At 44.4% G+C, this 144179-nt stretch overlaps 2 protein-coding genes across 3 annotated transcripts in view; both read left to right on the top strand.

The window, feature by feature from the left end:
• The first annotated feature begins 15411 nt into the window (after positions 1-15411).
• selenbp1 (selenium binding protein 1) lies at positions 15412-92819 on the top strand. The gene is made up of 12 exons (XM_084336513.1): positions 15412-15501; positions 22067-22120; positions 49500-49612; positions 52167-52352; positions 55618-55738; positions 68372-68554; positions 75888-76069; positions 83703-83781; positions 86417-86538; positions 89191-89283; positions 89805-89923; positions 91127-92819. Exons 1-12 carry the CDS (start codon positions 15498-15500, stop codon positions 91287-91289), a joined length of 1419 nt encoding a protein of 472 aa, XP_084192639.1. The 5' UTR covers positions 15412-15497; the 3' UTR covers positions 91290-92819.
• A 14234-nt stretch (positions 92820-107053) lies between these two features.
• Positions 107054-144179, top strand: part of pi4kb (phosphatidylinositol 4-kinase, catalytic, beta) — a gene marked incomplete at its 3' end in the record, with an annotated part of 60967 nt that continues 23841 nt past the window's right edge. Inside the window, exons 1-6 of one of the 2 annotated variants that reach the window (XM_084336511.1) lie at positions 107054-107136; positions 113159-113887; positions 117835-118197; positions 122544-122588; positions 126238-126465; positions 129428-129655. In XM_084336511.1, the coding sequence (XP_084192637.1) occupies positions 113186-113887; positions 117835-118197; positions 122544-122588; positions 126238-126465; positions 129428-129655 (1566 nt within the window). In that variant the 5' untranslated portion in view covers positions 107054-107136; positions 113159-113185. The remainder of the gene's footprint in view (positions 107137-113158; positions 113888-117834; positions 118198-122543; positions 122589-126237; positions 126466-129427; positions 129656-144179) is intronic. The other variant, XM_084336512.1, reaches the window with a different exon arrangement.

Here is a 144179-nt window from a genome sequence, read left to right on the forward strand (position 1 = left end):
ATGACGACTGTTCCTTCTGTCAAATTGTCTCTCTCTTTTACCCACTTCTGGCGGGTCTGTAGAGACGGTAGGTAGTGAAGTAGGAAGCTGCTCCAAAACTTGTCAGCTAGTACTTGGCTGTACCTCCACATTCTTCGGCCGTTCGCTTCTTCAGGCCTGTACATTGTCTGGGGTAGCGCGGGGTCCAGCCGCCCCATTAGGAGTGTGTTGGGGGTGACTGGGTCGACATCTGCTACATCACTGGAGATGTAACCGAGGGGCTTTGAGTTCAATACTCCCTCGATCTCCGTGAGGACTGTCATTAGGACTTCCTCCGCCACAGTCTGGGCTCCAAGTACGGCGTACAGGGCTGTCTTTATAGAACGTACTTCTCGTTCCCAGGTTCCACCGAAGTGGGGTGCGTTCGGGGGATTAAACTGGAAGTCAATCTGGGCTGGAGCGAGGTGGGTCTTAAGTTCTGGGCCCATAGCTTGGAAGCTCTCTCTCAGCTCTCTTTCTCCGCCTTTGAAGTTGGTCCCGTGATCAGACAACAATGTAGACGGTTTTCCTTTCCGTGATGTGAATCTCCGGAAGGCCATAAGGAATGAGTCTGTGCTCATGGTCGGAAGGAGCTCGATATGTATCGCTCTGGTGGTCATGCATTTGAATACAATACCCCACCGCTTCTCGGTGCCTCTTCCTCTCTTTATATACAACGGGCCAAAGCAGTCCATGCCTGTGGAGTGGAATGGCTTGTCGCCGATTCGGAGGCGACAGGGGGGTAAGTCAGCCATCCGTGGTATGCTGGGCTGCGCGCGCCACTTACGGCAGTCTAGACAGGTTCGCTGGAAGCGCCGTACTGCTTCTCTCCCTTGCAATATCCAATAACGACGTCTGATCTCCGCGAAGACTCTCTCTGCTCCTGCGTGGTGTACATCCTCGTCGTATTTCTTTATGATCAGCTCTGTGACCTTATGTCGGCTGTTCAAGACGATCGGGTGCTTAATGTCATCTGGTAGATCGGGGGCTCTCCGCAGGCGACCACCCACTCTGATGAGATTATGGGCGTCACTCTCTGGTGCCAGGTGAATCAGTCTGCTGTCTGATGGGACGGGGTTTCCTCCCTGTAGACAGTCTAGCTCATCGGGGAACGAGTCTCTCTGGGCTCGTTGTAGTAGAAGAAGTTCTGCTTCTTCGTAGTCAGCTGCTGACATGTCAGTGGTGGACTGAATCTCTGGGTGGTGCCGCAGGAATGTTCTTTGCTGCGCACTCTCTAGGGTAATGCAGTCATCTATGTTGGGGTCTGTGGAGGCGACAGTGCTCAGTCCACAGAACATAGGTTTCTTGTTCTCAGCCTCCTCGTTACTTGCTTCCCTCGGGGTGGGCGTAGGCCAATCTCCTTCCGGGAGCTTGAGGAATGCTGGTCCGTCACTGTAGATGTTGCGACGGGTTAGGTCATCCAGAGACATTCCCCGGGTGATGACGTCAGCTGGGTTGTGTTTGGTGTCCACATACCGCCAGCTTGCTTCTTCTGTTAACTCTTGAATCTCGGTGACTCTGACTCCCACGAAGACTTTGTATCTGCATGAATCGGACTTGATCCATGTGAGTACTGTCGTGGAATCTGACCACAAGATTGTTCTATGCACCGGGATGGTGAGTTCACGTTGGATTAACGTGGCTAGATGCGCTCCTGCGAGGGCTGCGCAGAGCTCTAGACGTGGGATAGATTGTTGCTTACGTGGGGCTATTCTTGAGCGGGCCAGGATGAAAGCAGTGTGTATCTTTCCTCCCATCTCTTGGGCACGCAAGTAGGCCACCGATCCGTAGGCTACTTCGGAGGCGTCGCTGAAGACGTGTAGCTCAATCTCGCATGTCTCTGGCCTCACTGTGGATGGGAAGTAGCTGCGGCGTATATTGACACCTGGGAGTGAGCGGAGTTCCGTCTCCCACTCTCTCCATGTTGAGGCAAGGTGTGCGGGTATTGGGTCGTCCCAGCCCTGGTCCTTGTCCCATAGTGCTCGTACAATCATCTTTGCCCTGGTGGTGTAAGGTAGAATACATCCCAACGGGTCATATTGTCTGGCGAGTGTTCTGTACACACTCCGTCTGGTGGTCGGTATCGCCGCCGACCTTCCCTGCTCTGGAGCCAAGGGTTTGTGTCTATAGTGGAGCGAGTCTGTTTTGAAGCGCCAGACTAGTCCTAGTGTCATTTCTTGGGCTTCTTCTGGGATTGTCGCCATCCAGGTCTCGCTGCTGGCAGCCTTGTCCGCGGAGGAGAGGCTGCGCAATACGTGCGGGTCACTGCTGGCCCACTGCCTGAGATCAAAGCCGCCTTTGATCAGGGAGGCGCGTAACTTGATTAGGAGAGCCTCGGCTTCTTCTTGAGTCGAGACGCTTTGTAAACAGTTGTCCACGTAGAAACTGTTCTTCACACTGTGTTGGACCTCTTCATCTGCTGCTGGGTCCTCTGTGACGTGTTTCTGTAGTGCAAATGTAGCACAGCACGGGCTGCATGTGGTTCCGAAGCGGAGTACTTCCCACTGGTAGATGGATGGGTTCTCATCTCCGATCTTCTCTCTCCATAGGAACCGTAGCAGAGGCTTGTCCTCCTCTACTAGTCTCACCTGCAAGAACATCCCTTTGATATCCCCGCTTATAGCCACCTTGTCCTGGCGGAAGCGCAGTAGCACGCCTAGTAGGGGGGGGCCGAGTGTGGGGCCGGGCAAGAGCTCTTTATTCAGATTTTGGGATCCGATCTGGTAGCTGCAGTTAAACACAATGCGATCCTTGCCGTTGTGATGGACCTTGTGATGCGGCACGTACCATGATTCGGTCGTCTGATCGGCCTCTTTAATGTCAATCTTTGTTACGTGTCCCGCTGTGATTAGCTTCTCAATCTCAGCTCGGTACGCACTCTCTTGAGCGGGGTCTTTGGCTAGGCGCCGCTCTGTGTTCAGTAGATAGCGCTCCGTGGCGTCTTTCTTTGCGTGAAAGGTGGGCATTCCCTCTCGCCTCAGGAGTGGAGTTGCGTATCTCATCACTCCGCCGACTGTGACTCTCTTTGTCCCCTGCTCGAGTAGGTTGATGGCGTAAATGTCTTCTTTAGAGCGAATATCTTTCTTTTCGTTCTTAAAGGGCATTGTCTCTAGGGTCCATAGCCTCTCGACATGCTGCAGGAGAGTGGTGTCTTCTTCTGTCGTTCTGGAGTGGAAGCAGCTAGTGGCTGCTGTTCGGTTGAGAGATTTAGCGAGGGGGCCTTGTAGGGTCCACCCTAGGCGGGTCTCGACTGCTGCAGGACAGCCTCGGGGGCCTGTATGGACCCGGTCAATCGGGACTATGAGTTCTGCATGGTCGGAGCCTATCAACAGGGTCGGGGTAGCGCCGTCTATGAGCGGGATAGGTAATTGGCGCAGGTGCACATATTTATCCATCAACTTGGTGACAGGGTAGGTGTACTGCGATAGTCCTATTTCTTGGCTGGTGAAAGCATTTGTGATCTTGTACCGTCGCTCTGGCTGCCCGTTGGCTGCGATGGTGAAGGAGACATTCTCGCCCTTTATCGTCTTTAAATCTCTTCTTATTGTCCGAATCGTCATTTCGTTCTTGCTCCCCCGCAGTCCCAGCTGGGTCGCAGCGGAGGCGAGCAGAAGGGTCTTCTCTGACCCGTCATCAAGGACGGCGTAAGTGTCCATGACTTTATCTTGGTAGCTCAATGTCACACGGACTACCTTTAAGAGCACTTGGGCTCCGCTGCTGCTGGCGGGGTCAATGTACATGACACTTGCCTTGGTGCCGCTCCGTGGTGCAGGTATAGGCCGTCTTCCGTTACTTTCGTGTAGTATATCTAGATGGGCTCCATCGCACCGGCTGCACCTTTTCTTTAGGCGGCATTCGGCTGCCATGTGGGGCCGCGCACATCGATAACAGCGCCGGTTGGACTTTATCCATTGACTCACTTCCCCTGCACTCATCCTCGTGAATAGGTCACATCGTGACAGCCAGTGTTCCCCCCCACAGTAGGGACACGCCATCCTCCACCTCTCCCTTCTCGAGGGGGCGCTGTGACTCCCACTGCTCGGCACTGACTCCGATCGGTGCACGACAGCCACCGATCCTCTCCCATCATTTACTCTCCCGGGTCCCTCCCCGGAGCCTGGCGCGCTCCGCCCGAAGGCGTCCAGTCGTAAGCTGCTGACTTCTCTCGCCAGGAAGTCGGCTAGATCAAGGAGGGATGGCTCGGGGCCGTTGGGATCCCGGTAATCCCTCTGCCGCCTAAAGCGCTCCTGTCTTGCGGGTGGCAGCTTCTCCAAAATCCTCTCGACGTTAGAGTTGGCGTATAGCTCATGCATGCCCTTCTCCCGTTGCGCTCCCAGCATCCCTACCAGGGACTGCACTTTGATTGACAGGTCGTCTAGTGAGCGATTGTCTGTGGCTGGGGGTAGGCGATCAATATGCCTTATCTCTTGGATTACGTAATCCCATATACGTCCATATCTCTGATCCAGCGCTGCAAGGGCCGCTGTGTATGGGGTCGAAGAGGTAGCATAGGCTAGCGCTATGTTGTGCGCTCGCGGTACTTTCAGGTGCTTCAGTAATATTGCATACTTGTGGCGTTCATCAGCGACATCCACCATAATTGTCTCTAAGCACATCCGGAGCTCCGTGTACTGTGCTCGACTCTCATAGGAGAAGTCTGGGAATGACGGTGTGGCATTGTATGACGCCGTGGATGGCTGATACATCGGCGAGCGTTGGGGGAGAGACCTCCTGGGCGAGTCCCCTCTTGCGCCTCGCTGTGGGCTGGTACTGGCAGGGTACCATGGCCCGCTGGTCCAGGTGCTATTCCTCGGGGCTGGTCGTGCGTCGTGCTCACCCGTGAATAGAGTCGGGGGTCTGTAGCGCAGCGCCGCGGGGGTATAGCCTGGACTGTATGGGACCTCCTGGTCCGGTGGAGTACTGTGCTGTCGTCGGGCTTGGTTCTCCTCCTCTCCCTCTTCTTCCTCTATCAGATCTTCCAGATCCTGTAATCGTTTATTTAGCTTCTCCGCAGTGTATGCCGCTCCTTCCTTGTAGCTGGGTCTCGCTTGGACCGGTCTGGGAAGGGGGTCTGCGGGGGGTCTAGACTCTGTCTGTTGGTCAAGTTCAGGGTCGCTTGCTCGTTGTGGTGACGCTGCCCTTGACTGTTGTCTCGACGAGTTCCTTGAACCCCTGGCGGAGGGAGAGGGTGTTGCCTTTCGGATCAGCTGCTCCATTAGCTGCGCTTGTAGCTTGTCGCGCTCGGCTTGTATTCTGTCGCGCTCGGCTTCGCGCTGGATGAGAGCGAGTTCGCGCTCTGCGTCTCTTTGGGCACCGGCAGCGGCACGCTGGGTGTCTGCTCGGTCTCTTGCCATATTCTCTTCCATCTGAAGGCGTCTCATCTCCAGGCGTATGCGCTCTTCTTCGCTCCGTTGTTGCGCTTGGAGTTGTTCGCGCTCGCTAAGCGTCTGTGCTTGGAGACGATCGCGTTCGGTAGAGGCTGTCAGGCTGACGAGGAACGCCTGTTGTAGTATCCTCTCCGCTTCGTTGGGGGAAGGCGGTAGTGGAGGTGAGCCGCTCCTGCGTGAGCCGCTCCTCGGGGTACTCGTTGGGGAGTCCTGGAGCTCTAGTTCCTCGGCGCTCTCCTCCTCTTCTTCCGTGCAGAGTTCTCTCTCTGTAGGGTTGTCTTCCTCCCGGGGCTGTTCGGGGACTACTTCTTGGGTAGTGGCGGGGGGTAAAGGCATGTCAATTCCCTCCTGGTCCCCACCGTGAGCTTGGTCAGTTACATTAGGACCTACTAGGGCCTCTGTGGTCGGGGAAACCTGGTCGTTAAGGTCAGACATAATTTTACTTTCTACTTCTACCGCGTTTACCGTTTGTCGAAGGCTAGGTAGTTGACTGACAGTGTAAGCCTCTAAGTACTGAGGTGTCTGTCGTCTGCGCCGCGGGCGTTCTAGGTTAGGAGGATCGTTTCGTGGAGTGTTCATCATAGGCCATTTCGATATTAATAACACTATATTAATATTACACTAGTTACCCTCCGGCTCGAAGGACCAATTGTAACTGAGGGGTACAATTCCCTGACTGTATTGTTAGATATGATATTTAATACCACTACCTCATGTACTTTAACTTCTGGCCACCCAGTACAAGATATAAGTATGATGAACACTTTCCCACCTGATGAAACGAATCCACACAAATGTACCAAATCGAAGGTTTAATACAGCAAAAGGTGTATACAACGATCACTTAATTACATTTATGATTTGAAATATGAAATATGCACTTTTATGGCAAATGAGTATTCGTAGGTAAATCAACATTGAATGTCCAATCTCTGGTTACGCAGGGAGTAAGTATACAACCTGGAATATTTAGGAAAGATAGCGATGGTACTTAGATGATTATAGCTGGATACACTAAGGGGGGGGGGTCCCGCTGGTTGTAAGACAGTAGGAGGGGGGGGTTAGAGAAGCCGCTGGCGGTATCCCATCTGGCCGACGGTGTCTTGGGAGAATCCAAAGTCTTGGACACGGTGCCCACAGAACCTCGGACCGCAGACGAATACAGCTGGACCCTCTGTGGACGGTAGCTGCCGGTCCACAACGGAGAGACGTGAGGCGACCTCACTGGTGTCGAGCGCCGTCTCACCTGGAGTCCTCTCCGGGGGGTAGTTCCAACACTCCGCAGTGTTGGCCTTTATCCATGGAATAATCAAAGCACACAAAGCATAATCCAAGCCGTGGAAGGCTCGCCGTCGTCCGGGTAGAGTAATCCAATATACAGGTCCAGTCGCTCTTGGCCCGGAGCTCCTCGGATGCAATCACCACTAGGGGTCTGACCAGCCTGGTTAAGCGTCCAGATAACGTCAGGAACGATGGGGGTACTGATAACTTTAGAACTCTAACCGAACGATGCACCATACATAAATAGACTATTATTAGCTTAATAGAATACGTCCAACTCGACGGTATAGTGCCAAACTATGACTATTCAACTATTAATCTACACGATATCTCAATGCCTATTCTGGGGCCAAGTAGGCCTTACTACACCGCACGTGCGTCGTGGGGAGGCTTTGCGTCTGTCACTCTGTTGGAGGGTAAAGAACTGGACTAAAAGAAAGTTCTACTTTACTTGCGCCATATATATATGCGCTATGAACAAATAGTACCATTCGTATTTCGCCCGACATATTCCTGCGCGGAACCGGGGCTTGCCACGACATGTTAGGCGGCACGATTGAACTTGGACCTAGGGGTATGGCAACCTGGCGCCAGGTTCTCGTCCAATGGTAGAATGAAACTATTATGGGCTGTTTAGTAGACTAAAGGGATATTCAATGCATATTGTACAAGGAATATACAGGGGATATCAAACGATATACAAATACAATTAAATATATATATATATATATATATATATATATAGACGAGGCATCCCCGCACCCAACCGAGCGTCTATCTACCAGGACATCAGGATAGTCGCTACCAGTGGCGAATCCTTATGGAAGCCAACGGAAGCCATGCCTCCCTAATATTAAAATATGAATTAATATCAAATATGAAATATAAAAAAAAAAAAAAAAAAAAAAAATATATAGTTTACATTCTTTTTCATCTGTGCATCTGTGTTATAATTTTTTTTTTTTTTTTTTAAATGTCTCCCTCTTCTCCTTCTCACTCCCTCTAACACACTGTCAGACTCACATGCTCACTGCAGCTAGTATAGGAGAGAGGCAGGGGGTAGGTCTCTTTCTCCAGGCTTCCAGCATTATAGAGTCCAAATCTGATCCTAGCCAATCAGATTCGAGCTGACTGCCACACCCTAAAAGTTTAAAACGGGGCTGTGAGGAAGACAATCAGCATATTTTCCCCTCTGCACCTTGAACATTGTATTAACCCGTAACTGTTCCCACGGGCCGAATATTGCCCCGATCCTCGCGAGATTAAATCCACAGGGACCTCTCGGCGTGCCGAAGCTTTTCCTAAATCACTTCCATCATCGAAAACGAGGGGAAAAGGTCGGCTCGCGACCCTGAAAATGTCACGTGATTTTAAAAACGCTGTATTAAGTGAGCCTATTATGGGATCCACGCGAGCTTTCTATCGAGGAAACATCTGGGCGTCCCGCAACTTTTACTCATTCACATGTAGCCCCGAAAATGCTTAGAAAAGGAAAACAGAAAGCGTGGAATAAACTCGCCGAAACGGAAAAGTGTCCCACGGGCGCGCCGTGATTCCGATCCGCGTGAAAATATTCACGGCCATAGAGGAGACCGTGGGACACCTTTTTGCAACCGAATATGTGTCTCGAATTTGCTCCCACGCGGCGCGCAATATCGTGCAAGGAAAAATCGGACCAAAAATGAACCAATGCTCCAGCAGTATTAATGACCCTGATGTAAACAAGACAAACGTCTTTCTCTGGTCTGCATCCCCTTATACAATTGTGTGTATTGAGCCGTACTGTATTGTACCCATTCTGCAATCTGTTAAATAAATAAAAATAAAGTTTGACTGGCCGCCGAGCCATACTGTAGTGTACATGGTGACTGCTTGACTTAAAAAAAATATATATTAATAAAAATATTTAATAATTTTTTTTTTAATAGTTTTTTTTTGGCTTCCCCTGTTATTTTACCCACGCGACGCCACTGGTCGCTACACCCTTTATTGGAGATCTTGGACTTGTCAGAGGTCAGGATGAGGTCAATGGTACTCTGAGTTGAATCACACAGTGTGATAGTAAAGGGTTAACCTGCTGTTGTGTGGCAGTGAAAGGGTTAACCTTCTGTGTATTGTCACAGTGAAAGGGTTACCCGTTTGGTAGTGCGGCAGTGAAAGGGTTAACATTCACTTTAGACACTTTAAACACTATACCATGTTTTATCTATTTATTACAAGAAGATTTGCACTACATCTCTACCTCAATTTTGCATTTTGTTCTATATTGTATATTTTGTATAGTGTTTGGTCTTTATTCTGTTTTACTGTATGAAGCACATTATCAGGAGGCTCATACAGAACCGAGAATTTCACTATAATGTACATATTATATGTGACAAATGAAACAACTTGAAACTTGAACTTGAGAAAATAAAGCAACCCCTCCCCGTTTCGTCTTCTGCTGCCTTTAACATGTCAAGTCACGGTTCAATATCACGGTCACCGGTGGGGCCTTCACACGACCTCAGACAAGCAGCCGCTCACAGTCTACTCTCTGGTCACAAAACAATAAAAACCCAGGAAGTTCCCAGTAAACCTGTGACACACACATGGCATGCCTCACAAGGACAGCAATTACAGTGTACGGTTGTGAAACATGGATGCTGGTCAGTCTTTGTTCTTGGGTTGAGATATCTCGGAGTTCACACAGCTTTTTCAACATCTGGCTCCTCCTTCAACTTCTAGGCAGCGCTATGTTTCACTTAAAGCCCCAATACACAATATCGTTGGCCATATAAATGTCCGGTTCTTTCACATACATTCTTGAAGAGTTTTATTTGATGGAAAATACAATAAAAAAAAATAGTTTTAGTTTCTAGTATCAAAAGCTCAAATTGAAAACTAGTTTTAGTGTCTTGTATCAAAAGCTCAAATTAAAAACTAGTTTTAGTTTCTAGTATCAAAAGCTCAGTCAAATGAAAAACATGATTTGTGGAACTCCCTCTGGTGTTGTGGTTGTGGAATTCACTGACCTTTGGGAAGTATTTTGACATGTACATGGGTACCTTGGTCGTGTAGTGTATATCTTGTAGACCAGGCCCATTGCAAGTTGCTGTACTCTGTCGTCTACTCTAAGCCATCCTAGGATGTCAAAATGTGCAGGGTGAGGTGGGTTTTAGGAGTAAGGCAGTAGTCTGACCAGTTTGTTTTGTGATGTTTGTAGTCTTGTTTTTAGTGCCTTTGAGGTGCTTTGGTACCATGAGGTGCAAGCATAGTCGAAGTACCCTTGAATGAGTGCTCCTGTTAAGAGTCTTCAGGGTATTTGCTTACCAGAGAGGAGATCCGGTACAAGAATCTTGTTCGTTGGTTGACTTTTTTGATTACATTGGTTGCCATTTTGTCACAGGAAAGATTTGCCCCTATGATGGAGCCCTAATTTCATCTTTCCTTGTGACAATATTGTCACCCACTATAACAGAGAAGCCGTTGGCCTTGCTGAGTTAGTTTGGTTCATGTACTAGTTAAAAAAAAAAAATACAAAAATACAAAAATTAAATATGGGTTCTTTAACAAACAAATTCAGTACGGCACTCGCAGCTGTACAGTGTCCCTATCACGGTAATAGGAGCATTATCAACGCATCAATTGTTATTTTTGTTATATATCAATGACCTCCCATAACGTCTCAGACAGGCTGTCGAAAATTTTATTTGCAGATGACACAAGTGTATTCTATTCACATAAAGATCCTGATACCATCATTAGGGTCATCATAAATGAAGAACTTAACAAACGTATCAATTTGGTAAATGCAACAAATTATCACTAAACATTAAAAAAACGAATTTCATTTTTTTTGTCTCAAATCTGTCATTTTTAACTCCTCATCTAAAGTAGTGATCAATGACATCCCCATAGCTAGGGTGTGTTCTACACGATTCCTTGGTGTTCTGCTTGATGAATCCCTATCATGGAAACCTCATATCACAGCCATAACTACAAAAATGGCCAAGAGTATTGGTATTTGTTTTGTTTTGTAATGCGACCCCAATTGCACGACACAGACAGGTAATCAGAGTTAGCCAAAACAAGGGCATTTAAGGGGGAAAAAACACTAAAGTCCAATAACACAAAAAAAGGCGGCACTGTGCCTTTAACGGGCGAACAGGCAGGACAAAAGTAACAGGAATCTTCTGGAACACGGGCAAACAGTACCCAGGAATCTTCTTCCTCACAGGCAAAGGTAAACAGGAATCTTCACGCTGCCCACGGGCAACGCAGCACACAGGGGGTCCGAGGGGAACGGGGTGAGAACACGGGCATCCTCCCGTGGAGTAATAGAGAGCGATGGCTCTGGGTTCTTTAACAAACAAATTCAGGACGGCACTCGCAGCTGTACAGTGTCCCTATCTATCACGGTAATAGGAGCATTATCAACGGCCTTGAACCAGTGATCTTCTGATCATGAGTCCGGAGCTCTACTCATGTAGCCAAACTGTCTTACTTAACATGGAACCAGAAGTCATTAAAAAGGTCATCAGTAACTGATTACTCATTACAACCAGTTCTGCAGAAAGTTCAGCCCAGATTACATTGATTACCTTTTAAAATATTGTCATATGATCAGATAAAACTATCTACTGTAAAATAATATCTTGCATTATTATGTTTTATTACCCTGGATCCAACTATTTTAGTGTTATGCTTATAATAATAAATATAATTAGAATGGTTGCTCATTGGCTCCAATGAGTCCATGGCATGCTATAGTTGGTAATAAATATAAATAAATATCCCCCCCAATGAATGAAGAACATAGACATATTTCACTATTTATGCTGTGTGTCCTGTGCATGTTGTGTGGCATTTTACGTGTATATATATTTTGAACTCTTGCACTGTTTGTATTTCATGTGTTTTGGATAGACTACAGAGGGAAATTAGCTGCTAAATCTGGTGCAAACATATTTTCATGTAACAATGATTAATGTAAATGCCCATTGTGTGTGTGTGTGTGTGTGACGTGTGTGTGTGTGTGTGTGTGTGTGTGTGTGTGTGTGTGTGTGTGTGTGTGTGTGTGTGTGTGTGTGTGTGTGTGTGTGTGTGTGTGTGTGTGTGTGTGTGTGTGTGTTGTGGCTGATCGTTTGTTTTTATTTAGTTTATTTCTGTACCTTGTCAGATTGGATCATCTTGGGATAGTCTTTAATAGTTTAATCGTTTTCGAAAAGGTTCATTGTTTTGTATTTCTGGTCGGGTACTCAGGGGCAGCGTTTTTCTACCTCAGGATCTTAAGCCGTTTTGAGGCTGGGCTCCAACCACTGTGTGGCCTGGTGACAATTGCCACATTGTTATGCAGCTGGAATCTCTGACATCACTGATATGCACGTTTTGAGATGACTCAGTTTGGTGAGGGTGAGGGTTGTGAGGGGAATTGGAAGAGTGCGCCAATATGAGAATTAGAGACATAAGTCTTATTGATATAGAGCCACACGGCCGGGAAACGGTACTGAATACTGGGAAAGGCCAATTGTAAGATAGTACCCCCTTAAAATTTAAAATGTTGTACTCTGTTTTTATAAATTGTTATTTATTTTATTATTATTGTTCTGTTATCTCCCTGTGAAGTTCTGTGTATTGTTATTATGGTTATTGTATTGTGTTGTCTTGTTTTCATGTTAAGTAATAATAAAAAAAAAATTATCAAAACAAAATAGTTTAATAGTTTTGAATCAGTCTTTTTGACTTGTTTGTGATTCCGTGTTTTATCATTAATTCTATTTCATAGTATCCAGTCCTTGAACTACCTTTTAGAGATAGCTCAGATACTTTTTGGGCAGGGGTGGTGCATGTAGTGTATATCTACTTAAGCGTGCCTGATTATATTTCTCCTATTATCTACTTATTAAGCATGCCTGATTATATTTCACATGTATATCTACCTAAGCATGCCTGATTATATTTCACATGTATATCTACTCAAGCGTGCCTGATTATATTTCACATGTATATCCACCTAAGTGTGCCTGATTATATTTCACATCTATATCTACTTAAGTGTGCCTCACTATATTTTGCATGTATATCTACTTCAATGTGCCTGATTATATTTCTCATGTATACTTAATGTCAAGTCAATCAGGGGGAGCTTCTTTGACTCATATCTCGCCTTAGAATCACCAGAAAAGCTTTCGAAATAGTGAAATGCCATGTTGGCCTCAATATTTTCAAAACAAATCGTATGAAAATGTTATGAAATGAACAAGAATGTGATAAAACATGTAATAAAAACAAACCTCAACGCATGCAATTGATGGTATAAATCCGTATGGTCACCCTATACCAAGATGGCGGCGGTCTCGTGACATCAGAGTGTCTTCGAGAATGCCTATATAGTACAGATTAGATGACAACATCCCCTCCAAATTCCTCAGAGACTCAGCAGCCGCCATCACCCCAGTCATCACTCACATAATAAACCTCTCCATAAAACAGGGACACGTCCCCAAGAACTTCAAAATTGCGAGAGTAACACCCCTGCACAAAAAGGGCAGTAAATTAGACCCAGGCAACTACTGCCCTGTTTCTATCCTTACCTCCATCTCGAAAGTCATGGAAAAAATTGTATACGAATAGGTCGAAAAGTACCTCGCGGAAAAAAATCGAATCTACGAATTCCAATCTGGCTTCAGAACATCCCACTCCACTGACACATGCCTTCTTTATTTAAACGACCACATCAAACAAGAGGTGGACGCGGGCAAATACTGCGGCATGGTCATGCTGGACCTACAAAAGGCCTTCGACACTGTCAATCACACCATTCTGTTTGACAAGCTAAAAGCAATTGGTTTTGATAGTCTATCAGTGAGCTGGATGCAATCCTACCTGGAGGGGAGAGAACAGATGGTGGAGGTAAACGGTACCCTATCCCCCCCCCCCCCCCCCCCCCCCTCACAGTGAGCTGTGGTGTTCCACAAGGAAGCATACTAGGACCGCTACTGTTCCTAATTTATGCAAATGACATGTCGTCAGCTTGTGACTGCAACTTGTTCCTGTTTGCGGACGACTCAGCCCTGCTGGTCTCTGACAAGAACAAGTTACAGGTTGAAAAAACCCTCAGCTCGGAACTAGGCAAAATCTGCATATGGCTCGCTAATAACAAACTATCATTACACATGGGCAAAACAGAGTCCATTCTCCTCGGTTCAAATAACAAACTCAGCAAGACCGACAGCTTCTCAGTTACAGTGGGTGACAATATTGTCACAAGGAAAGAAGAAATTACCTACCTGGGCTCCATCCTAGAGGCAAATCTTTCCTGTGACAAAATGGCATCCAATGTAATCAAAAAAGTCAACCAATGAACTCAATTCTTGTACCGGATCTCCTCACTGGTAAACAAGAATACCCTGAAGACTCTGGCAGGAGCACTCATTCAAGGGTACTACGACTATGCTTGCACCTCATGGTACCAAAGCACCTCAAAGGCGCTAAAAACAAAATTACAAACATCTCAAAACAAACTGGTCAGACTACTGCTTGACCTTACTCCTAGAACCCACCTCACCCCTGCCCACTTTGACAAACTAGGATGGCTTAGAGTAGACGACAGAGTACAGCAACTTGCAATGGGCCTGGTCTACAAGATACACTACACGACCAAGGTACCCATGTACATGTCAAAATACTTCCCAAAGGTCAGTGAATACCACGATCACAACACCAGAGGGAGCTCCACAAATCATGTTAAACCCAGATTCGGCTCAAACAAGGGACTAAACACGTTTCGCAATTATGCCACATCAATGTGGAACGCCCTACCCAAAGCTGTAAAGGAATGTGAATCACTACCCACTTTCAAAACCACTCTCAAGGAACACCTACGGGAGACTGCAATTCGAAACTGGCCCCTGTAAATGTCCTAACCCAACCCCCTCCAATGTACAGTAATTTACATAGTATGGTTTCATCAATATTCCAATGTACAGTTTTGCTTGTTTGTACAGTGTCCCCCCCCCCATCCAATGTAAATTACCTAGTATGGTTGTCAATATCCCAATGTACAGTTTTGCTTGTACAGTGTTTCCCCCCCCCCAACCCCTCCCTACCCAACCCCTCCCGACACAACCCCACCCAACCTCCTCCAATGTACAGTTTTTACGTCAAATGTATATACTCCCTTTTCTGGACTCTTTTTGTATCACAAACAGTACTGTATTTGCAAATCTGGTATGTCATAAATGTATAGATGTAGCAGTACTGTCTATCTGTATGTCATATATGTCCTTATGAATTGAAAATGGGGGACCCTGATGTAAACAAGACGAAAGTCTTTCTCTGGTCTGCATTCCCTTAACAATTGTGTGTATTGAGCCGTACCCATTCTGCAATCTGTTAATACAATTTTCATTCAATCAATCACTGCGCAGATTGATTGATTGAATGAACATTTTACACTGTATTGTACCCATTCTGCAATCTGTTAATAAAGTTTTCAATCAATCAATCAATGACCAAAACAACTCTGGAATGGGGCTTTAATGCTGTTTCAAATTTTATTATTTATTTGTTAGATTATAAACAGGTTCCAGGTCTGAATATGTGCAATTACAGTATTATTATCGTTTTTTTTGTATCTTCATAAAAGCCTACATAGTGGGGCGTTTGTAGTCCCCTTCTCAGTGATGTTGTCCAAAGCGCTCCTCCCACATTGGGTACGCGGTAAAAGCATACACGCATACGGCATAAAACCCTCCTGGTCAACTGAACACTGGATCCACCTTTCAATCGCGCTGAAGCCTTGGGAGTTGGGACCAATTCCTCTGCAAAATGGGTCAGAATGCATTTCCGACGCTTAATTTAACTGTCACTTTTTGATGGCTGCATTAGTGAAATAACAAATTGAAATGGTCCTAATCAAAAGTGAAAGTTACTTAGTTGTATTGCAGTTTGTATTGGTTCGGTTCACATTGAATTTGACAAACGAACTCCAACGAAAGCCACGCGATCACGCAGTTGAGACTTTTATTGGACACAATTTTGAATCCCATACATTATGCTGTGATAAGGGGGCTTCAAACTTGCACGAATATTTCTTTCATTTTGGTAGTTGTCCTCATTGCTTTCGTCGGAGGCTGAGTGCCTAGAGGCACTGAGGAGGTGTAGTAACGTTTCTTCTGGGTGGTCAATAATGTGCAGGAAATATTATACCTCACCCCTTGGATGGTTGATATTCCATACTTTGCATCTATTCTATAATCACTCATTATGTTAGGGGCGATTCACCCCCGCGCCATCTAATGTGTCGCGCTCTGTGAGAACTGCGTTATTTTTTTCGTAGCCGCATTTCTGGCAGACGCTCTCTGATTGGCCACTGACTGACGCTCTCTGATTGGCCACTGACATGTTTACCCAATCGCGTGACGATCTGTGTCTTTGCCCATTTCCGCGTCGAAAAGCCTGCAAACTACCTGGTGTTCTATCGCCATGCTCTAAGTCTAAGACAAACTCTAACCTTAACCAACTTCGAAAGAGTGCCTAAGCTTAACCGTCGAAAGAACTTACCGTCACGCTCTAAGACAAACTCTAACCTTAACCAACTTCGAAAGAGTGCCTAAGCTTAACCAGTGTAGAAACAGGCGTCGGCCAATCAGAGAGCGTCTTGCCAGAAATACGGCTACGGAAAAAAAATAACGCGTGAGAACTCACCCAATAATTAATTGCTGTGACTTGCGATCATCTCTTGTATACAATCGAATGTATTACTATATTTATTAAGATATCAGATTTGAGAGCTATTCTGTGAACGCGACGGGATGGCAAACACAGCAGCGCCAATCACTCCCGTTGGTGGGACAGGTGCTTTTACAACAAGCCCCTCTCCATGTCTGTGATTAATGTGTTCGTGTGATTGCTGCTGCTGTACAACAACTGCTAAGAGGATGCAGACCATAAAAAGACTTTCGTCTTGTTTACATAAGGGTCCTCCATTTTCAATTCATCAAGACATTTCTGACATACAAGACATAAAATCAGAAGAAACTGTACATTGGGGGGGGGGGGGGGGGGGGGGGGGGGGGATTTTGACATTTACCGGGGCCAGTTTCTAATTGCAGCCACCCGTAGGTGCTCTTTGAGAGCAGTTTTGAAGTAGGGTAGGGATTCACATTTCTTTACGGCTGTGGGTAGGGCGTTCCACACGATTGTGGCATAATTGCGAAACGTGTTTAGTCCGTTTGAGCCGAATCTGGGTTGAATGTTATTTGTGGAACTCCCTCTGGTGTTGTGGTCATGGACTTCACTGACCTTTGGGAAGTATTTAGACAGGTACACGTTCAGAAAGAACGTGTACAAGATTTTACACAGACATGGTGGGATAGATAGAGAAACTGCGTTGAACGGTGGCTTAACCTACCGGGCCAGAATCATACCATTAATTTGCGGAGACATACAAACATTGATTAGAGATCGATTTTGCCAATGTTCCTGGAGATGCTGCTTTTCATGCAACATGCGTTTTAGCGACAAAAAACGCCTGGATACAGCTGAGAAACGGACCACAACGTGTTCTGCAGCTCAAGATATTTGATGCTGTGCTGAGACACAGTTTAGCTGTGTTTTTGTTTACATAACTAGCCTTCTAGTTTTCTTCAGATAATGTACGCCATCTAATTTTATTGTTTACAGTGATGTTTATGTAGCTCTGCTAGTTCATAGTGATGTTTAAAGTATGTTAGCTTTCAGAACCAATGCTATCAAACTATCATTACACATGGGCAAAACAGAGTCCATTCTCTTCGGTTCAAATAACAAACTCAGCAAGACCGACGGCTTCTCAGCTACAGTGGGTGACAATATTGTCACAAGGAAAGATGAAATTACCTACCTGGGTTCCATCCTAGAGGCTAATCTTTCCTGTGACAAAATGGCATCCAATGTAATAAAAAAGGTCAACCAACAAACTCGATTTTTGTACCGGATCTCCTCTCTGGTAAACAAGAATACCCTGAAGACTCTGGCAGGAGCACTCATTCAAGGGTACTTCGACTATGCTTGCACCTCATGGTACCAAAGCACCTCAAAGGCACTAAAAACCAAATTACAAACCTCTCAAAACAAACTAGTCAGACTACTGCTTGACCTGACTCCTAGAACCCACCTCACCCCTGCCCACTTTGCCAACCTAGGATGGCTTAGAGTAGACGACAGAGTACAGCAACTTGCAATGGGCCTGGTCTACAAGATACACTACACGACCAATGTACCCATGTACATGTCAAAATACTTCCCAAAGGTCAGTGAATACCACGATCACAACACCAGAGGGAGCTCCACAAATCATGTAAAACCCAGATTCGGCTCAAACAAGGGACTAAACACGTTTCGCAATTATGCCACATGAATGTGGAACGCCCTACCCAAAGCTGTAAAGGAATGTGAATCACTACCCACTTTCAAAAACACTCTCAAAGAACACCTACAGGAGACTGCAATTCGAAACTGGCCCCTACAAATGTCCTAACCCAGTTGTACAGTAAAGACCAAGTATGGCCTTGTCAGTATTCCAATGTACAGTGCCCCCAACCCCACCCCACCTACCCAACCTCCTCCAATGTACAGTTTCTATGTCAAATGTATGTCAGTATTCCAATGTACAGTGTACAGTGTCTCCCCCCCCCCCCACCTCCAATGTACAGCCCCACCCAACCCCACCCCACCTACCCAACCTCCTCCAATGTACAGCTTCTATGTCAAATGTATATACACTCTTTCTGAATTTTTTTAGTATCACAAACAGTACTGTATTTGCAAATCTGGTATAATAAATGTATAGATGTAGCAGTACTGTCTATCTGTATGTTGTGTGTGTCATATGATGAATTGAAAATGGGGGACCCTGATGTAAACAAGACAAAAGTATTTCTCTGGTCTGCATCCCCTTAACAATTGTATGTTTTGAGCTGTACTGTAGTGTACCCATTCTGCAATCTGTTAATAAACTTTTCAATCAATCAATCAATCAATGCTTGTGTTACCCTCACCTCTTCCTCCCCCCACACACACTAGGTCCTAGTGACTAGGACAATGGAGCTAGCATGCACCCCTGGGGGAGGGGGGGGGGCTAACTAGATGGCATAGAGCAGTAGTGCCCAACCACTAACCAGTCGATCGGTAGATTTCAAGTAGACCGCGAGATTATTTTGGAAAATCATTTAATTTGATTTGATTTGGAGGGGTGGACAAAACACGTTTGAGCAGTCCTGTGGATGGGCAGGCAGTCAGGCAGCCTGAGCCAATCGATACCGTCTACATTCCGTACACATACCGTCGGTGTGCTTGGTAGGACTCCAGAAAGCACCAGCGTCAGCGCCGCAAGCAAGACCACCACCAGCAGAACCAGAGCAGCCAAAAGACCAAAAACATATAATTTCCATGAATCGTGGGAGGAGGCTTACTTTTTTGTTTATTTCAACGCAAAATCAGTTTGTCTGATTTGCAAACAAACCATGTCCTACGAAGAACAGAACTCCAGCAGATGAAGTCTTCACTAGTGGGACAACAGTCCACTTTTACGAAGCCCAAAACCAAGGCAAAAGCTGCAACAATTGCATCTTATCGTGTCAGTCACGTTCACGCTAAAAAGAAAAAATCCTTCAAAGACGGCGACTGTGTAAAAGAGGCATTGACTGTGGCTGCCGATTCACTCTTCGGTGATTCCAAGTATCACACAGAGATTATGGATGCTGTCAAAGACCTTCAGCTGTCACGTAATACTGTGACCCGGGTTGTTGTCATAATGTCGTTGTCATAGAATCTTCAGTGGCGTTGAGCTCTATAATAGCAGTTAATTGAATCCATCACAAAGTGCAAAGGAAATCACCAGAATGCAATAAATCCGCTTTCACCCCCCCCCCCCCCCCCCCCCCCCCGCCAGGCCAGAAAAAATCATTGCCCCACCAACATTTTACATACAGTATAAAAACGCCACTGGCAACAAAGGTAGTGTTTTGTAATTGGAGAGCATTGGTTTTCTATTGGAATTTTCACAGTAGAGGTTGGGTATACGAGCTAGGTGTGGACCGTAGTTAATACTCCTGGGTGGTCAGGTAGAGTGCATGCCTGTTGGAAGACATTCCACTGTCAAAAATCTCTGCCCAAACCAGTTCGTACAGTAGGATTTACGAACTAGCAGGCTTGTGACATATGTCAACCAAAATCGACCTGGACGTAAAAGTTACCTCGGGTCGTATGCTAAATTCCCTAACGGCAATACAGACACAGCAGATGAAGGTATAACATCTGCTGTAGGCTATAACAGTATCATCTTTTGCACCCACAAAAATGCATGAATCGCAGGGTGGAAAATGTTCCTTTTGGCCTAGGCTTTCAGACAGCCAAGCTGACCTCACGTCCCACTGTTGTGGAAATGATTATTATTATTATAATAATAATAATAATTATTATTTTACCAAGTCCGGTGAGCTTAAGAGAAATTGAGTCAAGGGATAGAAAAGAATTTTTTTTATTCTGTGCGCACAGATGGATCAATTCAAAGCAGAGTGGTACAATACATGTACAGACAATCTGAGAAGTGAGACCTGAGTCTAGTTTACTTTCAGCTTTGTACAGTAAGAGAAGCAAGGTTTGAACACAGGAGAAAGGTGTCTATGACGTGGGATGAATACTGATACTGATACTGAAGTCTGCATGAATGTCAGAGCATTCCGTAGTAAGCGTATTTCTCGTAAATGGAGTAAAGGAATAGTACAGTGTTTATTGACAAGAGGGTGAACATATGATTTATTTTTAATTATTATTTTTCTATAATTTTCTCCCATTTCCAATTTAGTCGTTATGCCAATTCCCTTCCTGGTTGCGCACATTGCCCTACTGTCAGTCTGGGGAGGGTATATAGACTGAACATAATACGACATAATATGTCACACAACGTTCAGTACTACACCTACTTGTCACACAACGTTCAGTACTATACCTAAATGTCACACAACACATATTTACTGTAACATATATTATAACCGCAAACAGACCCTCATCTGCACTTATTTACACTGTTTATTTTTATTTTCAGATTTAATTACATTGTTTACACTGTTTATTTTTCTCATATGTTCATATTCAGATTTAATTACCTGTACATCGTTTGCACATAACGCAATCACTTTCCTTAAAAAACTATTCCCCCTGAGGACAGTTTGTTCATTCAACTTAATTATATCACATTTACATCAATTACAGAACATTTACATTTTGTCATTTAGTTGACTCTTTTATCCAAAGTGACTTACAAGTTCTGTACAACAGGTCAGCAGGAAGGGTACAACTATCTCAGCTGAGTAACACAGTGTTGAAACTTGGGTACTGCAGTCTTGAGTGCATAGTAGTACAGACATATTAGCATAGTAGGTAGTAATGTAAAGGAATGTTTATTTAGTGGCAAAGTGCGTGATAGTAAAAGACGGTACAAAGGTTTGTTTTTTCTTTTTCTCATTGATATATCCTGCCCCCTCAGAGGAAACCTTGCCTCATTGTAACAGAACTGCTATTGTCAAACAGACAATCTGACCCAGTTACCTCTTACTGTATCTCAAAGTCACAGGCATTTTGTAATAGAGTCCTGTGGAGGAAATTAGCCGGAGCGAGGATATTCTCAGTCAAATAGACTTAGTTATCACAGATTTATTTAACTCGATCAGAGTATCGAAATACAAGTAAGTCAAGAGTTATGGTGGATGACTCCACGAAAATACAGGGCCTCGTATCCTCAATAGAGCTCCCTGATATACACATGATAGAAGGGCTGGGGTCCGGTGCTGTAGGTACATACACCGTGAGGGGGGGGGGGGGGGGGGGGGGGGGGTTGGGGTCGAGGTGGAGAGGCAATGGGGACATGTATTGAGGGGGGAAGCCAGACGGCCTTCCACTACAGTCCTTAGGAAGGAAAACGTGACCTTGATACTGTAGGTGATAAATACATGACCTTCTGAAAAGGTGATAAAGAGGTGGAGAACATGTATGTATACACGAGGAGCCGTTGCACATAACAGATGGGGCTGGGAGATAATTGAGTATTATTGTATACTGTATCGGGATTTTTGTGATGTTGCTGTGCACAATTTTGTCATCTAAATTAACGAACCACATATTAACTCAAATTTCCCTCAAAATGAGATGTTACATTTGAGTAGTTTTGGTTGACCGCACACTTTATATGATCATGTAGTATTGTGCGATAAACGGCTATTTGATCATTTATCTTGTCATTTTACACACGTGAACAGATGTGATATATATCGTGCTGTATATCACATAATGCTTAGCTACATATATGCTGTTACTGATGTAATACATTTTTTTTAAATTTAATTTCCCCCTTACAGCAAGCTGCACAGGATGTGGGCCGGGCTACAAGAGCCCACTGGACGCCATGAGGGGTAAGTGACTGAAGGGCAAAGACCACCAGCTAGCTAGCTGCTCCCTCCACTGTTAATGTTGAGATGTTTATCATGAAACATTATACAGGTGGAGGGAGATCCTTTTTCCACATTCCCTGGATTTTTTGTTGTTGTTGTTGTTGTTGTGGCATAGGCTGCTACACGGTAGGAGTGTAACGGTACACAGAAGCCACGGTTCAGTACGTACCTCAGTTTTGGGCTCACGGTTCGGTGTGAGTTCAGTACAACAGGAAAAAAGCAACAAAAATCCCAAATGCACAAGGCTAGGTTTCTTGTATTTTCTTTTGAACAGAACATAGTGCAAGTTATACTTAGTTCCACCTAGTGTCGTATAGTCCCCCCTGAGAGAGTTGGTACAGCCTGGCCCTGTAGTGTATCAAGCCGTAAACACAACAGTGAACATACACAATGGTTTTTTGGCCCTGTCTGCTCGGTATCTACAGGGTTGTAAGCAGCAGGGATAAGTAGTTGTTGTTGTCCCGTTTCTTCTGCCTGGCTCTGGTGATTAGCACATCAGGGTGGTGCTAATGATATCTAAAATTAGCTATCAAGATCCAAAAATAGCTAGGTAACATTATCAATGCCGATAGTTACATTGAATTTGTACCATGAACCAATTACAATAAATATATATAATAATAATATATAAATAAATATAAATAATATCAGAAGAAGTGAGAAAATATAAACATTTGTATGACTACTGTATTGTATTGATTACAAAGATGGCTGAGTCCCGGACCCACACAGAACTGAGATATGTCGGACCAGAACCTAGTCGGCCCCGGGAGACGGACTCAAACTGCACAGTTTTTTTTATTGCAAATAGTCAAAACAAAACCTTGTGTCTTACTTAATTGCAGTAGTCTTCTCCCCTGGTGCTGCCTGACCGTGACCGTGATATTCCGTCCAATCCTTGCCAAGAAAGTTCAAGTTTCTTTATTAGTTGTCATACAGAAGTACAGAATACTTTTATACAAAATGTTTCTTTCTGTTTCGCTCCAGAGACTGTGCTAGGCAAAAATAGATAATAAAATAAGTATAGCAAGTATAAAATAGAAGTCAAGTACGTAGACAAAAATCTTCAGTATATACATATATACATACAATGCTCTATGTAGAGTAGAAGTAACTGAGTTACCATACAATATACTATACAGTGCAAAGCAGAAGTGGGATGAGGTACAATTTAGGTACAATATAATTTACAGTAAGGTGTAATGAGGTATGGGTTGTAGTGCAAATTCTTTACCGATAAATATAAAGTGTGCTTAGGTGTACTAAAGTGGTTAACGTGGGTGCTGCAGTGAGTTGTATGTTTAAAGTGAGTGTGTGCGTGTGGATGTGTGCTGTGAGTGCATTTGATGGTTGTTACATAGTGTTATTGTTTGTTGAGCATCCTGATGGCCTGGGGATAGAAGCTTCTTCTGAGTCTTTCTGTGCTTGCCATGAGACTCCTGTATCGCTTGCCTGACCGCAGCAGTTCAAAGAGGCAGTTGTTTGGGTGGCTCGAGTCTTTGATAATTCTCTTAGCCTTGCCCATGCACCGCTTGTTGTAAATGCCCTGGAGAGTGGGAAGCCTCCCTCCAATTGTGCGTTCGGCTGAGCGGGCCACTCTCTGTAGTCTGCTACGGTCTTGTGCGGTGCTATTCCCAAACCAGGAGGTGATATTGCCAGTCAGTATGCTCTCTATTGTGCATGAGTAGAAGTTATTTTTTTTATATTTTATTTTTTTATTTTTTTAAACAAACACATAAACATAAACATAACAACATAAAATTAGATATACAAACATTAATTAACAGTGCACATCCAATGAAATGACCATTTAAATAAATGTAATATACAAGGTATACACCTAATACTTGCTATCTAATACCCTATACACATATGCTCTCGCTCGCTCCCCCCCCCGGGCCCCCCCCTTGGATAATCCATCCATTATCATTCGCTCCTAACCAGGCACTACCATTCAAATGCTCGTTTTTATTCTCTCCACCACTTCTAACCACCTTGTAATTTTGGATTCACTGAGACCCAAAATTCTTGCTGTAGATATTTCTAGATAAATCACTTCGAGATATGTAAGAATCCAGACCTTCCGGCAAATTTTTTTCGGTTGAAACCATCGTGATGCTATCAGCTTTTTAGCCGTTGTGATACCAGATAAAACCAATCTCTTTAGCTGTATAGGGACTGCAAACTCGAAAACATCATTCAACAGTAATACAGAGGGGTGTACAGGTATATTCAGAGTTAAGAGATTTGATAATTGCTGGGTCACTTCTTTCCAGAATATCTTAACTGGTGGGCAATCCCAGTACATGTGCATAAATGTACCCTCATCCCCATTTGTACATAAGGAGCATCTGGAGTCTTGTTTAAGACCCATTCTGTTCAGTCTTATAGGAGTCAGGTATGTCCTATGAATATAGTTAAGATTGATTTGTTGATGGTCCGGGTTACGTGACGCAAGTCGAACATTTGCCCAGGCTTCTTGCCAATCAAAATTTATTTCCAGGTCTGGTATATCCCTCCTCCAGACTGAGTCTAGGTGGAGGATTTCATACGAGGACGTTAGTAATTGATGATAAAAATCTGATACTGGTATTTCTTCTGGAAGGAGTATATTTTTTGCAGGGGCGTTAAGTGGAAGGAAAGCCGACTTTGGCCAATTTATCTTAAATCCTGATAGATTGCCAAAGTCATCAATCAACTTGAGAAGATGAGGCATTGCGGTGTTAGGGTTTTGCATGAACAGTATTACGTCGTCCGCATATAAACAAATTTTGTGTTGTGTGCCCTTGATTACGATTGGTTCTATGAATTGGGATTGTCTTATATATTGTGCTAAAGGCTCTAATGATAAATCGAATAGTCCGGGACTAAGAGGGCAACCCTGTCTAGAAGAGCGTGATACCGGAAAGATTTCGGAGGTGATTATACCTGTTGTAATCATGGCCGATGGGTCTTTGTATAATACTTTAATCATATCAATGAATCCTTTTCCTAACCCCATCCTTTCTAATACTGCCCATAGATACGACCATTCCAACCTATCAAAAGCTTTCATCGCATCCAGGGACAGCATCGCCTTAGGTGTGGTGTTGTCCTTGCTGGCATCTAGTATGTGTAGTAATCGTCTTATGTTATCCGTGTGATGCCACAGATTACTTGTAAAAGTAATCCGATTACTGATTACTGATTACTCCTTTAAAAAGTAATCCAAGTTACTTTACTGATTACTTGATTATCAGAGTAACTTAGTTACTTTGAAAGTAACTAGGTTACGAAGTCGTCGTCGTTCCCCCAACAGTTTTTTTTAAACGCTTTATTGAAAGTGCATAAATTGTTTTTAACTTGTTTCTCTGCACATAACGTAAATTGTTAAACTAGTGCTTCAGCTTCTGTACCATCAAGTATGGTAAAGCAACAGTCTATGATGCTCACAGCATTAGAGCAGCCAGCCAGTGGTTGTACAAAACCAGTGTATCTATTCACATCTAACAAATGCAGGCTGAACTATTCAATTATATCAACTGTAACTATTAAATTGTTTTTATAAATGTCTCTCTATAAACATACAATCAGTCTCTCTTTAACATGTAAATTAACTGTAAATCTGGCAAATAAGAGCTTTTGCTCTGCCACCATCAAATATACATTAATCAATAGGGAAAGAAACAATCTCTCTCTTTTGCTGTTTGGCTGGCCTCCGAGTCCTCCTGTACCTGAATGCAGGCCCGGACTGGCCATCGGGAGCACCGGGAGTTTTCCCGGTGGCCTGGCCTGCACAGATTAAAAAAAAAAAATTATATAAAAAAAAAAAATATTATATATTTTTTTTATTATACTATTTTTTTTTTTTTTTTTTTTTTGCCAGGCCATTGTTTCTAGTTGTGGCGGCGGCGCGGCGCGATAGTTTTTAGATAACCAGGTGGGTGGGGAACAACCAGGATTTCACTGTCTGCGACAGAGTAGGAGAACTATCTGACTCTCTCTCCCTCACGCGGACACACACACACACAATGGAGCCGTGCTGCCGCTTGTGATTGGTGGAGGCGGGACCAGGCGATACAACTGATTGACAGCGGAGGCGGCGGATGGAATGGCAGATGGCACACTCCCAAAAGGAGTTGTTAAATCTGACATTACAAAAAACAATATGTGGTGGTTATGATTGGGGCTGAAGTTGAATAAACAATTTATGAAAGAGAAAGTCAAAATAATTCCAAGATAATTCAAAGATTACACACCTTTGCCACATTGGCTACAAATATAATCACTGCAAAGTTATCAAAAAAATAAGAATCTGATCAGACACAAGGGTTAAGTTGTTGTTCCCTTTCTAATTTCCTCCAAAACATCTAGTCTAGTTAATGTGATCAATATTATTTGACAATTGATGCTTTTTGTTGGAAATTTCAGTCAGTGAGCTCATACTTTGAGCTCATTTTATAGTTAAAATGATTGAGACAACGCAATCTTCTGTCTTTGTTGTGCATGCATGCGTGTGCTCACCACACGTGATACATGTGTCACTATTCTGGCAGTGGTTACTGTTATTATAGTATTGTAATGAAAGGTCTGTTATTTAATGTTTGTGTAAAGGGATATTTTAACTGTTGATGGGTAGTGCATCAGTAAAGTGAATAAGGTATTGTGCTCTTGCCTTGTTTGAATAGGTGGAGAGAGTGGTTAACTGTATTATAATAGTAAATAAAAAAATATGTTGTGCTCTTGCTTTTTTATTTTTGAAGGTGGAGAGAGTACCATTGCTAGTGCCACAACAGTTTTATTTGAGGTTCATAACAGTACATTGTACTAAGCAATTGTTGGCTCATTAGTTTGTGATTCACATGCACTAAAATTCACCAGAATGCAGGAAATTAAGTCTTTGTAACAAAAAATTTCCGGGTGGGGGACCCCCCCCCCCCCGCTTAAAAAGTGGCCTGATTGGGGCTATATTTCGAGCTATATCTCCCGGTATGAATTATTTCCCCAGTCCGGCCCTGCCTGAATGAATGAATGAATGAATGAACTTTATTTAACAGATTGCAGAATGGGGACAATACAGTACGGCTCAATACATACAATTGTTAAGGGGATGCAGACCTGAGAAAGACGTTTGTCTTGTTTCCATCAGGGTCCCCCTAAACTTCGTTTAGACAAGCGTTTTGTGGTGGAATTCTCAGACGAACATAACAACGGAGCCCTGCTGTCACACGATTGGCGCATATGTCACATGACGTGCTGTGAAGACCCGCCCTACTCTGCCTCTGATTCGCAGACTGTGGATGGGGAATGTGATTGGGCCAAAGCAGAGTCACTCACAGACAGAGAGTCCAGTCACGCCGCGGGACACATTCTTGTGTAACCCTTTCACTGCCACACCACGTCACTCCATAATAATAATAAGAAGAAAAACAGCTCAAAATGTATTTTTGACTGTCGAAAACGAAATAAAATACTGCATTCCGCCTGCATTATGAATTTATGATGAGATAGTAACGAAATAGTAACGCACAGCCACTTGGACAAGTAACTGCAATCAGATTACTGGCTTTTAAAGATTAACGCGTTAGATTACTATTTTCGGGGAAAAGTAATCAGATTACAATAACGCGTTACTTAGTAACGCGTTACCGGCATCACTGTCCGTGATCAAGCGGCCTCTTATGAAGCCAGTCTGATCCGGATGAACCAAAGACGTCATATGCTTTTGAAGTCTGATGGCTAATACCTTAGAGTACAGTTTTATATCGGTTCCGAGGAGGCTTAAGGGTCTATAACTACCGCACTCGGTGGGGTCTTTGTCTTTTTTAAGGAGGACTGTTATGATTGCAATATTGTCGTTCTTATGGAAGTTCCCCTCCTTGATTGAGTATAAAATCATATTAAGTAATAGGGGTCCAATTACATCCCAACATGAGAGGTACATTTCTGGTGGGATACCGTCTCTTCCTGGAGCCCTACCACTTTTCATTTCAGATATGGCCTCCCTGAGTTCATCTAGTGTGATGGGTGTTTCTAACTGTTTAGCGTCATCCTCTGATAGTTTAGGGAGTTTAATTTGATTAAGATATATGTCCATTTTGTTTTGATCGAAGGTCGTTTCTGATTTATACAAGTTGGAGTAGAACTCTTTGAATGTCTTGATTTTTTTAGGGTCTGTAACAAGTCCTTGTTGTGCTTTAATTGTAGTTATGTCTGCAAATTTTGCGTTGACTCTTAATCGCATAGCTAGTAGGTGACTTCGTTTAGAACCTTGAGAATAATTCTGTTGTCTTGTGCTACGTATTTGTACTTCAGATTGTTGTTTATAAATAGCATTAATCTCTTTTTTTACCACATTAATTTGATTTTCCAGTCGAACCGAGTAGTTGTATTGTAAGGAAGAAAATAACATAGAGTAAAGCATTTCCAGCCCTGCCAGTTTTGAGCAACGATTTTTGCGTATTTTGGAGGAAAAGCATCCGGTAAAATCCTTGATCAATCCCTTTACCGACATCCATAATATTCTGGGGTCCGGCACCGATTTCGCATTCTCTAGTAGGAATACTGAAAGAGCTTTTTTGAGTTGTGTAATGAATTCCTTGTTATTCAGCAGTATCGTGTTAAATCGCCATCTTGGGGCTCGGGATGACAGTATACCAAATGATCCTTTTAGGAGTAAATAACAGTGATCTGATAATGCATTGGGTACCATTTCCACATCATAGTTATCAAATAGTCTCGGGGTTGCAAAAACATAATCTATTCTGGAAAGTGTGTTATGTCTTGCAGATCGACAAGAGTACTTCCGGGTCGTGGGGTTGAGTGATCGCCATAGATCATTTACACCTGTATTCTTCGACCAATCCTTTAACGCATTAGATGCATTTTTTTGTTTGTTGGAAAAGGTGGGATAAGATTTATCCAACCCAGGATCCCAAATGGCATTAAAATCCGCACCGATTATAAATGAGTATTCTGGAAGGTCTAACATTGTTCTGGTAAGTGTAGTGTAGAAATTAGCTTGGTATAGATTTGGGGCATATACCGCTACCAACGCTATTTTCCTATTCCTGTGTACAATCTTAGCTATGGTTATCCGACCATCTGCATCAGACCATACTCCCTTCAATTCAATATTCAACTTCCGTTTCACGACTATTCACGACGTTCCAAAGGAAGAGTGACTAATGTTATGGTATATGTTGTCCGCTAACGTAGCTTTGTCTTCCACTAAAATGTGCGTTTCGCTTAAAAGAGCCACATCAACCTGTTTGTTTTTCATCAATGTGAGCACGCTTTTGCGTTTATGTTGATTATTTATTCTCCCAGTATTCCAGATCATTATATTCAAACTAGCCATAATCTATACATATTGTTTTGTATTTGTTGGTAATACTTCTGGAGTGCGAATTCACAATGGATTTACATCCTACTATTGAGGTCCCATTGAGAGCCGAGCATAAAAACATACATATATACAAATAAACCCCTGATCCCCCCTCCCTTACAGAGCCGTACAAGGTACCTATTTGATACCTCCTTCGCGTACAACTTCTTCCTATCCTGCACCTCCGGTCAGCCCAGAATGAGCAATTTATCCTAAACGTTCCTATGTATACCATAGAATCTATACTTTTAATTCTAATTTAATAGAATGTCACCTGTGGCCAAGCCACTCTCCCGTTAATGTAATTAAACAAAATGAAAAATATACCTCAATTAGTATACTCATTTAAACCTCTTTTTTTTTTTTTTTTTTTTTTTTAAACCTTCTACTAACATGTATTGGTTAGAACATTTCAGAATAAAGAAATAAAGAATAAGAAATAATGATGTTTAGAATTAGATATCGAAACCCATAAAGTCAGGGAATAACTACTTAAAATGTCCTTTTTTTTTTTTAAATAACTTTGCATGTTTACACATCTAAATGACAAGGAGATTTTTAAATACTTGTATGCAGATCGTCCCCCGTCAAGAGTGATCTGTTATGGTGGTCGTTGTTCTTCACATCTATTTCACATCTATTTCATGACCAAGTCTCATATCGTTGTTATTTTCCGGGGCCATCATTGAAAAAGGCATTGTATTCCAGAATGCTGTCAGCCGCTCATGACTTACAGATTGTTGTTGTAATGTTCCAGTACATTCCTCGTGTCATAGAACAATAACAATCCAGTGTATTCCAGTATATTCCATTATGACTCATAGCCTTCAAGTAAAAAAAAGAAAATAGAAAATTCTAGAATGTTCCAAAATAGTCGGTATCAAATCATGACCTGCATATTACCATGAATCTATATATATATGGTGTTTAGCGTTTTATATTAAATTACTTATCCCTCAATGTTGTCAAAAGCTTGTATGATGCCGTTTTTGATGTCCATGCGATTGTAAAGTTATCCAGAAAAGGTTGAATCTTGTCACCCACTTTTTATATTCTTCATGTAATCTTCTGCCGCCTCAAGCGAATGTAGCACGAATCTCTTTCCATCTCCCTCCACAATGGAAAGAATAGCTGGGTACCGTAGGACGGGGTGTCTACCTTTCTCATATAGCTGATGTACTACATCCTTGTAGCGGGCCCGTAGAGTTATGGCTTCTTTGCACATGTCCTCATAGAACCACACTTTTTTCCCTTTGTATATCAGTTTTCCCCATTTCTTGCGTGATTCCCTGATGATCGTGTCTCTTGTTCCAGTTTCCCGTAAGCTAGCAATGATCACTCTTTCCTTGTTGTTGTTGTAGTTTATGGTGCCTATTCTGTAGCGTTTGTCCACTATCGGTTCTGTAGGTAGGATTTCAGGACTTAGAATTTCGACTAGCACTGCAGCAAACGTGGCATCTGTGCATTTGACTGATTCATCCAAACCCACTATACGGAGGTTAAATCTGCGGGCGTGATGTTCGATTTCGAGCAATCTGACCGTGTTTTCCTCTTTGTTGTCCTGGATCATCTGCCAAAGCTGTTTGTCCCCCACTTGCATCTCCTTCGATACTTCGGCGATATTCTCAAATAGTTCCTTATTCTTCTCCTCTTGTTTCAGTGAGTATTCGATCCCAGTATTTGCAACCGCCGTTATGCGATCGGATTGTACTACAGCCTGTGCATTGATGTCATCAAGTTTAGCCTCTATAGCTAACTTAAATGCGATAGCATTAGCTTCGGCTCTCTCAACAGCTCTAGCTATATTACCAGCCTTGGCATCAACTTTATCAACCTTGTCGGTTAAGATCTTTATCAGAGCTGTCAGCGTTTTGAAATTGGGTGAAGTACTCTCCATGTCTGTCTCGGATGAGGTCGTAGGAATGTTGGAATCCATGAGATTGTCGAGCTTTTTATTCTCAATAGCGTCTGCTTTGTCCTTCACAGTAGAGCGCGTCACCGCAACGTCTACCGTTGGAGTGTCTGCTTCACGGCTCTTTGTATTATCTTTCTTTGCTGGCATGTTGATTTTTCCTGTTGATATAGTTAGTTGAAGGTCTTAGTTCTATTTCATTATGGCTTACGCTCAGCATCATCTGCACTGTACTTCACTTCGTGCACGTGCACTGAATAAAAAATTCCACCATGTACCTTTACATCCCAACATTCGTCTGGCCACACCCCCATCCGCTTAACTTCATAAGCAGGTGTGTGGTCACCTACTCGCCTCCTTCTTCACTTTCACCACAAGGAAGTGCCTTCGGTAGATCCCCACTTGACGAGGTTGTTAGTAGAAGAAAGTTGGAAAACAAAAGAACGGGAAGATACGTTGACATCATATCTTTATTTTCTCTCTCACTATTTCGAGAAAATACGGCGATATTGTCTTCGTTACTGGAGTGTCTGGAAGATGATGATCATTCTGACCTTCAACGGCTTTTTCGTATTAGGAGCTCACGCCGCTGACATGCTCCCAACTACAGTCCTCCTTGCTGCGGCTGGATGGGTTGGCCCTCCGGCCATACAGCTGGACTGTGGGAAGCACCGACTGTTGTGAGAAAGCAGTCGCTTCCAGGGTGGGGTATGTACTGTTTTGCTTGCGAGCTCTGGTTGTTGTTGATGCTGTGGGGGTTAGCTGACAATTTTACGAAACGCCGACTCCAGACTGGGGTCCTCTGCTCGGCTTCTTAAACGGCGGTCGGAGGATCTTGGTCTGACGCCCATGATGGTCAATCTAGTGGGCCGTGACCAGGACCTGGTGAACCCAGGATTCTCTGGATGAGCGGATGCTTCTCTGTCCCGTGCAGGCCCCATCTTTCACATAAAAGTGAAAGTACACCCTAACGAGGAAATGTGGGCATAGGATCTTCTTTAACGGGAGTTCCATGCTCAAAGTCGGCTGCAGCCCGAAATGGGAATTGTGATCCAGCTGTATGTCTGGATCACCGTTGAAAACTGTGTTTGACATTCTTTTTCTCTTCCCTCTTAGGATGGGGAGGGACTTGGACAGCGGCCTGTTTGAAGTGTGGCTTGTTATGTCGTTGTGTACAGTTCAGGTGATAGCTGCTTAGCTGGCGTGCTAGTTGTGGCCTACTGTGTTAGCCAGTCAGCTGTTAGCTGCAGCGCTAGCTTGCTGTGTTTACCAGGCTAGTAAACGTTAGCTTGTTGCTATCAGTCGGACGGCTGTTAGCTTAATGCTACACTGTTGAAACGATACTGTGACTATAACATGCCTTAAAACACTCTGACTACGACGTCATCTTTGACAGAGGATGTTAGTTGACCCTACACCCGGTTGCCAGTGCCAGCGAGGACTTCGTCAACATGGAGAACGGCGGCTGAGTGGCGTTGCGGACATACCCTCGTCACCGGCGCAGGAGGTGCTGGGTTCAACTCTGTGTCTCGTTAACCAGTGTTGCGGTTCTTTCGGCCTGCGTTCTGGGTGAAGGTAGGAGTCCCGACCGGACTTTAAACACTTCTTCTTTTCTTCCCTTCTAAATGTTTTGTAATAACGATGTTCCAAAACATGTGTTGCTGCAATACATTGAGGATACGACGCGTGTTGTGTGTGAATTGTCTTGTCACTGGTATAGCTTCTCTCTGTAGTGAATCGGCGTTGTTTTTTCCGCGTGTAAAAATGAACTGGTTTGGTTGTGATGAGAACATGTGTGTTCATGTAACGTTGTACTTGTACCGTGGGTGAACTCACAACTAAGAGGGTTAATTAAACCTGTAAAGCTATGCTTAGTGACATGTGATTGAGGAATGAATCTTTTTCTCAGCCTGTGATGACAATGAACAGTATGTTCACACATTAACAGAGGTGCCTGTTCGCCTTGATCGTATCAAGGGTAAGATAAGAGGGGTTTCCCTGGGGCTTCCCCCCCTCCTCTCAGACATGTTTGGTTACAATATATTGTGTCACTGTGTTTGTGGGGATACGATGTGACCCTCAGCTTAATTGCTGGGGTTGTGCTTTCCGCTTGAGAAACTATTTTTTCCTAAAGAAAAGATTGTTTGGTCACTTATCATGTGTGCTTAGCAAGGCCTGTGGCCAATACATAATCGAGGATTCTGTCTTCTCTCATTATGAAAAACGGCGTTCCTCTGTAGTAGGAGTGTACTGTGCCATTTTTTTTTGTGATGGAAGGGTTGTGTGTGTCTTTGTGATCTACAACTGGGTTAGGTTTGGCCCACAGAAGCACATGTGTAAGTCTGGACCGGGGCTCTTAAAGGGGCCCTCTCTCTCGATGAATTCTCGTTCATATCTGGGGGACGTTAACGGAATAGATCAGAACATAGGTAGAGGGGTCTCACGCCCTTGGGTTGGGCCACTGAGCGCGGTACAAATGGGACCGTCTGGGTGGCGCCCTCTTTTCATGTTTTAGATCGACACGCATACCTACCCCCTCTTCTGGAGTGGGCATGTCGGCGTGGTTAGGGCACAGGACTGGTCTGGTCGCGCTGGTCCAGGTCAGTTAACCCGTTGTCCGCCGGGGATGCAGATCTGCTGTTCTGGTACCCTGAGGGACTTGTGCTTTTTTCGGGGGGGAAAATGTCGGGTCGGCCCGGGTGTCACAGGGTTAGGCGTTATGGAGACCCTTTGTTGGGTACATGTTGTACTCTGCACTATCGTAATGGCTTACGGCCATACCAACCTGTACACACCCGATCTCGGAAGCTAAGCAGGTTCGGTCCTGGTTAGTACTTGGTTGGGAGACCGCCTGGGAATACCAAGTGCAGTGAGCTTAGGGCTGGTTCTCCATTCTTTTCGCTCCTCTCTCACGCGTGGTGAAGAGGGGGCTGTTGGGGTGGTCTTTTGGACCTCCTCTGGTAACCCTGTGTGCTTCCCGAGCCGCCGGGCCCGGTCCGAAGTAATGTTTCGTCGACCCGTAGACCTGGAATAACCCTTTTTTGGAAACTGAAACACTTGTACTGCGGTATAGCCAGTGTATACCCGCAGGTGTGTTTTGGAGTTTTTTCTTGAGGGGTTATAGGAACAACCACCGTCTGTGTACCGAGAGGGTGGTTGATTCCCTGGTGTGTTGGAGCAGAGTCAACTCCCGGGTTACCCGGTTGAGTGTGCCCTTGCACGTTCATGACGTCTGCCAATCGTGTCAGCCTTCTCTGCCTCGACCCCTCTGGGTGTTTTTTTTTTAATGGAGGCTTTGTCATGGTGCTCAACAACGCCAGCATACGCCCCTTCCGCCGGGGGGGCTGTTTTCAGTTGACTCCTTTGGCGCCTCTCTCGTCCGCAGTGCTCCAGACTCAGGTCTACAGCCTGCTGCCTGGTTTCCCCGGTGCGCTGCCTGCTTCCGTTGGTTGAACTTTTTGAGTGCTTACGGCCATGCTTGACTGCCTGTTCTGCAGGGTCAGTGTGCCAGGCGGTGTACTATTGGGGGGTAAGGGCCCGCTCTTGGAGGGGCTCTATCCGAATACGCTGGCGATGTGGGGGGCGGTGTCACTAAGTGACCGCCTGGTGGGGTCTTGATGCCTGGCGTCATTGACCTCTCCGGGCCCCCTTTTTCCAGGGGATCCAGTCCCTTCAGTGGGTCTGGATCTTCCTTCGCGCTCCGCTGCTACGGCCTTGCGGTTGCTCTTGACCCTGTGATTCTGGGGGCAGTAACGAGGGTTGTTCCTTCCGTTCGTTCCCTGGTGGCATGCGGGTTGTGCGTAGTCGTGGGGTCAAGCCACGGTCTGCTCACCCTGTGCGTTGAGTTGCTTGAGTTCCTCTTCGCACGGTCGGATCCGTCTCCCTCCCGTCCTCCAATAGGGAGGGTATCCCTCCATTAGGGAGGGTTGGGGGGCTCGGTCCTCCCCGGTCTGATGGTTGTGGGGGGCCTCAGCGGGGTACATTTGTCGAGCTTTGGCTCCCGCTCAGCTCCTCTTGTGCAGATGATGCTGAGCGTAAGCCATAATGAAATAGAACGTAAGGTTATGTATATAACCAAGTTCTTTTTTTTGATCAAATTTTTTATTATTATTCACATGAAACAAGACAACACATTAACCACAATCACAATACATAGAACTTCACAAGAAAATAACAAAAACAATAATAATAATACAGACTAACAATTATACAGACAAGAGAAAAGAAAACAGAGTTCAACCTTCTAAATTTTAATTCCAAGGGGTACTATCTAATAAATGGTCTTTCCCAGTGTTCAGCCCCGATTCCCGGCCGTGTGACCCTATATTAATAAAACGTACATCTCCAATCCACCACAAGGACAATTTTGAGAACACGACCCGAAAACAGAGCAATGAACCTTCATGAAAAAACAAAAACCTGTAGAGGTGTTCCATAGACTCACAGAGACCGTGTAAAAGTGGCCAAACAGTGAAGAAAAGTTAATTAGCTGCCCCCCCATAATATCCCCAGCTAAACTCAAGATGACAAGACAAAAGACAAGACAGACAAAACATTTCCTCCTCCCCCTCCCAAGAGACCGCCGGACTCACCCGAACACGCACCTCAACCCCGCTCAGCCGCACACTGCGGTCTTTACCTTCTCAGCTGCTGCGAACCACAGGTCAATTCCAGCCTGCCCCACCCCAATCACCCGGGCTGTGGATATCTCAAGATAAATCACATCCAATAGAGTTAGGGACCAGTTAATCATTGTAAGCTTCTCAGGCTCCTTCCATCTCATTGCTATTAGCTTCTTCGCTGCTGTGACGCCCGCTAGGACAACCCTTTTCAGTTGTACGGACGCGGGTAGTGTCGTTATATCGTTCAGGAGTAGCGTAACAGCTGTGAATGGGATAGTTAAGCCACACAGATCTGAAAGTTTGTCCGTTATCGACCTCCAGAAGCGGGCCACTGGTGGGCAATCCCAATACATATTGAGAGACAATAAAGATAGTGATTGAGTCAATATTGTCAGGTAGATAGATAGATAGATAGATAGATAAATAGACAGACAGACAGACAGACAGACAGACAGACAGACAGACAGACAGACAGACAGACAGACAGACAGATAGATAGATAGATAGATAGATAGATAGATAGATAGATAGATTCTTTCTACCCTGCTCCGTCCCCCTCTCTCCCCCTCTCTCTCTCAATCTCATATAAGTGCCAGTGGCCTTTTGAGAGCACAAAGTGCACCGAGAGTCGGTTATCAGTCCCATAGCATATAGCTTCCTAGGTGTAAGATAGGTCCTATGAATATAATTAAAATTAATTTGCTGGTGATTGGGGTTGCGGGAAGATAATGCCACATTTGCCCAAACATCATCCCAGTCCAACTCGTGGGTCCAACTCCGGGATATCCACACGCCAGATTGTATCCAATGATACATTTTTATACGTGGATTGAATTAAGAGCGTATAAAAGTCGGAGACAAACCCTCTGGATGTCGTCCTGTCCACTATGAGCCTGAGGAAGGGGTGTGGGTGCAAGGCCTGAGCCCACGGTACGCCATGCGCCCTCAGTGCTGACCTTAGTTGAAGGTAAAGAAAGAAGGACTCGCCGGGAAGATCATAAAATTCTCTTAAGTCCTGAAACGCACGGAGGCCGTTCTTATCATAAATATCCTCCAGAGTATGCACTCCCCTCCTTTGCCATTGAGGAATATTAACCGGCTTGTGTCCAACAAGTAATTGCTGGTTATTAAAAATTGGAGAGTCCAGGTGCCAAGGGCATTTAACCCCACACGACCTCTGTACATTACGCCACGTTTGGATCACGTGAGTTATGATCGGTCCATACCTCAGCCGGCATTTCGAAATAGAGACAGTGGAGTACACTACATCCTGCAATCTTAGCGGAGATACCGCCGCCGCTTCTAAGGAGCGCCACGATACAGCCTCTACAGGGTCTAGCCAGCACATCAGAGGTCTCAGTGAAAAGGACCAGAAATAAAGTTTAAAATCAGGGATTGCGAGGCCCCCATCTTGTTTTCTACGTTGAGTAGTAGCCCTTTTGATTCTCGGGCGTTTGTTATTCCAGATAAACTTAGATACCATTGACTGTACCTTGCGCCAGTGGTCTATTGGAGGGGGCAGGGGGAGCATTGAGCTAATAAAATTTATCCTAGGCAGGATGTTCATTTTGATTATGGAAGCCCGGGCTTGTAAGGAGTTAGGAAGGGACGACCACCTGTCTAGATCCTGGCGTATTTTATCATAAGTACCCGTGAAGTTGTACTTAGTAGTTTGGTTCAGCGTGGGGAATATCTCTATGCCCAAGTATTTAAAATGTTCTACTATGGGGATATCAGCTGGTAGTCGTACCGCCTTGGCCAGTTCATTAAGAGGTAGGCAGGCTGATTTGTTCCAGTTAATCTTAAAACCTGACAATTTACCAAAGTCGTCGATTATCCTCAATAATTTTGTGGCCGACCGGGAGGGGTCGTCCATGAAAATCAGCAGGTCATCCGCATAGAGAGCAATTTTGTGTGGAGTATTGTTGACCATTATGGGGACGATGTCCTCCGATTGCCTAATAAATTGGGCCAAAGGTTCGAGGGAAAGCGTGAACAGTCCCGGGCTCAGAGGGCAACCCTGTCTAGAAGATCTGGAGACTGGAAAGAGTGTGGAACAGTTTTTGCCTGTCAGTATCATCGCAGACGGCGAGGCATACAGGACTTTAATCATATGAATAAAACTCTTTCCAAGACCCATGACCTCAAGTACCTTCCACAGGTATGACCACTCAAGTCTGTCAAACGCCTTCATGACATCCAAAGACAGAACTGTGGATGGAGTTGTATTGTCTTTACTGTTATCGATTACATGCAACAGCCTCCTAAGATTATCTGCAGCCAGACGCCCCGGGATAAAACCAGTTTGATCGCAGTGTACCAATACAGACATAAATCTCTGCAGGCGACGGGCCAGCACCTTGGCAAACACCTTTAAATCGGCCCCGAGAAGACTCAAGGGTCTATAGCTACCACAATCATTGGGATCTTTGTCCTTCTTGAGAAGTAAAGAAATCAACGCCATATTGACATCTCTTGAGAACTCCCCTTGTTCGATAGCGTAATTGATCATATCGAGCATCAATGGACCCAGTTGGTCCCAGAAAGCTAAATACACTTCGGGTGGAATACCATCCCAGCCTGGTGCCTTACCCCTCTGCATTTCAACAATCGTCTCCCTCAATTCTACGAGAGTAATCGGTCTCCCCAGTTCCTTGGCCTCTTCCTCAGAAATGTGGGGTATCTCAAGCCCGCCAATGAACGATTCAAATTTAGAGTCATCAAGATTACCCTCTGAGCTATATAACTGTGAGTAAAACTCTTTAAAAGTGTCATTGATCTTTTTCGAATCAGTAGTGACTGCACCCTGGCTCGTCCTAATCGAGGGGATATCCGAGAAATGATCATTTGAGCGTATTTTCATTGCCAATAGATGGCTAGGTCTGGAGCCGTGAAAATAGTAATTTTGTCTTGTCCTATGTATCAAGAACTCAGACTGTTGTTTAAGTATGGAGTTTATTTCTTTTTTGACTATCTTACGTTGTGTGTTTAGTCGTTCATTATAGTTAGTTTGCAAGGATGCGTATAGGTCCGCATATAATGATTCCAGTCCTTCTAGCTTTTTTGACCGGGATTTTCGCAAATTGGAGGCAAATAGTGTGACATGACCCCTGATGAATCCTTTCAATGCGTTCCACAGGACCCTAGGGTCTTCTACTGTGCCAACGTTGATCTGCAAAAATTCAGCTAGTTTACTCCTGAACTCAGAACAGAAGTCATCGTTCTTTAGCAAGGTCGAATTAAAACGCCATCTGGGAGCTCTTGCGGAGAGCCTGCCAAAGGTTGCCGTAAGGAAAATCCCCTTGTGGTCTGAGAGAGCCAAGGGAACCAATGAGACATCGAAACTATCAAACATATTAGGGGACGCGAATGCATAGTCAATTCGAGAGAAGCTTTTGTGTCTGGCTGACAGGTGAGAGTAATCTTTGAGGGTGGGGTTGCATAAGCGCCAAAGGTCTGTGAGCCCCGTGTCTTTGGCCCACATCCTAAGGGCCTTAGAGGCCCGTTTTTGGTCGCTCGTTTCAGAGGGCCCGGACCTATCCATCTCCGCATCCCAGCACGCATTAAAATCGCCACCCACAATGAGAGCGTATCCATTAAGTTCCAACATATTCTTCGTGATTGTATTATAGAACGCTGAATCAAATGTGTTAGGAGCATACAATGCTATTATAGCCATCTTCCTATGCAAGAATTCAACTTTTGCTATAGTAATCCTTCCCTCCGTGTCCGACCATACATCCAAGATTTTGATATCAAGGTTACGTCTTGTAACTATGACTACTCCTTTCGTCTTATCATCGGCTGAGGATGAGGAGATAACGTGATATTGCCGATTTGCCAGTCTTGACACGTCACCTACCAATAAATGCGTCTCACTAAGGAGAGCAAGGTCAATATTTCTCCTCTTCAATAGCCAAAGGACAATGGCACGCTTGTGTGGGGCGTTAAGCCCTCCTGCGTTCCAAATTAAAATATTCAATTTAGCCATGGTCGAGCTTGTATAAATGCATAGAGAACATACCAGTGCAGCCAGGCTGAGTACAGAGGTGCTGATCCCGGCGGGCCCGGACGGTCAATCCCAGGAGTTCAGAGGAGGAACAATTACACACATATAAGACAACAGTACATAAAACACATAAAAATACCACCCCAGCTACAACCCCCCCTCCTTCTACTCTAAACCCTAACCCACCCGTCCTATTATAAGGCCCCCTATACCCACTCTCCAATCCCCACCCTATGCCCCATCCAGTGAGGATGGTCATCTTCCTATCACTTCCCACTAGAGACATGGATCAATAAGACGCTCCCCACTCCAACCCCCCTCTAGATAAACCCCTGAGTAAACCCCCACTAGTCCAATAAACACAAATAATAATAAAAATAAAATTCAATAAAGATATCGGTCGAAACCCACCTGAGCCCTGGCCCCAACATGAGACAACCATAATGGTAAAAATAGCCATTATTAAATAATAACTCCACATCAACCTGCAGCCATCTATTTCCGAATCTGCGCTTCAACGTCGCATTGTTATAGCCCAAAAGGGTATAGGAAAATTCAAAACAAAATTAAATTAAAGCATCCCAGCCGATAGTCTAAGGCAGGATCGGGTCACAGGTTAATTGTGCAAAATTGTGTGAACAATGTCAATTAAACAATGACAAAAAAAGGAAGGGAAAAAAAAGGGTTATGGTCAAAGTGCACCCCTTTAGCTGTCCCTCTGATCAGGCACAACGGCTGAAATGACATAACCTATGTAAGAATAGAATTAAACACATTCATTAATTAATCCGGGGATGGTAATAGGCAACACCTGACACCACCTGTTATCATACATTGTTTCAATAAAGATATCGGTCGGAGCAGTTAGTCCAAGGTAGGATCGAATCACAGTTAAATTGCTCATTCAAATGCCATTAAAACAGCGACAATAATTATTATATAATTACTCAGCATCAACCCTGTAACCATCTACCTTGGAGTCTGCATATTAATGTCGCAACGTTATAGTATAAATGGATCACGGAAAATTCAAAACAAAATTAAGGCAAATCAGCAGTTAGTCCAAGGTAGAATCGGATCACATTTAAATCGTGCATACAGATGACATAAAAACAGCGACAATAAGAAAGAAAAAAGAGAAAGGAAAAGAGGGACATGGCTAAAGTGCAAGCCATATAACTATAGCCATGAAGTGCAAGCCATACCCGACCCAACCTATTATCATATATTGTATATGCATATTCAACCGACCTTGGCTTCTACTATGGATCCCAAAGCTCAAAACAACCTGGATATAAAAATAAAAGCATACCAGAAGTTAGTTAGGGATTCGATCACTCTTGAATTGTGCAAACCAATGTCCCTTTGAACAGCAACAGCAACCAAAATACGTAACCATTAACGGGTCTCGAATGTCTCAGCGCAGACTATAGACGAAGCCCGCTGGCTAGCCCGAGGCTAGCGCGTAAGCTAGTGATGAATCCGGATAGCACGTTAGCCTATTATGTACATTGTTCAGCTAGCTCGTTAGCTTCCAAAGAGGCGATACACAAGTACGACCATGCGGTCAGCTTTAGCAAGTAACAGAAGTCATTGGGAAGCCCCGCTAGTTGGATGGGCATTGGGCAGTTAGCATGTCTGGGCATGACAGCAAGCATTTGTGAATAGTCGGCCTAATCAATGTATATAGGCCCAAACCGCCAAGTCACTCACCCGCCATAGATATCAAGCAACAGACTCGGGTATCTCCGCGAGATATTCCTTCGCTTTAGCCAACGACCAAAACAAACGCTGACCACCGACCTTCTCCAACACAGATAATTTCGCGGGAGCGAATAACGTGGGCCTCAGGTCTAGTTTCCATAGCTTAGTCAGGACCACCTTGTATTCGCCTCTCTGTGCTTGAACCTCCGGTGTAAAGTCTTCGAAAATGGCCACTTTGTGATCGCCAAGCCTCAGATTACCCCTTCTGGTACGAGCCGACCGCATGATGAGTTCTCTCTGCTGGAGTCTGTTCAGCTTGACTATGATGGGCCTCGGCTCTTTGTTCACGCCGGGAGAAAACCTGCCCGCTCTGTAGGCCGATTCACAGATAGGAGGCGAAGGGAGGACGTCCGTCCCTAGTATTTTCTGCAGCAGTTCGGGCATGGTCTCAGAGAGACGGCCTTCACCGCTGGTCTCCGGTACTCCAACAATCCTGACGTTGTGGCGTCTATCCCGGGACTGCATCTCCTCCATTGCCGACTGTAGTTTGTTGACTTCAGCCTGCCTAGCCAGCAGGGCGGATTCGAGACCCGCCATCTTCTCGCACTGTAATGATACCTCCGTCGTTAGCATGGCTAGTTCGTTAGCATTAGCCGAGGAGACAGCGTGCATCGTCTCCATCTTGTCTGTCAGCGGTACTACCGCCAGCCGTATTTCTTCTGATATCTCACGACGGAGGCTGACACAAAAATCCGCCAACACTTTCTTCTGTGCCTCAGCGATGCGTGTCTCAGAGTCTGCGTGTAGCTTGGTCATGACCAAGAGCACAGCTTCGCTTAACTCCCCGACAACGGGCGACGGTGCGGCCAGGCCCGGCGGTGATGGTTTGCTGGTTGGGGCGCTCATGGCTCTTGTTTCCACCCCCGTCATCGTAGAAAGTCGAAAAAAGTCGATGAATGTATACTAAACACGACGACCTAGCAAACAGATAAAAAACAAATAAAAATAAAATAAAGACTAATGGGGAGAAACGTATATTCAGCACGGTAGAAGGGAGCTCATGTGAAACACGTCTACTCCATGATCGCTCAGCTCCGCCCCCCCGTATATAACCAAGTTCTATGAATTATGGTGACGCTCAGCATCAGACGCCGCTGCGGCCCTTGATCTCGCCTTGTGGTGAAAGTTTGGGAAGGAGGCGAGTAGGTGACCACACACCTGCTTATGAAGGTAAGCGGATAGGGGTGTGGCCAGACGAATGTTGGGATGTAAAGGTACATGGTGGAATTTTTTATTCAGTGCACGAAGTGAAGTACAGTGCAGATGATGCTGAGCGTCACCATAATTCATAGAACTTGGTTATATACATAACCTTACGTTAATATATACGTCGAGGTTTAAACACATTAGTGTTGTATAAAGTAGGTTTTTAAGCGAAATTAACAAAAACTGCAGCGGAGCTTGTGACCAATGCGACCGTCACATACTGTCGTCAAACCGGAAGTCCATGAGTAGAAGTTCTTAAGGATCTTCTGACTGACTTGGAACTTCCTTAGGCGCCTTCTTCACAACACTGTCAATGTGTGAGGTCCATGTCAAGTCCTCGGATATGTGGACTCCGAGGTACTTAAAACTGTTCACTCTCTCAACCGGTGCCCCATCGATGCTGAGGGGGCTGTAGTCCCTGACCCCGACCTCCTAAAGTCCACAATCATCTCCTTTGTTTTGCTGACGTTCAGGGAGAGTCTGTTCTCTTGACACCATCCCGCTAGAACCTTGACCTCCTCCAGGTAGGCCCTCTCGTCGTTTGCAGAGATCAGGCCCACCACTACTGTGTCGTCAGCAAATTTGATGATTGTGTTGTTGTTCCGCTGTGCCACACAGTCATGTGTGTACAGGGAGTAGAGGAGGGGACTCAGAACACAGCCCTGGGGGGCCCCTATGTTGAGAGTGATGGATGAGGAGGTGCAGTTGCCTGCTCTCACCACCTGGGGTCTGCCCGTCAGGAAGTTGGTCAATAAATACACATGTTCTGTTATTCTTGCTGATAGTAAAAGCATGGCTATTCCACTTCATTATTTCAGTTTAAGTCCACTTGCTGTCATGGATGACATGACACTAATGATAAAAAAAATTATGCAAATGAATACATTTTAGCTAACCTCTAGTGAATGAAATTAATGAAGTTAAATTAAACTATTCCTCATTTTGCTTGAGAAAAGTAGTAGTAGTGCTGCTACTACTACTATTACTACTATAGTAGTAGAAGAAGTAGTAGTAATAGTAGTAGTACAGTAATAGTAATTGTAGTAGTAGTAGTAGTAGTAGTAGTAGTAGTAGTAGTAGTAGTAGTAGTAGTAGTAGTAGTAATAAAAATTGTTTAACACTGCTAAAAATGATGTGTTAAAACAAACACACACAACATGGCTTAAAATTGTGTTTCTATTAACACGTGTTTTCCAACACGCCCATATGTTAAGTTATGGACACCATATCTTGTGTTATTTCTAGGGATGTCCCGATCCGATCACGTGATCGGGATCGGGGCCGATCACGTGATTTTCCGAAGATCGGGATAAAAAAAATCTGAAATTTTTATATATTTTTTTGCTTTTTCTTTTAATTCAACAAACATGACCATGTTCACGTCTTAAACTCATACTGAGGCCTTAGTTTTGGTTTTAAATTGCATATCATCATTCATTTATTTATTGTCACACAGAGTAGAAGAATTTTGCCAAAACAAACCAATAGTATCCAGCTGCAGAACGGCAGACCAGCCAAACTCTCAGACCCAATTTCTCACATTACATTCACCCTGAATGTTGACGTTATCCAGGTGAAAAGTTAACTTCATTCAAGCGAGGCATTGCAATCCTTGACATAAATCATTTGATGTATAATTAAATCAAAGGAAATGTGTTTGGGTCTGAAAGTGTGGCTGGTCTGCCGTTTTGTGTGACAATAAATAAATGAATGATGATATGCAATTTAAAACCAAAACTAAGGCCTCAGTATGAGTTTAAGACGTGAACATGGTCATGTTTGTTGAATAAAAAAAAAAAAAAAAAAAAAATTATACTTAAAAAAAAAAAAAATTGATCGGATCAGGAAAGATCGGTATCGGTAGATACTCAAAATCACATGATCAAGATCGGATCGGGAGCAAAAAAACGTGATCGGGACATCCCTAGTTATTTCAACATATCTATTTTAAGAGTGTAACTATTACTACTACTATACTGCTGCTGCTATACTGCTGCTACTACTACTACTACTACTACTACTACTAATATACTACTACTACTACTATACTGCTGCTACTACTACTTAGGGGTGGGATGATACATCGATCCAGATCGATATATCGATCTATTATCAATAATCAAATAGGATCGATGCAACGTAAAAAGATCGATTCATATTGCGATACTCTTATTTTGAAAATCCCGCGAGTCATATCCGCCCGCGCCCAGTATTGTGAAACTCTGTGTAGACATTACAGCAGAACAGCGCTACAGAGTGTGTGTGTGTGTGTTACTGAGGATGGACAGATAATGTTGATATTTAAACATGAATACATAATAAATGTATTCATGATCATCATGCAACATAAAACAATTGTAGGAACAGTTTGGGAGAGGAAGGGGTTTTAGCTTGCGTGTTTTACTTAAAGTTTAAAGCTCAATATATAAAGGTCTATTTGTATTAAAAATAATAGATTGTTTTTCATTTAAATGTTTGGACGTCAATTGATATTTCCGTAGCCTTTTTTTTTTTGATCTAAATGTGACTGATTGTGTTAAATGGGCACATAATATCGCCTCATATCGATCGCAGGCACCTGAATTGAATCGAATCGTATCGTATCGTGGCAGACGTATCGTTGTCCAAAGAATCGATATCGTATCGTATCGTGATGAAACTGGTGATTCCCACCCTACTACTACTATACTGCTGCTGCTACTACTACTACTATACTGCTGCTGCTACTACTACTACTACTACTATACTGCTGCTGCTACTACTACTACTATACTGTTGCTACTACTACTACTACTATACTGCTGCTGCTACTACTACTACTACTACTACTATACTGCTGCTGCTACTACTACTACTATACTGTTGCTACTACTACTACTATACTACTGCTTCTACTACTACTATACTGCTGATACTACTACTACTAATATACTGCTGCTACTACTACTATACTACTGCTACTACTACTACTATACTGCTGCTACTACTACTACTACTACTACTACTAATATACTGCTGCTACTACTACTATACTACTGCTACTACTACTACTATACTGCTGCTGCTACTACTACTACTAATATACTGCTGCTACTACTACTATACTGCTACTACTACTACTACTAATATACTGCTGCTACTACTACTATACTGCTGCTGCTACTACTACTAATATACTACTACTACTATACTGCTGCTACTACTACTACTATAGTGCTGCTGCTACTACTACTATACTGCTGCTACTACTACTAATATACTGCTGCTGCTACTACTACTACTATACTGCTACTTCTACTATACTGCTGCTACTACTGCTACTATAGTGCTGCTACTACTATACTACTGCTACTACTACTACTACTACTATACTGCTACTGCTACTACTATACTACTACTAATATACTACTACTACTACTATACTGTTGCTGCTACTACTACTATTACTACTACTATACTGCTGCTACTACTACTATTACTACTACTATACTGCTGCTACTACTACTATTACTACTACTATACTGCTACTACTACTATTACTACTACTATACTGCTGCTACTACTACTATTACTACTACTATACTGCTGCTACTACTACTATTACTACTACTATACTGCTGCTACTACTACTATTACTACTACTATATTGCTGCTACTACTACTATACTGCTGCTACTACTACTATTACTACTACTATACTGCTGCTACTACTACTATTACTACTACTATACTGAATGAATGAATGAATGAAAACTTTATTTAACAGATTGCAGAATGGGTACAATACAGTACGGCTCAATACACACAATTGTTAAGGGGATGCAGACCTGAGAAAGACGTTTGTCTTGTTTCAGGGTCCCCCATTTTCAATTCATATAGAATTTTTTTTTATCCACTTTTTCTCCCATTTTCTATATTTTCTCCCATCCCAATTTCGTATCATCCAATTCAACCCTCCCCTGTCACGAACGCTGTTTCTTGCCTCCCACAAGCCGGCTGCAATGTGGACTAAGTCATACATGGCACAAGTCCCCTCCGGTACTTGAGGTAACAACAGTCGCATCTTTTCACCTGCGCAGCTCGATCTCTCAGTGGCGAGGAGTAACGCGTGGGAGGCTCATGCTGCCCCCGACACTTCCTGATTCTACTGCGCAGGCGCACCAACCGACCTGTAGGAGTCGCTGTCCACAACGCCCGATCCCCACCCATCAGTTTCCCACCCCCTAATACGGCCAATGTGTATTAGTATGAACGACCAGCTAAACTGAAAGCAATGTGGAGCGCTGGTGTTACAAAGGGTCAGATTAAACCGAATATATATATTTATTGATTGATATATATTGCATAATATTTGTATATCGTTTGATATCCCTTGTGTATTCTTTGTACATATACACGGAATATCCCTTTAACCTACTACAGACCATAATATTTCGTTCTCTTATTGGATGGCGTGCCACCAGCGCCAGTGTCTTACCCCCAGAGTCGAGTTCAAAGCTACCGTCAAGGCTTGTCTCAACATGCCCGGTTCTGCCCAGGACTACGAGACAGGAATAAGGCTGGTACTAGTTTGTTCGCCCAACATATAAATATGGCGCAGGTGAATACAGAAGTAGTTCAGTCCGCAGTCCGTTCAGTTCGAGTTCGAGTTACCCAAGTGAAGCCTCACCCACTATGCAACGTGCGGTGAAGTGGGCCCGTATTGCCCCAAAATAGAGTCTTGTTTTATCCTAATACGCTTGTTCAGCGTATCGTTCGCTCCTTACTAGTAAAAGCCTTCATCACGAGTCAAAGACCAAGTGAAGTGAGCAATTGTGTGTCTAAATAGAGCACTTATAGCCGCGTGCGAATAGGATAGTGGAGTATCAGAGCTTGGTTGAGTAACGTCAAGTTCAACTTGGTTGGTGTGGAGTACCGCGCACCGGAGGATCTACACCGGGGAATGCAGACCCCCTCTCCGGCTGGATTATTATTCTTATTGCTTTTAACCATGCTGTTGGAGCGGAGAAGAATCGTCTACACCCACTGCTGTGGGACCTGCCCGTGAGGACATCACTCGAGCCCGTCTCTATTGGAGAGGCTGACCGGCTTCCACCTGTGCTGCACGCATACTGGGATTACAGTCGCTGCCTTTCGTCTGCTGAGCAGGGAGTAATATACCGCCTCCGGGAGCCTATTGAGTCCCCGCTGACCCAGACTTTGCATTAGAGCATTGCCTCCCCCTGCTGGCTTACAACCTGTGGAACCCCCTACCAGTATCCCCTAGATATAATTCCTAATATTCAAGTTGTATTATTATCTCATGCGTAACCAGAGAATGGACATTCATTATTGATTTGCCTACGCACATTCCTTTGCCTTATAAGCGCAGTCCAGTAAAGTATATTATGTATTCTTGCTGCTAATAAATACTTAAAGACAACTTTGTGTAGAACCGATTCATTGTGGGGAAGTGTTCATCATCATATACTCGTGTACGGTATGGCCAGTATAATGTACATAAGACGGTAGTGGTTTAATGATACCATACTTGATTAATACAGTCAGGGAATTGTACCCCTCAGTTACAGCTGGGCTCGAACAGGCGAGCCCAGCGTCTCCGCATTTGTGGCGAGCGCCTTGCCCACTATGCCACGTAGCCGCCCCTAATTCATATAGACATTTATGACATACACAACATACATGACATTTATGGCATAGGGACATATAGGTATTTAGTACTGATACATTTGTGACATAAACGGTATTCAAATATACAGTACTGTTACCCCTAGATCCTGACAGAGTATATACATATGATGGGGAGGGGACTGTACATTAGGAGAGGGTGGGTGGGTGGGAGAGAAATATACATACGGCGGGGAGGGAATATATACATGCGGTGGGGAGGAGACTATCTATTAGGAGGTGGTGGGGGTTTTGGGCATTTACGGTGGCCAGTTTCGAATTGCAGCCTCCCGTAGGTGCTCTTTAAGAGCGTTTTTGAATGTGGGTAGTGATTCACATTCCTTTACAGCTTTGGGTAGGGCATTCCACATTGATGTGGCATAATTGCGAAACGTGTTTAGTCCCTTGTTTGAGCCGAATCTGGGTTTAACATGATTTGTTGAGCTTCCTCTGGTGTAGTGGTTGTGGTATTCACTGACCTTTGGGAAGTATTTTGACATGTACATGGGTACCTTAGTCGTATAGTGTATCTTGTAGACCAGGCCCATTGCAAGTTGCTGTACTCTGTCGTCTACTCTAAGCCATCCTAGGTTGTCAAAGTGGGCAGGGGTGAGGTGGGTTCTGGGGTTCAGGTCAAGTAGTAGTCTGACCAGTTTATTACTGCTGCTACTACTACTATTACTACTACTATTACTGCTGCTACTACTACTATTACTACTACTATTACTGCTGCTACTACTACTACTTACCACTACTTTTGACCAATCCAACATGGACCCTTTGTTTTTGTCTAGGGCCCCGGGAGGAGATCGTATACCTGCCATGCATCTATCGCAACACAGACATCATGAAACCTGACTACCTGGCCACGGTGGACGTGGATCCTGAGTCTCCTACATACTGTCAGGTACTGTATGAAGTCTACTGTATATACTGTCAGGTACTGTATGAAGTCTACTGTATATACTGTCACGTACTGTATGAAGTCTACTATATACTGTATGAAGTCTACTATATACTGTCGGGTACTGTATGAAGTCTACTATATACTGTCAGGTACTGTATGAAGTCTACTATATACTGTCAGGTACTGTATGAAGTCTACTATATACTGTCAGGTACTGTATGAAGTCTACTATATACTGTCAGGTACTGTATGAAGTCTACTATATACTGTCAGGTACTGTATGAAGTCTACAGGTTATGTAAGGGTGAACCGCTCTGTGAAACGTTATAGACCCAGTGTGTCCATGTTAAGATGTGTTATGGAGCAAAATTCAAACAAATGGATATGTGAAAAATTACACATTGTATCTTTAAATGTGTCTAATGGAGTTTTTGAGCACTCGTTGATGAAATTAGTGATATTGTTCACAGTAGGAGAAAAGGGGTCCCTGAAAACTCAGGGTACAGATCTGGATTTAAAGGGACAGCTCTGATTTTTGGAACCCATTTATTTTTTTCTTTATTTTTTTTTAACTTAAATTTTTATTGAACACTCATAGACATACAACACAACATATACAATAACATCAATAACACAACAGTACAATGATGTAGGCCCCTTGAGCTCGACTGCGCTCATCTTCCCAGACCCCCGCCAGAGGAACCTCCCACCCTCCCCCCCTAGAAACCGGGCTCTCCCGCATCCCAGGTCCGTCCCACGCGGGGTCCAGCACTCAGCGACACGGGCATCTTGAATCTGATTGGGCCCGACCCAGTAGAGGGGCGAGGGGCAATACTCCCCCCCCCACCGAGCCAAGCCCGCTACCTCCCATGCCACCAAGCCCCCCTGGAACCCATTTCTTACTTAACCAACGATTATGTTGATCCGTAGAGTCCTTTCTCAGCACAATTCATGCTGATCCTTCATACTAGCTCTGGATAGTTAGCCACTTAACCAGTGCAAAGTCACTGGGGTCAAGCTCCTGTCTGTAGAAACTGACTGAGGCTCACTGAAATCAACTTTGTGTACACCATGGAGTCTTTTCCATCGCTTTGGTCTCCTGAGGCTCGCTGAATTTAACATTCATCAAAACGCATCAATTATTGAATCAACAACATGAATCACAGACTGTCTGAGCTTGTCCCATTCTGCCAACCACTGCACATCCACAACACAAGAAACAAGCATCTTATATCTGGCAAGAGGAGAAGGCTAAATTGTGCTAGCCTAAGCATAGCATGCAGGGGTCCACAGATCTGGAACAAGCTTGATGAAAATCTAAAAATGACTAATACCTTTAAAACCTTTAAAAAATCACTGAAAGAGGAACTGCTAAAATCATATCTCTAATTAAAATTATAACTTAGGAATAAAATTGTCTGTATTATGTATCTCTGTTATGTCAGTTAGTAGGTAGGTGTGTAAACCTACCCACGTTGTATTGTTTTGTTTTGTTTTTTTGTTTTTGTTTTTTTGTTATTGTTTTGTTGTTCATATTCTGTTTGTATCTGTGTTCAGGCTCCCTCCAAAAGCTTTAAATAGCTTTTTGGGAGACCTGGCACATGCACACAATTTGCGACATTGTTATCACATGAGGATACTCGCATGTAAAATGTATCGTGTGTGTGTGTGAATAAATTCATTCATTCATTCATTCATTCATTCATTCAATGAGCTTCAGTCAGCCTGTACAAACGGGAGCTCGACCCCATTGACTTTGCATTGGTTTGTGGCCAACTATCCAGAGCTAGTAAGACGAACAGCTTTGATTGTGCTGAGAAAGGATTCTACCAATAAGCATAATCATTGCTAAGTAAGAAATAGGGCTAGGGTAGGGCTGCTGGATTATGGCAAAAATCATAATCATGATTATTTTGATTGATATTGAAATCACGATTACTAAACACGATTACTAATTGATTTAAGAACATCGTATAACGATGTTCATATGACAGCGGAGCACACCGGTGTGAAGGGAGGGTGCGCTTCATTTACAACACAAGACTAAATGAGAGCAACACGGCATGCGGCACAATAATTGTTTTATCTCGATTATCTTGATCGCGGGAAGCCATTATCGTAAATTGAAATTCGATGAATTGCCCGGCCCCAGGCTAGGGTTCCAAAAGATCTGAACTACACCTTTAAATCCACATGCCATACCTGTACTGTCTGTAACCCTCACATTCCTTACCTGTGCTGACTGTAACCCTCACATTCCATACCTGTGCTGTCTGTAACCCTTACATTCCATACCTGTGCTGTCTGTAACCCTCACATTCCTTACCTGTGCTGACTGTAACCCTCACATTCCTTACCTGTGCTGTCTGTAACCCTTACATTCCATACCTGTGCTGTCTGTAACCCTCACATTCCATACCTGTGTCCTGTGCTGACTGTAACCCTCACATTCCTTACCTGTGCTGTCTGTAACCCTTACATTCCATACCTGTGCTGTCTGTAACCCTCACATTCCATACCTGTGTCCTGTGCTGACTGTAACCCTCCACGCCAGGTGATCCACCGGCTGCCGATGCCCAACCTGCGTGACGAGCTCCACCACTCGGGCTGGAACGCCTGCAGCAGCTGCTTCGGCGACGCCTCCAAGAGTCGCAACCGCCTCATCCTCCCCGCACTCATCTCCTCGCGCATCTACGTGGTGGACGTGGGCACGGACCCCCGCGCGCCTACCATGCATAAGGTGAGAATCTAAACGAGCGTCAGGGTTTTATCTCATGAACAAGTTTCCTGTGTTGACAAAATATCATGTGAACGGCTCTCAACGCTGGAGGAACACTTGAGGCAAGTCTGAGGAAATGTTGGTACCCGGGGTTGTAGAGTTGTGAGGTCATGTCCTCAGTACTGGCAGAACTGCCCCATAGGCTGGTACATTACTGGCAGAACTGCCCCATAAGCTGGTACATTACTGGCAGAACTGCCCCATAAGCTGGTACATTACTCGCAGAACTGCCCCCATAGGCTGGTACATTACTGGCAGAACTGCCCCATAGGCTGGTACATTACTGGCAGAACTGCCCCATAGGCTGGTACATTACTGGCAGAACTGCCTCATAGGCTGGTACATTACTGGCAGAACTGCCCCATAAGCTGGTACATTACTGGCAGAACTGCCCCATAAGCTGGTACATTACTGGCAGAACTGCCTCATAGGCTGGTACATTACTGGCAGAACTGCCTCATAAGCTGGTACATTACTGGCAGAACTGCCCCATAAGCTGGTACATTACTGGCAGAACTGCCCCATAAGCTGGTACATTACTGGCAGAACTGCCTCATAGGCTGGTACATTACTGGCAGAACTGCCTCATAAGCTGGTACATTACTGGCAGAACTGCCCCATAGGCTGGTACATTACTGGCAGAACTGCCTCATAAGCTGGTACATTACTGGCAGAACTGCCTCATAAGCTGGTACATTACTGGTAGAACTGCCTCATAAGCTGGTACATTACTGGCAGAACTGCCCCCATAGGCTGGTACATTACTGGCAGAACTGCCCCCATAGGCTGGTACATTACTGGCAGAACTGCCCCATAAGCTGGTACATTACTGGCAGAACTGCCCCATAAGCTGGTACATTACTGGCAGAACTGCCCCCATAGGCTGGTACATTACTGGCAGAACTGCCCCAGAGGCTGGTACATTACTGGCAGAACTGCCTCATAAGCTGGTACATTACTGGCAGAACTGCCCCATAGGCTGGTACATTACTGGCAGAACTGCCTCAAAAGCTGGTACATTACTGGCAGAACTGCCTCATAAGCTGGTACATTACTGGTAGAACTGCCTCATAGGCTGGTACATTACTGGCAGAACTGCCCCATAGGCTGGTACATTACTGGCAGAACTGCCCCATAGGCTGGTACATTACTGGCAGAACTGCCTCATAAGCTGGTACATTACTGGCAGAACTGCCCCATAAGCTGGTACATTACTGGCAGAACTGCCCCATAAGCTGGTACATTACTGGCAGAACTGCCCCATAGGCTGGTACATTACTGGCAGAACTGCCCCATAAGCTGGTACATTACTGGCAGAACTGCCCCATAAGCTGGTACATTACTGGCAGAACTGCCTCATAGGCTGGTACACTACTGGCAGAACTGCCCCCATAGGCTGATACATTACTAGCAGAACTGTACGATAGAAAACAATCAATATAAAGGTATAGTTCCGATTTTTTAAATCAGACTAGCTCCAGATAGTTAGCCACAAACCAATGCAAAGTAATTGGGGTCTACTGTCTGTACAAGCTGACCAAGGCTCACTGAAATCTACTCCACAGTGCAAACTAAATAGATTTCAGTGAGCCTCAGTCAGCTTGTACAGACGGTAGACCCCATTGACTTTGCATTGGTTTGTGGCTAACTATCCAGAGCTAGTGTGAGGAGCAGCATGGGTTGTGCTGAGAAATGACTCTACCGATCAACAACATCATTGGTAAGTAAGAAGTAGGACTAGGCTTCCAAAAATTAGAACTATCCCTTTAAATTGTAAAGCAGTTAGTGGCCTGAAGCTATGTCCCAACTTTGATATGTCGACTTTGACAGGTTTTCCAAGGACCACATGTACAGGGCAAAATGTCAAAAGATAATTCGGGGTCAAACCAGGTGATGGGTTACAGATGGTAGTACTGCCTTATCTATTTTTACAATGCATGGGCAACTCTTACACAACATCTAGTGAAACATTGAAAACAGCTTGTGTAAGGACCATAACAATGGTCAGTTTGGACCAGAAATGTCCACCTACTTTTCTTTTAGAAGCCTCTCCTCAACCTTGTTTACATAACTGGAAGACAAACAATATTCTCTTTCACTCAAGTCTTTTTCTCAGTAAGATCACAAACATAGACTGCAGTACAGTGATGGATAAAGAATAAACTATGAGACAAGAGTTTGATTGAGTTGAGGGAACAGTACTGTTGTGTGCCTTGTTTGATAAAGGACAGGTTAGATTGAGTTGAGGGAACAGTACTGTTGTGTGCCTTGTTTGATAAAGGACAGGTTAGATTGAGTTGAGGGAACAGTACTGTTGTGTGCCTTGTTTGATAAAGGACAGGTTAGATTGAGCTGAGGGAACGGTACTGTTGTGTGCCTTGTTTGATAAAGGACAGGTTAGATTGAGTTGAGGGAACGGTACTGTTGTGTGCCTTGTTTGATAAAGGACAGATTAGATTGAGTTGAGGGAACGGTACTGTTGTGTGCCTTGTTTGATAAAGGACAGGTTAGATTGAGTTGAGGGAACGGTACTGTTGTGTGCCTTGTTTGATAAAGGACAGGTTAGATTGAGTTGAGGGAACGGTACTGTTGTGTGCCTTGTTTGATAAAGGACAGATTAAATTGAGCTGAGGGAACGGTACTGTTGTGTGCCTTGTTTGATAAAGGACAGGTTAGATTGAGTTGAGGGAACAGGACTGTTGTGTGCCTTGTTTGATAAATTGAGTTGAGGGAACAGTACTGTTGTGTGCCTTGTTTGATAAAGGACAGGTTAGATTGAGTTGAGGGAACGGTACTGTTGTGTGCCTTGTTTGATGATAAAGGACAGATTAGATTGAGTTGAGGGAACGGTACTGTTGTGTGCCTTGTTTGATGATAAAGGACAGGTTAGATTGAGTTGAGGGAACGGTACTGTTGTGTGCCTTGTTTGATGGCAAAGGACAGGTTAGATTGAGCTGAGGGAACAGTTGTTAGTGGTCTGGTGTTGTGTGGTGAAAAAACTGGGGAAAAGGTGGGAAATATTATTCTTCCGTTGATCAGAGGCTCATGGGAGTATGTGATTTGTATGTATAAACAAAATGGCTGACAGTCGGCTCGTTCAAAGTCTGCTCGTTTCACAACAGAATCGTTTACAAGCATGTTTCTTGTCCTCCTCACAACATGGCTTCACAAAGTGTATCATCTTAAACTCCCTACACCAAATGTTTTCTTTTGGTCCGTCCTTCAGATCGTGGAGCCGACGGATTTGTTCTGGAAGTGCGGCCTGGCGAACCCCCACACCACACACTGCCTGGGCAGCGGCCAGATCATGATCAGCTGCATGGGAGACCCGTCTGGGAACGGCAAGGGTAAGAGACCCAGCCCCACGGGAGAAGTCTGAGAGATGTGGTGAAAGAAGTACACAGTTCCTTTAGATTAGAATGTATGGCATCATAACGGCACAAGTACAGCACAACGAAAATAAGTTGGCATCTAACCAGAGTGCAAATGTGACAGTAAAGTACATTAACAATATACAATGTACAAGTACAAGTTTCAAGTTTTGTCACATATAAGGTACATGTACATTATAGTGAAATGCTTGGTTCTATATGACCCTCCTGAGATTGTGCTTCATACAGTAAAATAGTAAAGACCAAACACTATACAATACAACATATACAATATACAAAACTAAATGTACAAAATGCAAGAACAAAATGCAAAAATGAGGTAGAAGTAGAAGAGGTAGTGCAAATATTTTAGGAATAAATAGATCAAATATGGTGTAATGTTTAAAAAGTGTTACGTGTTTAAAGTGTTAATGTGATTAAACTGGAATATATATGAGTACTACTGAGTAATAATGCTAATCTGATGTATGCACATTGATACAGGTATACATACTATGGTAGTAAGCCATACAGACCAGTGGTATAACTTGTAAGAGTAGGTAAGGTATATTTATAGTTATAGAACATACAGGAATATATGCAGGTATATTTAGACAGGTGTGGATAAATATATATATTTAAAAACCTAATTTCTAACCGAACGGCTGCCTTTCTGATCGCTCCGTCGAGACTGTGCTTTCTTTTGTTAATTTTTATAGTATTAAGAGTTTTATTTGCACCAACTGTTGGTGCATTATATGTGTATGACCGTCAGTCAATCATTGACATTGGATTAAGGAAAACTTACCGATTGGATTGCTCTCTGGATCGGATTGCTGAACAGCAGCAGTGGCCCGCCGAGATTCTTTGTTGTGGCCGTGGCCAAGGCCAGGAGAAGCCGCGACGACGTGGAAGAGCAGCCGGGGTCCGAAACAGACTGAGGTCCAAACGACACAGAACCACATTGCCCAGCATATTGGTGGCCAATGTGCAATCGATAGGAAATAAACTGGACGACATCAGAGCACGGATCCAATTCCAGAGGGACATTCGGGATTGTAACGTCCTCTGTTTCACAGAAACTTGGCTGAGTCCAGATGTCCCGAATCACGCAATAGAACCGGCAGACCACTTCTTCGTTCTCCGCAAGGACCGGACGGCAAAAGAGTCACAAAAGACGAAAGGAGGCGGCATTGCCTTCATGATAAACAAGGAGTGGTGCGATTTAGGCAACGCAAAGGAATTGTCTAACCACTGCTCCCCAGACCTGGAGTTTATCACGATCAAATGTCGACCCTTCTTTCTCCCGAGAGAGTTAACGTCCATCATCCTCATCGGAGTGTACATTCCACCACACGCGAACACTGGGGCCGCACTTTCAAAGTTACACGACGAAGTAAATAAACTCCAGACAGCTAATGTTGACGCTGCCATTTTGGTTCTGGGCGATTTCAACAGCGCGCGTCTTAAAAAGGTGTTGCCGAATTTCTATCAGCATGTGACCTGTCCCACCAGAGGCGAGAACATATTAGACCATGTATACTCGCAATTTAAGAATGGGTACAAGTCACAGGCTCTTAGCCCATTCGGTAAGTCCGATCACGCTGCCATTTTTCTTTTGCCAAAGTATAAACAAAGTCTCAAGCGAACGCCGGTGGTCTCGCGAGAGGTTAAGCGTTGGACCGTGACGTCAGAGGAGACACTCCAAGCTGCGCTTGAATGCACAGACTGGAGTGTATTCCGTGATAACACAGCCAATATTAACGAATACACTGAAACGGTGCTTGACTTTGTCTGTACTCTGGTAGAAGAAACAATCCCCTCTACCACAATTAGAATATACCCAAATCAAAAGCCCTGGGTAGATAAATCCGTCCGCGAGGCTCTGAAAGTGCGCACATCAGCCTACAACACCGGGCTGGTGACAGGCAACATGGAAGAACACAAGACGGCAAGATACAACGTCAGGAGAGCAGTAATAGAGGCAAAACGGCGTTACAGGGATAAAGTTGAACTTCAGTTTGAACAGGCTGACTCTAGAGGTATGTGGCAGGGCCTCAGAACAATGACAGATTACAAAGGCACCTCCCTCAAACTGAACAGTGACATCTCCTTAGCAAATGATCTCAATTCCTTCTATGCGAGGTTTGAGGCTGTGAATAACAACACCAGCCTACAAACCACGGCAATGGGGGGGGGGGGGGGTCTGCTGATGGAGACTCAGTGTTCAGGGTAACAGAACATGAGGTGAGACGGATCTTTAAAAAAGTGAATATCAGGAAGGCAGCAGGACCGGACGGCATCCCCGGCCGCGTCCTAAAAGTCTGTGCCGACCAACTGGCCCCGGTATTCACTGACATCTTTAACCTGTCCTTGGAACAGGCTGTCATCCCCACCTGTCTGAAGAAGTCCACCATCATCCCTGTACCCAAAAAATCTACGCCTGCTTGCCTCAATGACTACCGCCCTGTAGCCCTCACCTCCATAGCCATGAAGTGCTTTGAGAAGCTAGTGAAGGGCTACATCTGTTCCTCCCTCCCCATCAACCTGGACCCCCTGCAATTTGCATATCGCCCCTACAGGTCCACGGAGGACGCCATAGCCCATGTGCTGCACACAGCAGCATCACACCTGGACAAGAGGCAGGGGAACTATGTGAGAATGCTGTTCATCGACTACAGCTCAGCATTCAATACCATAGTCCCCTCCAAACTCATAGCCAAGCTCAGGGACCTGGGCTTGAACTATGACCTCTGCCAGTGGGTCTTGGACTTCCTGACGGGCAGACCCCAGGTGGTAAGAGCAGGCAACTGCACCTCCTCATCCATCACGCTCAACATAGGGGCCCCCCAGGGCTGTGTTCTGAGCCCCCTCCTCTACTCCCTGTACACACATGACTGCGTGGCACAGCGGAACAACAACACAATCATCAAATTTGCTGATGACACAGTAGTGGTGGGCCTGATCTCTGCCAACGACGAGAGGGCCTACCTGGAAGAGGTAGAGAATCTGTCACAGTGGTGTCAGGAGAACTGCCTCTCCCTGAACGTCAGCAAAACAAAAGAGATGATTGTGGACTTCAGGAGGTCGGGGGTCAAGGACTACAGCCCCCTCAGCATCGACGGGGCACCGGTTGAGAGAGTGAACAGTTTCAAGTACCTCGGAGCCCACATATCCGAGGACTTGACATGGACCACACACATTGACAGTGTTGTGAAGAAGGCACGACAACGCCTCTACTTCCTCAGGCGCCTAAGGAAGTTCCAAGTCAGTCAGAAGATCCTTAGGAACTTCTACTCATGTACAATAGAGAGCATCCTGACTGGCAACATCACCTCCTGGTTTGGGAATAGCACTGCACAAGACCGTAGCAGACTACAAAGAGTGACACGTTCAGCCGAACGCACAATTGGAGGGGGGCTTCCCACCCTCCAGAACATTTACAACAAGCGGTGCAGGGGGAAGGCGAAGAGAATCATCAAGGACTCTAGCCACCCAAACAACTGCCTCTTTGAACTGCTGCGGTCAGGCAAGCGATACCGGAGTCTTAAGGCGAGCACAGAAAGACTCAGAAGAAGCTTCTATCCCCAGGCCATCAGGCTGCTAAACGAACAATAAACACTATGCAACAACCATCAAATGCACACAGCACGCACACCCACACGCACCCACTCTCCACACTTTAGAGCACACAAACACACTTTATATTTATTGATAAAGGATTTGCACTACAACTCGTACACCTACTGTAAATTGTACCTAAATTGCACCTCATCCCATTTCTGCCTTGCACTATATAGTATTGTATATTAGTACACTGCACAGTATTGTATATTATATGGTAACTCAGTTACGTCTATTCTGCATCGAACATTGTACATATGTCTATACTGAACACTGTGACCTCATTTTTTACTTCTAATTTACATGCTATACTATGTTATTTTATTTCATACTTATCTTGTCTTGCACAGTCTCTGGAGCGTAACAGTAAGAAGCATTTTGTATAAAAGTATTCTGTACTTCTGTATGACAACTATTAAAGAAACTTGAAACTTGAACTTGATATACAGTACAGCATTATTGTACATGGCTATCATACAGAGTTTTATGGGTAGACTATAGTTTGAGGTAGGTAGTTATGATTACAGTGTAAGGCAGCTGTACAGTAAAACAGTAGATGGGTATACATTGAGTATAGGCAACAGAGTTCAGAGTTTGTACAGTATGGGTAACGGAGCATAGAGTCTAGGTACTCTTACTTAAGTAAAAGTAGAAATAACCAGATAGAATAGTACTCTGGTAGAAGTAAATGCCTGCTGTTCTAAATTCAACTTTAAGTAAAAGTACTTGATATTGAATGTACTGAAGTATCAAAAGTAAAAGTACACATTCTATATGATGTTTGTATTCCAGTGCTTGGGAGAGTTCAATTCTCAATCCACTGACCTCTAAAGGTTATGTTAAAGTGGTAGGTGGTCCAGTTATGCTGCTCTGATTAAAGGTTATGTTAAAGTGGTAGGTGGTCCAGTTATGCTGCTCTGATTAAAGGTTGTTAAAGTGGTAGATGGTCTAGTTATGATGCTCTGATTAAAGGTTATGTTACAGTGGTAGGTGGTCCAGTTATGCTGCTCTGATTAAATGTTATGTTACAGTGGTAGGTGGTCCAGTTATGCTGCTCTAATTAAAGGTTATGTTACAGTGGTAGGTGGTCCAGTTATGCTGCTCTGATTAAATGTTATGTTACAGTGGTAGGTGGTCCAGTTATGCTGCTCTGATTAAAGGTTATGTTAAAATGGTAGGTGGTCCAGTTCTATATCATACTGGCTGCCGCTCAGCGTCATCTGCACTAACCTCACTCCGTGCACATGCACTGAATAAAAATCCACAATGTACCTTTACATACCAACATCCGTCTGGCCACACCCCTATCCGCTACCTTCATAAGCAGGTGTGTGGTCACCTACTCGCCTCCTTCTTCACTTTCACCACAAGGAAGTGCCTGTTGTATACATCACTTGACGAGGTTGTTAAGCTGAAGAAAGTTGAGAGGAAAACAGAAGACGGGAAGATACGTTGACATTATATCTTTATTTTCTCTCTCACTATTTTCGAGAAAATACGGCGATATTGTCTTCGTCACTGGAGTGTCTGGAAGATGATGATCATTCTGACCTCCACCGGCTTTTTCGTATTAGGGGCTCGCGCCGCTGATATACTCCCCAACTGCAGTCCTCCTTGCTACGGCTGGATAGGTATTGAACCTCTGGTTATACAGCTGGACTGTGGGAGGCACCGGCTGTTGTGAGAAGCCGGTTTGCTTCCGTGCTGGGTGAGTACTGTTTTGCTTGCGAGCGCTAGTTGTCTGTTAACGCTATGGGGGTTAGCTGACAATTTTTACGAAGGCCGGCCCCGATTGGGGTCCTCTGCTCGGCTTCTTAAGCGGCGGACGGAGGATCTTGGTCTGACGCCCATGATCAAGCGCATGCTTCTCTGTCCCGTGCAGGCCCCATCTTTCACATGAATGTGGAAGTACACCCTAAGGCACGAGGAAAAGTGGGCATGGATCTTCGTTATCGGGAGTTCCATGCTCAAGTCGGCTGCAGCCCATACGGGAATTGTGCCGGCTCCGCTGTATGTCTGGTAAATCACTGTTGAAAACTGTGTTTGACATTTCTTTTTCTCTTCCCTCTTAGGATGGGGAGGGACTCAGGCGGCGGCCTGTCTGAAGTGTGGCTTATTATGTCGTTGTGTACAGTTCAGGTGATGGCTGCTTAGCTGGCGTGCTAGTTTGTGGCCTACTATTGTTAGCCAGTCAGCTGTTAGCTGCGGTGCTAGCTCGTTGTGTTCACTAGGCTAGTAAACGTTAGCTTGTTGCTATCAGTCGGACGGCTGTTAGCTTAATGCTACACTGTTGAACGTTACTGTGACTATAACATGCCTTAAACACTGACTACGACGTCATCTTTGACAGAGGATGTTAGTCGACCCTACACCCGGGTTCCATGCCAGCGAGGACTTCGTCAACATGGAGAACGGCGGCTGGGTGGCGTAGCGGACATACCCTCATCACCAACGCAGGAGATGCTGGGTTCGACTCAGTGTCCCGTTGACCAGTGTTGCAGTCCTCTCGGCCTGCGCTCAGGGTGAAGGTAGGAGTCCTGACCGGACTTTAAACACTTCTTCTTTTCTTCCCTTCTAAATGTTTTGTAATAACGATGTTTCCAAAACATGTGTTGCTGCAATACATTGAGGATACAACGCGTGTTGTGTGTGAATTGTCTTGTCACTGGTATAGCTTCTCTCTCCATAGAAAATCGGCGTTGCTTTTTACATGTGTAAAGATGAACTGGTTAGTTGTGATGAGAACATGTGTGTTCATGTAACGTTTATAAACGTGGGTGAACTCACAACTAAGAGGGTTAGTTAACCTGTGAAGCTATGCTTAGTGACATGTGATTGAGGAATGAATCTTTTTCTCAGCTTGTGATGACAATGAACAGCATGTTCACATATTAACAGGAGTACCTCTTCAACCTGGTCGTATCAAGGGTAAGATAGGAGGGGTGACCCCCCCGGTTTCCCTGGGGCTTCCCCCCCCTCCTCTCAGACATGTTGTTTACAATATATTGTGTCACTGTGTTTGTGGGGATACGATGTAACCCTCAGCTTAAGTTGCTGGGGTTGTGCTTCCGCTTGAGAAACAATTTTTTCCTAAAGAAAAGGTTGTTTGGTCACTTATCATGTGTGCTTAGCAAGGTCTGTGGCCAATACATAATCGAGGACTTGTGTCTTCTCTCGTTATGAAAAACGGCGTTCCTCTGTAGTAAGAGTGTGCTTTTGCCATTTTTTGTTGTGATGAAGGGTTGTGTGTGTCGTTGTGATCTACAACTGGGTTAGGTTTGGCCCACAGAAGCACATGTGTAAGTCTGGACCGGGGCTCTTAAAGGGGCCCTCTCTGTTCTGTGTTTTTTCCTTAGTAAAACTCAGATAGCAGGTTAGCACATGCTATGTGAAGCTGTTAATGCTTCATGTAGCAGGCTATGACTGGGTCATGGCTCTACTTTGTCATTACATCGTATCAGGGGTGAGGGGTCGTAAAGGGGTGAACTGGTAATCCTTTCCTCCCCTTTCTGATTGGTCAGGGGTTAAAACCCCCTGTCCTTCAGGGTTCCTGTCACGTTGCTGTTCGGCACGTTACAGGGTAGGGGGGGGGGGGGGGGGGGGGGGGGAGTTTCCTGGTCCCACGCCCTGAAAAATTGGGCGTGTGCACCGCGGAAATGTCCCCGCCATAGAGTACGTCACTGAGCGCGTCTCTATTGGTAAGACTTCCGTGAGTTGTTCAAGTTCCATGTTATGGATCTGTTTCAGGGAGTTGTCAGAGCTCCTCCTCACGAAGCTCCTCCTCAGGGAGAAGTGCCTTCTGTGAGTTCGGACTCTCCTTCCCAGTGAGGGAGCCTCCTCAGAGTTTCAGAGCCTCCTCCTCAGATTGTCAAGGTGAGTAGAACTTCAAAAAGGAGTTCTGCTCTATTGTATGTGTATTCGATTCAATTCGATTATTGAGTGTGTATTGGTTCAGTGCCTCCTCCTCGGAGAGCCCTAACCTAAGTGTTACATAGCTCAATGTTGCAATATTTCTTTTCAATCTATACAGCTCACGTGGGAAGTCTCTCTGGGGATTCCCGTCTCCTCCCTGTGGCGAGGGTGGCGGGATGTAAAAATGAGAAAAAAATTTACCCTCAGCCGCGTCACGTGGGATTCATGTCAGTCTGTGTTTCTTTCTTTTTTAATAAAAAGAGGAAAGAACATGAAGCACGACGGCTCCTTGTCGTTCTCCCAGGCGACTTGGAGGAACAATGTCTGGTGTCTTGTTAGACTATCCATTGATGTGTTTGGGTCTCGACGCGTACATAGTGCTGGCTCGGGGTGTTTCTGATAAGAATCACGCATGAGGCTGGTACGCCTTGGTTGCTCATTATTAAAACTGCGTTTTTATAGGGCAACTGGGATGGAGGTTTTCTCTTCCGAGCGCCTGTTACTAGGTCTCGACGAATTCTCGTTCATATCTGGGGGATGTTAATGGAATAGATCAAAACATAGGTAGAGGGGTCTCACGCCCTTGGGGTGGGCCACTGAGCGCGGTACGAATGGGACCGTCTGGGTGGCGCCCTCTTTTCATGTTTTAGATCGACACGCGTACCTACCCCCTCTCTTGGAGTGGGGATGTTGGCGTGGTCAGGGCACGGGACTGGTTCTGGTCACGCTGGTCCAGGTCAGTTAACCCGTTGTCCGCCGGGGACGCAGATCTGCTGTTCTGGTACCCTGAGGGACTTGTGCTTTTTTCGGGGGGAACAATGCCGGGTCGGCCCGGGTGTCACAGGGTTGGGCGTTATGGAGACCCTTTGCTGGGTACATGTTGTACCCTGCGCTATCATGAAGGGGCGGGTTTTCCATTCCTTTCGCTCCTCTCTTACGCATGGCGAAGAGGGGGCTGTTGGGATGGTCTTATGGACCTCCTCTGGCATCCCTGTCTGCTTCCCGGGCCACCGGGCCCGGTCCGAAGTTGTGTTTCGTCGACCCGTAGGCCTGGTTTTTGAAAACTGAAACACTTGTACTGCGGTATAGCCAGTGTATACCCGCAGGTGTGTTTTGGAGTTTTTTCTTGAGGGGTTATAGGAACAACCACCGCATGTGGTACCAAGAGGGTGGTTGATTCCCTGGTGTGTTGGAGCGGAGTCAACTCCCGGTTTACCCGGTTAAGTGTGCCCCTGCACGTTCATGACGCCTGCCAATCGTGTCGGCCTTCTCTGCCTCTGCCCCTCTGGGTCGGGGTTTTTTGGTGGAGGCTTTGTCATGGTGCGCAACAATGCCAGCATACGCCCCTTCCGCCGGGGTGCTGTTTTCAGTTGACCCCTTTGGCGCCTGTCTCATCCGCAGTGCTCCAGGCTCGGGTCAAACGCCTGCTGCCTGGATTGAGAGACCGACCCCTTCTTGTGGTCGTCTCCCCGGTGCGCTGCCTGCTCCCGCTGTAGTATAGCCTCTTGAGTGCTGCGAGTTACAGCCATGCTGACTGCCTGAGTGTGCCAGGGTCAGTGTGCCAGGCGGCGTGCTAGTGGGGGGAAGGGCCCGCTCTTGGAGGGGCCCTGTCCGAATACGCTGGCGATGTGGGGGGCGGTGTCACTAAGTGACCGCCTGGTGAGGTCTTGATGCTGTTGACCTCTCCGGGCCCCCTTTTTCTGGGGGATCCAGTCCCTTCAGTAAGTCTGGGTCTTCCTTCGCGCTCCGCTGCTACGGCCTTGCCACGGGGTTGAGTTTGCTCTTGACCCCGTGATTTTGGGGGCAGTAACGACGTTTGTTCCTTCCGTTCGTTCCCTGGTGGCATGCGGGTTGTGCGTGTGCGTAGTCGTGGGGTCAAGCCACAGTCTGCTCACCCTGTGCGTTGAGTTGCTCGAGTTTCTCTTCGCACGGTCGGATCCGTCTCCCTCCCGTCCTCCAATAGGGAGGGTATCCTCCATTAGGGAGGGTTGGGGGGCTCGGTCCTCTCCGGTCTGATGGTTGTGGGGGGCCTCAGCGGGGTACATTTGTCGAGCTTCAGGCTCCCGCTCAGCTCCTGTAGTGCAGATGACGCTGAGCGGCAGCCAGTATGATATAGAACGTAAGGTTATGTATATAACCAAGTTCTATGAATACTGGTGACGCTCAGCGTCGGGACGCCACTGCGGCCCTTGATCTCGCCTTGTGGTGAACGATTGGGAAGGAGGCGAGTAGGTGACCACACACCTGCTTATGAAGGTAGCGGATAGGGGTGTGGCCAGACGGATGTTGGTATGTAAAGGTACATTGTGGATTTTTATTCAGTGCATGTGCACGAAGTGAGGTTAGTGCAGATGACGCTGAGCGTCACCAGTATTCATAGAACTTGGTTATACATAACCTTACGTTATGTTGCTCTGATTAAAGGTTATGTTAAAGTGGTAGGTGGTCCAGTTATGCTGCTCTGATTATGTCCTCTTGAGGTTGAGAGGCTTCAAATGTGAAAGTAGATAATCTTTATCCAATATCTTGTAGCCAGAATCATTTTCTTCATAGTAACTAGTAACTGATGGGTTCAAATAAAAGTAATGGAGTAAAAAGTACAATATTTTCTTGGAAACATAGTGGAGTGAAAATACAAAGTTCCCTAAAATGAAAATACTCAAGTAAAGTACGGTACTTGAGTAAAAATACTTGGCTTTTAAAATATTAGGGGTAAGTTACTTCTACCACTCTGCAGCACACTGTTGTTTTGAGAAAGAAACACAGTTTTACAGGTCAATAACCCTGTGCTGGATACAGCTGTGCTGGATCATTTAAAGATTTTTGGAATTATTCTATCTTGTCATCATAAATCACAATAAAAGCTTTTTTGAGTCTGTGTGAACCAAGCGTAAGCCTAGAAGATAATTCTGTCTAGAGTGTAATTTATTGTAAATCGTAGGCCCTGCATAATCAAACAGCTTCTTTGGTAGCTTTCTAACTGTAGTGGCCCAGGGACCCATAGGGATTGCAATAGTAATTGCTATTTTTGAATCTACATAATTTAATTTAGCTGTAATTAACATTACAATTAACAAGGATTCAGGTCCTCCGATGACATCACTGGAGGACATATTCAAACTAATTAACTTTCAATAACTGTCAAACTCGATGAATATGTGTAAAACAGTTTAGCATTTTGGTATATGTGAGATTATGTGCAAAATAAATTAGCATTTGTTTTTTGGTGAACTGCCCCTTAAGTGACCAGCTGGGTCTTAGTCGGTCAGGGAATTCCCTTTTAACCAAGACGTTCCAAAGAGCACCGGTTCAGCCTCATGTCCAGTCAAGTGTTCCTTTATTAATGACTAAACACTGCACGGACTCTGGTGCAGTGTGCTACTATGATACATACCATGAATACTATTATTATTATTATTGATAGAATATTCCACAATTATTATTACTATTTCTGTTATCTTTTCTGCCTTAATGTCCCCAAGGGGATTAAGAGTCAGACAGTCCTAACAGTTATCTAGTTCTCCAGTCATTAAGTTCTCCAACTATTTGCAGCAGTCCATGTCCACAGTTGTGGAGCCTGATGGCTACTGGCATGAAGGACTGGCCGGAGCGGTGTGTGGTGCGTCAGGGAGGGAGGGATCGGTCTATGGCTGAACATGCTCCGCATCTTGGCTAGCTCCTCATAGAGGGGGTGGGAGGCTGTTTTCCAGTGTAGCGTCCATCAGACTTGCACCATGATTGAATAATTGAACACCACCCAATCATCAGGGAAGTTCAATCAATTATGAGCATGAGCTCCTCTCCCCTAAAGCCAAAAACCAGATAAATGTGATTCAAACGTGTCATGTCATCAGGTATAAAGTCTGGAGCTGCTCCATAGACAATGAATGGGAGGCTGACTTAGTGGAGCCACAGAATGTTTGTTTGAGCTTTATTCTATAGTAGTGTTCTCAGTTCCGAAACAGAAAATACAAGATACAAGATACTTTTAATGCCACACAACTTGGTGGTAATTGTTTGCGGTACAGCATGTTATTTAAGCACTGGGACATCAACATGGAACATCAAACGCCCCACCTCCCAATCCCCACAATAAATACAGTCACATTATAACAAGTGTCAGTTCATGTTCACTTCAGTTCGGATGCCTGCCCGTCTGTGCAGGGGGGGGGGGGGCGGGCCAAGGTGTTTAGTGTTCGGACTGTACACATTCCCCTGGGTGCTCTGTGTCATCGATACCATCTCTGCCAATTCATTGTCTATGGAGCAGCTTCAGACTGGGGTTGTTAAATGAGATGGTCTGGTCTACGGAGGAGACTGGGGTTGTTAAATGAGATGGTCTGGTCTACGGAGGAGACTGGGGTTGTTAAATTAGACTGTGATGATTTTATCCAGATTATTTGATTATTGCCACTTCCACAAAATTCATTAATCTAGCTACTAACTGGAAATTACAGATAAGGAAAATAGCAAGGGCGATCAGTTACGATAGTTAAACCTCATGTTGAACAGGGATTCCCAGTTAAACTGGGCATGCGTCAACCCCAGTCCTGTCGCAGCTGCTCAATTTTTCAAGACGTTGGAGCAGATGTCCAAACAGGCGTTATTTGGATAAACTGACCACATATTGGGAATAAAAAGTTATTTTCTTGCCTGAAAAAATATTAAAACCTAAATAAAGCAACATAATAATGCAGTGACTCACAGCTTTCTGCCATCACTGCTGCTTGGTGTGAAATGCATTCTGGGATACCATCCGTTGGATCCTCTAAACTCAGGAAAAGAAGAAGCTGCATTTCTCAAGCCACATTTGAAGGAGCCATCTTGGAAATGGGACAGACTTGGTCGCACCACGTGACAGATGTGGCCTTCAAATGCAGCCTCTGAAGGATACAGCCCCTGAGGCAAAGATCTTGCCTAGATTTTTGTATCAAGGCAAGAATGACTTGACCCACATGTCAAAAAGACTTAAACATTTTTTTTCCTTTCATTTGAATAAATGTAAACGATACAAAAAAGTCGATGAAACATTTTTTAAATGGAAGACGGGTATTTTCTCAACATCCTTCCCAGGAGGCTTTGTGCTGCTGGATGGTGAGACGTTCGAGGTGGTCGGCAACTGGGAGCTTCCTGGCGACGCCGCGCCCTTCGGCTACGACTTCTGGTACCAGCCGCGCCACAACGTCATGATGAGCACCGAGTGGGGCGCGCCCAAAGCCCTGGCCGACGGCTTCAACCCGGCACATGTCAAAGAAGGTGAGTCTGGCCGTCCCGGCGGTGGTTCGGTGTCCTGTGACCAGCGTCCTGGGTTTGGTAAATGATGCATTTATATAGCAGCTTTTATCCAAAGCGCTTTACAACTTTTGTTCCTCACATTCACCCCACTCACTCACACATTCACACACCAACGGTGGAGGCAACCATGCAAGGTGCCAACCTGCTCATCGGGAGCAATTGGGGGTTAAGTGTCTTGCTCAAGGACCCTTCCGACACTGTGCCCGGGAGGAGCGGGAATCAAACTGGGAACCTTCCGATTACCAGACGACCACTCTACCTCCTGAGCCACTGTTGCCCCGGGTTTGAGTTTGGACCTTCGAGGTGGACTCCATTCTTCAGTTGAGTCGCATAGCGAAGGTCAGACGTTCATCACGCTGTATAAATGGTCATTGGCTGTACATGGCCTTGCAGTGATAGCGTCAAATCTGTCATCGAGTGACTGAACTACAACTGATGTGACTCTACAACGAGTGGAATTATATGAGAAATAAACACTTGTTTGTCTTCATCACTTGAGTTTGTGTTAAACCAGCACAAGGGTTCACAGACGGAAATAAACTCCTAGATCTTGAGACAATGGCTCCACTGTTTTTCTGCTAGCTAGTGTGCTAATGTGATGAATGCCTTGGCCGGCTTGCCCATGATAGCAAGCCAACATGTTTTGTGTCAGTGTATTAATGTTAGAGCTGGTATAGTGGTGTGAGCTGGTATAGTGATGTTGCCTTTTAATACTAATCTATTCCTGTCAACCAATGATACTAATAAAAGGCAGCACCACTATCCCAGCTCTTAACGTTAGTTAGCTAGATAGCTGCTAGCAGAAAAGCATAACGGTAACTCGACAGATTGACGCTAACGCCGCGAAGTCACGTACAGCCAATGATCTTCGGTACAGGACGATAAAAGTTTTCTGTTTGCTATTAAAAAATGGACCCCAGACTGATCAGGCAGGCCGAACATGTTACTTGTTGCTAGCAGCAGCCACATCACCTCCGTCTCCCTGAGAGGAGCCCCAACACCTGAGCTGGTTCTGGGAGAGTCTGTGCATGTGCTCCTAGCTGCAGTGGGACCAGCGTTAGTGAGAGGAGCCCCAACCTGAGCTGGTTCTGGGAGAGTGTGCATGTGCTCGTAGCTGCAGTGGGACCAGCGTTAGTGAGAGGAGCCCCAACCTGAGCTGGTTCTGGGAGAGTCTGTGCATGTGCTCCTAGCTGCAGTGGGACCAGCGTTAGTGAGAGGAGCCCCAACCTGAGCTGGTTCTGGGAGAGTCTGTGCATGTGCTCGTAGCTGCAGTGGGACCAGCGTTAGTGTCTTTCCACTACGTTTTCCATGTTATTCTGATTCAGCTTTTTAGAAGTAAATCCAGAGTTGGTAATGAGTAATGAACTTTGCATTCTCTTTGACATATTTTCCCGACTTGATGTGTACAGAGTCCATATTTATAACCGCATGTAACCATGACGTCAAAGCAGAAAAAAATCCACTGCTTTTCAGATTTTTTTTCTGCGGTTTCCAGACAATTTGCAACATAAAGTATTTTTCATTCTGTATTTATATTATTTGTGAATAAATGTTTTGCAATTTGAATAATGGATATTGAACATGGTAAGCTTTTAAAGAATTTTTTTGTTGACATTTTCAAGTGACAAATACTCTGCCTGTCTGTCCGACATCTCCGCCTGGATGACGACCAACCACCTCAAACTGAACCTAAGCAAAACAGAATTGCTCCACCTGCCCGCCAAATCCTCCCCCCTGACCGACCTTTCCATCACAGTCGAGAATGCAGCTGTGACCGCGTCCCCGACCGCCAAGAACCTTGGTGTTGTCCTCGACGACCAGTTGAACTTCTCTGCTCACATCGCAGCGACAACCAGAACCTGCAGATTCCTCCTGAGCATCCGCCCCTTCCTGACAAAAGAAGCCACCCAACTCCTCGTCCAATCAACAGTCATCTCCCGCCTCGACTACTGCAACGCACTGCTTGCTGGCCTCCCGGCCACTGCCACCAAGCCTCTTCAACTCATTCAGAACGCAGCGGCCCGCCTGATCTCAAACCTACCGAAGTCGGCCAATGTCACCCCACTTCTTAGGGACCTGCACTGCCTGTATACTTTCCGTAGCCGCATTTCTGGCAGACGCTCTCTGATTGGCCGACGTCAGTTTCTACACTGGTTAAGCTTAGGCAATCTTCGAAGTTGGTTAAAGTTAAAGTTCTTTCGACGGTTAAGCTTAGGCACTCTTTCGAAGTTGGTTAAGGTTAGAGTTTGTCTTAGAGCATGGTGATAAAACGCCAGGTAGTTTGCAGGCTGTTTGACGTGGAAATGGGCAAAGACACAGCTCGTCACGCTATTGGGCGCACATGTCACATGACCAGAAACGTCTGCCAGAAATGCGGCTACGGAAAGTATAGACGCACCTGCACTGGCTCCCCATTGCTGCACGAATCCGCTTCAAGGCCCTCGACCTAGCCTCCCGCCTACCTCCGGTCAATGGTCTCTAACTACACACCCTCAAGACCCCTACGCTCTGCATCTTCTGGCCGCCTCAGACCTACTCCTATCCAAGCTCCGGGAGGGTCATCAAAGAGAAGTCGCCTATTCTCAGTCCTTGCCCCACAATGGTGGAATGAACTACCCACCCCAGTTAGGACAGCCGAAACCCGTCGGCTAAAGACTCACTTCTTCAACCATTATCTGATAAAATAAAAAATCTAACCCTAACTAACATTACTGTCATGCACTTGTCCTAATAAACTAACCTACACTGAAGCATGCAACACCTTGATGAACATTGTTACTCAGCTGATAGAGTTGTATGCAATAATATTCACGGGGATTGTTACGTACCCCAGTAAGGAGACGCAACACAAGGCCACAGACAGGGTAGGTGAGGGTGCAGTGACACAAAACCAGGGAAACAATTAGCAAAATAATAGTATTTATTTATAAAACACAGCAACACAGAGATCAAGGAGGACTACCAGTGGCACCAAATGAAATATAAAAGGAAATGAAATCCCACCCCCCCCTTACAGGCGCTGACGCCCAAAAGTACAGGTGGCGGTGCTCACTCTAAGGCTGGTGTCTTTAACATCAGGTCACCTACGTGATGCAAAATGTAGACCCCAGGGTATCTTCCTGTCCTCAATTGTCCCTGTGTGCGAAACAAAAGATTAATACAAAAGAAAGACAATCACCATAGGCTGGGTGATAAACAAATATACAAAGGGTTAAGGTTAGACAGAAATGTGCAATAAACTATAATGACCTAAACACAATACAATAAACCAGAGCTTCAGGTACCAGCTCTACACCAAATACACAACACTGACAATAATTCCTATGCTAACAAATAATGAACCAGAGCTTTCACCAGCTCTCACACACAATGAGCTCACACAGAGCTTTGACCAGCTCTCACACCAAAACTAGCTAAGAGCCTCAGCTCTATACCAAAACACACAAAGAGCTCTCCCACACAGACAGAGAATAGTTACCACAACCATGAACCAGAGAGCTAACTAACACTGCACACAATGGGGTATATGAAGGGGTGTGGAGCTTGATGGCTGACGAGCCTCAGCTGCTGCTGCACTGGGGTGAGTTGCTGATTGACCAGCTGCTGCTGCAACTGGGACTGGGAGACACCTGAGAATGGGGATATGTAGACACAAGAGGAAGACAAGACGACAACAAACACAACATGCCTATATATACAACAGATAACATACATAACTCCCTCTATATACATACATAAGGACAGGGTCTGTAACAGGGATATATATTGTCATTTTGAAACAAGTTACCAATGCATTGTCCTGTGGGATTATGCCACCCCGCGGCGAAATTAATTAGTCCCACAGAACCATGCATCAGCACACATACATAGACACACATGACAACACACAGAGACACACACACACAAATTGCAGCCTCGCGTATATGAGAGCTTCTTCTCTCCATCTGTCTCTCTCTCTTGCCCTCTCTCTCTCCCTTTCTATCTCTCTCTCCCTCTCTCTATCTGTCTCTCCCTCTCTATCTCTCTCTCTCTCTCCCCCCCAAAGGTATCTGCCAGTGCAGGTGGGTGACTGTCACTCAAAGCGCAATGCGCGAGTATGGGCGGAGCCCAGCCAAAAACAGCTTGGACTTTGCAAGGGCAGAAAGTGGTGCACCAAAGTACTTGATTAAAAATACATAACAATGAATTTTATTGAACAAAAACGTACAGATGTGTTCCATAGACTCACAGGAATTGTGTAAAATTGCCCAAATAGTGAAAAAAATTGCTAAATATGAGCCCTTTAAAAGTCAAACCATCGCATTTGGTCCTACAGACGAACCCCTCTCATCTCCGGCAAGTCCAAATATCCCTCCTCCAGTAGTACCGGGGTTCCACAAGGATACATTTTGGTCCTCACTCCCGGTACAATATATATGCTAATGATACAGTTATGTATTCTTGTGCTCCTTATCTTGAAGCTGCTGTAAAAAATGTACAGTCTGATTTTGCCTCCTTGCAGCATACTCTCATTGACTCAAAACTGCTATTGAATGGTAGCAAAACAAAGGCAATGGTATTTGCACAAACTAGGTCAACTGCCTCTCCCCCTTCTATTTTCACCCTTGATGGTTCTATTGAGGTTATTGAAAGGTACAAAAACCTTGGCATCTGGCTGGACAAGAATCTAGATTTTAAACATCATATTGATGCTTTAACTCATTGAGCGCCACGCTCTTTTCCCATCTTTACTCAATGGCGCCAGCGTTATTGACCATTTTAGCGATGTTTGCAGACACATCGTGTGTTCTGTATTATAGCTATGGAGACAATAGTATGGCTCATTTGACAGGCATTGTTCATAGTCCATCACTGACTAACAAGTTAATTTCTACATACTGTAGTTTGTGCACTATTACACGCTAAACATCGCCCCTTTCCAAAATAATCCAGTATTTTTTCATAGATCGCGAGATATGACTCGTTATATGCATTATGCCCATATCGTTCTGGTTGCTCGCCTGAAACCCTAAATACTTCCAAATCAAAGGTATATACCATGTACTATGTGTCTTCACAAAATCATCAAGGGGGGGGGGGGTTGTTTTAACTCAAAACTACGATCGTTACCGAAAGCAAGTTTTAGGTTCGGTAAAATATGACACTGTGATCGTTAGAAAAACATGTTTCAGGTTCGGTAAAATAGACATAGAATATACCTTACCTTAGCCAGAAGGTACTCCAAAAAGAATAATCCCCAGTGATCCCATCGCCATTGCGATTACTCGTGTATATGTCTATACTCGTGTATACGGGAAACGGTTTCAGGCGTTAAAATCTCTGAGCGATCACTCTGTCGCTCTGTCCCCTGAGGGGGAGGAGAACTTAAAAAAAATAAAAGTGTCTCCACACCAAACTATTCCAGTTAAAAAGGTAGGCGATACTGCCACCTGGCAGGATTCGATCGTCATTGCAATTGTAACATAGGCAGATGAGATCAAAGGATCAAAACCTGAGTATACGGGCGGCTAGGTGGTGCAGTGGGCAAGGCGCTCACCACCAATGCAGGAGACGCTGGGTTCGAGCCCAGCTCTCCGCATTGCTATCAGCTTGGCTGGTCGTTCATACTAATACAATTGGCAGTATTAGGGGGTGGGAAGCTGATGGGTGGGGATCGGACGTTGTGGACAGCGACTCCTACAGGTCGGTTGGTGCGCCTGCGCAGCAGAATCAGGAAGCGACGGGGGCGGCGTGCCCTCCAAACGCAGACCCCCGACGCTGAGAGATCGCGCTGTGCAGGTGAAAAGATGCGACTGCTGCTTCCTCGAGTACCGGAGGGGACACGTGATGTAAGGCTTAGTACACATTGCAGCTGGCTTGTGGGAGGCATGGCCTAACAGCGTTCGAGACAGGGGAGGGTAGAATTGGACGATATGAAATTGGGATGGGAGAAAAATTAAAAATGGGAGAAAAAAGTAGACAAAAAAAATAAAATAATCCGAGTATACTCTGGTTTTGGCGCTCAACCGCTGGCAGCGAAACCGACTATATTCGGGTATGGCGCAGAATGAGTTAATCAAGAATTTTTTATTCAGTTGCTTTTTTCTATAGGGTTAAATCATGCTTTTCCCCCGCCTCCTGGAAACAGGTGGTTATGGCCCTTTTTTTTGTCAGAACTAGACTATGGCGACATAGTTCATAGATTTGCTTGTCTTACTGCCTTAGCCAAACTCGATCCGCTTTATCATGCCGCTCTGAGATTTATCTCCAATTCACCTTATAGGACTCATCACTGTACACTATTCACTAATTGGTTGGACTTCACTGGCTACACGCAGGTTGCAGCACTGGTATGTTTTTATATATAAGGCTGTTCTTGTAAAACTTCCATTGTACATCAGTTCCAAGCTTGAATTAATTCAAAACTCGCTCAACCTCAGATCCAGCACCTGGATGCGCTTTAAAATACCGCCCGTGCGGACTGAGGCATGTAAAAGAAGCCTATTTTATTTTGGTCCTTGGGCCTGGAATGACCTCCAGACATCTGAAATTGGCCTCTCCGATCTCCTTGTATTGTTTTAAACAAAAAATATTGGAAATCCTTTCCACCTGCTACTCCTGCTTTGATGTTGAATTAAACATTTTGGTTTGATTGCTATTGTTTTATTGTGCTTGTATTTTTTAAACGGAATTAGACTTTTCATAAAAAATATCGGTTGTATGGTAGTTTACTGTATGTGTATTGTGTCTTGTTATGTATGTTTTGTCATAATTTGTGCTTGCCTTCTTGGCCAGATCACCCTTGAAAAAGAGACCTCGGTCTCAATGGATTTTTATTTTCTGGTTTAAAAATAGGTTTGATGATTTACCGTATATCGCTTCCTTCGTCTGTGTGTTATTGGTGGTGTATGCACAAATTGTTGGGGTCTCTTTCTCATAAAATTACATACAACATCTACCTCTATTGAGCAAGCACTCAGCTCCCCCACTGTCATTGCAATCCTTTTTTGTCCACCATACCTCATGGAATACCCTGCAGGAAACTCTGAAACGAGTTCTAGTTTCTATGGGTCGGTTTAGCACCTTGATGAGAAATCAGGTCACCACAATAATGTGATTGTTTTAAAATTGTTACCTCGGGTTTTTGTTTTTGAAATGTGCTCTTAATTGTTCTTATTGTCTGATGCTTCTGTATTTATTAACACACTATGACACATATGAATGCAACATCTCAACGACACTGTAAATGAGTTGAATTACTCTGTGTATTTATGGAGTATGAAAAAAGACTGAATGAATTATCTCGTTTTCTCAGGTCTCTATGGCACTTCCCTCCATGTGTGGGACTGGACCACTCATCAGAAGATCCAGTCTCTGGACCTGGGAGAGGAGGGCGCCATACCGCTGGAGGTCCGCTTCCTCCATGACCCGGCCGCCACAGAGGGCTACGTGGGCTGTGCCCTCCAGGGAACCGTGTTCCGCTTCTACAAAACACCGGTTAGAAGGAGAACATTTTCTTTTCAGAGTACAATTATTATTAGCCCATTTACCAGAGTACTATTATTATTATTATTATTATTATTATTATTATTATTATTATTATTATTATTATTATTATTATTATTATTATTATTATTATTATTATTATTATTATTATTATTATTATTATTAGAGTACTATTATTATTATTATTATTATTATTATTATTATTATTATTATTATTATTATTATTATTATTATTATTATTATTATTATTATTATTATTATTATTATATTATTATTATTATTATTATTATAAAACAGTACTATTATTATTTATATTTTTTACCAGAGTACTAATATTAGTATTTACCAGAGTATTATTATTATTATTATTATTATTATTATTATTATTATTATTATTATTATTATTATTATTATTATTATTATTATTATTATTATTATTATTATTATTATTATTATTATTATCAGAGTATTATTATTATTATTATTATTATTATTATTATTATTATTATTATTATTATTATTATTAATATTATTATTATTATTATTATTATTATTATTTACTGTCGGGAATGAGAGGAATAAAATTGTTAATGAGATTAATATGATAGTTTTGCTATTTTCCTTTTTGATTCACCTTTTGTATGAGTTGGTTGTCATTGAGTTCATTGAGAAATATGTCAGCTGGTGTTCCCAGAAGATGACAAAGTGTGGGACACACAGTAGGGAGGATGCTGGCAACATGTAGTAGAATGAAGGAGTATGCAGTAGTGTGAAGAGTGACACACCATAGGGCAAATTGGATGTAACACAAAATGTGACATGGTGGAACATGTGGAGAAATCAAAAGCAGAAATGGCACAAGGGAGTTAGTTGTTGAACTCTTGCTGTTACCATGAGAGACAGAGCCCTACATTACATACGAAAAACAACGAAGTTCAAGGCACTCTTCATATATAAAAAAAGCTTTAATATATTGCTTAGTTCATGTTTGAAAAAAAAAACTGCCAACATGTTTCGGCCTAGCTGTCGGCCTTCTTCAGGGCATACAAACAAATTAACTCTGAGCCATATTGTAAAGGAGGCTGTGCTAATCACTCAATCAAGCTCAGGTGTGAGCAGCCTAAGGTATCAATATCCAAAGAGCACCTTCTAAACACTAGATTTACACTATAAGAACGCTGTAGCCCTCCTTGTTCAATATACATTACATTACATCCATTACATTGGTGTTGTTAAAAAAACTGTATTTACCGCGTTCCGGTTAGTTTGACCACTAGCACACTTACTTTGCTTGTCCTTATCTGAACTCAGTGGACAGAGTATTTATTTATTCATGTATGTGACCTTCAGCACATCTGTCTTGATTTTCCTTATCTGAACCCAGTTACAGCCACATACACAATGCATTTGATTATACCAATACTGCAATGCATCATGTTCCTACTCCTTAGAATGAGGCTCCTTTCTTTTATAAATTACTTTATATTTAGTTATTACATTTTTACCATGTTCCAGCATATTTGACCCATCATTGCCATTTAGTGTTCAATATAAATCATTAGTCACCATCACATTATAAATCATTACGTCACCATCACATTATAAAGCATTATACAACGGCATGCAAATTTCTCGATTCTGATTGGCTGAAACAGTCCATTTACACGTACAGTATGTATTGCGAACAGTCCACGCTTGCTGGCCCAGGACCCGCCCACAACCGAATCACATCACATCAATCCGCCGGATCACAAGATGTCGGACAATAATCTTTAACAATGATAGCGTCCTAACGACTAAATATGAAGCGATTCTGTCACAGCGAATGTCTTAGTCCTTTAAACAATGTTGGATGATGTAATTGATGGGTCATGAGTCAATACAGAACAAAAGAAAAATCGTGGATTGATTGATGGATTAATTTGCGATTTTTTTTTCAATTTCTTTTTCCTTCCCTCTGACTGTCAGCGCTGGCTCTAGTCTCCACCCACCGCCACACACACACACACACACACACATTCACACACACACACACACACACACACACACACACACACACACACACACACACTCCTGTCTGCAACGCGGGGGATAGTCAGACTGAGAGAGAGCTGGGTGCTGCGCTGTTCTAAGTGAGCATGGCCTATTGAGTTGATTGATTGATTGATTGATCGCTAATTTTATTACTGTACGCTTGGTTTCCAACTGGTTAAGTTTAGGCCCTCTACAGTAGGTTTAAAAAAATAAATAAAAAAATAGGGCGAAGAAAACTTTTTTTTCCTATAGGGCAAAGAAAACCTTTTAATTTGTTTTACCTACTTTCTATAGAAGCATCTAAGAATGAAGTTCTATAGAAAGTAGGTCTGCATCCCCTTAACAATTGTGTGTATTGAGCCGTACTGTATTGTACCCATTCTGCATCTGGTAATAAAATGTTCAATCAATCATTCCAATAATACACAGTTGGATGTGTTAGTTGGTTGGATGCACTTCCGAGCTGCTTCCACATGAGGCAACTTCTCTCAATCATTCCAATAATACACAGTTGGATGTGTTAGTTGGTTGGATGCACTTCCGAGCTGCTTCCACATGGAGGCAAATTGTCTTTTTTGTAGTTGTGGGAACTACTTTTTCTGGCGGATGGTTTTTTCAATAAATCTTCGATTAATGTGTGTTTATTGTATAGCAATAAGGTTGGATGAATGTGGCAGTTGTATAAAAGCTTTACACCACTTGCAGTCGTGATTTGTGAACAATAAACCATGCCTAGGGGGGTCTAACGACCCTCGGCTGCGCCTCGGGCCTAACAACCACCCCTAGGCATGGTTTATTGTTCACAAACCACTCCTGCGCGTGATGTAATGCTTAATTACGTCACCATCACATTATAAATCATTACGTCACCATCACATTATAAATCATTACGTCACCATCACATTGCCCTCCACTGTCTACCTTATAGTTCCATGGAGTTTTACCTAATCAATTAACCTAACCTAATTAATAACCTAATTAATTAATTAGGTTAATTAATAACCTAATTGCAAACGCCAAGAGACACCCACCATATAGATGGCCTGATAGAAAAATCCTTACAAAACAGAAATAAGGCAGATCGTTGTAAGCCCCTTTTCGACTGCAGGAACTAGGGACATTCTGAGGGACTTGGTATGTTTCCTCAAAACGTCCCTGCTTTGGGGGGAGGACTTTTCCGAAGTGCAGGAACCTTGAGGGCGGTGCTTGCAGTGCTGAACATTCTTTTTTTGATCCACTTTTTTCCCCCATTTCTCAATTTTTTTCTCCCATCCCAATTTTCGTATTATCCAATTCTTCCCTCCCCTGTCTTGACGTTGCTAGACTATGAACTACTAGAACCCACCTCACCCCTGCCCACTTCGACAACCTAGGATGGCTTAGAGTAGACGACAGAGTACAACAACTTGCAATGGGCCTAGTCTACAAGATACACTACACGACCAAGGTACCCATGTACATGTCAAAATACTTCCCAAAGGTCAGTGAATACCACGATCACAACACCAGAGGGAGCTCCACAAATCATGTTAAACCCAGATTCGGCTCAAATAAGGGACTAAACACGTTTCGCAATTATGCCACATCAATGTGGAACGCCCTACCCAAAGCTGTAAAGGAATGTGGATCACTACCCACTTTCAAAACCTCTCTCAAGGGACACCTACGGGAGACTGCAATTCAACACTGGCCCCTGTAAATATCCTAACCCAACCCCCTCCAATGTACAGTCATTTACCTAGTATGGTTTTGTCAATAGTTCAATGTACAATTGTGTTTGTTTGTACAGTGTCTCCTCCCCCCCCCCCTCAATGTACAGTGTTACTTGTTTATACAGTGTGCCCCCCGCCCCCCCCCCCCCCCAACCACCTCCAATGTAAATTACCCAGTATGGTTGTCAATATCCCAATGTACCCAACCCCCCCCACCCAACCTCCTCCAATGTACAGTTTCTACGTCAAATGTATATACTCCCTTTTCTTGACTCCTTCTGTATCACAAACAGTACTGTATTTGCAAATCTGGTATGTCATAAATGTATAGATGTAGCAGTACTGACTATCTGTATGTCATGTATGTCATATATGTCTATATGAATTGAAAATGGGGGACCCTGATGGAAACAAGACAAACGTCTTTCTCAGGTCTGCATCCCCTTAACAATTGTATGTATTGAGCCGTACTGTATTGTACCCATTCTGCAATCTGTTAAATAAAGTTTTCATTCATTCATTCATTCATTCATGCCTCCCACAGGTTGGTTGTAGTGAGGACAGAAGCCTTGCATCACGTGTCCCCTCCGGTACACGAGGAGGCAGCCTGTCGCATCTTTTCACCGCAGCAGCTCGAGCTCTCAGTGGCGAGGAGTAACACGTGGGAGGCTCACGCTGCCCCCGCTACTTCCTGCTTCCGTCGCACCGGCGTCACCAAACCGACCTGTAGGAGTCGCTGTCCACAACGTCAAATCCCCACCCTCCGGCTTTCCCACCCTCTAACACTAGCCAATTGTGTTAGTATGAACGACCGGCCAGCCGGTAGCAACGGCGAGAGCTGGGCTCGAACCCAGCGTCTCCTGCGTTAGAGGCGAGCGCCTTGCCCACTGCGCCAATCAGCCGCCCAGCGCTGAACATTCTAAATGGTTTGAGTACTCTGCATTTAATTTCAACCAGCATTTAAAAAAAACGTTTTATTTTATTTAGCTATGCATTAAAACATTTCCCCCCAGTGAATCCTTTAGTTACAACAATATCAATATTGTGCTGTCAGAACAGTCCTAGGTTTGTAGGTTAAATTGAATGTCCATTTTGCCTCAGTCATCTGCTTTCAATCAGGAAATGTGAACGTTAAATGTGTATCATAAGCTGATAAATCCAGTGATATATGCACACAAATGATTACAAGAGCAAATCTCTTGGTTACAACAAGATTGTATACTGTAAGCTAAACGGATGAAGCGTTTGCAGGTTAAGTATTTAAAGATCGCTATTGCCTATTACTAGGCAACTTGGGCACAGATGAGATTAGCCCCGTTTGGAAATACGAGTCATCTGGATTTGAGGAAATGCAAATGTGTAATGTGTATTTTAAACGGATAAATCTAGTGATCTACTGTATGCACAGAAGTCATATTTTTTCTGTACATATATCTGATTATATATGTTACTATTGCTCAGGTAGTACTAATTTATATATTTTATCCCCAGTTTAATCAGCTGCACATTGTGTATTACTATTGCACTTTACTGTTACATTTGCACTCTGGTTGGATGCCAAACCTCTTTTAGTTTTTAACCTATTTTACTTGTGCTGGATAATGACAATACATTTTAATCTAATCTAAGTTCCTGTTCAATGTGAGGACCAATATATGGCAAAAGAGTCTGCAGGGAACATTGGTCTGTTCATTTCATCATGTTCATCACGAAGGTCTGATCAGATAAAATTGTCATTGTCATTAAACAATGGGTCTACTGGGTATTTACTAGACAATGGGTCTACTGGGTATTTACTAGACAATGGGTCTACTGGGTATTTACTCCGCGGTGGAAACAGAGACAAAAATGGGCTGAAGGAACAATAGTACTGTGAAATGTAGTTCCTGGGACTAAAAGTTCAGGGTAATTCCAGTAAAAAAAAGAATTTGCAAAGTGCTAATCACAATGAGCATAGCTAACATCAGTTAGTGTTTGCTACTCTGTATTTCAGTTAGCTGTCATGATGCTATGCTGATGGTTTGAGGTTTCAGCCTCTGTCTCCAGGGAAGCGGAGACTGCAAACCCAGAGATTTCTTTCCTTCTTTTTAAAAGTGAAATATTAATACTTGTGACAAAATACACAAGTGGTACCATGGTCATACATGACTTTTACCATGGCAGTACTATACAGATTGGTATTTACTCTAGGAAGCATGACTTTAGCTATACAGATTGGGTCTCATTCACCAACGGATTTAGGACAAAAGATCTGACAAGTTTTTGTCTTAGCGGCACTTAAGTCATTTTCGGGCCGATTTTGGGATTCACCAACGGTTCCTTCTCCTGGATTCGGTCCTAACTAAGAGCAGGATTTAGGAGCGCTGAAGAGCAGTCGTAAGTTGACAGACTGGTGTGCGCCGTGTTCTTTATTTGGAAGGAATCATGGTGATTTCGTTCATGTCAACTCTACAGACCTCCTTGGAATGAATTAATCATAATTAAAAAAAATATGACACTACATCAACACTGTAAATGACTGTGGTTAAATAAATAAACTAAAGCTAATCACGTGGATATATATATGACACTACATCAACACTGTAAATGACAGTGGTTAAATAAATAAACTAAAGCTAATCACGTGGATATATCTATAGTGGAATAGACTGTATTAATATTGCATATTTATACCATCTTGTTGCGCGCTCCTGGCCACCTGTTCAGCGCGCGCACACACACACACACTCACACGCACACACGCATTTAGCCTACATGTCTAATGAATGAACAGTAGGCTTATATTATTCTAATTACTTGTTTCATTAGGATTTAGTAGATACTATATGCTCTGTATTTATACAGAGTATACAACATGTATACAGTCTATTCCACTATAGCAGGGGTTTCAAACTCGCGGCCCCCGGGCCAATTTTTTTTTCTTCTTTTTTTGTCATTACAAACACTGGCATTTAAAGGGTACAAATAAAACAATTCCTGCACCAGAATGCAGGAAATGAAGTCTTTGTAACACAAAATCTCCTGGTGGGGGACCCCCGCTTAAAAAGTGGCCTGACTGGGGCTATATTTCCTGGCCTGAATGATTTCCCCAGTCTGGCCCTGGTTAAAAGCCTACAATGCTTATTAGTGTGTGTGCGTTTGAACGTTTGCATGTTTCAACCATACATTTCCATAAAAATACAAATAAATACTTGAAACCCTTTTTGTGTGGAATATTTAATGCGGCCCAGCCTCACCCAGACTCTACCTCCAGCGGCCCCCAGGTAAATTGAGTTTGAGACCCCTGCACTATAGGTATAGTGTGCTGTGTGACGACAATACATTTTAATCTAATAAAAATGTTATCCATCGCAAAGCGCTTCCTCGCTACCTGTTGAATACGGAGGAGCAATGCCGAACCTCTATTTCCACACGGCCCTCGCATTATAATGAGCTGGACAGGCGTGTCTGTATGCAAATGAAGTAAACAGGAACGCGCTTTCAAGTTTGTCAATGAGTGACGTATCTCATTCTGGGCATCACAGCTGTGATAATTTTGGCGAGTTACAGTAAGACAGCCTCTCCACACGTTGGTGAATCTGGGTGTAATTGTCATCGACTTTCTCTTATGACCTTCCAAGGTGGATGTCGTAAGATAAATCTTATGACAATGTTGGTGAATGAGGTCCATTGTTATTAACTCTATGAGGCATGGCTTTGACTATGCAGATTATTAACTCTAAGAGACATGACTTTGACTATGCAGATTGTTATTAACTCTAGGAGGCATGACCTTTGACTATACAGATTGTTATTACTCTTGGAGATATGACTTTGACTATATAGAGAGTGTTGTTGCACCTTTTTCACATTCTAGTTATGTGGTTTTGTATCATTAGAAAGGAGACTGGGCAGCAGAGAAAGTCATCAAGGTCCCCAGTAAGAAGGTGGAAGGATGGGCCCTACCTGACATGCCAAGTAAGAGTGTGTGTGTGTGTGTGTGTGTGTGTGTGTGTGTGTGTGTGTGTGTGTGTGTGTGTGTGACCACCCTCGCCATTGATTGATTGAAAAATGTATTAACAGATTGCAGAATGGGTACAATACATTACAGCTCAATACACACAATTGTTAAGGGGATGCAGACCAGAGAAAGACTTTCGTCTTGTTTACATCAGGGTCCCCCCTTTTCAATTCATCATAACATATATGACATACATGACACCAGCTCCCTCTGGTGTTGTGGTCGTGGTATTCACTGACCTTTGGGAAGTATTTTGACATGTACATGGGTACCTTTACCTTAGTGGTGTAGTGTATCTTGTAGACCAGGCCCATTGCAAGTTGCTGTACTCTGTCGTCTACTCTAAGCCATCCTAGGTTGTCAAAGTGGGCAGGGGTGAGGTGGGTTCTAGGAGTAAGGTCAAGCAGTAGTCTGGCCAGTTTGTTTTGTGATGTTTGTAATTTAGTTTTTAGCGCCTTTGAGGTGCTTTGGTACCATGAGGTGCAAGCATAGTCGTAGTACCCTTGAATGAGTGCTCCTCATTCAAGAGTCTTCAGGGTATTCTTGTTTACCAGAGAGCAGATCCGGTACAAGAATCTAGTTAGTTGGTTGACTTTTTTGATTACATTGGATGCCATTTTGTCACAGGAAAGATTTGCCTCTAGGATGGAACCCAGGTATGTAAATTCATCTTTCCTTGTGACAATATTGTCACCCACTGTAACTGAGAAGCCGTCGGTCTTGCTGAGTTTGTTATTTGAACCGAAGAGAATGGACTCTGTTTTACCCAAGTGTAATGATAGTTTGTTATCAGCGAGCCAGGTGCAGATTCTGATCCGAGTTCCGAGCTGAGCCATCACAGGCTTCTTCCTCATTGAGATTTATTGGCAGTTGGAACACTGAACTTTACTCATTACTGCCATTAGTGGAAAGAGTGATATTGCATTTGATGTGTGTTTACAGATGTATTATCTTTGGAAAATACAAGCGGATCCGGTCTATTTGTTGTAGGTTTGAGTGTGCTGTGTATCTTTACATTGTATGGAGTGTTTGGGGAGCAGTTCCAGCAGTTGCTGGAAGAAAGATTCTAAACATTCTGTGAGAAGTTGACAGTTGGTCAAAGTACACCTCAAGTGAGAAATAGTTCCTTTACTGATGATTTGAAAATGGCAACATTAGCTCCAAAAAACAAGTACCGTTGATATATTACACAGAATAATATTACTGTATGGTTTGTTTATACTTTATACATACAGAAGTATGATATTTAGACATGATCCTTAAAATGAATGGAGGTAAATGAGGAGCCTGACACCTGGGAGGAATGGTGGTTGACAGTGGATGACAGGGATGAATAGTGGTCCCATCCAGTAGGGTGGCCTTAGATAGTGACAAGTTCTACTAAAGTGAAATATCCCTTTAATAAGTATACTCTATGATTGAGTCTCCCTGCTTGACCTTAAGGGCGCGTTCACACCTACCCTGTTTGGTCCACTTTAAGTGGACCATGGTCCCTTTAAATCAATAGTCCGTTTAGTTTGTAGTGGTGTGAACACAAACCGAACTATTTTGAGGACCAAACATCCGAACCATGGTCCTCTTGAAAAGTTGGGACTCGGTCCGTTTCAATCAAACTATAGTACCTAATCTAGGAAGCAAAGTAGCCTACAGTGCATTGCAGTGTGGCTCTGAAGTCAGACTCGCGCCGCTCGCGTAATGACAGTCTCTCCTCTCTAGACTCGCGCCACGCACGGACAGTCTCTCTCTCTACTCTCTAGTCGACTCGCGCCGCGCTCGTAATGACAGTATCGCTCTCTCTCTCTCACTCTCGCTCTCAACTCAACTACAAATTAGGTCTGCACCAAAAAGGGCAGTGTGAACGCAGACCAAAATCAAACAATGTATCATTTTCACATTTGGACTATCCACGGACTTTCAGGTGTGAACACGGCCTAAGTCACCAGTGGGGAAGTGCTGCTGCAGGGTTAGTGTGCAGTGGAGACTTGGCCAGGTTTACCATTTACCATGATGCATACAACATTATAATGGTTTCAAACATTATACCAAGACCAGGTTTGGGTTTTTATCATCGGAGAATAAATACTATTTGTTCTCTGTTGCTAAGGCAATGCTTGCTTGCTCCATTCTTAAAAGAAGGAAGGGTCATTACGTCACTGTCATCGGTGCCAAGTGTGGAAACTTGTTTATGACCGTCCCCTTGTTTATCATTTAAACAGGTTATTACCTCGGGTTGTCAGAATCATCAGCAATTTGTTGCCTTGTTAACCAGCTAACGTTTGATATATTGGTTGATGTATATTGTAACGGTAAATATGTTATCTACAGTTACTTATACGTTTATACTTTTATACTTACATGTCACTGTGACCGTAGAAGTTCATAAAGGGTTCAGCCAGCATGCGAAACAAAACGCCTGCAATCAGACACTCCCCATCTGTCTCAACCACAAACTGTCCTTTTAGAAACGGTCTCTAGCATGTTTCACAAGTTTCTACTGTCAGTCTTATCACAGACATCCTTATTGACAGACTGTTTTCTACTGCGGGTCTGATCACAGACATCCTTATTGACAGACTGTGTTTTCTACTGCAGGTCTGATCACAGACATCCTCATCTCCCTTGATGACCGCTTCCTCTACTTCAGCAACTGGCTCCACGGGGACATACGTCAGTATGACATCACAGACCGCAGGAACCCACGGCTGGCCGGCCAGGTGCGTTTCCATTAACAACAAACTTATATTCAGACCAGGGATCTTTGCAGCTACTGTATTTCGTTTAGTGTTTGTTTTAATCCTCTTGAAACTACCAGTTGGGTAGTCTTTTTATTTTTTTTATACCATGGCTAGATTATGCCACTACGGAGCCCCTGGGCAAGAAAGTGTTAAGGGCCCCCCTGTCTGTAGGGGACAGGTGTAACCAGGGGGGTCCAGTTGCTCCTCCAGCAAGATTTTTTAAACAGCCCGGGAAGATAATGGATATCTGACAAATTTGGGGCCCCTGCACTTTACATGGTATACTGGGGACCCCTTCAGTTAAAACCATCCTTACATGGTATACTGGGGACCCCTTCAGTTAAAACCATCCTTACATGGCACTGTTGAGATAATGCAATTAATGTACAGACAAATCCTGGGGCTCTTGGTGGATCAGACGGTATACACTGACGGTCAGTATAGACGGACAGTATATAGACGGTCAGTATACTCGGTCAGTATAGACGGACAGTATAGACGGTCAGTATACTCGGTCAGTATAGACGGACAGTATAGACGGTCAGTATACTCGGTCAGTATAGATGGACAGTATAGACGGTCAGTATACTCGGTCAGTATAGACGGACAGTATAGACGGTCAGTATAGATGGACAGTATAGACGGTCAGTATACTCGGTCAGTATAGACGGACAGTATAGACGGTCAGTATACTTGGTCAGTATAGACGGTCAGTATACTTGATCAGTATAGACGGACAGTATAGACGGTCAGTATAGATGGACAGTATAGATGGTCAGTGTACTCGGTCAGTATAGACGGACAGTATAGACGGTCAGTATACTCGGTCAGTATAGACGGACAGTATAGACGGTCAGTATACTCGGTCAGTATAGACGGACAGTATAGACGGTCAGTTAAAAGATCCTCAGCTTTGTGTTTGTTTTTATTTCGCGAGACCTCCATACTCGACCAAGTAGGTTGTTCTTTAACTCCAATGTTAAATCAGTCCTCCTGTATGGCTCGGAGACCTGGAAGACAACTGTAGGGCTGAAGCAGAAAGTACAGTCCTTCATAAATTCCTGCCTCCGCCGCAAGAGTGAGATGGCCAAATGTTATTACAAATTTGGACCTGTGGGAGTGCACAAAACAACTACCCCCCCAGAAGAAATAAAGAAGAGAACGTGGATGTGGATAGGCCATACCCTGAGAAAGGAAGACACAAACATCACCCGGCAAGCCCTACGATGGAACCCACCTGGAAAGAGGAAACGCGGCAGGCCTCGCAACACCTGGCGCCGTTCTTGGGAAGGGGAAATGAAAGAGGCTGGACTGGGATGGCACAACATCGTTCGGGAGGCCAAAAACTGTGCAACATGGAAAGAAATCGTCAGTGGTCTATGCTCCGCAGGGAGTGCAAAGGCTTAAGTCAAGTAAGACGGTCAGTATAGACAGTCAGTATAGACGGTCAGTATACGCGGTCAGTATTATGTGGTCAGTATACACGGCCAGTAACCAGGGTTTCACCGCAGGGACAGTTCATTGTGTCAGATGATTTGTCAGCCATGGACACGATGTTCAACACAAACTCACATTTCACTATTTATTCTCAAACATCAGAATGTTTAACAGAAAATTCAAAGTGAAATAGGTGTTTTCCGCTTCGGTCACTAAGGCCCTAATCACACAGGTATAGTACCTGGTGACCTCTAGTCGTTTGTAGTAGGTCAGAGGTCATTTGTGTGATTTATCCTGTGCAAATCTGCCATGTTCGTAATTTGTCATGTAAAAATTCCAGTGCTAATTACCTACCATATTTCGGCAAACACAGATCATCTGATAATATTAGTCTTGTGCAAATTGGCATCTCAGTAATTTGGGGACATAATTTGTTCTTGGTAGTAGCCTAGTATAATCAATACAGAAAGGTCTTAAATGCATTTTCAGTGCAGATGGAGATCAATAGACCTACAGTTTCTTCTTGAAAGATGTATTTACCAGTAGGACCACATACTGTAACTTATTGTTCTTCCCCGGCTGGATTGCTAGATTTGATTTATCATTGAAAGATTATATTTAAGACCAGCCGCATTTCATTGTATACCTGTATGCCGTGACAATTAAAACTCTTGACTTGACTTGACTTTAAGTAGGCTACTCTGCATGATTCCATTAAAATTCCAATTGAAACTATGTTCAATCATGCACCAAAACATAGACAACACTAGTGTCAAGTTCAATCTCGGGACACCTCAGTAAAAACGTATCCCGTGCGAATGCACATCTGAAAATCACAGCTTATACTAGCTTGTTCTATGATAAAGATACACATCTGAAAATCACAGGGCGTAATTTTCTATTACCATGGGTCCTCATGTAGTCCTGTGCAAAATAGACTTAATACTAGCTTGTTCTATGATAAAGCTGATATTTCTGCTTCTGAACCAGTAACTATACTGTATACAGTATTGTCCTGTGTAGCTAGCCCCGCTCATCTAAATATCGCAAGCCCCGCCCATTTGTCATCTAAATATAGCAAGCCCCGCCCATCTGCTGTCTAAATATAGCAAGCCCCGCCCATTTGTTGTCTAAATATAGCAAGCCCCACCCATTCCTCGTCTAAATGTCGACGTGTCCCTGTGGTGTATTCAGGTGTTTCTGGGAGGCAGTCTGGTGAACGACGGCCCTGTCAAAGTGCTGGAGGACCCAGAGAACCAGCCCCAGCCTCCTCCACGCGTCATCAAGGTCTGGATCTCTAACCTGCCAGTTGTTTAATATAAAATGCTTTTTGTATTTGTGTCTTATTTATGTAAAAGAAATGAACTTGAGAGAAAAAAAATTTGCTGTTTTTTTTTTGTTTGGTTTTGTTGGTTTGGAGAATCCTTAGCTGTACTTTATGCATCAGGATATTTTTTAGTAATGCTGGTGCCTGCCTGCCTGCCTGTCTGTCTGTCTGCCTGTCTGTCTGTCTGTCTGTCTGTCTGCCTGCCTGCCTGTCTGTCTGATTGTCCATCCATCCCCAGGTCTAAAAGAAGTAAAGTATACTTAAGTATATTTAGTCAAAGTATACTTTGTATTCTTTATTATACTTTTCATGTATTCAGAAAGTTTACTAAAGTTGTGTTAAATTGAACCCCCTTACGTTGCACTCTTTGTATTAAAAGTACACATGGGTAGAAATGTACTTTTAACACAGTTTATATACTAAAGAATATACTTTCAGTATGGAAACATATAAACATTTAGACTTGGGTCCATTGGTCCAGGGGAAGAGGATTCAGGGAAGTCCTCAGATGTTGCAGCTGAGTCTGGACGGCAAGCGGCTCTACGTCACAACCTCCCTCTACAGCGGCTGGGACAAGCAGTTCTACCCAGACATGATCAAGTAAGAACAGACAAACAGTTCTACCCAGACATGATCAAGTAAGAACAGACAAGCAGTTCTACCCAGACATGATCAAGTAAGAACAGACAAGCAGTTCTACCCAGACATGATCAAGTAAGAACAGACAAGCAGTTCTACCCAGACAAGGATCAAGTAAGAACAGACAAGCAGTTCTACCCAGACATGATCAACTAAGAACAGTCAAGCAGTTCTACCCAGACATGATCAAGTAAGAACAGACAAGCAGTTCTACCCAGACATGATCAACTAAGAACAGTCAAGCAGTTCTACCCAGACATGATCAAGTAAGAACAGACAGGATCAAGAACAGACAGGATCAAGGGAGAACAGACAGGATCAAGAACAGACAGGATCAAGAACAGACAGGATCAAGAGAGAACAGACAGGATCGAGAACAGACAGGATCAAGAGAGAACAGACAGGATCAAGGGAGAACAGACAGGATCAAGAACAGACAGGATCAAGAACAGATGGGATCAAGAACAGACAGGATCAAGAACAGATGGGATCAAGAACAGACAGGATCAAGTATGTTTTTTATTTATTTTTTACATGTATGGTGTCAAAACGACCGGCCTCCAACTCAAGTTGTTATTACCTTTTGGAAAGTTTCACCACACGGTTTGGGACAAACTGACTTTAAAATAGCTCACCCAGTTTAACATGAATGAATGACGGAATGTTCAAAACTAGAGTGCAGCACCTGCATTTTTGAGCTTTTGCATCATGTAAATCACGACAGTGGTTTTTTGTAATTGGACATTTCAATGTCATTTTGTGAGCATTTGTTTGACAGTCACACTCCACATACACACTAATGGACTCTAGTACTCATATTCAAATATCTAACTATGTTCAGATCATGGTAACTTTGACATGAAGAGTTGCGTAGAACATGTTCAGATCATGGTAACTTTGACATAAAGAGTTGTATGATAAAACAAGTTAGTATTATGGGGCACTTACAATATGTTTTAAACGGTTCGCCTTCTGGCATTTTCTGGTGAAGTAAGATAAGTGGAGGTGTGTTTTCATGGGTATGATAACAGGTTGTGAGGAATTGACAGGCGCAGGTGTTCACTGTCAAACTGGGTGAGCATGCTGATACAATGTCAACCTTTTAACTCTCTCTCTCTCTCTCTCTCTCTCTCTCTCTCGCTCTCTCTCTCTCACTCACTCTAGGGAGGGGTCTGATATGATGCAGTTAGATGTGGACACGGTTAATGGTGGCCTCAAGTTGAACGAGAACTTCCTGGTTGACTTTGGCAAAGAGCCCGGGGGCCCGGCCTTGGCCCATGAACTGAGATATCCTGGCGGAGACTGCACCTCCGATATCTGGCTGTGAAGTTACAAACACCAGAGGCTGGATCTTCCTGCTCACCACCTTCACGTTTACCGTTCAATGGACCAATCTGGAAACAACCCTTGGACCCCAAAATGTAGATCTGTGTTAGGTTAATGTTTTACCTATTGACTTTTTGGACAATAATAGAGTAGAGTCCAATGTCATTTTGTAGTAACACACAGTTAGCCACTCTCCCAAACCCCATTCTATTATTTCATTAGAAGTAGCAGAAGTCGCCCCAAATGAGGTCTGTGATTGAGAAAAGCCAGCTACTGAGCTAAAATGCTAGCTTTTGATAGCAGCCATGTGACTGTTGAAGCAGTAGTTTGCTTACAGAGCATCTTGTTAGTGACTGGTTCCAACTGTCGAGAGTTGGACTGGGTTGAATTACAGCGCAATATAGCAAAGTTCTTACATCACAACACTAGCGTTGTTGCCCCATGCGAGAGAGATCTGGCTGGCTTTATGTAACTATAACCAATTGATATACTCCCATCTTCCTACAATAAAAAAAGTGACAGAAAATGTTTTGTGTGCCGTTTCACGACTAAGGTTTTTATACATAGGTAGATGCAATGTGAGCATACAACACTCTGCCCCGAGAATGTAGGTCAGTGTTGGGTTTCACACAAGATCTTTTTTCTGCCTAGGTCTGATATGAAATGAAGGAACTTGAATAAACACCAATGTTTTTTTGTTTTTTTGCCCACCACTGGAGGGCAAAATTACTTATAACTGTAATGGTGCAAAGCATATGTCCGCCCGCCTTTCAACAACTTTGGAGGGAAGGTTGAATGATTTAAGGGCCCCTTGAAGTGAGGACTTATTGTTTGCCTTGTTTTTTTCTACAATTTTAACTTCTGTATCTCACCTGCCTTGATAGCTCACCCAATTTAACCCCTTCCCTGGATTTAGAAAAAAAAAATATTTTCTACTGTTCAGTTCTGAAGATTCTATCTAGACGCCTCCGACAGTTAGCGTTACTAGGATTTCATAAAGCCATTCTCCCTTTCGTTGACAACAAACTAGTCCTTGCTAGATTTCTTTTGAGATGTTCAATAATGTTGATTGATTTAATATTGGGACTAACATGACTTGTGTGCCACGGACCAGCTGCTTGTTGGAGCAAAATGATAATTTTACATAGAAAACTGGCTTTAGAAATGAACTTGCTTTTCATTACTTTTTATACAATGCTGTTAATTATTATCTGTATGGATATAGTGCAGTGTTTAATAACACAGATACTACACTACATTGAATAGAAAATGTCCTTTTCTCCAAAAGGAGGAATTTGTCTCTTGTTTGAGGCCACTGCATAGTACAAATGATCTCTTGCTAAGTTGCAGTTTGTAAGACATAAAGTACGGTATGTAAACAACAACAATATATACACACACACACAAGAAACTGACTAACCGTATCCTCATAATCTCTACACATAGTCATAGACTTAGACGCTTCGTACAATCGCAGCATTCTGATGTGTATGTGCCAGTATGTATGTACCAGTTTGTGTCTAATGCTGAACAAATGTCATTGTTAAGAATAATGTTCTTAATTTTTTTTAAAGAAAATAATATTTAATAAAGAAAAGAAGAAGAAGAAAATAATGTGATACGGTCATTTGAATCTTCAGTGAGATAACTTGTGCCACCTACTGGTCAGAATAGGCGCTTTACTGAAGGGATTCTTTCTTTCCAAGGAAGAGATGGATGAGATGTGTATACTATAGATAGATGATATGTATTTATTGTAGATAGATGCAATGTATATACAGTACTATAGATGGATGAGATGTATTTACTGTAGATAGATGTATATACTGTAGATAGATGAGATGTATTTACTGTAGATATGCAATGTATTTACTGTAGATATGAATGAATGATTTTATTTCGGTCTAGTAGTAGAACTTCCAAACAAACTAATGATTTACATTACACTATTTACAACAAATTTAAAATTAAATTAAAAATCACAAAAAAGAAACATAATTCAGTATATCATTTAGCAAAGGTTACAAACGTTTCATAGTTTTATGTACAAAACGTATACACATTTATTTATGTATTTTTTGTATACTTTTTCTTTTTTTATATGTTTTTCTTTTTCCCCTTGTCACTATTTGAACACAGCTATGTTATAGATAAAAAATATAACTAGGATAATAATGAGGTTTCATATATTATGTATACTTTATATTTGAGTAATTTCTTAAAAGTATGTAGCGAACTACACATTTTTACTTCTTTGTCAAAGCTATTCCATAATTTTGCCCCTTTAACAGATATACATAGACTTTTTATATTTGTCCTTGCCTTTGCGATATTGAATACACAAGTTCCCCTAAGTCTATATCGGCTCTCTCTAGTCTGGAACAACTCCTGAATGCAACTTGGAAGTGAGTGCTTATGTGCTTTGTACATTATTATTGCAGTGCTAAGATCGACAAGATCTTCCAATTTTAAGGCATTTGATTTCCTATCTAGAAACACTGCACAATATATTTCCAGGGGGTGCATGATAGTATCCGCTTTCCTACTCAACTAATTAGTAAATGTGATTATTTTGTATTGACTGCACAGATTTGCATGGGCAAAATTACATAGAAACATGTGATCACTCTAGGGATAGTGTTATTGTGATATTTGATACTCAAAACATGGGTCTAGACACCTCATTTGTTCAGTTATCTGCAATATTGGCTGAGATATATGAAACAGATTTTTCTGTGATATTTTGATAATCGCGCTCTGAATTTACATATCAATGATACATGGGACACTCTGACAACTTGTTAACATAGCCTATAATTTTTTTCACCTTTTTTCCATTCTAGAAAGTCTGGTTAGAAGTATATTTCCGGGGGGTGCATGATACCCCCCTCTATCTACTAGGGTAGGCAACCCTAGGCACGCGGGGGCATTTTCATAGGCACAGGGGGCAGCATTAAAAATATATATATATAATTTCTTTACTACCACATATTTACTTGAGACCCTTTATTTGTTTATTATTTCAATTTACCTGGAAATACATTGCTACATCATTCAGTAACATTTGCAGAGCCTTATAACAAAAACATTATTACGGTCACCATTGTGACCAGTGGGATTAATCAACAATTTTTATTATTTATTTTTCTATTTCATTGAACATTGCACATGTTAAAAGCCATTTTTTTTACTAAAAATGTGAGTATTACCAAGTCAACTTGTGTTCTTAAAACAATGACAATAAACATAGTTTTATTAGGTTGAAATAATGTGGTTGTGTACTTATTTTTCTGTTAACTTATTATGGATTGAAAACTGAAAACCTTAATGCACAGTAACTGAACTCAATATTTTTAAGTTCTGGTAACTTATTATTATTTTATTTTTTACAGTGTAGTCTTGCGATCAATCAAAACTTATTTACACAATATACCTCACATTCACCCTCCATTCACATCCTGGTGTTCTCCATTATGCCTGTAGGTGGAGCTATGACAGCACACGTACAGTACACACACCGATGGTGTGTGATGTGTCCAAAAATGAATGGGCAAATGTGAGTGAAATGGTTGCACTGTATGCAGCTGTTTGTCTGCATTGCATTCCCCCCCCCCCCCCCCCCCCCCCCAACTCAGATTTGGGGTTGATACAACCATCATAATAATATTGTTAATAATAACAATAACAATAATGATGTAATAATGTAGAAATTATCATTAACACTTTGGTTGCCTAAGGTTAAATTAATGATATACCATAGATTGCCAGCGCTATTTGTCTATGGAGAAAGTCCCCTTCTTTGCAGGGCTATAACTTTTTAAATTCTATTGCTACATTGCCATTATTAGGGCCCATTCAAAGTCCTATATGTATTGTTCATTGTGTAGCAACGTTAAACTTTTTCATTCACATATTCATAGTAAAGTATGGTCTAATGTATAAGTATGTTTTCATCTCTTTCTGCAGCTTTCTCCAGAACGTGATATATAGCCCCAAATGCATTATATTGATGACGAAATACAGTTTGATGGCAATCAGCGCGATATAAAAAATTCCAACTAGACGTACTTCTAGAAGTTACTACACGTCATCTGATGTTGACCGGATGGGCGAGGGGGCGTTTATAATTCCGTGGGCAGCGTTATACCAATCATCTAATGTGGGTCAAATGTTGATAATATCAGTTATTATCGAAGACGGTAACGTTACACGCTGAAACTCACCCCAGTCTCCGCGCGCCGTTGGGCGATCATCGTCGAGTAGAAATTTTATCATTATGGGATATATTATTACCCGGTCCATCTCCAGCTTGTATAATGGTATATACGTCCAAATCATGTTGTTTATCGAGTTATTGGCAATCGATCGCTATGTAGAGTGACGAGCTAGAGTCACGGGACATGTACAGAGTGGCCGGAAGCAATACGGACGTCTAGCAAAACCTCTAGTGCGCTTCCTGTTAAGCGCTTGCGCCGATCGGCCACCAGATGGCGCTCCTGAACCGCCAGAGAGCTCAGTGGGTCCTGCTGGTGGATCTCAGGCCAGCGGAGGGACATTATGAATCCGATCGCAGATTTTTGAAATATTGATATAAAGACGACGTACAGCGTCCCCCGGCAACTTTAGCATGGCCAGCAAAGACGTCTAAAGACGGCTCCCGGCACCCAAAGTGTTAAAAAGACCTGATTATGAGAAAAAAAATTACGATGCATGGAATATTGTTGAGGCACACTAGTTACAACTATATTTCAAACAGGCACTCCATGTCAAAAAGGTTGCTGACCCCTGTACTAGACTAATACCCAGGAGCCTGATCTGTTACCCCTGTTACCGCATACAAACTGCCCGGACCGTTGCCTCAACAATCGGGCCAGGTTTTTTAACCCCCCCGTTTCCACCCCCGGGAAGAGTTCCCAGGAGTCCCGACCGACCACCACTCATCACGTGTGCCCACGCGGGACGAGGCAGTGTGACGGACCGACACAAGATGGCGAGCCAACCCAAAGAACCTCAGATATAGATCTATTACCCCTGTTACCGCATACAAACTGCCCGGACCGTTGCCTCAACAATCGGGTAGGATTGTGAATTGCCTTTCTCACTCCCAGTGAGGAAGTGGATCAGGAATTAACGAACTAATTGAACTTGAATCATAAGAACTTCCAAGGACCTTCATATCCTTTTCTATGATACAAACTGATTGAACTTGAATACAAGGACTTCCAAGGGCTTTTGACCCCGGTTCACCTTTTGTATTTTGATATTGTATTTTGTATTTGATTGATGCACATTGTATATATGAATACTGATACCTCTCCTGTATAGAGGGAGAGTTAAAGGGTCAATGCACCTAATAAGATACTTGAATCTCATTGATAACACATTGATTATATGTTATGAACTAACCAGCGTTAGTTCAAAGCACCTTTTATCTTCGCCCTTATAGAGCCTGCGCCACACAGTGGAAATGTCTACCGATAAAGTTTCAGCACTCGGAGCGCCGCTGTACTTATCCAAGATGGCGGGCCTGCTCTCACCACCAACCGTCCATGTGGTAAGATGGCCGTCGGGAGATCCCGCAATAACACGCAGCGGGGCGGGGTAGATGCTGGGCAGGTGACTGCTGGGGTAACGGCTTGGAGGGGCTGGAGGAGCGTGCAGTGTAGTGACGTCTGCTGCTGGGCTGAAGAGGTGGCCGACACGCGGGCTAAACTGTGGTGCTAGCCTATAACTGAAGCTAAGCTGTGGGTCGTGGTGAACCCCCTGTCATGACGCCTATACACAGCTAACGCAAGGTGGACAATATCTACCACCTGGTCTTCGGCAGTCGCTCGTCTGCTGGTTCATTCACAATGTCTCTACCGCATTAACCAAACGCTAAGCTACCGCATACTTCTAGGATAACCCGCTTTGTAACTGAGTTTATCTCTCGTGTGCTGAATCTCCGGAGCTCCCGTTCCTTGCGTCCTCCTCCCTCTGTGGAAAACGATGAAGAGGAAGCCCCTCCCTCGGCACCGCGCTCTGAACCCATCCTTCTTCACCTGTGTCTCCCTGCCCAACGTGACCACCAGCGCCCCTGGCGGCACCTGTATCCTGTCCCACTATGAAGTGTCAATGTTAGGATAGGGAGAATCAAAGAGATCAGCCAGTTAAATGTCAATGTGAGGATAGGGATGATCAAGAGCGGTCGGCCGGTTACACAACGTCCTCGCGAACACAGGGAATGCAAAGAATTTGTTGATTAGTATTGAATAATAGTCAGTCATTTTCAGGTGTCTACATATAGTTGAATCGCTGATGGTTCTCCTGTAAAGAAAGATAGTTTAAAGGGTCATTTCACCTAATAAGGTACTTGCACTCCTATAACATTGAATATTTCTATTGGTACTTTGTTGGTATTACACCTCCAAAGGAAGAGTTTAAAGGGTCATTGCACCTAATAAGGTACTTGCATTCCCTGCACACTTAAAGGTTTAAATTAATGTTTAAATACTTACCTACCGAACTGAAATGATAAACTGATATAGAGTTTACTGAAATGATAAACTGATATAGAGTTTACTGAAATGATAAACCAATATAGAGTTTACTGATCTGCATTTGCAGAAGAAAAGATAACGAGTTAACTCACGAAAAAGGGATACATCTAATGTCCAACCTTAAACCTAGCTTTTAGCTAATGATAACCTCAGAGATGTCTGAACTGAACCAAATGTGTTGATACAATCAACCTAGAACCTGATATCGCACTAACCTTCTTGAGAGAAGGAGTGGTTCCAAACCAAATGTGTTCATTCAATCAACCTATAACATGATATCGAACTAACCCTCCTGAAAGAAGGAGTGGTTAGAGAAAGAACCTAAAAAGGGATATTTCACATTGATTGATTGATTGATTGAAAAGTTTATTAACAGATTGCAGAATGGGTACAGTACAGTACAGCTCAATACATACAATTGTTAAGGGGATGCAGACCAGAGAAAGACTTTCGACTTGTTTACATCAGGGTCCCCCATTTTCAATTCATCATAACATATATGACATACATGACATACAGATAGACAGTACTGCTACATCTATACATTTATGACATATCAGATTTGCAAATACAGTACTGTTTGTGATACAAAAGTGTCCAGAAAAGGAGTGTATATACATTTGGCATAGAAACTGTACATTGGAGGAGGTTGGTTGGGTGGGGTGGGGTTGGGTGGGTTGGGTGAGGGCTGTACATTGGAGGTGGGGGGGGGGGGGGGGGGGGGGTTGGGAAGGGGACACACACACATTTTACACTGTACCTTGGAATATTGACAAAGCCTTACTTGGTCATTTACTGTACAACTAGGTTAGGACATTTGTAGGGGCCAGTTTCGAATTGCAGTCTCACGTAGGTGTTTTTTGAGAGTGTTTTTGAAGGTGGGTAGTGATTCACATTCCTTTACAGCTTTAGGCAGGGCGTTCCACATTGATGTGGCATAATTGCGAAACGTGTTTAGTCCCTTGTTTGATCCGAATCTGGGTTTTACATGATTTGTGGAGCTCCCTCTGGTGTTGTGATCGTGGTATTCACTGACCTTTGGGAAGTATTTTGACATGTACATGGGTACCTTGGTCGCGTAGTGTATCTTGTAGACCAGGCCCATTGCAAGTTGCTGTACTCTGTCGTCTACTCTAAGCCATCCTAGGTTGTCCACTACCTCACGTTACTCATTGTATGTATTGCAATTGTCTAGCTAGCGCTGCTGTTAAGAATAAATACTGGTCACTGTTATAACTTTGTCTCTGGGCTACTATTCCTTTTACTGGGTATATCACTCCTCTCCTCATTCGAATCTAGAACTGGTCCGTGGCGAACAGCTGTTACTGTTAGTGACATAGGTGCTACACAAACACAGAGAGAACATGCAAACTCCACACAGAAAGGCCTACTGCTGGGGGTTTGAACTCTGGACCTTCTTGCTGTGAGGTAACAGTGCTGAACACTGTGCCACTGTGCCAGCCTATGGGGCAGGTTAAGATACAAATGCATTAATGCCAACTGTCTGTAGGTTATGGACACTATGGGCTAGATCCACAAAGAATGGATTGCACGGAGCAAGTTGCACCCTTACTTACATGAATTGAAGATGGGGACCCTGATGTAAACAAGACGAAAGTATTTCTCTGGTCTGCATCCCCTTAACAATTGTGTGTATTGAGCCGTACTGTATTGTACCCATTCTGCAATCTGTTAATAAAATGTTCATTCAATCAATCAATCTGCGCGGTGATTGATTGAATGAAAATCGAAGAAGATTTATGTTGTTGGTGTCATAATCACGGCGAGAGCCTTCCTCACCCCTCCTCCTTCCACACCATCACGGCGAAAGCCTTCCTCACCCCTCATCCTTCCACACCCTTATATGGGCAGCATCCGACCCCAGCATTCCCACGCTGCCAGAGGGACATCAATCAGCGTGGCTGTGAGGGATTCCCTCATCAACAAACCCCTACATCAGCCCACGGATCCTGCTCTCCCTCGTCGCAGTGTTAACCTAACAACCTAGGTACGACGACGCACACTAGCCTTGCTACTCTATCCTTGTTGCCTGCCTTGTCCTAATATTTGTTCTCCCTGTGCCCAGGACCACCGCTCCCGAGACACCACCCGCCTGGACGCTCCTGTGCTGCACGAGGAGTGCACCTGCTCGCGTCTATTTGTACATTCCTGTACTGTCAAACCTGTCCGCTTGGTGCCTACAATTAAAACCAACCTAAAACGCTCCATTCTCTCTCCTCCTGTGTTCTGCTATTGGGCTCCGCCACTGCTGCCCTAACAGAACACTGTGACCAAATGACGAGTCCAGCATCACAGGGTTCCGGAGAATGGAGAGAGTTCCAGAGAGAGTTCCAGACCATCGTCAACGGACACGCCACTCTGGTAAACCAACACACACGCTCACTAGAGGAGACCACTGCCCAACTTCGCACTCTCACGCTCAGCTCTGCGGAGCGAGACAACCGATGTAACCGCTTTGATGCATACATCTCTGCCCAGCCAACCCCACTTGTTGCGCCCCCGTACAGAGAGCCCCATGTCCCCGCATTGTTCACTAGTATTCGGACAACAGCCTTGCAAAGTGATGAATCTAAAATCGCTTACCTGTCGGGTCTGCTCAAGGGTCCTGCGTTAGAATGGGCAACAGCTCGTTCGTTCTCTGCATATATCACCAACATGCAAAGGGTCTTTGACCACCCTCCCGGGGGCTCGGATAGTTCTGCTGGCTTGCTCACTATCCGCCAGGGAAACCGCAGCGTGAGCGAATATTCAATTGAATTCCGTATCCTAGCAGCGGGTGGAATGACATTCCGTTAAGAGGGGCATTCCGTCAAGGCCTCAGCGACATTCTAAAAGACGAGTTGGCGTCTAAAGAGAAACCGACCTCCCTGGACGAGCTAATTAATTTAGCCAGAGAACTGGACACGCCATCGTGAAAAGGCTAGCGGCACCCGCCCTCCGTTGTCCAATTCATCTCGCTCTCCTCCCCCCAGGCGCGCTGCCCGCGTCGAGCACAACCCTCTGAGCCAATGGAACTTGACCGGTCTCACCTCCATCCCAACGAACGCCTCCACAGGCTCAAAACGGGGTCATGTATTTACTGCGGTCAGCTCGGCCACTTCCTCGATTCATGCCCGCTTCACCCAAACGGCGGGGCTCGACAGTAATGCTGGGCGCATGTTCGAGCCTAAATTATGCACCCATCTCCGGTCCCAATATGCAATTCAGTGCCACGCTGTGTTGGAATGGCCAGTCGCTTCCCCTGTCCGCGCTGGTTGATTCAGGCGCTGACGAGAACCTCATCGACGCTGGCGTTGTGTCCCGCTTCCGTATTGCTACCGACACTTTGCCTATCCCCCGCGATGCCCACGGTCTAAATGGGAGGCTACTCTCACGGATAACTCGCCACACCAAGCCACTCCGCCTGCTGCTCTCAGGGAATCACAACGAGGTTATTCGTTTTCACGTCACTAATTCCCCCCATAATCCTATTGTACTCGGCATGCCCTGGTTGAAGTTACACAACCCAGTGATAAACTGGCCAACTGGTTCGGTCGTGAGCTGGAGCGCTCACTGCCACGCTACCTGCCTACAGTCTGCTCGGCCGCCACTGGAGGTCGCTGGTTCTCACGTTCCCAACGAACCCATTGACCTTTCCGCTATCCCTCCAATTTATCATGATCTAGAGGCTGTTTTTAGTAAACAGCATGCTCTCTCCTTGCCACCCCATCGCCTGTACGACTGTGCCATTGACCTGCTGCCGGGAGCCCCGCTCCCCGCTAGTCGCCTGTTCAATCTCTCGCGCCCGGAGAGGGAGTCCATGGAGAAATACGTCCAAGAGTCCCTGGCCTCTGGCATTATCACCCCCTCCTCCTCTCCTGTCGGCGCTGGTTTCTTTTTCGTTTCCAAGAAGGATGGCTCCCTTCGCCCCTGTATTGACTACCGTGGCCTCAACAACATCACGATCAAGAACAAGTACCCCCTGCCGTTAATTCATTCTGCTTTTGAACCCCTGCAAGGTGCCACCATTTTTACGAAGCTGGACCTCAGGAATGCCTATCACCTCGTCCATGTCCAGGAGGGGGACGAATAGAAGACCGCCTTTAAGACCCTGCTCGGTCACTTCGAGTACAAGGTAATGCCCTTTGGGCTGACCAATGCCCCTGCTGTCTTCCAGGCCCTTGTCAATGACGTTCTCCGTGATGTCTTTAACCGCTCTGTTTTTGTTTATTTGGATGACATTCTGATTTTTTCCCGCTCTATGGAAGAGCACGTCCATCATGTCCGCCGGGTCCTCCAACGCCTGCTGGAGAACAAGTTGTTCGTCAACGCGGAGAAGTGTGAGTTCCACGTCTCCTCCATCGGGTTCCTCGGCTACATAATAGAGGGCGGCCAGATCCGGGCGGAGTCAGTGCACTGCATCCCTGCCCGAGCCCGACGGGGCCCTACCCGAGCCGACGGGTTCGGGCTGGGTAGGGCTTTGTTTTTAAATAAATAATTCGGGCTCGGCCGGGCCGGGCAGCGCCCTCTTTTATTTCTTCTTTTTTTTCATTGCGTGTGCGCCTTACGCTGCTTTCACTTTCTGTTTTGCATAACGTAAAAGAGTGAAAGCCTCGTGTCTGAGGAGTCAAGATTGATAAGCTAACAGATAAAATAGTAAAGGGAAAGGGAGAGCTTTTGAAAGTTCCCAATGCGTCTGGGAAAGCTGAATTTTTTTAAACATTTGGATGTAATTACCGCAGCCCGCAGGGAGAACTCGAGGGGAGTAGAACAGTGATGAAGCCATCAGGTGGATGATGAACAAATGAACCGGACCGAAGTGGTTCATTGGTTGTTTGAAGTTGGAATATAGCCAGTTGGCGAACGTTTTAATTTGTTCTTGGATGTATATAGCCGGTTGGCGAAGTTTTGTTAACGTTGTTCAATGCGTTGCTGACATCAACAGCGAAGTGGTGAGTCTGATTTATTATTATTTGCTGGTGTGGGGTCGCCGCTGCCCTGTTCTGTTGTGCTTTCATTATATAAATGTTGCTCTGCTCAAAATCTGATTTCTGTTTTCTGTTTGTTTGTATAGTGACTGAGTAGGCTATTGTGTCGTGTGTGTGTGTCAAAGAAGATTCCGTATAGCCTTCAATAGGTTTTACGAGGCTGCCGTGTGAGTCAGTCTAACGCGAGCGCTGGGAATAGACGGCATTCTAATAAGAAAGAGCGAAAAAGGCTATATAATGCTTCTTAGTTTTCAGCGTGATATGCGTTATTTAGGTAGACCTATTGGACATTTTCGTTTTTGTTTATTTATTAAGTTAATATATAAACAGTGTTTCGAATATTTAAAACAGGCTTCATTTCAAGGCCCTTGCAGACCACAAAATCAAGGCAGTGTCAGACTGGCCCAGACCCACCAACGTCAAGCAGCTCCAACGCTTCCTGGGATTTGCTAACTTCTATCGGCGTTTCATCAGGGACTATAGCCGGGTCGCTGCACCCCTTACCCAACTCACTTCGCCCTCTGTGCCCTTCGTCTGGTCCGCTAAGGTGGACTCCGCCTTCTCCGAGCTGCGTAGGCGCCTCACCTCCGCGCCCATCCTCGTCCAGCCGGACATGTCCCGCCAGTTCGTGGTGGAGGTGGACGCCTCGAGTACGGGGGTGGGGGCGGCCCTCTCCCAGCACTCCGCTCTCGACCAGAGACTACACCCTTGCGCCTTCTTCTCTCGCCGCCTGACCCCGGCGGAGGTCAACTATGATATTGGGAACCTGGAGCTCCTGGCAGTCAAGCTGGCCTTGGAGGAATGGAGGCACTGGCTGGAGGGCTCAGAGATCCCCTTCCTGGTCTGGACGGACCATAAGAACCTCGCCTACGTCCAGACGGCCAAGCGCCTGAACTCCCGCCAGGCCCGCTGGGTGCTGTTCTTCGGCTGGTTCAATTTCACCCTGACCTACAGGCCAGGCTCCAAGAACATTAAGCCGGACGCCCTCTCCCGGCAGTTTGTCCCCGAAGGGAGCCCCTCACACCCTGACACCATCCTCCCCTCCTCCTGCTTGGTGGCTTCCGCCACCTGGGAGATCCAGTCCGTCGTCCGAGAGGACCAGCGCGCCCAGCCTGATCCAGGTAACGGCCCACCTAACCGGCTTTTTGTCCCCGACCTTGTCCGCTCCCAGGTGTTCCAGTGGATCCACGCCTCCCGGTTCGCCTGTCATCCTGGGGTCGACCGTACCCTGTCCCTACTGAAGCGGCACTTCTGGTGGGTCTCCATGAGGGAAGACACCCACGCCTTCGTCCTTGCCTGCACCGTCTGTGCTCATGGGAAGGCTTCCCACCGACCACCTGCCGGGCTCCTCCGTCCGCTGCCTGTTCCTGGCCGGCCCTGGTCACACGTTGCCCTGGACTTCGTCACCGGTCTGCCTCCCTCATACGGTAACACAGTCATTCTCACCATTGTCGATCGGTTCTCGAAGGCCGTTCACTTTGTCGCTCTCCCCAAACTTCCCTCTGCTTCAGAGACTGCGGACCTGATGGTGCTCCACGTCTTCCGCCTCCACGGGATCCCGGTGGACATTGTCTCCGACAGAGGGCCTCAGTTCATCTCCCAGGTCTGAAAGGCCTTCTGCCGGGCCCTGGGGGCCACGGTCAGCCTCTCCTCCGGATACCACCCGCAGACCAATGGCCAGTCGGAGCGGGCCAACCAGGACCTGGGGTCCGCCCTCCGCTGCGTCACGACCCGGGACCCCTCTGGCTGGAGCGCCTTCCTGCCATGGATCGAGTACGCCCACAACTCCTTGTCCTCCACTGCCACAGGTCAGTCTCCCTTCGAGTCTTCTCTGGGCTACCAGCCTCCACTGTTCCCTACCCAGGAGATCTCAGTTCCCTCGGCGCAGGCACACCTTCACCGCTGCAGGAGGATATGGGAGGACACCAGGGCCGCGCTGCTCCGCTCCGCTGACCAGAATCGCCGCTTTGCCGACCGCCACCGGACCCCGGCCCCCGACTATCAACTAGGTCAGATGGTTTGGCTCTCGTCTCGGGACCTACCTCTAAAATCAGTTTCCCGGAAACTCACCCCCCGTTTTGTTGGCCCTTACAAAATTCTGTCTGTCATTAACCCCTCAGTCGTCAGACTCCAGCTTCCCTCCCATATGCGCATTCACCCCTCATTCCATGTCTCCCAGCTGAAGCCGGTGGTCTCCAGTCCTCTGTCTCCCCTGGCTCCGGAACCTCCCCCTCCGCTGATCATAGACGACCATCCTGCCTACACCGTCCGGCAGTTACTGGACGTGCGTCGTCGCGGTCGCGGCTTCCAGTACCTGGTGGACTGGGAGGGCTACGGCCCAGAGGAGCGCAGCTGGGTCTCCCACCAGATGGTCCTGTGTCCTGACCTCATCCGGGACTTCCATCGGCCCAACCCTGGCAAGCCTGGATGTTCGCCAGGGGGCGCCCGTAGAGGGGGGGGGTCCTGTCATAATCACGGCGAGAGCCTTCCTCACCCCTCCTCCTTCCACACCATCACGGTGAAAGCCTTCCTCACCCCTCATCCTTCCACACCCTTATATGGGCAGCATCCGACCCCAGCATTCCCACGCTGCCAGAGGGACATCAATCAGCGCGGCTGTGAGGGATTCCCTCATCAACAAACCCCTACATCAGCCCACGGATCCTGCTCTCCCTCGTCGCAGTGTTAACCTAACAACCTAGGTACGATGACGCACACTAGCCTTGTTACTCTATCCTTGTTGCCTGCCTTGTCCTAATATTTGTTCTCCCTGTGCCCAGGACCACCGCTCCCGAGACACCACCCGCCTGGACGTTCCTGTGCTGCACGAGGAGTGCACCTGCTCGCGTCTATTTGGTGCCTACAATTAAAACCAACCTAAAACGCTCCATTCTCTCTCCTCCTGTGTTCTGCTATTGGGCTCCGCCACTGCTGCCCTAACAGTTGGATATGATTTAGTTGAGAATTATGTAGTTGAAGTAACAGAGGAAGAAGTTCAATTTCTGATTAATTAGATTTAGATTAGATTCAAATTTATTGTCACCATGCAGCACAAGTACAATACAATTAAAATAAGTCAGCATCTAACCAGAGTGCAAATGTAACAGTAAAATGCTATAACAATATACAACGTACATGTGATAGTACGTGACAGTGAACTGAAATATATATAAATGAGTACTACTGAGTAATAATGCTAATCAGATGTATGTACAGTGTTACAGTATTATTATGTACAGTGACACAGGTATATAAATAAATACACTATGGTAGTAGCCATGCTGGCCAGTGGTATAACTAAGAGTAGGTAAGGGATATATCGCTGCTGTCGGGACAAAACCTCATAACTCCAAAAACCCAACTTTTCAGCAGATGAAAAAAACGAACACAGATTTGAGGGTGAATAGAGTTAGGAGGTTTAGACAGATGATCGGTTTAATGCTTTCCCATTGTTTAAACTTTGTAAAACCCACACACACATATGGAGGATGATCTACGGAGTTGATTTATATAATAAAAAAAAAATTAAAAAAATGGTTTTGTCCCGACAGCAGCGATATGTAGATTTTAGACCTACAGTTTCTTCCCCCTCAAATGTATATACTCTCTTTTTAGACTCCTTTTGTACTCATAAACAGTACCTACTGTATATTTGTAGATCTGGTATGTCATAAATGTCTATATGTAACAGTACTGTCTACCTGTCATATATGTTATGATGATGTAAACAAGACGAAAGTATTTCTCTGGTCTGCATCCCCTTAACAATTGTGTGTATTGAGCTGTACTGTATTGTACCCATTCTGCAATATGTTAATAAAATGTTCAATCAATCAATAAATGTAAACAGGAATATATGCAGGTATTGTCAGACAGGTATGGGTACGTCTATTTACTGTAAATAAACAAATGTATATATATATATAATTATATAGTATTATTGTACATGGCTATCATACAGTATTATGAAGAATAAATGAAATAATGATGTGATTTTATCATATTTAGAATGATAAAAGAGCAGAAGCAGTTTACTTTGGTAGTGTACAGATAACAAAAAAAATATTGGTTACACGAGGTGTTTAAACTCATGTACATTGTTAACAGTGCATTAAGTGCAACCTGGCAATCTGGCGTTTCTAACGCCTCTGGTACAGGCATGTATTTGGGTGAAAGGATTATTCTATACAGGCACTCGGAAAGGCAGCTATGTCCCCAGCCCGACGCTGCTCTGTATAAACTCGGAGGAGAAATCTCCTGATGGAGCAGGCAAACTGGAGATACATAAGAGTACATTTCTAAACCCACTAAATCATTTAAGGTACGGATATTGTTTAGTCATGAGTGTCAGCGAATAACAGTAAACACATATGAAACGGTGCAGCCGGTCGTGAATTCTCGAGTTGCTGAGTTGATATTTCACATTATTAGCTTAACTTGCAAAGCAGTCAGCTAAGTTAGCAACAGTTGGCCTTCTAAGCTAATGCTGAATATTCCTTAAATCTTAACGGCCACGCCACAACGCAATGTTAGTTAAACCACAACATCCCCAAATGTGAACATGGCGTAAGTCTTTGATCTACTTGAATGCCACAAAATAGCCCATAAAGGCTAAACCAAACAAAATCACGATGTTAGCCATTAGCTACCTGGTTGGCTAACAGCTAGTTTAACGGTTAACTATTATAATGTTTACCTGTTTTGCAAAGGCAGGGCTGTTACTCTTTTTTGTTATTAAGGAGCTTGCAATAACCTTAACGTTAATTGTCGTAACTTTACGTCGTTCATCTGTATGGTTTGTCTTTCTCTCAAACTAACGTTAGCTAACGGAGCTTATTGTTTTAGTTACTCAGCCAACAACCTGTCAGATTAAAGGGCAACTCAACCCAAATTCATAATTACTATGTTATTTACATGGTCTTGGAAAGTTCAATCAATATGTGAACATGGGCTCCTCTCAAAGCCAGAAACCAGAGAGGGAACACTGAAACTTGTGATGTCATCAGGTCATCCCAAGTCTGGAGCTGCTTATTCTACAGTAGTGGTCTCAGTTCTGAAACAGAACATGTACATATACTCAGAACATTCCCCTGGGTGCTCTGTGTCACCTAGCCTATAACTTATTTCCCAATTCATTGTCTATGGAGCAACTTTGGACTATATACAATGACCTCACAACATTGAGTTTTTGGATTTGTGAGAGACTTGTTTGTGTTCTGTTCACTAATGTCTCAGATCATAGGAATTCAATTGTTTTAATTGGGGCATGAGACCACCATTACCGACCCAAGAAAAATACTTGACAACTGAGAATTTATGATTTAGAACAAACACCAGTTCTAAAGTCAAGGGTGACATTGTTAGCTGGGAACAATCCATGCCACCCTTCAGTAACTTGAGCAAAGAGGAACCCACTGGATGAATGTCACAGGGAAATGGCTGCTTTCCACCATCACTCATACAGGGATTGTACAGTAGGGGCAACTGTACTCCACCCTTCATGTTCTGTACGTGAGCCATTGGCACATCAACAATTAGAGGAATGTCTGTCTGGACTGCGGTTGAACTATGCAAAAGTGCTGTTTTGGAAAAGTTTAGCCCACTCTTTCCCTGCCTGGATGTCCCCTGGTATCCTGCTCTCTTTACTCCACCAGGGTGGAAAGTTACCACTGCAGCTGAATGCTGCTGAATTGTCTGCATGGCTGATAGGTTTGACACTTTGTTTGGTAAACAACCAGACTCTTCATCTAATGTAAAGTTCAGTTTGGCTGCTTAGAACAACCACAGTGGCTGTCTGGTGAATTCATGATGCCACCGGTCACTGTAGCCGGTGAATGAAACTACTGTCTCTGTTCTCCGTCCTATTCTCCGTTTCTCTGTCCTGTTCTCTGTCTCTCTGTCCTGTTCTCCGTCTCTCTATCCTGTTCTCCGTCTCTGTCCTGTTCTCAGTCTCTCTCTGTCCTGTTCTTAGTCTCTCTGTCCTGTTCTCTGTCCTGTTGTCCGTCTCTCTGTCCTGTTCTCAGTCTATCTCTGTCCTGTTCTCTGTCTCTCTGTCCTGTTCTCAGTCTCTCTGTCCTGTTCTCCATATCTCTGTCCTGTTCTTAGTCTCTCTGTCCTGTTCTTAGTCTCTCTGTCCTGTTCTCAGTCTCTCTCTGTCCTGTTCTTAGTCTCTCTGTCCTGTTCTCTATCTCTCTGTCCTGTTTTCCGTCTCTGTCCTGTTCTCAGTCTCTCTCTGTCCTGTTCTCTCTCTCTCTGTCCTGTTCTCTGTCTCTCTGTCCTGTTTTCCATCTCTCTGTCCTGTTCTTAGTCTCTCTGTCCTGTTCTCTGTCTCTCTGTCCTGTTCTCCGTATCTCTGTCCTGTTCTCAGTCACTGTCCTATTCTCAGTCTCTCTCTGTCCTGTTCTCAGTCTCTCTCTGTCCTGTTCTCAGTCTCTCTGTAGTCTGTCCTGTTCTCAGTCTCTGTCCTGTTCTCAGTCTCTGTCCTGTTCTCCATCTCTCTGTCCTCCATCTCTCTGTCCTGTTCTCAGTCTCTCTCTGTCCTGGTCTCAGTCTCTCTGTCCTGTTCTCAGTCTCTCTCTGTCCTGTTCTCAGTCTCTCTGTCCTGTTCTCAGTCTCTCTGTCCTGTTCTCAGTATCTATGTCCTGTTCTCCATATCTCTCTGTCCTGTTCTCAGTCTCTCTGTCCTATTCTCAGTCTCTTTGTCCTGTTCTCAGTCTCTCTGTCCTGTTCTCAGTCTCTCTGTCCTGTTCTCAGTCTCTTTGTCCTGTTCTCAGTCTCTCTGTCCTGTTCTCAGTCTCTCTTTGTCCTGTTCTCAGTCTCTCTGTCCTGTTCTCAGTCTCTCTCTGTCCTGTTCTCAGTCTCTCTGTAGTCTGTCCTGTTCTCAGTCTCTGTCCTGTTCTCAGTCTCTGTCCTGTTCTCCATCTCTCTGTCCTCCATCTCTCTGTCCTGTTCTCAGTCTCTCTCTGTCCTGGTCTCAGTCTCTCTGTCCTGTTCTCAGTCTCTCTCTGTCCTGTTCTCAGTCTCTCTGTCCTGTTCTCAGTCTCTCTGTCCTGTTCTCAGTATCTATGTCCTGTTCTCCATATCTCTCTGTCCTGTTCTCAGTCTCTCTGTCCTATTCTCAGTCTCTTTGTCCTGTTCTCAGTCTCTCTGTCCTGTTCTCAGTCTCTCTGTCCTATTCTCAGTCTCTTTGTCCTGTTCTCAGTCTCTCTGTCCTGTTCTCAGTCTCTCTGTCCTGTTCTCAGTCTCTCTGTCCTCCGTCTCTCTGTCCTGTTCTCAGTCTCTTTGTCCTGTTCTCCATCTCTCTGTCCTCCGTCTCTCTGTCCTGTTCTCAGTCTCTCTCTGTCCTGTTCTCAGTCTCTCTGTCCTGTTCAGGGCTCTACGGCATGCTAACCTTTTTCCCAAGGAGCACATGTGCTCCTAAATGAAAAAATTTAGGAGCACACAAAGAAATTTAGGAGTGCAGTGAAAACATTTCAAGTAACAGAGTTTATTAACAAACTATTTATTACATGCATATTATACTGTGCGTAGGGCGGCTAAGTGGCACAGTGGCACAGTGGGCACTAACGCAGGAGATGCTGGGTTTGAGCCCAGCTCTCGGCGTTGCTTCCGGCTTGGCTGGTCATTCATACTAATGCAAAATGGCAGTATTAGGGGGTGGGAAAGCCGGTGGGTGGGGATCGGACGTTGTAGACGTTGGTGCGCCTGTACAGCAGAATCAGGAAGTATCGGGGGCAGCGTGACCGTGAGCCTCCCACGCGTTACTCCTCGCCACTGAGAGATCGCGCTGTGCAGGTGAAAAGATGCGACGGCTGCCTCCTCGTGTACCGGAGGGGACGCTTGAAGCCTTTTTACAAGAACGCATCGGCGTTTCCGGGTTCCCGTTTTGCGCTCTGATTGGCCAGGTCATGTGACATGAGCGCCAATCGTGGGACAGCAAGTTTCTACACTGGTTAAGCTTAGGCACTCTTCGAAGTTGGTTAAGGTTAGAGTTTGTCTTAGAGCGTGACGGCAACTTCTTTCGCCGGTTAAGCTTAGGCACTCTTTCGAAGTTGGTTAAGGTTAGAGTTTGTTTTAGAGCATGGCGATAGAACGGCAGGTAGTTTGCAGGCTGTTTCGACGCGGAAATGGGCAAACACGCTATTGGGCGCACATGTCACATGACCTGGCCAATCAGAGCGCCGGAAACGCGGATGCATTGTAAAAAGGCTACATGCGGAGGGGACACGTGATGCAAGGCTTCGTCCACATTGCAGCCGACCAGTGGGAGGCATGGACTAACAATGTTCGAGACAGGGGAGGGAATAATTGGATAATACGAAATTGGGATGGGAGAAAAAATAGAAAAATGGGGAGAAAAAGTAGATAAAAAAAAATATATTATACTGTGCGTGCGTGTGCATACTAAGGGCTAGATCCACAAAGAATGGATTGCACGGTGCTAGTTGCACCCTTACAATTCATTATGAATTGAAAATGGGGGACCCTGATGTAAACAAGACGAAAGTCTTTCTCTGGTCTGCATCCCCTTAACAATTGTGTGTATTGAGCCGTACCCATTCTGCAATCTGTTAATACAACTTTCATTCAATCAATCACTGCGCAGATTGATTGATTGAATGAACATTTTATTAACAGATTGCCGTCTCTCTGTCCTGTTCTCAATCTTTGTCCTGTTCTCCCTCTCTCTGTCCTGTTCTCCGTTTCTGTCCTGTTCTCAGTCTCTCTCTGTCCTTTTCTCAGTCTCTCTGTCCTGTTCTCAGTCTCTGTCCTATTCTCAGTCTCTCTGTGCTGTTCTCCTTCTCTGTCCTGTTCTCAGTCTCTCTCTGTCCTGTTCTCAGTCTCTCTGTGCTGTTCTCCTTCTCTGTCCTGTTCTCAGTCTCTCTCTGTCCTGTTCTCAGTCTCTCTGTCCTGTTCTCAGTCTCTGTCCTATTCTCAGTCTCTCTGTGCTGTTCTCCTTCTCTGTCCTGTTCTCAGTCTCTCTCTGTCCTGTTCTCAGTCTCTCTGTCCTGTTCTCAGTCTCTGTCCTGTTCTCAGTCTCTCTCTGTCCTGTTCTCAGTCTCTCTGTCCTGTTCTCAGTCTCTGTCCTGTTCTCAGTCTCTCTGTGCTGTTCTCCATCTCTGTCCTGTTCTCAGTCTCTCTGTCCTGTTCTCAGTCTGTCCTGTTCTCAGTCTCTCTGTCCTGTTCTATCTCAGTCTGTCCTTTTCTCCATCTCTCTGTCCCCCAGCTTCCGTTGTTGTTTCTCCTCCTTCTGCAGTCTCTCTCTCTCTCTCTCTCTCTCTCTCTCTCTCTCTCTCTCTCTCTCTCTCTCTCTCTCTCTCTCTCTCTCTCTCTCTCTCTCTCTCTGTGTTGCTGGTAATCTGCTCAGTGGGATTATGGAGGCTGTGACACGAGGGGCTGATAGGGCAGTGGCAGTGGGAGGAGCTATCTCACTGACCCTTGCATTAAAGGGATAGTTGTGATGTTTGGAACCCCGGCCCCGGGGTAGAGTTCTTCCTCAGCACAATCCATGCCGTTCCTCACACTAGCTCTGGCGAGTTGGCCTCAAACCAGTGCAGAGTAGATTTCAGTGAGCTTCAGTCAGCTTGTGCAGACCATTGACCATTGGTTTGTGGCTAACTATCCGGAGCTGTTAGGACCAGTATGGATTGTGCTGAGAAAGGATTCCACCGATCAACATCATCACTGGTGGTAAGTAGGGCTGGGCGATCTGGCCAAAAATGATATCGTGATAACGATATCGATAACATTAACAATATCATATCACTCGACAAAAAAAAAAATTTAGTGTAAAAAACACAGTGTAATGTCTCCATGTGTTCCCTAGGTGACAGTGAACACAGTGTAAACAAAGTATCTCTGTTTGTTTCCTAGGTGACAGTGAACACAGTGTAAAGTCTCTGTGTTTCCTAGGTGACAGTGAACACAGTGTAAAGTCTCTGTGTGTTTCCTAGGTGAGAGTGAACACAGTGTAAAGTCTCTGTGTTTCCTAGGTGACAGTGAACACAGTGTAAAGTCTCTGTTTCCTAGGTGACAGTGAACACAGTGTAAAGTCTCTGTGTGTTTCCTAGGTGACAGTGAACACAGTGTAAAGTCTCTGTGTTTCCTAGGTGACAGTGAACACAGTGTAAAGTCTCTGTTTCCTAGGTGACAGTGAACACAGTGTAAAGTCTCTGTGTGTTTCCTAGGTGACAGTGAACACAGTGTAAAGTCTCTGTTTCCTAGGTGACAGTGAACACAGTGTAAAGTCTCTGTGTGTTTCCTAGGTGACAGTGAACACAGTGTAAAGTCTCTGTGTTTCCTAGGTGACAGTGAACACAGTGTAAAGTCTCTCTGTTTCCTAGGTGACAGTGGAGGTGAGGCCCGCTACGATGGGTGACACTGAGCTGGAGCCGTCACCCTCCACCTCGGAGGAACCTCTCACCGCCTCCCCCTCCATCTCCATCACCTCCTCCCCTTCCCTCTCGCTGCCCTCCTCGCCCTCCTCTGGCCCCGACCAGCGACAGAGCCCAGAGGCCGCCCCGGCCCCCGGCCCCCCGCTGGATGTCATCACGGAGGGCGTGGGCGAGCTCAACCTGGTCATCGACCCCGAGGTGGCCAACCGGGCCTGTCAGGACGTTCTGACCCAGGTCAAGCTGCTGCAGACGGACACTGAAGCTCCAGCGGAAAGCAGCAGCAGCAGCAGTAGTAGTTGTAATGCTGGGACTACAGACCACGCTCTGGCCAATGGCACCGGCCAGGACCCGGACGCCGGCGTCGCCAAACCAGCCAAGATCCAGGAGGAGGAGGACCCAGAGGGCCTGGCGCAGGGCTCGGTGAAGAGCGCCCGGCGACGCCAGCGCCACAACCCTTCCAAGCAGTCGTGGCTACTGCGGCTGTTCGAGTCCAAGCTGTTCGACGTGTCCATGGCCATATCCTACCTGCACAGCTCCAAGGAGCCCGGCGTCCAGGCCTACATCGGCAACCGCCTCTTCAGCTTCCGCCACGAGGACGTGGACTTCTACCTGCCCCAGCTGCTCAACATGTACATCCACATGGACGAGGACGTGGGCGACGCCATCAAGCCATACGTGGTGGGTGTTTTTAAAAGGACGAGGCCGGTGGAATCGAATGTTTTTTTTCTTCTAATAGAGCCAAGTTGTGTAGTTTGATGTGTCATGTATTGTGTGCCTGGTGCCAGTGTATGGTAGCCATTGAGCCTGCGTAGCCCAAGGTTGGGTGCTACCAGTGGTGGTGAAGGAGGCAATTTCCACCCTACATTGTGGGGAGCGATTTGAGTGTAAAAGCGCTATATAAATGTAATGATCATTCATTCGTTCATAATTGTCAACGTAGCCTACTAAAAGACCAAAACCGGCGATGCATTTCTCCTACTTACACAGTATGGTCCATCCAGCCAACACCAGATTACTGCTCATATCCAGAAGTCGTAGAACTCCATTGTTGTTAAAGAAAAAGGGGTTAAAAACACATCACATAGCCATACTGTTGCTTTGGTCGGTATAATCCATTGTTGTGATTAACATGGGCATTTTACCTTTTCCTGGACTAAAGTGTAAAGCTGATCAGGGACTACACTGTTCTGTTTACTACTGTACATCAATAGATCAATAGAGCTTGTTGTTCTGTTTACTACTGTATATCAATGAATAGATCAATAGAACTTGTTGTTCTGTTTACTACTGTATATCAATAGATCCATAGAGCTTGTTGTTCTGTTTACTACTGTACACCAATAGATCCATAGAGCTTGTTCTGTTTACTACTGTACATCAATAGATCCATAGAGCTTGTTGTTCTGATTACTACTGTACATCAATAGATCCATAGAGCTTGTTGTTCTGATTACTACTGTACATCAATAGATCAATAGAGCTTGTTCTGTTTACTACTGTACATCAATAGATCCATAGAGCTTGTTGTTCTGATTACTACTGTACATCAATAGATCCATAGAGCTTGTTCTGATTACTAATGTACATCAATAGATCCATAGAGCTTGTTCTGTTTACTGTACATCAATATATATAGATCAATAGAGCTTGTTCTGTTTAATACTGTACATCGATAGATCAATAGAGCTTGTTCTGTTTAATACTGTACATCAATAGATCCATAGAGCGTGTTGTTCTGTTTAATACTGTACATCAATAGATCCATAGAGCTTGTTCTGTTTAATACTGTACTTCAATAGATCAATAGAGCTTGTTGTTCTGTTTACTACTGTACATCAATAGATCAATAGAGCTTGTTCTGTTTAATACTGTACATCGATAGATCAATAGAGCTTGTTGTTCTGTTTACTACTGTACATCAATAGATCAATAGAGCTTGTTCTGTTTAATACTGTACATCGATAGATCAATAGAGCTTGTTGTTCTGTTTACTACTGTACATCGATAGATCAATAGAGCTTGTTCTGTTTACTACTGTACATCAATAGATCAATAGAGCTTGTTCTGTTTACTACTGTTTACTGTACATCAATAGATCCATAGAGCTTGTTGCCTTTTGAGGCACATTTTGTTCTACAATGCCCCTGTTTTTCACGATAATATATTATAAGAAAATATGTGTTTGTGAGTGGTATTTATTGATTTTAACATGCAATGGGAACGTACAGCGTCCTGGTTGAGCTCCTCAGGGCAGGAGAGAGTAGGAAGAGTATTGAGAGTAGAAGGAATGCATTGTAGGTTTTGGCCTTGACAATAAGAAAAACATTTAATTACACTGGTGTTATCCTTTTGAATAAAACAATCCATAAACTAATCTATTAGGGCTGCCCTTGACTAAAGAAAATCGTGGTCAACTAATAGTCATAGGAATCGTTTAGTTGATTTAATTGACAAATCTGTAAAATTGTGTTTTCCACATGCAATAATGCAGAATAATATAGAAATTAAATATAGTGCTTACCATAGATGTGATTATCATTTTAAATCTAGTGCTGACCAGAGATGTGCTTATCATTTCAAATATAGTGCTTACTAGAGATGTCATTTTAAATATGTTGTTGTTGTGTCTCTCGGGTCCAGTCTGGGCTGTTGTGTTGTTGTGTCCCAGGTCTCTGAGCTGTTGTGTTGTTGTGTCGCAGGTAGGGCTGCAACGATTAGTCGACATAATTGACGACGTCGATCATAAAAACTCGTCGATGCCGAATTTTTGCGTCGATGCGTCGTATATACATTTTTTTACATTTTTTTTAAATTTAATTTTTGCACTACCTATCTTTGTGAAAGTGGCTTCTCAGCTCTGGTCCAGCTGAAGACAAAGCAGAGGAACAGATTGGACATTGAGCATGACCTCAGAGTTGCTTTGTCTACCATCACCCCAGACTTTGAGACTCTTGTCAGGAGCAAACAACATCCCCAGTTATCCCATTAGTTCCCTGGGATGTTAAGCTAAGAAGTCTGCTAAGAAGGATATATTATTTATTATTATTATTATTATTATTATTATTATTATTATTATTATTATTATTATTATTATTATTATTATTATTATTATTATTATTATTATTATTATATTTCATTTCATTGTGTTTTTAGCCCTAGTTGCACTTTTGTTGCAACCCCAGTTATCCCATTAGTTCCCCCAAACTTACTGTCGGTCTGTTATGTTAAGCTAAGAAGTCTGCTAAGAGCCCGGAAAAGGAGCCGCGCCCACAGGAAGCGGAGATGGAGGGTGTGACAGAAATAATCGTTAGATTAGTCGACTAATCAAAAAAATTATTGACAGATTAGTCGACTACCAAAATAATCGTTAGTTGCAGCCCTAGTTGCAGGTCTCTGAGCTGTTGTGTTGTGTCGCAGGTCTCTGAGCTGTTGTGTTGTTGTGTCCCAGGTGCAGTCTGAGCTGTTGTGTTGTTGTGTCCAGGTCTCTGAGCTGTTGTGTTTGTGTCCAGGTCTCTGAGCTGTTGTGTTTGTGTCCCAGGTGCAGTCTGAGCTGTTGTGTTGTGTCCCAGGTGCAGTCTGAGCTGTTGTGTTTGTGTCCAGGTCTCTGAGCTGTTGTGTTTGTGTTCCAGGTCTCTGAGCTGTTGTGTTTGTGTCCAGGTCTCTGAGCTGTTGTGTTTGTGTTCCAGGTCTCTGAGCTGTTGTGTTTGTGTCCAGGTCTCTGAGCTGTTGTGTTGTTGTGTCCAGGTCTCTGAGCTGTTGTGTTGTTGTGTCCCAGGTGCAGTCTGAGCTGTTGTGTTTGTGTCCAGGTCTCTGAGCTGTTGTGTTTGTGTCCAGGTCTCTGAGCTGTTGTGTTTGTGTCCAGGTCTCTGAGCTGTTGTGTTTGTGTCCAGGTGCAGTCTGAGCTTTTGTGTTGTTGTGTCCCAGGTCTCTGAGCTGTTGAGTTTGTGTCCCAGGTCTCTGAGCTGTTGAGTTTGTGTCCCAGGTCTCTGAACTGTTGTGTTTGTGTCCAGGTCTCTGAGCTGTTGAGTTTGTGTCCAGGTCTCTGAGCTGTTGAGTTTGTGTCCCAGGTCTCTGAACTGTTGTGTTTGTGTCCAGGTCTCTGAGCTGTTGAGTTTGTGTCCCAGGTCTCTGAGCTGTTGAGTTTGTGTCCAGGTCTCTGAGCTGTTGAGTTTGTGTCCCAGGTCTCTGAGCTGTTGAGTTTGTGTCCAGGTCTCTGAGCTGTTGTGTTTGTGTCCAGGTCTCTGAGCTGTTGAGTTTGTGTCCCAGGTCTCTGAACTGTTGTGTTTGTGTCCCAGTTCTCTGAACTGCTGTGTTTGTGTCCCAGTTCTCTGAACTGCTGTGTTTGTGTCCAGGTGCAGTCTGAGCTGTTGTGTTGTTGTGTTCCAGGTCTCTGAGCTGTTGTGTTTGTGTCCCAGTTCTCTGAACTGCTGTGTTTGTGTCCAGGTGCAGTCTGAGCTGTTGTGTTGTTGTGTTCCAGGTCTCTGAGCTGTTGTGTTTGTGTCCCAGTTCTCTGAACTGCTGTGTTTGTGTCCAGGTGCAGTCTGAGCTGTTGTGTTGTTGTGTCCCAGGTCTCTGAGCTGTTGAGTTTGTGTCCCAGGTCTCTGAACTGTTGTGTTTGTGTCCAGGTGCATCGCTGCCGGCAGAGCATCTCCTTCTCTCTGCAGTGCGCGTGGCTCCTGGGCGCCTACTCCTCTGACATGCACATCTCCACACAGCGCCACTCGCGTGGCACCAAGCTGCGCAAGCTCATCTTCTCTGACGAACTGAAGCCGGCGGGCTCCCGCGCCCGACCGCCCCTGTCCCTGACGCCCTTCTGCCCCGTGGCGCCCGCCTTGCACGGGCACGGGGGCCTGGGTGGCGAGCACACCCTCTCGCCCTCCAAGCGCACGCATCAGCGCTCCAAGTCGGACGCCACGGTCAGCATCAGCCTGAGTAACAACCTCAAGAGGACCTCCAGCAACCCCAAGGTGGAGAGCAGCCAGGACGAGGTGAGACACTGCTAACACCCTCCTTAACACCCAACATGTAAACATGTCATTGTAGTATACATTTAGTTTGTTTACCAGGTAAACAGGCCTTATGAATGAATTATTCATGTAGTCACAGATAACGATACAACATAGGAAGGTTAAGTCTATGTGAGTGTGAATGCCAATAATCTGCCATAGCCATTCTTGAATGGAAAAAAACCATTGTGCGAAATAGGGTGTGTGTGTGTTGGGGTATAACCACGTGACAGAGCTTTGTACCATGGAGACCCAAGACCAGTGTCAGATGACAGCCTTACAATAGCCTCCCATTACAGATCCAAGCCACTCCCTTCACATCTTTGAGTTTTACATTCTCACTACCCACGAGAGTGCCATTTGTATGCATTTAGTATTAATTCCTATATTATTAAGTTACTAAACATTGCAGAATAATAAATCCTTAGTTGTTATTCCTACCTTTAGTTTGTATTTAGTTATTCCTAATTTCATGCACAGAGTCTGCACATTTATAAGTGCAATAGTGTTGTGAAAAATGAGAGGGAAGTGAAGGTTAACTAGCTACCACGGTCCCCTGCTGTACTAATACTACTGTTAGTACCACGGTCCCCTGCCGTACTAAATACTACTGCTATTACCACGGTCCCCTGCTGTACTAAATACTACTGTTAGTACCACGGTCCCCTGCTGTACTAAATACTACTGTTAGTACCACGGTCCCCTGCTGTACTAAATACTACTGCTAGTACCACGGTCCCCTGCTGTACTAAATACTACTGTTAGTACCACGGTCCCCTGCTGTACTAAATACTACTGCTAGTACCACGGTCCCCTGCTGTACTAAATACTACTGCTAGTACCACGGTCCCCTGCTGTACGAATACTACTGTTAGTACCACAGTCTCCTGCTGTACGAATACTACTGTTAGTACCACAGTCTCCTGCTGTACGAATACTACTGTTAGTACCACAGTCCCCTGCTGTACTAATACTACTCTTAGTACCACGTTCCCTGCTGTACTAATACTACTCTTAGTACCACGTCCCCTGCTGTACTAATATTACTGTTAGTCCCCTGCTGTACTAATATGACTGTTAGTACCACGTCCCCTGCTGGACTAATACTACTGTTAGTACCACGGTCCCCTGCTGTACTAATACTACTGTTAGTACCACGTCCCCTGCTGTACTAATACTACTGTTAGTACCATGTCCCCTGCTGTCCCCTGCTGTACTAATACTACTGGTAGTACCACGGTCCCCTGCTGTACTAATACTACTGCTAGTACCACGGTCCCCTGCTGTACTAATACTACTGTTAGTACCACGTCTCCTGCTGTACTAATACTACTGTTAGTACCACGGTCCCCTGCTGTACTAATACTACTGGTAGTACCACGTCTCCTGCTGTACTAATACTACTGTTAGTACCACGGTCCCCTGCTGTACTAATACTACTGGTAGTACCACGTCTCCTGCTGTACTAATACTACTGTTAGTACCACAGCCCCCTGCTGTACTAATACTACTGCTAGTACCACGGTCCCCTGCTGTACTAATACTACTGGTAGTTAGGGATGGGTACCTTTCACATTTGAACCGATACCGGTACCGGTACCTGTGAATCGATACCGGTACCCAACGGTACCTTTTTTCGGTACTTAAAAAAAAAAAAAAAAAAAAAAAAAAAAGTATTAATTTCTTTTTTTTCCCTTTTTTTTTTTTTTTTTTACTTTTTTCTTTTCATGTCAACGTTCACACGCACAATATATGCTTACCTAGGATTTGACTTGATTCAACAACAAAGCAGTCGGAGCAATGACAAGCCGAAAACTGTCGAAATTTAATTTACCTACCTCAGTCGTAAAAAAAAATCCAAACTTCAAATAACTACAATTTCGACAGTTTTCGGCTTGTCATTGCTCCGACTGCTTTGTTGTTGAATCAAGTCAAATCCTAGGTAAGCATATATTGTGCGTGTGAACGTTGACATGAAAAGAAAAAAGTAAAAAAAAAAAAAAAAGATTAATAATTTTTTTTTTTTCTTTTTTTTCTTTTTTTTTTTGGTTTCTCACTTGATTCGATACTCGGTAGTACCGACGTGTTTCGGTTCGGTACCTCAAAAGTACCGAATTCGGTACCCATCCCTACTGGTAGTACCACATCTCCTGCTGTACTAATACTACTGTTAGTACCACGGCCTCCTGCTGTACTAATACTACTGGTAGTCTGCCGTGCCACAATCTGCCCATTTCACATTAATTATCTCTTTCTCTCAACATGACAAGACAAATCTAACGTTACCAGACGACATCTGTACAACGTAGCAACAATGCTTGAGTTGCTAGTGCATAATGTTTGCTAACTACAGAAACACGGCACGCCTGCATGATGACTGTGATTTACTCATCATTAGAAGCAACACTTACTGAAACTCATGTCCACAGTACAGACTCCAGGCAGAGACTGAGATTGTGAAAATGATGATGCAGACACTCGCTTTCAAAACAAATGGCATGTGCAGCGCACCAATAGAAAATAGTATAAACATAAAGAATGCGCTGTCTCATGTGTTCACTTTATACAATTTTTTGAATGACCAGTTAAGAATATCCAGTTAATTTAAAACGGCCAGCTAACCAGATATCCTTGCACATCCCCAAGTAAGTAAACTTTATGCTTACTCTGGGAGCTTACTCACATTACACAGCCTGCCCTTATGATCTACCTATCTGTTTAAAGTGGCAAAATGTGTGATAGAGTGAAGATTGGACCCGGGAATCCACTATATCTAAGCACAGACAAACACATGGACACGACACACATGCAGCACATTATGTTACTAACATTGTTAGAAGTCCATATAAATCATTAACGCTTGTTCCCTGTTGGTAACGTTAATGGATTATCAGGCTATCTAGCCCACTAGCAAATGCAACCCTTATAACCATCAAATCAATCGCTTACGATAGCAAATTGAGATCGTCAAGAGGCTCATCCTTGTACTTGGGTTGTAGTATTGACAGTGCAAACAAGAGATAAATACAGAAAATATATCATGAATTTACTTTAACTTTGAGAAGCCTGGAAGAAGAATCAATGAAGATTAAAAAAAATAAGCCAGCATGTCTCCGTTCTACTCTACTCCATCATATTACCTGCATCTAGGGCTGGGCGATTCTTGCTAAAATGTGAATCATGATTTTTCTCTCTAAGAATTGAGATCACGATTCTCTCACACGATTCTTATTTTTTCAATAAAATCATTTATTGCACTCTTTCTTAAACAGACAACATAACATATATCAAAGTGCTTGACTTAAACGTAACCCATTCTCCGCCATTGACGGATTAAGACGTCATTCCTCGCCATGCTTAATCTGCCAATGACGGATTACGCCGTCATCGAGATCAATATTTCAAATTTTCGTCATGGTATTCACATTTCACCCACGGAGTCATGACTGGTGCTGTAGATCTCCACTCAACTCTCCAGCGCTTCAATACCGCCACCTGGTGGCCGATCGGCGAGTTGCCAAACCGGAAGTGGGGCCGGAAGTGCTTGGTGTCACCCCTATTCCGACACACTGGATAATCGATCCGTTGCCATAACTCGATAAACAACATTATTTGGACGTATATAGTATTATACAACCTGGAAATGGAGCGCATAGATCAACATCCCATAATAGCGATCTTTTTGCTCCAGTATCATCCCCCATCGCTACGAGGAAGCTGCGGTGAGTTTCAGCGTTTTTGATTATTATTATCCATACAAACTGCTATGATCTATATATCACCCATACGACATGAATCATTTAACGTCGGTCATTGCATTATAAACTTTTTTAATTTCCATGTCGGTTAATGTGTTTGTATGAGTCTTTTGTATGTTTTGTATGATGTTACGAAAAAGAAAAAGACAAATCTTGGATGTTGCATATTATGCTGTGGAAAGATGTCTTGTGAATATTGGAAAGATTTGTGCAAAAATATCAATAAAAAAATGAGATTGCATAGGTCTATGAATCGAGATCGCCATTTTTTTTCCGATTAATTGCCCAGCCCTACCTGCATCCATACTCTCTCTCTCTCTCTCTCTCTCTCTCTCTCTCTCTCTCTCTCTCTCTCTCTCTCTCTCTCTCTCTCTCTCTCTCTCTCTCTCTCTCTCTCTCTCTCTCTCTCACTCTCACTCTCACTCTCACTCTCACTCTGCAGTCGTTTAAAGTAAAGTATTCTAGTCTTCTCTGCGTCTTATTAACCCTGTTTATTTATCTATTTAAAAAATATATATCTATTATTTTTTTTAATTTATGTATCTATTTAACCCATTGACCTCCCTCCAGGACCTGAGCTCCAGCTCTGACAGTCTTGAGTTGGAGACTGGTACAGTAAGTTTCACCCGGCTTCCTCTGCTCTTCCCGTGGTGCATTCTGGGATATATATATATATATATTTATACACATATATGCCATTGTTGTCCGTCTCTCCCCGGCAGCCCCGGGTTGTGGTCTGAGGTGTTACTGAAGGTGGTGAAGTTGTCTGCATGTGTTTTAATTTAGCAGCTACAGCAGCCTGACGTCCTGAGGGCTGTTGTTCAGAGGCTCCAGTGATGTGTTTACAGTCATGTGCTGCTAGCTGCTAAATACATGCTGACTGGCTTCCCTCCATCTAATTGTTGTCAATCTAATTCTTTATTTAAATTTTTTATGTATATATATTTTGTATCATTGAGTCTAGAACAATCTTGTGTTTCTGTGTTGGTTGATATTGTGATTGGTGAGGTTATGGGTACGTCTTCTGACTCTTTCTCTACCCTCCTGAAACCAATCGGGATAAAACTAGCCTTGCTGTCTTAACTGGAATTGATTTCCATACTGTGAGAATTTTGTCTCTCATTTCATCTCTTTTTCTACTCGGTTAAATTGTACATTTGGTTCTATGTGTCGGGTTTGTTGCTGAACATGTATATTTGCATTCCAGATGTAATGTTAGGTCTACTCTCTGGTGACTTAGATTGAATCGGTACGAATCTGACGCATATCATGGGATCAGATGGGAGGAGTCACCATGACGCATCATTGTAAAATAGGGGTGTAACAGTACACAAAAACCACGGTTCGGTACGTACCTCGATTTTGAAGTCACGGTTCGGTATGGGTTTTCGGTACAGTGGGGGAAAGTTTGGCTTTCCATGTTCCACTCAGGGGTGATGTAGTGTGCAATAACGAATTGTACTTGTAGGGCTGTCAATGAATATTCTATATTGAAATTAATAATCGACTTGTTAAAGAAAATATATATATATATTGTGAAAAAAACAGCCCCCGTTTTTTTTTATTGAATATTGATTGATTGAATACTTTATTTTGACACAATCGTGTCTTTTTAATAAAAGAAAATCGTCATAATTTAGAAATGAGATTGCATAGGTCAATTCGAGAAGTAAAATGAGGAAACTGGATTCCCCCCCCCCCATCAGTCTAATCCAATGGGGTGCAGTACAACAGGGAGAGACGATAGGGGCGGTACTTTCCCAATGGAGCTCAGAGAGTTTGCAGCACTAACGTGAGATTAGATTGATGAAATATGAATTCAAATCGCTAATAAAAAACGACAAAAAAACGCTATGTCGTCGCTGGCATTCACCGGTCGGCATGAACTAACGACATATAGCGTTGTTGGCACTCAAAGTGTTAATATCAGAATTGTGATTTTATTTATTTATTTTCATTGTTAACACATTGGACGCCAACAACGTCATAATTCGTTATTGCCTGCCATGCATTGAACGCCAACAACGTGATAATTTGTTGTTGGGATCAATATTTCATTTTTTCGCCATGGCATTCATAATTCATCCAGCCTCCCTGCGGGACTGCAGCTGCACCCTGTCTGATATTGCAACGCCTGAATACCGCCGCCTGGTGGATGATCGGGCGAGTTACACTCCACGCCAAACCGGAAGTGGCGCTGGTGCATCGAGGAAATCCCTCCGGCAGTAATATCCTGTTACGTGGGTCCAGACAAACACTCGAGTGCATCGGATCGCTTTCGAAACGCAATCATCTATATGATTTCGGCGTTTATTGCGTCATACAGACGGGAAATGGATCTAGCAGATCGACGTCAAATAATTGGAATATTTTTCCTCCAGTCTCATCGGCGAACAGTAAGAGGAATATAACGTTATTTTCAGCCCGATTGTTTATTCATTTCACGGCAATCCATCTGAACAATGTATCAACCCATACTAAATAAAGCCGTTACTGACGATCAAGGAATTATAAACGACCCCCCCCCCCCTTTCCTTCACGCATGATGAAGCATAATGTATACCGATCATATACATTTGAATTTTTGAATATTCATCCAGGGACCTTGGTGTTACCATAGGGAATGAGTCTGAGGTTGCCAAAGTGCAATATCGGCCGCATCCAGCTAGATGGCAGTATAGAGCACCCTTTGTAACCTTGTATCTTGGCCTGTGTAATGGCCAAATGTCTCCGGTTTCACTTTTCCTTGTCGGGCGAGGCGAGCGGTTCTCCCGGTTCCATTGAAGCGCGTCAAATATCCCCGATCCATATGTTGTGGTGGATAATGCCGTGGACCAAATGGACATTGGATGTACCAGATGACGATCAAACAATTGGAATATTATTTTTGGAATACTCCCGATCACAGGTAAGGACGATCTGACGTCAATTTTAGCTTGATCCTACAATGCTTTTATACCGATCGGGCTGATAAGTGTTTTTAGTGTTCAATACGAATGCCGTTACTGACAATCAAATAATCAGTAGCTCTACAAACAAAGTAACGCACTCCTATCGTTTAAAGCGCGGCCTAGCTACAGCGGGCCGCGTCTAATGGCTGGTGCTGAATGAGTTAAACTTGACAGAAATAATTATATCATGTATATCGAGATAATTATTGATATCGAGTGATATGACATTTTTTATCGCAATAATTTTTTTTGCCATATCGCCCAGCCCTACCCTAACCCTATTTCCCCAAACACCTAACCCTAACCTCAAACACCTAACCCCAAACACCTAACCATAACCTCAAACACCTAACCCCAAACACCTAACCCTAACCTCAAACACCTAACCCCCAAAACACACCTGCCATTTGCTGTCATTTTACACCAGTATAGATTAGACTCACACCGGTCAAGTAGAATCCTGTCCTTGAGCCTTGACTGTATAAAAGACATGCGTCATTGTCAAACCTCACATATTGATTAGATCACTGTGTTGCAATGAAGAAGAATATCCGTGTATATGGATCGCTGCCATAACTCAATAATCGATATGATTTGGGCGTTTATTATTATTATACAAACCGGAAATGGATCTAGTCGATCCACGTCAAATAAGTGGGATCTTTTTCCTCCAGTCTCATCGGCGAACGGTAAGAGGACGCTGACGTCATTTTCAGCGTGATTGTTTATTATTATTAATGCAAACTGCTCTGATCAATATATCACCCATACTACATAAAGCATTTACTGACGATCACGGAATTATAAACGACCCCCCCCCCCGTTCATCCACGCATGATGAGTCATAACGTTTAAGATCGTATTCAGTTGGATTTTTTAATATAGCGTGTATCACGAATAAACTGCAATCGATAATCTATATTATGCGTTTAGGCCTATAACTAGCGTTCTAGGAATTACTGCAGAAAACGATAAAAACATATTTATATTCTAGACGGTATTTTCGTATGAATCTATGAATGAAAAAGTATAACATTCCTACATCCTGAACGATAGATAATCGATGTTGAATGGGCCATAGTAATGTCAATTTAGCAATACAATTTAAAAAGTTATAGCCCTGCAAAGAAGGTAAACATCTCCATAGGCTTAGAGTGGTATGAGAGGGGCAAACCCCGTGGCAGTTAATGTGTTAAGGTGGAACACTATCCTTGAGTTCCGGTACACGTGGGACCCAGGAGTTTGAACTCTTCTCCCACCTCTGTCTAATGCCCCCCCCCCCCCCCCCCCCCTTCTCTCTCTTGGCCTATCAGCCGGTTCGGCTGACTCCACAGCGGGAGTTCATCAAGTCTCTGATGGGCATCGGGAAGCGTCTGGCCACGCTGCCCACCAAGGAGCAGAAGACCCAGCGGCTGATCTCAGAGCTGTCGCTGCTCAACCACAAGCTGCCGGGCCGTGTCTGGCTGCCCACCGCTCCCTTCGACCACCACGTGGTGCGGGTGCCACACACGCAGGCCGTGGTGCTCAACTCCAAAGACAAGGTAGGGGGGGAGGACTCTTCTTCTTCTGTTACACTGTGGTGTCCAGGCCCTAAACTGGGGCTTGTTTCTTTTGGATACCCCCTAGTGTTCAACCGATGTATTGGGCTGATATTGGCGTTTTTTTAAGATATTGGTTATATCAGCCCACCGGTATTACTGTGGTTTATACTAGTCTCATGTGGTTTATACTAGTCCCTTGTAGTTTTTTTATATTTTTTTTATTATTGCAAAACAAAAATTATTAAAAGTCAGTACTCAACACACAATGCATAATGAAACTTTCAGTAAAGGTGGTTAAAATATATGCAAGTACAGAAACAAGATAAAACAAAATTAGTCTATAATAACATTTTAACCGTATACAGTGTATATCCAGCGAAATTACAATTATATAAATGTTAGTATATAATATACCCCTAATACCTATTTTCTAAAACCCTACACACATATGCTCCAGCTCGAACCCCCCCCTCCCGGACCCCCTCTTGGATAGTACCTCCATTATCCCTCACTCCTAACCAGACACTACCATTATAGGCTAGCTTTTATTCTCTCCACCACTTCTAACCACATTGACATTTTGGATTCATTGAGACCCAGAATTCTTGCTGTAGATATTTCTTGATATATCACATCGAGATATGTAAGAAACCACACTTTTCGGCACATTTTTTCCGGTTGAAACCAACGTGATGCGATCAGTTTTTTAGCTACTGTGATACCCGATAAAACCAATCTCTTTAGTTGTGGATTCACTGCAAACTCAAAAACATCATTCAATAGTAATACCGAGGGGTGTACAGGTATATTCCAAGATACGAGTATTGATAATTGTTGGGACACATCTTTCCAGAATGCCTTAACTGGTGGGCAGTCCCAATACATGTGCATAAATGTTCCTTCGTCCCCATTTGTACATTGGGAGCATTTGGAGTCTTGTTTAAGCCCCATTTTGCACAGCCTTATAGGAGTCAAGTATGTCCTGTGAATATAGTTCAGATTGATTTGTTGATGATCCGGGTTCCTTGATGTAAGTCGGACATTTGCCCAGGCTCCTTGCCAATCAAAGTCATTTTCCAGGTCTGGTATATCCCTCCTCCAGACAGTGTCTAGTTGAAGGGTTTCATACGAGGACGTTAGTAATTGATAATAAAAACCTGATACAAAACCTCCCAAACGTCCCTTGTAGTTTATACTAGTCTCATGTGGTTTATACTAGTCCCATGTGGTTTATACTAGTCTCATGTGGTTTATAATAGTCCCATGTGGTTTATACTAGTCCCATGTGGTTTATAATAGTCCCATGTGGTTTATACTAGTCCCATGTGGTTTATACTAGTCTCATGTGGTTTATAATAGTCCCATGTGGTTTATACTAGTCTCATGTGGTTTATAATAGTCCCATGTGGTTTATACTAGTCCCATGTGGTTTATACTAGTCTCGTGTGGTTTATAATAGTCCCATGTGGTTTATACTAGTCTCATGTGGTTTATAATAGTCCCATGTGGTTTATACTAGTCCCATGTGGTTTATACTAGTCTCGTGTGGTTTATACTAGTCCCATGTGGTTTATACTAGTCCTGTGTGGTTTATACTAGTCTCATGTGGTTTATAATAGTCCCATGTGGTTTATACTAGTCCCATGTGGTTTATACTAGTCTCATGTGGTTTATACTAGTCTCATGTGGTTTATACTAGTCCCATGTGGTTTATACTAGTCTCATGTGGTTTATACTAGTCCCATGTGGTTTATAATAGTCCCATGTGGTTTACAATAGTCCCATGTGGTTTATACTAGTCTCATGTGGTTTATAATAGTCCCATGTGGTTTATACTAGTCCTGTGTGGTTTATAATAGTCCCATGTGGTTTATACTAGTCCCATGTGGTTTATAATAGTCCCATGTGGTTTATACTAGTCCCATGTGGTTTATACTAGTCTCATGTGGTTTATAATAGTCCCATGTGGTTTATACTAGTCCCGTGTGGTTTATACTAGTCTCATGTGGTTTATAATAGTCCCATGTGGTTTATACTAGTCCTGACTACTAGTCCACCCCCTCCTAATAGACAGTCTCCTCCCCACCGCATGTATATATTCGCTCCCCGCCGTATGTATATTTCTCTCCCACCCACCCCCTCCAAATGTACAGTCTCCTCCCCACCGTATGTATATTTCTCTCCCACCCACCCACCCCCTCCTAATGTACAGTCCCCTCCCCATCATATGTATATACTCTGTCAGGATCTATGGGTAACAGTACTGTATATTTGAATAGCGTTTATGTCACAAATGTATCAGTACTAAATACCTGTATGTCCCTATGCCATAAATGTCATGTATGTTGTGTATGTCATAAATGTCAATATGAATTGAAAATGGGGGACCCTGATGTAAACAAGACAAACGGCTTTCTCTGGTCTGCATCCCCTTAACAATTGTGTGTATTGAGCCGTACTGTATTGTACCCATTCTGCAATCTGTTAAATAAAGTTTTCATTCATTCATTCATTCATTCATTCATTCATTCATTCATTCATTCATTCATTCATTCATTCATTCATTCATTCATTCATTCATTCATTCATTCATTCATCCATTCATTCATTCTTTGATTCATTCATTCATTCTGTGTGGTTTATACTAGTCTCATGTGGTTTATACTAGTCATGTGGTTTATACTAGTCTCATGCAGTTCTTTGCATGTAGTGCAAATGTTATTTTTGGAATTTCTTTTTTCCAGTTTTAATAGACTAATAATACAAAAATGCATTTAATCTAATCCTATTTTAAATGAAGTCTACCACACAAAATGTGGAAAGTGAAGGGGGCTGAATTATCTGTATTAACTGTAACTGCTCAACCTAGAACAACCACCAGGCCTAGGAACCCCGTTTATAACGTTTAAAAAGTGACCTTATAACCTGTTCTCCCTTTTCTCCCTTCTCCCCCATTGGCCAGGCCCCGTACCTCATCTACGTGGAGGTGTTGGAGTGTGAGAACTTCGAGACGTCCAACGTTCCCGTCAGGATCCCCGAGACGCGGATACGCAGCACACGCTCTGTGGAGAACCTGCCGGACTGCGGCATGACGGCTGAGCAGCGAGCCGGCAGCTTCACCACCGTCCCAAACTACGACAACGACGACGAGGCCTGGTCGGTGGACGACATCGGAGAGCTGCAAGTAGAGGTGAGGAGCCTGTTACATGTAGACTGTTACCATCAGGGAGGTTAGACTACATGTAGACTGTTACCATCAGGGAGGTTAGACTACATGTAGACTGTTACCATCAGGGAGGTTAGACTACATGTAGACTGTTACCATCAGGGAGGTTAGACTACATGTAGACTGTTACCATCAGGGAGGTTAGACTACATCTAGACAATTACCATCAGGGAGGTTAGACTACATCTAGACTGTTACCATCAGGGAGGTTAGACTACATGTAGACTGTTACCATCAGGGAGGTTAGACTACATGTAGACTGTTACCATCAGGGACGTTACAGACTACATCTAGACTGTTACCATCAGGGACGTTACAGACTACATTTAGACTGTTACCATCAGGGACGTTACAGACTGCATCTAGACTGTTACTGTTCTGAAGGATCAGATTAAACCGAATATATATATTTATTTATATATATATATTTAATTGTATTTGTATATCCCCTGATATCCCTTGTATATTCCTTGTACAATATGCATTGAATATCCCTTCTAGTCTACTGAACATCCCATAATAGTCTCCATTCTACCATTGGACGAGACCTTGGTGCCAGGTCGCCATACCCCTCAGACCAGGTTCAATCGTACCGCTCAACATGTATGGACAAGTCCTAGTTCCGCGTAGGAATATGTCTACCGCACCACTAATGGTACTATTTGTTCATAGTGCGTATATATACTGCGCTATTAAAGTAGAGCTTTCTTTTAGTCCAGTTCCTTACCCTCCAACAGAGTGACAGACGCAAAAGCCTCCCCGCGAACCACGTGTGGGCAGTAAGGCCAATTCGGCCCAGTATCGGCATTGAGACATCGTGTATATTAATATTTTAATAGTCATATTTGGCACTATATCGTCGAGTTGGACGTATTCTATTAAGCTAATAATAGTCTATTCATATGTAGTGCCTCGTGCGGTAAGAGTTCTATAGTAATCAGCACCCCCATCGTTTCGGGCATCAGCTGGACGCTTATCCAGGGTGGTTGACCCCACGTGAAGCTGCACCCGAGGAGCTCCAGGCCAAAGAGCGAGTGGACCTGTATATTGGATTATTCTACCGACGACGGCTAGCCTTCCCCGGCTTGGATTATGCTTTGAGTACTTTGATTATTCTATGGATAAAGGCCAACACTGCGGTGTGTTGGAAATACCCCCCCCGGAGAGGACGACAGGTGAGAAGACGCTCTACACGACGAGGTCGCCTCACGTCTCTCCATCGTGGACCGGAGGACGCCGGCCACAGAGAGTCCAACTGCTTTCATCTGTGGATCGAGGATCGCTGGGCACCGGGTCGCACGACTGTGGGCTCTCCCAGGATACCCTCGGCCAGACGGGATACAGCCAGACTCTACCCCCCCCCTCCAGCTGTCCTACAAGCAGTCGGAACCTTCCCCTAGTGTATCCAGCTATATAATCATTCAAGTATCATTGCTATTGTTCCCTAAATATTCCAGGTTGTATATTTGCTTCCTGCGCAATCAGAGATTGGACATTCGATATTGATCTACCTACGAATACTCATTTGCCATAAAAGTGCATACTATTTCAAATCATAAATGTAATTAAGTGATCGTTGTACATACCTTTTGCTATGTATTATTATTAAACGCAGACTTTCGACTTGGTACATTTGTGTTGGATCCGTTTCATCAGGTGGGAGTGTTTATCATAATTATTTATACCTAGTACTGGGTGGCCAGAGTCTAAAGTACAAGAGGTAGTGGTAGTAAGTATCATATCTAACAATACAGTCAGGGAATTGTACCCCTCAGTTACAATTGGTCCTTCGAGCCGGATGGTAATCAGTGTAATATTAATATAGTGTTATTAATATTAAAATGGCCTATGATGAACACTCCACGAAACGATCCTCCTAACCAACAACGCCCGCGGCGCAAACGACAGCTCCCTCAGTACCTAGAGGCTTACGCTGTCAGTCAACAACCTAGTCTTCTACCAACAGTAAACGCGGTAAAACTAGAAAGTAAAATTATGTCTAACCCTAACGACCAGGCTACCCCGACCATAGAGGCCCCTATGGGTTCTAACGTAACTGACCCAGCTCACGGTGGGGACCAGGGGGAACCAGACATGACTTTACACCCCGCCAATACCGAAGAAGTAGTCCCCGACGAGTCCCGGGAGGAAGACAACACTACCGAGAGAGAACTCGGCACGGAAGAAGATGAGGAGAGCACCGTGGAGATAGAGCTCCAAGACTCCGCACGGAGTACCCCAAGGGACGGCCCCCCTATACAACCGTCTTCTCCCAGCGAGGCAGAGAGGACACTACAGCAGGCATTCCTCGTCAGCCTGAAGGCCTCTACTGAACGCGATAGACTCCAGGGTGAACGCGATCGATTGCAGATACAGCAACGGAGCGAAGAAGAGCACATACGCCTGGAAATAAGACGCATTCAGATGGAAGAGAATATGGCAAGAGACCGGGCCGACGCCCAGCGCGCCGCCACCGGTGCCCAGAGAGAATCGGATCTCACCAAGCGCGAAGCCGAGCGCGACAGAGCACAAGCGCAACTAATAGAACAGCTGATCAGAAGGACAACACCCCCTCCCTCCACCAGAGGCTCCAGGAACTCGTCTAGACATCACTCCAGGGCGGCATCCCCTAGCCGAGTAAGCGACCCTGAACTTGACCAACAGACGAGGTTTATACCCCCCGCAGACCCCCTTCCCCAACCGGTCCAAGCGAGACCCAGCCACCGGGAAGGAGCAGCATACACTGCGGAGAGGCTAAATCAGAGACTACAAGCCCTGGATGACCTAACGGAAGACGAAGAGGAAGAGGAGGAGAACCACGCCCGACGACAGCACAGTACTCTACCGGACCAGGAGGTCCAGTACAGCCCAGGCTATACCCCCGCGGAGCTGCGCTACAGACCCCCGACGCTATTCACGGGTGAGCACGACGCACGACCCGCACCGAGGAACAGCACCTGGACCAGCGGGCCATGGTACACAGCCGGTACCAGCCCACGCCAAGGAGCAGGAGGAGACTCGCCTAGGAGGCCTCTCCCCCAACGCTCGCCGATGTATCAACAATCCGCGTCATACATTGGCACACCTATGGTACCAGACTTCACCCAGGAGAACCGGGCCCAGTATACGGAGCTCCGCATGTGTCTGGAGACAATGTTGGTGGATGTCATTGATGAACGCCATAAATACGCGATACTACTGAAGCATTTAAAGGTACCCCGCGCGCACAACATAGCGCTCGCCTACGCCACTTCCACGACCCCATACACCGCAGCGCTGGTAGCGTTGGACCAGAGATATGGACGTATATGGGATTACGTGATCCAGGAGATCAGGCACATCGACCGCCTACCCCCAGCAACAGACAATCGAGCACTGGACGACCTGTCCATCAGAGTGCAGTCCCTGGTAGGGATGCTGGGAGCGCAGAGGGAAAAGGGTAGGCATGAACTATACGCCAACTCAAATGTAGAGAGGATCTTGGAGAAGCTACCGCCCGCCCGACAGGAGCGCTTTAGGCGGCAGAGAGACCACCGAGACCCTAATGGCCCCGAACCGAACCTCCTCGATCTAGCCGACTTCCTGGCGAGAGAAGTCAGCAGCTTACGGCTAGATACATTCGGACGGAGCACCCCTGGCTCCAGAGAAGGAACCAGGAGACTAAATGATGGAAGAAGATCGGTGACTGTCATGCACCAATCGGAGTCAGTGCCAAGCAGTAGGAGCCACAGTACCCCCTCAAGAAAGGAGAAGTGGAAGATAGTGTGCCCCTACTGTGAGAAAGAACACTGGCTGTCACAATGTGACTCATCCCCCAAGATGAATGCGGAGGAAGCGAGTCAATGGATAAAGTCCAACAGACGCTGTTTTCGCTGTGCGCGATCACACATGGCAGCCGAATGCCGCTTAAAGAAAAAGTGCAGTCGGTGTGATGGAGCCCATCTGGACATCCACCCGCACCATCAAGCAGCAAAGTAAGCGTCATGTACATCGACCCCGCCAGCAGCAGCGGAGCCAGAGTGCTCTTAAAGGTAGTCCGTGTGACATTGAGCTACCAGAATAAAGTCATGGACACTTACGCCGTCCTTGATGACGGGTCAGAGAAGACCCTTCTGCTCGCGTCCGCTGCGGCCCAGCTAGGGCTGCGGGGGAGCGAAAACCAAATGACAATTCGGACAATAAGAAGAGATTTGAAAACGATAAAGGGCGAGAACGTCTCATTCTCTATCGCAGCAAGCGGCCAGCCCGAGCGACGGTACAGGATTACAGACGCTTTCACCAGCCAAGAAATAGGACTGTCGCGGTACACATACCCCGTAGCCAAGCTGATGGAGAAATATGTACATCTACGCAAGCTACCGATCCCGCTCATAGACGGTGCTACCCCAACACTGTTGATAGGCTCCGACCATGCAGACCTCATTGTCCCGATAGACCGGGTTCATACCGGACCCAGAGGCTGTCCTGCAGCAGTCGAGACCCGCCTAGGATGGACTCTCCAAGGCCCACTCGCCAAATCTCTCAACCGAACCACAGCCACTAGCTGTCTCCACTCCCGAGTCACAGAGGGAGACACCGCACTCCTGCAGCATGTAGAGAGGCTATGGACCTTAGAACAAATGCCCTTTAAGAACGAAAAGAAAGGTCTGAGGTTTGCCTCGTAAACCGTTACCCATGGTGGAGGTAAGAAGATGACATTTACGTTTTTTTTTGTTTGTTTGCACCCCCTCATTATGACTGTTATAATACGGACAAATCACTTGACTTTGAAACCCCAGAGGAAGGGGTATTGATTTGCCAATACAGTCGCGATCGGCTGTTATTTCTTTTCTCCTCAACGTGTATATTTACTGTCTGGCAGCGGTACTTCCTGCAACAACGTGTGACGTCATACGGACGATACCATGACTAAAGGAAGGGAGGGGGGTACAAGGAATGGCACGAATTTAACATGCATCTGTTTTGCACTGATATTTTTCTCTCAAACATTAGAAGGTCACAATGACTGAATGGTAAAAAGTATGTGGAGAGGAGAACTCTCAACAGTATAAGAAAAAAAAGAAAAAAAAAGAAAAAAAAGTCTGCCTAATAAGAAACACCCCTCACCATTCAGTAATATCAGGTGACCAACTCATATTTAACAACATGGGGGGAAGTGAAGAGGGGAGGGGGTGTAAAGAGAAATACAAATAAATAAAAGGAAGTTATTACACTGAAGACAAGAGCTCCAGGGGCCAATATAAGAAAGATTTAATTCTTTTTCAGTTATTTTGTTTTTTCCATTATTGTTTCTCTATGGCCTACTAGGAGTAAGGGGGTAAATGTCGTGGTTCAGAAAACCATGGCTGGGGTGGGTTGATGTATTTCATGTATGTTTTTTATTCTATGTATGTGTATTCTATGTATGTTTTGTGTTCTATGTTTTTTGGTCATGTTTATTAATAAAAGTAATGGCAATATTTTCGAGGCAAATGTATACAGTCATAGATACTCCTCAAAGATTGTACCAACTACCATGTCAGATATAATTATAAATTCGTGGAACATTAAAGGCTTGGGAAATCCTATTAAAAGGAAAAAAATGTTATCCCTTCTAAAAGAAAACAAAGTAGATGTGGCTTTTTTACAAGAAACATATTTGTCAGACACTGAACACGCAAAGTTAAAAAGAGAATGGGTAGGTCAGGTCTATTTCTCATCATATAAAAGTCATAGCAGGGGAACGGCTATTTTGATTAACAAAACAATACCATTTACAGTAGAAAAAACAATTACAGACCCAAACGGACGGTTTGTCTTGGTGTCAGGCTGCATTTGGGGAACATCCATTACTTTTTTGAACATTTATGCCCCCAATGCCGATGAACCCACATTTATGTCTGACATGGTGTTGCTGTTCAATGAAAACTGTAAAGGTTTTGGAGTGATGGCGGGAGATTTTAATCTGACAATGACAGCATTGGATAAGTCTAGTCAAACTAACCATAGCTCCAAATCCTCAAAAGTTCTTCAAGGGTTATGTGCAGAAAGTGGCCTAATTGATGTCTGGCGTGAATTACATCCAGGCATTAAAGACTACAGCTTCTTCTCAAATGTACATAACTCATATAGTAGAATAGACTATGCCTTTATTTACTCAAAATATATATACATGATAAAGGAATGTGAAATTAGCCCAATCATTTTATCAGATCATGCCAGAATATGCATGACTATTCAGTTTAATAGGAACAACTCGTTCACCAAACAATGGAAATTTGATAATTCATTACTCCAAGATGAAGAATTTAAAGTAAAAACGCGAACATGGATTACAAACTACATAAAGGAAAATAATGACCCCCTCATTGACCCTAACATTATCTGGGAGGCTGCAAAAGCCACTTTAAGAGGACTAATAATTTCATATGGTTCATTTAAAAAGCGAGTAAAAAGAGCACAAGCACAAGAACTTGAGAGAGAAGTAATAAGATGTGAAGCACTTCATAAGACAGCGTCTACAGAGGACAATTGGAGACAATTAATTGTGGCCAGGGCCAAATTAAACCTTAATATTTCAAACGAAATTACAACAAAAATGAATTACGTTAGACAAAAGCATTACGAATTTGGCAATAAACCAAGTAAATTACTGGCCCATCAATTAAAGAAAGAACAAACTGAAAGAACTATTAAAGCAATTAATCTCAATGATAATATAACATATCAACCTAAAGAGATTAATCAAGCTTTCTTTGAATTCTACAATACACTTTACAAATCTCAAAGTTCTCATTCACAAGAACAACTGGACCAGTACTTACAAAATAAGAAATTGTCAAAATTGTCTGAATTAGACCAGCAATATCTTAACTCATCATTTACAAAAGAAGAGGTTTTGGCCACAATTAAGTTAATGCCCATAAATAAAAGCCCAGGACCAGATGGTTTTTCTGCTGAATTTTATAAAGAATTTTGGACTGAACTTCATCCCATTTTTATGGCAATGATGTATAATTTCTGTCACAATAGAATACTCCCTCAATCAATGAACCTAGCACATATCACAGTATTGCACAAAAGTGGCAAAGATCCTTTAAATTGTTCATCATATAGACCTATTAGTCTTTTAGATCACGATTACAAGATTATAACCAAATTATTAGCAAAAAGACTAGAAGATATTTTGCCTAAATTGATTAATCCAGACCAATCGGGTTTCATAAAAGGGAGATATTCTGCTGACAATATAAGGAGACTTTTAAATGTAATAAACCATTTGGACACCAGTCGGAGCCCTTCTCTGCTCCTATCACTGGACGCAGAGAAGGCCTTCGATAGGGTTGAATGGAACTTTCTTTTTTCTATACTTGACAAGCTTAATATGGGACCAAACTTTATCGCTTGGATTAAAGCAATCTATAAAAATCCTAAAGCAGCTGTCATTACCAATGGAGCTTCCTCTGATTTTTTTACACTAACGAGAGGGACAAGACAAGGATGCCCACTGTCGAGTTCACTCTTCGCGATGGTGATTGAATTGCTGGCGTCATGTGTACGAGACAATATTCACATTAAAGGACTGAAAATGAATAAGGAGGAACATAAAATATCCTTATACGCAGATGACATTATTTTATACATAAAAGACCCAGAACAGTCCTTATCACACTTATATAACGAAATAGAACAATTTGGAAAATACTCTGGATATAAGTTAAACTTTAATAAATCAAATGCTTGTCTCCTGCATATGACCCCAACCGAAACGATGTATAAAACATATCCCTTTAATTGGTCTCCAGAAGGGTTTAAATATTTGGGAATAAACATTACACCGCAACTAGATAACTTGTACAGGGAAAACTATTGTCCTCTTATAGAAAAGATAAAAACTGATCTGTGTAAATGGTCCACGCTCCCATTATCTCTGCTGGGAAGAATAAATGTAATAAGAATGAACGTCCTTCCAAGACTAAATTTCCTTTTTCAAATGTTACCATGTTACTTATCTACAGAATTTTTCAAATCTATGAATAGACCCATCTCAAAATTTATTTGGTGCAACAAAATGCCTAGGATAAAGTTATTGACACTTATGAAACCAGAATCCATGGGAGGTCTCGGTCTCCCCAACCTCCAACATTATTTTTGGTCAGCCCAATTAAGAAATGTACTGTCATGGTCGTTGGGAAGACGGGACTCACAGTGGTTTCAGTTAGAAGCTAAATTTGTTGACCCGTTACCATTGGACTCTCTCATATTTATAAAACAATTTAAAAAGATAAGAAACATAGGTAATTGCTTCACTGTTTTTAACACACTATGTGCTTGGAAGGACTGCTCAAAAAAACTGGGTATCACCAATTGTACCTCCATATACTCTCCTATCTATCACAATCCTGATCTAGATAAACATCTAAGATCAATTAATATACTCAAATGGGCTCAGTTGGGGATAAGTCAATTCAAAGACCTGTTTCATACAAATATGCAGTTAAAATCATTTATGGATTTAAGAACAGAATATGCCATCCCAAATACTGATTTCTTTAAATATTTACAAATGAGAAACATTATACACATACTGAGAAGAGAAAATAAACTAAGACTAGAATTACATGAAATAGAAGAAATACTAATGTCATCGACCACAATTAAAGGTAAAATTTGTGAATTTTATGACATCTTCTCCAAAGAATGTCACTCATCTTTTTTGCCTTTGTTGAGGATCTGGGAGACAGACCTAACCATGAAATTTGTAGAAAATACATGGCTAAATATTTGTGATAGAATACACTTTCCATTTACAAGTAACAAAATCAAAGAAGCAAATTTTAAATTTATCCATAAATTGTATTTAACTCCAATAAAAATGCATAAAATGTCTAGAGATAATTCAATAAACTGTCCTAGATGTAAAACTAACGAAGGAACATTTCTACACATGTTTTGGCACTGTGATAAACTAAAACGATTCTGGAATTGTATTCATTTATTTACAAAATCTGTATTAGAAACGGAATTTGACTTGTCCCCATGTGCCTATTTACTTAATGAATTACCAGAGATCCAGATGGATCCAAGAAAATATAGACTGCTGATTGTTATAACATACTTTGCCAAGAAATGTATTCTCCTGTTTTGGAAAAATGACTCTTCGCCCACTTTTGAGATGTTTCAAGATCAGATATCCCAGCTTCTTCCATTGGAGAGATTGACCTTGGAGGAGCGCGGCCGGGGGTGGATGTTCCGGGACCTTTGGTCTCCGCTGTTTTCTCGATTGAGCAGAGGGGCTGTTGATTGATACGGCTAGTGGCGGTATGTGAATATATCCGCATGCTGTCGCTGGCCGTGTCGATTGGTGGTTTTGCTGTTTGGTTGGGGGAGGGGTGGAGGCCGGGGGTCTTGGGATGTCTATCCCCGGTTGTGTATTTTTCGGAGGTGGGTTTCCCTAGTGGAAGAAGTTGTACAACAGACGCGTAAGAGGCCTGTCTGTTGTATAACAATGATGTTGTTGTTGTCATTGTTGTTATTATTTATTATTGTTTATTTAAAAATACGTATGAGAAAAAATGAACAGTGTAAACAATATCATTAACTCTGAATATAAAAATATGAGAAAAGCAAACAAGACGCGGTCTCGGACTGGTGGGGGCCCCTGATTCGAGGTCTTGGTGAATCGGAGTGTTAAAGAGGCATGATGCTCTGGCTCGCTGGGGCGCCGGATTTGGGGTCCTCACGGGGTAGGGACCTTGGTTGTCGATACTGGAGATGACGGGTGCTCAAGTAATCTCGCCTTATGGTACATACATGTGGGTATATGCATGTATATATGTATATATATGTATGTGTGTATGTATATGTATATATATATATATTCTTATTAATTTATATATTTAATTTATACATGACTATTTTATTTTTCATTATTCTGATTTAACTGATGGTTTTGTCATTGTCATTATTATTATTATTATTATTATTATTATTATTATTATTATTATTATTATTATTATTACTGTTATTGTCCTGTGATGTCTTGTTTATTAGTATTGTTATTGTATTGTATTGTCTTGTTTCATGTTGAAAAGGGAAAATAAAGAAAAACTATTTGAAAAAAAAAAAAAAAAGAACGAAAAGAAAGACATTCGCTCTAAAGACGACATCTACGCCATTAACCTCCTCGAGACGGGAACAAAGAGAGTCCCAGTCAGCGGCGTGTTGAGATACGCCACGCCACTCCTGCGGCGGGAAGGGATGCCTACCTTTCACGCAAAGAAAGACGCCACAGAGCGGTACCTACTAAACACAGAGCGGCGCTTAGCCAAGGACCCCGCCCAAGAAAGTGTATACCGCGCTGAGATTGAGAAGCTCATCACAGCGGGACACGTCACAAAGATTGACATTAAAGAGGCCGACCAGACGACTGAATCGTGGTACGTGCCCCACCACAAGGTTCATCACAACGGCAAAGACCGCATCGTGTTTAACTGCAGCTACCAGATCGGATCCCAAAATCTGAATAAAGAGCTATTGCCCGGTCCTACACTCGGCCCCTCCCTACTAGGCGTACTACTCCGCTTCCGCCAGGACAAGGTGGCTATCAGCGGGGATATCAAAGGGATGTTCCTGCAGGTGAGATTAGTAGAGGAGGACAAGCCCCTGTTGCGGTTCCTATGGAGAGAGAGGCCAGGAGATGAGCACCCAGCCATCTACCAATGGGAAGTCCTCCCTTTCGGAACTACATGCAGCCCATGCTGTGCTACATTTGCACTACAGAGACATGTCGCAGAGGACCCAGCAGCGGACGAAGAGGTCCGACACAGTGTGAAGAACAGCTTCTACGTAGATAACTGTCTACAAAGCGTTTCGACCCAGGAAGAAGCCGAGGCTCTCCTACATAAACTCTGCGCCTCTCTGATCAAAGGCGGCTTTGATCTCAGGCAGTGGGCCAGCAGCGATCCGCACGTACTGCGCAGCCTCTCCTCCGAGGACAAGGCAGCGAGCAGCGAGACCTGGATGGCCACAATCCCAGGAGAAGCCCAAGAGATGACACTAGGACTAGTGTGGCGCTTCAAAACAGATTCGCTCCACTATAGACACAAACCCCTGACCACGGAGCAGGGAAGGTCGACGGCAATACCGACCACCAGACGGAGTGTGTACAGAACACTCGCCCGACAATATGACCCGTTAGGATGTATACTACCGTACACCACCAGGGCAAAGATGATTGTACGAGCATTGTGGGACAAGGACCAGGGCTGGGACGACCCCATTCCCGCACACCTTGCATCCACCTGGAGAGAGTGGGAGATGGAACTCCACTCACTCCCAGGCGTTAATATACGCCGAAGCTACTTCCCACCCACGGTGAGGCCAGAGACATGTAAAATGGATTTACACGTCTTCAGTGACGCCTCCGAGGTCGCCTACGGATCAGTAGCCTACTTGCGGGCCCAAGAAGAGGGGGGAGAGATCTACACAGCATTCATCCTCGCCCGCTCGAGAATAGCCCCACGCAAGCAACAGTCTATCCCACGTCTAGAGCTCTGCGCAGCCCTCGCAGGAGCGCATCTAGCCACGCTCATCCAACGTGAGCTCACCATTCCGGTGCATAGAACAATCCTGTGGTCAGATTCCACGACAGTACTCGCCTGGATCAAATCGGATTCATGCAAATACAAAGTCTTCGTGGGAGTCAGAGTCACTGAGATTCAAGAGTTAACCGGAGAGTTAACCAGAGAAGCAAACTGGCGCTATGTTGATACAAAACACAACCCAGCTGACGTCATCACCCGGGGAATGTCCCTAGATGACTTAACCCCTGTCATAACATCTACAGTGACGGACCAGCATTCCTCAAGCTCCCGGAAGGAGATTGGCCCACGCCCACCCCGAGGGAAGCAAGTGACGAGGAGGCTGAGAATAAGAAACCCATGTTCGGTGGATTGAGCACTATTGTCTCCGCAGACCCCAACATAGACGATTGCATTACCATAGAGAGTGCGCAGCAACGGACATTCCTGCGGCACCACCCAGAGATTAAGTCCCCCGCTGATATGTCAGCAGCTGACTACGAGGAAGCAGAACTGCTTCTACTGCAACGAGCCCAGAGAGACTCGTTCCCCGATGAACTAGACTGTCTACAGGGAGGAAAGCCCGCCCCATCAGACAGCAGATTGATCCACCTGGCCCCCGAGAGTGACACACATACCCTCATCAGAGTGGGTGGTCGCCTGCGGAGAGCCCCCAATTTACCGGATGACATTAAGTACCCGATCGTATTGAACAGCCGACACAAGGTCACAGAGCTGATTATAAAGAAATACGACGAGGATGTACACCACGCAGGAGCAGAGAGAGTCTTCGCGGAAATCAGACGTCGTTACTGGATACTTCAAGGAAGAGAGGCGGTGCGACGCTTCCAGCGAACCTGTCTAGACTGCCGAAAGTGGCGCGCGCAGCCCAGCATACCACGGATGGCTGACCTACCTCCATGTCGCCTCCGACTCGGCGACAAGCCATTCCACTCAACAGGCATGGACTGTTTTGGCCCGCTGCACATAAAGAAAGGAAGAGGCACCGAGAAGCGGTGGGGTATTGTATTCAAATGCATGACCACCAGAGCGATACATATCGAGCTCCTTCCGACCATGAGCGCAGACTCATTCCTTATGGCCTTCCGAAGATTCACATCACGGAAAGGAAAACCGTCTACATTATTGTCCGATCACGGGACAAACTTCAAAGGCGGAGAAAGAGAGCTGAGGGAGAGCTTCCAAGCTATGGGCCCAGAACTTAAGACCCACCTCGCTCCAGCCCAGATTGACTTCCAATTCAACCCCCCAAACGCACCCCACTTCGGTGGAACTTGGGAACGAGAAGTACGTTCTATAAAGACAGCCCTGTACGCAGTACTTGGGGCCCAGACTGTGGCGGAAGAAGTCCTAATGACAGTCCTCACGGAGATTGAGGGAGTATTGAACTCAAAGCCCCTCGGTTACGTCTCCAGTGATGTAGCAGATGTCGACCCAGTCACCCCCAACACCCTCCTGATGGGGCGGCTAGATCCCGCGTTACCCCAGACAATGTACCGGCCTGAAGAAGCGAACGGCCGACGAATGTGGAGGTACAGCCAAGTATTAGCCGACAAGTTTTGGAGCAGTTTCCTACTGCACTACCTACCGTCTCTACAGACCCGCCAGAAGTGGGTAAAAGAGAGAGACAATTTGACGGAAGGAACAGTCGTCATGATTATTGACCAGTCACTACCCAGAGCTATGTGGCCGGCTGGCCGCGTAAGCAAAGTGATCACCGGTGCCGATGGCAAGGTCCGAGCAGCTGAAGTACTCGTCCAGGGGCGCATTTACACCCGTCCTGTGGCGAGGCTCATAGAACTGCCCCGACTCCCAGACACAATCGATGATGACCATGACCCTATGACTTTGTGAGTTGACTGACCCTTACAGCGAACCCTTGAGTGGTAGACAGTGCGGTTAATCTGTCTCTGCTTAACTAATTGGGTTGGGACCAATTAGGGGGCGGCTGTTCTGAAGGATCAGATTAAACCGAATATATATATTTATTTATATATATATATTTAATTGTATTTGTATATCCCCTGATATCCCTTGTATATTCCTTGTACAATATGCATTGAATATCCCTTCTAGTCTACTGAACATCCCATAATAGTCTCCATTCTACCATTGGACGAGACCTTGGTGCCAGGTCGCCATACCCCTCAGACCAGGTTCAATCGTACCGCTCAACATGTATGGACAAGTCCTAGTTCCGCGTAGGAATATGTCTACCGCACCACTAATGGTACTATTTGTTCATAGTGCGTATATATACTGCGCTATTAAAGTAGAGCTTTCTTTTAGTCCAGTTCCTTACCCTCCAACAGAGTGACAGACGCAAAAGCCTCCCCGCGAACCACGTGTGGGCAGTAAGGCCAATTCGGCCCAGTATCGGCATTGAGACATCGTGTATATTAATATTTTAATAGTCATATTTGGCACTATATCGTCGAGTTGGACGTATTCTATTAAGCTAATAATAGTCTATTCATATGTAGTGCCTCGTGCGGTAAGAGTTCTATAGTAATCAGCACCCCCATCGTTTCGGGCATCAGCTGGACGCTTATCCAGGGTGGTTGACCCCACGTGAAGCTGCACCCGAGGAGCTCCAGGCCAAAGAGCGAGTGGACCTGTATATTGGATTATTCTACCGACGACGGCTAGCCTTCCCCGGCTTGGATTATGCTTTGAGTACTTTGATTATTCTATGGATAAAGGCCAACACTGCGGTGTGTTGGAAATACCCCCCCCGGAGAGGACGACAGGTGAGAAGACGCTCTACACGACGAGGTCGCCTCACGTCTCTCCATCGTGGACCGGAGGACGCCGGCCACAGAGAGTCCAACTGCTTTCATCTGTGGATCGAGGATCGCTGGGCACCGGGTCGCACGACTGTGGGCTCTCCCAGGATACCCTCGGCC

The sequence above is a fragment of the Notolepis coatsorum genome (genome assembly GCF_963971535.1).
Source record: "Notolepis coatsorum genome assembly, chromosome: 19".
NCBI classification, from domain to species: Eukaryota; Metazoa; Chordata; class Actinopteri; order Aulopiformes; family Paralepididae; genus Notolepis; species Notolepis coatsorum.

What these genes read in the sequence shown, in the direction of transcription:
- selenbp1 (XM_084336513.1), top strand. An exon ending in CCCGTCTGGGAACGGCAAGG is followed by an intron (nt 55,739 to 68,371) that starts GTAAGAGACCCA and finishes CATCCTTCCCAG; the next exon opens with GAGGCTTTGTGCTGCTGGAT. An exon ending in ACCCACGGCTGGCCGGCCAG is followed by an intron (nt 86,539 to 89,190) that starts GTGCGTTTCCAT and finishes TGGTGTATTCAG; the next exon opens with GTGTTTCTGGGAGGCAGTCT.